A 135338-nucleotide genomic window follows, 5' to 3' on the forward strand; every position below is an offset into this window, starting at 1 on the left:
TTTTAAACCACAAGATCTCAATTCAAGAATAATGTGCTTTAATATTTTTCTCTACGCAGGAGAATAAGTTAAATCCGTTTACGATCTTCACTAAATAAATATACCCATTCAAAGTTATTGGCGGACGTTAAACCAGAATATTATTTTGATCTAAGCAGCGCTTCTGTTTCTTAAAGGTATCGAAATTAATTATTTTTTAATCGAAAAAATCATAGATCCTTTTTTTGTCATTCATAGCCAAAACGAACCAAAATGTTTAACCCTTTTTAAAATTTCACAAAAATTCCATGTTTTTCCTGACTTTTATACAAATGTCACAATGTAATTATTTTTTTCCAATCGAGAAAAAAAATATATTAAGATTAAATTTCAAACTTTATAAAAACTAAATTTTTGTATACCCAGGAAAACAGCGAAGCCTTTAGGTGATGTAACATAAGTGGTTTGTGAGATTTCTAGGTGCTCCAAAATATTATAACAAAGAAATACAAGTTTGCGGGAATTCAAGAAAAGTTATCATGATGAGCATTGGTCAGGTATTTGCAGTGTTTTTCTTGTACATAACTATAATTTTTATCACTTCATTAAAATCGTAGACGATAAACTAACATAATCATTGGTAACCATTTTGTTAATTTGAACATGATAATAGTTTAAAATTAGTCGAAGTCCTTGTATTTTATCAGATTGATGTCTACGTTCTGGTGCTCTCAGCATTTTTGTCATGATTGCTCATATCATCGGCCTTCGGTAATTTTAAAAGTATTTTTGAGCTTATAACACAAAGCAAATTCCGTCGGGAAACACCTAAGATGAATGGAAAATCATTTATTAAACGTCAATTTTCAAATACAAAATTTCTGTTGTTTTTTCCTTGTGTTTAAAAAACCCGTCGGAAATCGGAAGAAGAAACTTGATTGATCTGAAATTGAAATGCGATTTTCTAGAAAGTTCCTTTATGCCGTCGGTGAAATTAATTTAAAAAATCATGAAATCGCTCTTTTGCGTCATCTTCTTGCGGTTTGGTCTTTTTCCTGTCCTGTGAATAATTTGAAAAATTACCCGCCATCAATAAATGAAAAATCAGAGTGTTGTTTTAATTTCGCAATTTTTGTTTTATTGACTTTTTTGTTTGACAAAAAATTGATGCAATTTTTAGCCAACTACGATTCATTCTCTTTCTTTCCTGGGTTTTGCTCTTAAGAAAAACTTAGAAAAACCTTGCTTACAAAAGAACTTACGAACTATTACAGTGGTAATTCATTTAAATAGGCTTTAAGTGTAAATTATTTCTAAAGAAATTACTTTTTTGTTTTCAAAAAATGACCATACAAAATTGGGGAATTTATAAAAGATTTTTAAGAATTTTTGTTTTAAAATTTCTCTCTTTTTTTGTATAGAAACAAAACCATTATCACAATCGCTTTGATGAGTAAACTAAAAGTGGGTGGGTGTTGGGCCTGTATCCTTGACTGCTGTAGAAATCGAATGCCGTCGGCTGTAGAGTGATGACTGTGTTTTGGGCTGTCTCATGCTTGTTTCCTTTGTACTCTGGATTTTGGACTGGACTATTGGATCTCCCCCGTGGTAGTTAGTTACTCGAAATGCTCACTGCGATGGCTTGCGATATTTGCCGGACCTTCTGCCGGTCTTCGGAAGACATGGGCTGTACTGGCGCAGGGTTTCCAGTACGACGGTGGCCAGGAATCTCCACTGGGACTCTCGCAGGCGGAGGATCTGCTGCTCCTTCTGCTCCGCCTCCCGCAGCAAAGTCGCCTGGTCGGGTATGAAGAATGCCACTGCCATTGTGGGTTTATCGCTGGACTCGGAATTGCACAATTGCCGGTGACTCAATGACTTTCTCTTCGGCACAATGAATATTTATCGGGTTAGTTCTTTGTTGCTGGCACACACACGTTGCTTTCGTATTTTCGAGTTCGTTCACTTCGTTCTGGTTTTTCTCTGTCAGATATTCAGATTCAGATACTTTCGAGATGCGTTCGCTGCGCTGGCTGGTTTCCAACTGAATATACTGAGTACTGCTCCGAGGCTATTTATACCTGGTCCTCTCCAGCCGTCTTATTCTCTGTTTTTCTGGTGGTGGCTGCTCTCTTTTTGGCCCTCGCTCGCTCTTTTGCTCTCCGGTTGGGGTTTTTTTGTTTTGGTATTTTTGTTGACATCGCCTCATTCGCAGCTCCCAAAAAAAAAGTACTAATTTTTTGATGTGGGCGGGAGGCGGGGCCACCTTGCGCCTGTTGCCAAGCGTGTTTTTTATGTGGATGTGTTGTTGTTGTCAGGTTGTTGGCAGCGCCTTTGTTGTAACTGTGTGCGGCGAGAAGTACAGTTAGCATATTAATTGTATTAAATCGTCGGGGCATGACAAACGCTTTCCACCAAGGAGTTCGACGGAGAAGGAGATACGAAAGGGGCTTTAGGACTGAAGTTAAAAATTCCTCTAGAATTAATCGGTCCTATATGAGCAATAGCTCGATGGATTTTGACCAAACTTTAAAGTTCAGCTTTTAAGGTACAATACAACAGTCTTCTAGATTTCATGTCGATAACTGAAAAATCAATTAAGTTACCACAGATTTGGTCAATCGTGTTTGAGCAATCTTGTATCCGAATTCACAGAACAATTTTATTAATATTGTACCTTTGAAAAATTAAAAAAAATTTTTTTTAGAAAAAACCATTTACATCAAGACTTCAATTTAAGAATTATCGAAGTTCAATATCATTACTCTAAAAAACATTTATTTATCAATTATAGTCAAGTTCGCTTGTTAAAGAAAAATTAGGTGCTTAACTAAAATTTTCAATACTTTTTTCAACATGCGGACGAGTAAATTGCCTCTATTTGGTGGATCTTAATACTTGTTACGAGAAAACTTTATTCATACGTCAATATAAGGGCAGCTCGAAAAATATTAAATGAAATTTTACATATACAAAAGTAAAAGTCAAATTACCTGTTTATATAATTATAATATTTAATATTGTATATTTAAATGTTAAATTTGCAATCTGTTAACTTAATAAATCAACCGTCTATAAGGGTATTAAAAAGAGAGCGGTGCGTGTGGGAGGCAGCATCACATTGAAATATGGGCAAGTGGGCAAAGATGAGACCCCATTTCTTTTATTTTTCTCTCATTCTCATTGACAAGCCCACCTGCCACGTCTAGATATATCTCTCTTTATCAGCACCTCGCGGTCTACAAATGTTTACACAATCATCTGAAGCTTCCGACTAAGAATTATGACAATCTCTCATAAATTAACGGTATATATGCCATATACAGTATATTGACAACAATGGGCTCGTCCCATCATTCTTTATTTTTCGTGTGCAATTTTTATTTTCATTAGAGCGGAACGTGTCGGATATGATATGATATGATACGATATGAATGATTTCCCTGGAAGTCATTTAATATAATACGAGAAAATTTCACTGCGGATTAAAGTATTATTAATTAGCCTTCTGTTGGTATATGAACAATGAATTCCAACATTATATAGGAAGTTTTTATACTTAATTATCATAAATCATTAAAATGTTTATTATTACGGGTTCATATTATGTTCGTTGAGGTCCTTTTATGTTCATCCGATCGGCGTATTCTAAGACATCTTAAACTAATTGTAATGATTTTCTGTCTGGTTGTTATTTGCATATAAAATTCAAATGCAGCTTTCTCTTTTATGAGGTAAAAACTTTTCATTATTCTAAGTCATAACTAAGTTTCATGATATGATAAGAATGTACGTGTGATTAAGTACATTTTGATTTATTAATGAAAATTTATTTCATATTATATTATATTTTCTCCCAAATCCTTGCACAATTATAGACATTACTGGGAAATGTTTTACCCCATGATCTCTGGATGAGTTGCTAGTTCCATTTAAACTCCACCCACAATGCCGTGGCACTGTACCCACACAGACAAACAGCCGAATCTTACGGCGTGCGTCTCAAGTGTTTCCACTGTGATAGAGAATAGCCACCACTTTGGGGGATGTTCTGCGTCATCATCTATAGCGACTACCTCTCCAGCTCCGATGTCTAGGTCTATTGTTGAAGGAACTACTCTACTTTCCTTTGCCGTGCTCTCTCTCTTTCTTTCATTACGCCATCCCAGTCGCACAACAGCAGCATTTGCCTTCATAGTTTTTTTTTCATGGGTCTTTCTTTCCGGGTTCGCGTCAACATATATAAATCCGGGAAGGTTGGGCGTGGCTTACTTCCTAACAGCGTTTTATGCTCCAGCGGGCAAAAAGAGGAAGCCAAAAAATGGGCATTTCTCTCTCTTTCACACGTTTTGGGGGACCAATGTGGTTCAAGTTGGAAATTTATGTTTTGGGTCTGCTTCGTTTTCTGGGGCGGAGTTTAGGTTGGGACCTTTTTTTTTGGATGTAGCTGAATCATTGCCAAAGAGGGTGGAGCCTGAAAGGGTCTCAAGTTAACCGAAATATGTCCAACATTATCCCTTAAATGTGTGCCCTTTTCCTTAACCTGCGGTAATTTGCGCATTAAGAATAATTGAGGCTCTCGAATGTCAATTAGTTCCATGATTAACCTCTTGAATACTATCGACAAAATCTTACTTCTGTTTTTCTTTCTCCAAGATAGTCATCTAAATTTCGTAATTGCCCAATGAGGCGAAATCTTCGAACTCAAAGATATATCTCGGTTTTTGTTTACTTTTGATTTTCTCAAAGGATTACATGACTTTGGTTCCTTTCCTTTTATGCGGGTAATTATTGCATCTTTTATTCAAATTATTCATGGCTTGATTGGGTTGCAACAAGTAAACACGATTTTCGAGTTGTTTAGGAACCCATATATCATTTGCATATCTAATTGTCTAACTTTTAACCTAACTTGTGTCTTGTGGCATATTGGGTTTGTCAAATTGGATTACATTTCCCTCGATTGAGTTTTCAATCTGCATGTCGAATGACCCACATGATATTCATTCCTGGGAAGTGTGTCAATCGAATTTTCAATCTACCCGGAAGTTTCCCGATCCCGATTCTGATTGGGATTCCAGAAATTCACTTTACATTTCGTGAGGCAGCTAACGAGATATTCCCAAATGAAAGCATATTTTTAGCGATAATTTCATCAGTTTTTTTTCGGTCCATCTTCTGACGTGTCTCAGTCTTTGTCTGGGACTGCCTCAAAACGTTGTATCTTACACATCCCTTATATGTATACAAAACATTCGTAACATTCACGAATGCTAATGAGTAATATCAACAATGCGATAACTTGCGCAACTTGCTGGGATTTTTTGCTTTTATTTTATTTTACCGTTTTGAATGCTATCTGTTTTATTGAAAAAAAATGTAAAGGCTTTAAAATTATTGTAAGAGTATTGTTATTGTCATAAAAAATGTATCATTTGAAAATATATATGCATGTTATATTGTTTATAATTTGTTCCTACCATCATTAGTTCACTTATTGCAGTTAAACGCTTTCTCCATTTCCATTTAGATTCGGATAATCCCATTTAGATCATTTCGTTCAGCCGATGAATTGGACTGTCATTATAAATATGTTTTCTAATAAGAGCGCTGTTTTCGGTTAAATATGTTACCACCTAATTCGTTCCATATCCAAATTCTACCACCTTTATATTTGTTAATACAGATACGTATTAATAAACACCTAACTAGGTCAGCATCATCATTTATACTTAATGTTCCCTCTCAATTTCGTTTTCTCAATCAGGTTGGCTCCTCCACCCCCTTTCTTTTGTTCAATTTAATTCCAAGAATTGCGCAACGTTCTCCACAAGTCCCCAAAATATTGTCATCGCTTTGTTGCTCCCGCACTGTTTTTAATCTCGAAAACTCTCAATTTCTCACACATCGGTGTTTGTATATCTTTTTCCGCTGCGGCTTCGTTTCGTTAATTTGTGTTAATTTTTTATGATCCCAACTGGTGGTCTGGTTGGGTCCGCCTTTCGATCTAGTCAGAAATGTATATTTTGTTTTATTTGATTTCCCATTTAGAAAACCCGAACTGGGAAAAGGAAACAAAGACAATTGCCAAGTGATCCGTAGCACTCGGGTCATTAACTCACTCTCCTACCTTTTCTCGAGGCCCCTATCCCCTTTATTCACTCATTTTGTAACGCCTGTCATTGAGGGCTGCTTAGGCAGACGATCCGAGCCGATCCACAGCGATCCGATCGTCTGGGTCGGAAGCTTAAAGCGCGCACCGCCAGGGAGCTACGATTCCCAGACCCAAGACCCGAGACCCCAGACCCGATTCCCGGGATGAGTCATACACTCGAGCACATCGGTGGATGGGGACGGGGTTCCGCGCAACGCTCCCATTCCACTGCCCAAAACGAGACCCATTTAATGTTGTTTAACGACTGTTTGTAGCCGGTGTGCTCTCCGCTTTTGATACCCAATAAAGGAAGAGATCAGGGGTATAATACGTATTAAGATATTAATTAAACTGTTTGTTACAGCATTGATAGAGGAACAAATTTGTAAATTATAAATAAAAGTATTATTAAGTCATTGAAGATCTATCGATCTGTTCTGTTCTTTTTATAATAATACATATCAAAGTCATTTCTTTCGTTTTATGAAAATGTTCCTAACATTTGAAACATCGGAACCATTTTATTAACATAAATTCATATTAAGACAAAATTATAAATGAGTAATACTCTATTTCACAAAAACGTTTATAATAATTTTATAAAATGGAATTGAGAGGTATCGTTGAGTCGTTAAACCTAAACAAATCTCACTTGTTTTTCACTGCTGATATCTGAGTGGTGGGGGTTTTCGAAGTTCAGGCTTGGTGGGGGCTTTGATGATCGTCTCGCCGTCTGGCGGCTTGGGTAGAACATGTGCATAACTGTGTTCGGGATTCGGACACTGGTCCTCGACCCCTGCCCCTGCTGTATCTCCTTTCTCCATTCGTACACCCGGGGCAAAAAAGCGATACATGGAGTGGTGGGGAACGGAAAACTGATATGCCGATAAGATTGCCTTTGGACCCGCGATCCACTTGGAGACCCTTCTTTTGCACCGTCTTCGGCCTTTGTTTAATTTATTTGATTGTTCTTTTTGTTTGCCCACCGAAGATTTGTCTGTCCGCTCGACTTGTACAAACATGTCAGTTGATTTTTTCCTTTTATTTGAGTAATTTTCGCCCCTTTTTCCATAGATTTTTATAGTTAGATAGATAACGCATTTTCAGAATGGGTTTTCAGATTTCTTTCTTCTCAGCGTGCATCGACATGCCCGGTGTTCTTTTTTGGGGTTTCTTTATGTGTGTCCTATTTGCCGTGTGTCATTATTTGGCTTTGGTCTTAGTTGCACTAATATTTTCCCCATGGGCAGTAGTCAAGTGTGCAGAAGTGGAATGAGGATTTTTTACATCGCCTATGAGTCATGCTGCGAGTTTTCATTCGGTTCGTGTGTGTAAATGTGTGGAAATTAGAGTTGGGTAATAAAAACGGTGGTTAGGCACCTACTTGATTATCTTGTGGAGGTGCAATCATCATGCAGATATTTATTTTTTACGGCACAACTGATGGATGTGCATGGGCGATGGATATTAGTCACGTACAAATAATTAGGGAAAAATGCATGAGATTTATATGAGATTTAGCAGAAGTATTATGTTACGTTAATAAATTGAACTTTTAAATTTCGAAAAAAATTTTCAGCAACATTCAGAGATTTTTTTTAATATAATAAATACACATTTAATTGTTTTATGTTCACTATAATAATTATTTGAACAATATTTTAAATTTTGCAGAATTCACAATTTAAAAATATAATTTCTTCAATGCACGTGCATCTAAGAACAGACAATAATTGTAATACTTTACATCGAATATGAGTAATAAAAATTCTAGCTTGTGACAATAATAGAAAAGCTTTACAATCCATACCAACTTGTTAAACACGTTTTCCGATTTTCCTCTTCCCAATTTAACCGTCCGAATTTATTGACCAAACGCGAGGTTAAGCATTCTTAATAAGCCCAACCATCATCAATAACCCGAGCAATTAAATTTAATTTCATTTTGCCGAGCAACAAATTATGATATTGATTTAAATAAAAGTAGAGACACCCACAAAAGCAAAGAAAATTACGATAATTGCTTCCGTGGGCCTGGTGAAATTGTTGAATTACAATAAATTATATAATTTAATTTATATTTATGAGTTGAAGCAGTCCTCCATCTCACATGCATGGGGTAATAAAACATTTTCGGATAGTATCGTTAACCATTTCCTGCATAGATTATTCGAGGCTATGGCAGACAGTCCGGCGACCCCCAAACCCAAAAATTCTTATACTCATCCTCGTGATCCTATTCAAATTTCGTCTTTTATCTATTTTATGGCCAAGTGTGTGAAGAAATAGTCAAAAATACTGGTAGCAGGAGGGTATCCAGGGTTTATATACTTTGATTTTGACGCTTTTCTCCTTTAGTTTTATAGCTATCTTTTACGACTTGCCACTGGAAGAGATAAACACAGTGGAAGAAATAACGCTATGTCAAGTAAGTAAAAAAATTCTTAAAATATTTCCGGATTTTTTAAAGAATTATTTTTATGTATATTATTAAAGCATACATTTTTTAGAATTTAATTTTCCTATCCGGAACATTTTATAACCTTTAAGTGCTAGAAATTCAAATGTTTAATTTCTGTGTACAACGAGGAGAGAAGACAGACTGAGAACATTGATAAGAGAGTTTCCCATACGTGACATTTGCAAATTTTTTAATGCGCCATTTGCATTGGCACAGAAGCTCAAATCATAAAACTCGACTGGTAAATGCATGAGATAAAGAAAACTGGGTGGGAAAGGGGCGTTTGCGGGTGTGGCAAGCCATATAAAAGACAATTTGAGGCGCCATGTGTTGCATATTTCATGGCGTTTTGACGCAATGCATTAAATTCGCAAAAAAAAAGCGAAAGAAACTTAAACATAGCCATAACCAGCTGAGTGAATCAAGATGGAATACGTTTTAAATGCTTAAGTGGTCATAAAAGTATTATTTCTTGCATGGCCAAGTAAGCGATATGCATATGACAAAAGCATCAATATAATTTTCTTAGCAATAAATGGCTTAAGACATTAAGAGCACTGCATTTCTTTATATTATATTTTCAATAACTGGGTGCCATATATATTTTTCTTTAAGTAAAGTTAAGACCCTCAAAATATTTGTTCGCATGTGGCTTTGGCATTTCAATTTATATAAATTTAAAATACTCGTATGTCAAAATATTTATTAATTAATAAAAATAATGTATTTTCTTTGTAAGTTTACGATTTGCCTAAAAATGTTTTAAAATATTTTGTAAAATAGGTTATAAAACATATTATTCTTCTTATTCCCATCTTGTTATAATGTTATATCGTATCAACACACGATATAAATTCTAACACTCTATGAATTTAATACCTTAATCCTAATAAATTGTCCACCCCACCTTGACTTTTTCTGTCCCATAAATATTCACATTCATTTATGTAAATATTGACCATCATATTTGTCCAAGCCCACAATCAAATTAATTTTAATTGTCCTTCACAATTTGATGATTGTTTTAAGACTTTTCGGTGCGCACGACATTAAAAATGCTCAACGCCCTTTTCGGCCTATAAATTGTGCGTGGTAATTAAGTCCCGCCCAGGCGATAAAAGTCCAGCGTGTTGACTAATAAAGCGCCAAGAACCTTTTGCCTCCGGAGGTCCCTTGAGATGCCCCGACAATAATAACTCATACGGGCATTTAAGTGCCCGCCCAGGCTAATGACCAGATATTCTGCTATCCGCACAAATTGCGCGCAATTAGTGTGCAATTTTTGAGCGCTAGGTGGCGCGCATCTGTGCCAGCTGCCACGCCCCCCTCCCACCGCCCACTCGCATGATTAGTACGGTGTGTGTGCGTTTTTGGCGTTGTAATTGCTTTTTGTAATTTATGCCCGCTACTCCGATGTCGATGCCATCGCCGTAGTCCCGTGTTCTTTCGGGCCTCCTGCCAATGGCCTCACCAGAGTTGTCAGCTTTTGGTCACCATGTGCGCGAAAAGCGAGATTTTTGAGTACCCATTACTTGGAGGGTCATGTAGACCTTAAGGCTCTTTAAAATTATTTTCTAGTTTCATATATGTAATAAACTGACTGCAAAATAACACAACAAATTTAACAATGAACAATTCTATAACTATTTTAGTCCCGCCCAGGCGATAACTATTTTTACATAATCTAAGGAACCTATGTCTAAGAACCGTATCCTAAACAATATTTAAGGTAGTTTTAGCTTACACTTAAAACTAATTTTATTTGTATTTCTAAAATTAAATAGTTAAAAAACACCTGACAATACCACTAAAATCTATATTTTGTGGCTTCATAAGCTTTCTTCAGCTTTTTATAATTTTTGATTACTTGTAATCCCTAAATAGTTCAGGATCCAGATTGAAATATATTAAACTAAATGTTATTAAGAAGTATAATCAATCTAATAATATCCTGAAATTGGTTTTAAAATAAATTTTATAAGTACGTAGTGGGTATGTGGTGGTCGAAAAGTTCCGGATAACTCTTTCTTTTTTCAACTTATTCCCACCCACCAACAAATGTCGCTGCTGATGATGCACTTTGGTCCATCATTATGACAGCTGCTTGACGACCAAAAGGGTCGACTTCGTCATCATTGCTTCTGCTAAAATTGTTGGTTTGGATGGGTTGGGATAGGACGGGTTTGAGTTTAGCTCGCTGATTGGGTACATTTTTCTTACTCGGCTGTGGCTAATTTTTTCGCGTTATGAATGCGCTTTGTGACATTTGACATGTGTAAGTACCGCCGCGGCTCAGAGCCCAGCTGATGCTTTCCTGTTTGCCATGATTTTCAGCAGTGGGAGGATGCTTCGTCATGGTGATTAGACCTCACCACTGGTCCAGCTTTGAGGTTTTTACATTTGTTAATCTCTGTGGAGTTAAATGCTAATTTAAATGGGTTTGGAGAGTGGGTTATGTGTCATTATCCTTTTTGTTAAAAGCTTGAGTTAAGAATAATCCTACTTTAATAATAATTTGACTAGCTATTAAACAGAAGTATAATAATACCTTTTAAGGAAATCCTTCATCAAATTAGAATACACATTTCTGGATAAATGGATATATGCAACCGGCTTACCATTTACCAAAAATATTTCTATCCTGTTGCTTTATTTTCTAAAGCTATAATTTTCGTCCATTTATTTTATCAATTGTCAGTATAGCCCTAATTCGTTTATTCATTTTGGTAACGGCTTTTCAGGTTGGGATTTCAAAAGACTCCCAATCAGGTGTTACTTCCGTAGTATATTTCAATAGCCATCATTATTTGAAAGGAATCCAAAATCAACATCCACCTGCCTCTCTTTGGATGTAATTGCCATGGTCATGTTGCTGGACATGTTCATTCATGCACAAATTGTTCAAAGTGAAATTCGTTCCCGGCTGCATTTGTCAGTTTGTCCTTTGCCCAAATCAGGATGTGTTTTTTTTATACTCTTGAAACGGGGATATTCATGTTGTAAAATGCAATACCCACGTATACATAAATGCCGTAGAAATTTATGCATCAAATGCACTCCTAATAAAATATTTATTGAATAGTATTTGATGGTATAGAATTGGCAAACAATTTTTAAAATATTTTGTAGTATTAATTACCTTACTAAGTGTAATTTATTAAATAACTTAAATTAAGTTATTTATAAACTTTAAAAACTTTATGTGATTTTAAAGAGTGTTGAATAGTCACTTGTTTATTGTGAACAACTGTTCGAAATGCGCTTTTACGCTTTTGACTTCAATTTGCCTAGATGCAAAGATTTTTTTTTTTGATATTTCAGTTTGCAGAATATACATACTACAAAGTACAACATTTGTGGCTGCTCTGCGGTGTGTGTATTTTTTTTGTAATCGCATTAAGTGCGCTTATTTAACGCAAATCTGCCCGAGTTGAGCGAAGAGTCGCCGGCCTGGAATCCTCGAGCCTTGATCCTGGCCAATGATGACTAATGATGACTAATTTGTTTGCTTTGCCAGAGTCCCCTGAACTCCTTCCAATATTACATTTGAGTGGGGAACATGTGTGTGTGCTGCTGGCCACAAGTGTTTGCCAGGGACTTCATATCCTCCCCCTGAATATCCTTTTTTGGGTTGTTATTTTTGCAACATTTAACGCTTATTTGGGCCTGGCTTGCCAAGCTTTTCTGTCCCCGACTTTCCACTCTGTTTGTTTTTCCATCCATTTTTTGTTTTCATTATTTAGAAAAGCCTTTTCAATTCGTTCAGTCGAGTTTGTTGTTTTTAGATGCAGCGCACAATTAATTTGCAATTAGCATTTTGTTCAGAGAGTGTTTGGGGTGGCAAGTGAAAGATCAAAATGGTTGTGCAGGGGAGAGATAATATATACAACATAAAAACCTACTTACTATTAGAATTTAAGGCTTTTTTGGCAAAGCCTAAGCAATTCCGTAAGTCAATATTTCTTATTTTAAAATTATCCCACCTTAATCGCTTTCTATTGTAAGCTATAATCATCCTGGAAAACTTCGATTACCCAAACTCCACCCAAATTTAGACCTTACCTAATCAAACCCACTGTCCATATCCTCCTCCTCGAACTAGATAAAAAACAGTTCAATCCGATTAACCAATTTACTCACCATGGCAAAACATCACCCTTGTCCAGATTTCATTAATCGGGCATCCCAAACGAGGACATCGAAAAATTGGAAAGGGACAAGGAAACCATTGCTAAATTAACAAATTATGCATCAACCAAGCGGGAAACAGAAAAAAGATTGGTGGAACTGGAGGCTAAGTATCAAAAAGAAAAAGAAGACGAGCACTTAATTTAGTTAATGTAAACGCAGGACAATCCAGAGTCTGGAAGGATGCTTGACATTTGACAGATGAACTTGGCGGAAAAAGAAGGGAATTCCTGGGGAGAAAATAGCAGCGCTTTAAATCTTGATGCGACTCAATTTGTTAGTTGCTATGAGGAAAGACAACAAGGGAGAAGAAAACTTCTTTGGATTTAAGTTGCTCCGTAATTGTTACAAATAGTGGGTGGGAATAAAATGGAGGGTGTTGGATGAAGGACGAAAAGTACACCTTACTTTTTCCCATCCCCTTTTAGTACACTTAATGGACCCTCGTTTATTTGCTTGGTCTCAACATAAAAGCGCATTAAGGCATTTTCTAAAGTTGATAAACAAATAGAAATGGGCATTATATAAATAAATTACAACAATTCCACAGTTCAGCTGGTAAAATATAGAAATATTTAAAAATGCGGCTACAAAAACGAAAGCTATAGATCAATCTTAAATACTCTTTTTAGGAACTTTATAGAATTAAGCCAAGATTAAAATAATTTTTGTAGACTTTCAGTTCTTTATAAAAGTTAAAATACCTTCTTCTTGAGACGTAAAATTTAAATTAATTTTGTTTTTTGTATATTGTCTACTCCAAAATTCTGAACATTTTAACGACTATGTACCCGATAAATTTCAATTTACCCAGTTGCCTCTAGAAGAGCATCCACTGCTATTTTCAACACGAAGGACAACAGGTCCTGGCCATAGACTTGAAGGGTTGTCTGTTTGTCTGCTGGCCTCCGGCTAGAGTTAAGCTGCTTTTGAGACGCTCTGCTATATATTTTTTAGAATCCCCACTGAGCCCTCTGATAATAACAATAAAAAAGCGAAAACTTAATGATTTTATTGCTTATGAAGATGTAATTCATTTTCACCAACCCCTTCGACAATTATCCTTTTAGATAAACAATTGCAGACAGGGCGTAGAAATCGTCAGCAAAAAATGTCATAAAAAATATCTGTCCTCTGGTCTTGTTTTCTTTTCCGCGCTTTTGCCACTCATTTTTTGGCTGATTTTCCTTTTTATTTTCTTTTGTTTTGCCCTGGTCGTAAAACGTTTATTTCATTTATGCGGCATATTCCCTTTGGAAAAGTTGTCGTAAAAAAATTCTCCAATAAAATTATGCAAAAAGCGCAGAAAAGGATTAAAAACATCCACAGGAAGTGAACTGCTCGGCAGCTGTGTTTGTTCCTCCTTTAATTACTCTCTGATAGCACAAAACTATAAGGAACGCTTCGGTTTTTATGGCGCCGATCGTAAATGTAAATGTCTGGGGACTTGCCGAGGAAATATTTGCTCTGAAGGATGTTTAGGCATCGTAAACTGAGCGAGAGACCACTGAAGCTTCCACTTATAATCTTGGCTTATAAATCTGCCAGATCCCACTCCCATCATCCCTCATATGACGCACGGTTTTATCTTAAATCGAAATCAAAACTTTTTCGCACATAATTTAAGGAAACATACAAAAGGCTTTACTCGCTGCTTAACCTACAAAAGAAGTTCGAACGCAATTAGGATTTGAAATAAATTCAGGGGTCAAAGGGGGTTTTTTCTGGTAGAAAAGGAGCGTTTCAGAAATATAAGTCTGATATAGAAATTTAAATTTATAAACTTCAATTTTAGCTACAACTTAAAAAAACGTAATTTTTTTATTATACCTATGTAAACGTGAATTTTAGGTGTCTAAAAGTATGCATCAACATATTTTATACTCTAAGGGACGAAAATCCGTTTCTTACTGCATACTTTAAGACACATAAAATTATATTTGAAAGTCACTTTAAGACCGTGGTGATTTGTATGTCATCCAAATATAATTTATATAAAAAAGGAAGTAATATTATAAAATCCCGTGCCAAAAACTACGTATATTTTCGAAACGTACTGTTTTGGCAACCAATCAGTTCTAAAATCACGCACCAAAAGCTGACCATAGAAGTATTGAAAAAGGCCCTAAGCTGCTCACCTCGCTTTTTTTTTCATTCGCTGACAGAAACGTCATCCACACAGTTATTCCTAATGACGGGACACATGATGGCGAGGCAGGACCTTATCCTACCCACTCCACTTACCCTCTGTACTTTTCTCGGTAAGCCAAAACGTATGTCAATTTGTCAATTTCGCATATATTTTGCGGCTATTTCTTTTCTCTATTTTTTGCCAGGCAACGGCGACGAGGACTTCTTTTTATTGATATCGTCCGGGAAACACGTGTGTGGAAGGGAAGCTTTCCACCACAACAATGTAATCTGATGCCTGTGTCCATGTGTCCCCAGGTCCATATGTGGACGAAACGATAGCTTTTTGCCAAATCATTATGCCCGCAAAAATATGCTTTCATTTCGGTGCTATTTGCCATGGTTTTGTCAGTTATCCTTGATGGTTATTTGATATTTTACAGTTGATAATAGTCGAACACGCACAAAAGTTTTCAGCGCCCAGCACACATATCAGACTTTTATTCGTGCCAGATCATTATGGTTGATTGATGTGTGTGGGGTTTTCATGGGTATTTGCGCTACCTCTGCGGTTTTGAGTTACTTAGTCGGTCAAAAGCACAACTGTACCTGCGATAAAATGTAGGTCTTCATTGGAATACTTTATTTATCAACAAAATAATAGACCGTTTATACATGGTATGGTGTAATTCTATTATAATTAAATCTAAGTTTTATTTTGAGGATCTAATAATAAGCAAGGCCCTATTTAATTTATGTAATTGTTCATCCACAATGGTGCTAATGAAACTACAACTTAGGTAGCCCCCGCACAGCTGTACCCAGAGCACTTTGCAATCAAACACTTCAACTCACCTCCCCTTCACGAGGGTTGAGATTTAATTATGGGAAAATAAAACACAGCAGAAAAAAGTCAACAAACTTTGGCCGCTACACATAATTAAGCACATGGCCAGGGTCCACTCTGGACCACCCTATCCCTAATTTTGTCCAAGTTGCAGTCTGGGTTTTCAACAGGAACAAGAGCAACAGAGCGACAATCGCCTGCATTGAATGCATTTAACTCTTTCAGTCCGCCTTTATGGTCATTAATATGCTTGATTATTTCCCTTGACTGGGTTGTCCTTCAGCATGTCCTGCTGGATCCGAACCTTTCCTCTGATGAGGCTGACTGACTGCCACGTGGCTGCCGTCGTCCAGCGCCCGCATAAACATTTTCATCCTCAAGTATCAACTTCCTGTGTGTGCCGAGCATTATAAATAACCAAAGCATTGTGATGGAAATATTTTTGAAAAATAAAAAGTAATGCAAAGTAAGAACTGTGGCCTCACCTCAAGCGAGAGCGTATTTATCCACCCCTCGGCTGCGTAAAGGGTTAAGTAGCAGGCGGAGATTCCCGCTTCGGGGGTTGGGCCACGCCCCATTATTAAGGCTGATTGACGCCTGTTTTTGTAATTTTGTAATTGAAACTGAAGTTGGCTCGTTTTTTTCCACAATTTTTAGCTCCTTTTATAAGGATTTTTTGTTGCGCCCGCAATCATTTGTTCGTCATCCTTTTGATCTTTTCGAGGCTTGTCAGCTCACGGGATGTAATGCGCTTTTCGCCAGGCGTCCTTCTTTTTAATTTTTGTAATGCAAGTTGACAAATTATGATATTGTCACACTTTTTTCGATGAAAATATGATGGGAAATGGGGTTGAATTACGGGGTTCGGGGTATTTATAAAAGTAAATATTGGAGAGCCTGAGAGATTGTACCGAACAAAAGTTATCTATCTTATATTTCAAAACTATTGTATGTAAGATTTAAAAAACTTCCTAAAAGTAATTGTATTCCCTCCGTAAGTCGCTCCTACTCAATCTTAAATTTCCTCCCGAACTTTCATTTGTGTAATTGTTTCATAAATCCTGAGTCCTATCGAGTCATCCCTCAAAACAGTCGATTCACACCCAAAAAGGCAGACTATGCCCCACCATTAACCTCTCAACAAGCGGCCAATAACTCATATCAAGAAATATGGAAAATTTCAGCAGCATCCTTCCTGCCTTGGCCATCAATTTGGATGGTAGCAGCAGCGTCCCGTCCTAATCTAGGTATACCAAAGTGTCCCAGGACGAGCTCCTCTGTTCCAGGACCGCTTGGTCGACCACTTTAACCGAGTTTCGACCAAGCGACAAGCCCTCAATTATCAGATTTGCATGAATGATACTCGCTGGTCAGGATAGCCGGGATTCCGGGATTTCGGGATACCAGGACACGGTGGATGCTCCGTCTCCATGCCTGTCGCTCTGCCGCAGAATAATATTTCAAATCAGGCGAACCAAGGCGAACTGCTCTCATTATCAAAGCACAGCATGTGGTTAGCAAGGCAAAACTTCCTGAAAGGAAGCGATGGGGATGGACGGATGGGATCAGGATGGGTGAGCAATAGAGAAAACTGTAGGGCAACCAGGAAGGAGCCATGTGGCCCATGCACTGGAAAAAACATGGTCTTTAATGCGGTGAAAGCGTTAGTAATTATGATATATTATTAGCACCTAACTAAAACGAATCATAATAAATTTTATAGGTATATATAAATTAAAAATGTTCATTATCAATATAAAATAACTTAAATATTTAATTTTTAAAATACATAAAAAAAGTTTTGTTTTTTATTAAAAACGTATACTTAGGATCATTTTTGTACCTCATGTTAAATTAAAGGTTTTAAAATTTCTAAATTTCTAAACATTTTCTAGGATTTCCGCTTTATGAGAAGACTGCTCCTAAAGATTTTATATACATAAATGTTATTATTATTTTAATCACTTTAGTTTTATTTACTAATTGTACAAACTTTTTTGCAGTGTGCGAATGATGAAGCAACACTGCAAAATTTCAGTCAATTTCCTTCGAAATTGTTTTTTGTTTGTTTGCCAGACTCCGCTCAGCTCCACTCGCTTAGGCTTCCTGTCTGCCAGTCCCTGGAACATCGCAGCTCCCAGCCAGGATATATACTACGGCTGCATTGTTCCCGGGCTGCCTTACAAGCGACAGTGTTAAATGGTTGCAATATGTCATCAGGCTCGCCTTGCGCCCGTTACTAGATGGCAGCCATGATAGACCAATCATGCCCAGCAGTTCCTTACGAGGGGAGTGGGAATTTGTAGTCCTTGTGGTGCTCAGGTCGACCGGAGTCCTTGTTGCCGGGTCCTTCGCTTTGGGTGCGACGGCGCCATTTGTATGAAAAATCGCCAGGATGCTAATACGTTTGACTTCCGTTGACGGATTACCGACTATTTTGGGGTTCCCCTCGCACTCTGTCTTTGCGAGCTTGCGAAATTGCTGCGTTTCACATTTCATTTGAATATTTTACTCGAATGTTTTTTGCTGGTTGTCTTTTTGGCAGCGGCAGGTGGTGGTGGTGATGGGGTGGTGGCTGTGGGCAATGCTATCTGATAATTTGCTGTGGTGCTGCTGAATGGCAGCAAAACAAAACCTGATAAGTAATAGGGCCTAGACGATAGCGGGTTGAGTTAAAAGACACTGTTAGCAAAATATATTAATGAACCGGTGGATAACAAAATTATGTAAGTTGTAGATATCAGGTAAATAATAATTAATTTAGTTATTCGACTTGGAATACAAGGAATTTTATTTTATCTATCTAACAATAATTAGAATTATAGAATTCGACTTCGAATATATATTAAATATTTTATAGCTTAAATATAATTTAATTTAAAATAATATAATTTTGGTTTAAAATTTGGGTCATTATAATTTGATTAAGTAACTGAGATATATTTGATCTAATTTGTTCCATTACTTGTAATGTTAACTAAAATCATTAAATATTTAATGATGTTTTGTGGAACGTAACATTTTTAATTTATATAACAAAAAATTTCGATTTATCAAGAAAAGAAAAATATTTAAAGATAATTTGATGATTCGTCATGTTCAAATGATTTGAAAGTTTTGGTTTGAAGTTCCCACATTTTTGCACAGTGTACGGCTTTGTTGAACGCATTGATATGCAAATTTTCAAATACGCTTCTGCATTGCCGCCTCTCACTCGCATTTTCCCTGGCACTCGCATTTTTTGCAGCCCTGTGTTTTGTGCTCCCTTTTTGGCTGGACTTTTTTCTATTTTGGCACCATTTTGATTGCCATGAATGAGTAACGACCGGAAAGCTGTTTTTATGGCCAGTGATAGCACAGGAACAGGGGCATCCATTGAAAGCGAAGGTAAGCCAGACGGGAACGGACATAAAGTTGGATCCTCCATCCGATTCTCCAGTTCTCACAACTCTGAGCTCTCTATCAGTTGCTGATAAGCACGGGGCAAATTGAAAACGGCGTCAAACATTTTTTGAAGTCGCAGAAATGACGAGTCGGCGCTGATTCCACTGGCAATTTCGTTGATGGATTCCTGTTAATGGACCTGGCAAAAATGCCAAAATTACTTCAAAGCGCTGAGAGAGGGATGGAAGTGGTTTGTTGCGAAAATTTAAATAAATTGCTGTCATTTGTAGGTAGTTGCCTCCCTCGAAGCAATCATTGGGCTGCGTTTTATTTTGTTTCTAAATTGAAATTGCAATGCAAACAATTTAAATGGGATTTGCATAAATTTACGACAATTGGTCAAGCCGGGGAACGCAGGACACACACAAAACAGGACAGGACGCAGGACCTGAGGATCCAGGCCTAAAACTAAATCGGTTTTGTGTGGCAGGACAAATCACTTGTAAATTGAATTAGTTTGCCTGCAACTTGCAACCCTTTCTCCCACCACCAACCCATTCCATCATTCACACCACTCCAGACTTTCTCACACTTTCCCGAATCGAATTTCACGCATATGTGCGTTTATACAATTTGGCCAATTTTCAATAATAACCGAACAGAACTCACACAATCTCGCCGGTTGGCTGCAGAAACCGAATCAACATAAAAGTTACTGATATAAAATATGAAAAAAAACAAAGATAAAGATGCGAGAGGCGATAGGTATTAGAGGAATACGAAATGCTCTTTCCTTTTTTTTATATATTTTAAGATACAAATTATAAAATAAATAAATGTAATAGTTTAGGTAATGTTAATATAAAGCTACTGGTGCGTATAAAGCCTTTTATAAGTCGGTAAAATATTAATTTATATTTTGTATGTCCTTTAAGTATTATCAATTCTAACCTAACTAAAATCCAAAAAGAAAATTGATTTTTTTGGGTCCTAAGGTAAATATTTTATGGAGTCAAAAAAATGTTATAATTTAATCTTTCCTTACAAATCTGTCCTAAGTAAATATAGAATATTTTCCGGCTTATATCAAATCAAATGTTGTACATGGGCTAGACAAAACCTTTCCCAAATATTTCATAAATCCAATCTTGTTTCATCTTACAGCCAATGGACTCCGCTTTCTTCTACTTTCGCCAACAGAGGATAACCACACATGAAGGGTTAGGTGGGAAAGTCGCAGAGATTTTGAAGGTTTTTTCTCGCCAGCAACAACTCAATTATGGCCGGGACACACCACACACCACACACACAACACACACCGCACACCCACTCAACCACCCACTCGCAGGACTTGACAGGCAGCCACACAAGGCTCGCATTATGTTCGTGTTATTTTTTCCTTTTCTGTTTTTTATGATAAGTAGCCGCTGGCTATGAAAATCCTTTGCAACCCAGGCAGGACCCAATCAACACCCCCAAAGAATCTGTCCGAGTCACGAAAATTTCCATCATCAATTTTCGTACATGATTTGCGGGAAATCGTATCGAAATGAGAATCGAAGCCGCTTAAAGTCAATGTCCCTGCCATGTGTCGGTTCGTGTTGGTTGTTATTTCTTTATTTTTAATACCCGTCACATGTTTTGACGTGGTCAGGGGATAAAAAACAATATTCCCTGTTCTCTTTTTTACAATTTTATGGTAATGCTGTAAAAAACATATTTTGTAACAGTCCGCAGGGAGAGAAATAAAGGATAATAATGCAAAAACGGCCACCAGTATCGGGCCCAAACAGGTTAAGTCCCGCTTTTCCGTTCCCAACCGAAATTGTTATTGAAAAAAATTCACTTTGATGTGGCCTTTTTGGGCGCTTTTTTGGACCGTCTATGGGCGACTTTAACCCATTAATAAATGCAAATAAAATATGTTTAAATTGCATTATTAAAAAAAGGCACATTTTTGGCATCGTTAATTTATATGCAAATACATTTTTGATAGCTAAAATGTCACTGCAGTTGCCGCCAATTTTGATCGCACTTTTTTGGTTTTAACTTTTTCAGGTATTCAAATGTTATTTCCCTCATATATGTATATATTTTTTTGCGGTTTCTCTACGCGATGAGCCCCATTAATTTTGATAGTTCCCATATGCCAGGCAGATATCCTTTGATGGAAACGATGCGGTCAAGGGGGAAATGGGATGGATATTTACTTTGACATTTCATGGCGCTGCCATGGCAACTGTTGGATCCGATTTTTTGCTCGATTTTGATTAAACATAATTTTATTAGTCCAATTTCATTAATACGCAGCTTGCACGCAATTTAATATTTATAGTTGAGTGACCTCGTTTCTAATTAAACGAAAAAATGTTATAAATAAATCTGCAGAAATTAGGTTGATTGGTCGGAGGCTCTGGGTTTTTAAGGAGGGATATGAAACGGTGGGATATTTTATTAAATTAGCATTTGCAGAATTTTCTTTGTTCTTTACTTTATTCAAATAAATAATTGAAAATATATTTAAATATTCTAAAAATTAAGCAATATGTTAGTTAGAATAATTCCAAACATAGCATTTCTTTTTTCAATGCATACTTTTAGATCGATTTATAAAGGATATTTTCTACCCTTTGCTTAGGGCTTTGCTGATATTTGGAGCTTTAAAAAGGTTTAGCTTAAACTTTTATCCCGATTTTCAGATCTATAAATTTCTACTGCTCTAACCTCTTAATTTAAGCCCCAAATTCTAGCCATGTCCGTCCTTTTAGGAACCATAACGAACCGAATAAAATCCCTGCAGTGACTGATTTTTGTTGCCGCCGCACAAAAGCTCTTTCTGCTGCCTAATTCACTTTTAATTAACAAATCCCAGTCAGTCAGTTCGGTTAGGAGTAGAAACTTTGTTGGCAAATGAAAAGAAATTCAATTAAGCTTATTTGAGCGTTAAAAGCCAATCATGTCATGGCCCAGGCCAGTCAAAAGCACAATGCACCAGACAAAAGCCATCTGAAAGGGGGATGTGGATGGGTTCGGTTTGGTTTGGGTGGACTAAGGAACGAGGACGAGGAAGGGTTGCTGTTGAAGGTGTCGTGACGTCAACACATTGCACTCGGATTTGGCAGAGTGCACTAGCCGTAGATGGAGTTGGAAGTCCTTGCAATCCGTGACTTGGAATCGCTGTAAGCCGGCAGGATTTTGGCCGATTCCTCTTGGGCCTTTTAAATGCCTCTGCTCCTTTAATTGCACGCTGGTCAGCCCTGTCACACCCCAAAAACCCCTTTCAGGGGGTGTATAAATTGCATTCGATGTGGCCGCCCTGATGATGATTTGCAATTTGCATTTTGCAATTTCTCCAACTAGTCCTCGTCTCTGTCGCTCCTTTAGGCTCTGGTTTTTGCATACCAATTAATTAGATGCGAATGCAATTTTAATTACAGTCAACGCCGATGCCAATGCATTTGCCAAATTGAAGTGCGCAAATTTATGGCCAACAATGTCTAATCCAAAATAGGATGAGAGGATTGAATGCTATCGGGAAAATTACGGAACAGGGTAAGATAAGCAGCTGAGACCGGGGCAATACCTTTTTCAATCAGTTGGAATTTATAGGCACTGAAACCCTTAGAAATCCAAAAGTTAGTGCTTTAAAAATAAATTATTTATCTTCTTAATGCAGTAAAATTAACCATTAATTTTTGATTAGACGATGAATCAGCTGTACGATATTCGGAAATACTGCTTGTTTTATATGATATCTCCTATTAATTTATTTTGGTTAAGACAATTTCCTTCTTTGTAGATGTTTTTTCTCTTATTTTATATTTTTTTAATATTGATTTTTTTCCTTATAAGACCACCATCTGGTGAATAAAATCCGCTCCTTGGTCAACGGCGGCAACTGTACCTGGTAAAAGGGAACTCCGATTTTCCGAATGTGTTTTGCATTGTCGATTGGACCTTGATTGATCGCCGCAGTCAGCAAGCTCATCATCATCATCCTCCTCCCAAAGACTGGGCTTCATCATCGTCATTTACCCGTGCGTCAGTCAAGTCAGTCGAGAATGTAAGCAAACATGATGGTGGTCACGTGTCCGGGTTGTAAGCTCCCAGAAAGAGACACGTGCTCAATGCCGACGTCGTTGTCTTGAACATTTGATTTTTTTCCGCTCACTCTACTACTTTTTGAAGTATTCTTCTGGGTCGAAGGGGTGGTATGTTAGGAATCTCGTTGTTTGGTTTGACAGAGTTTATATATTTTTTGATTTTTTGTTCCTTCCAAAGCTAAGCCTAAAAGTATGATTTGATTTTCGGTTTTCCTAGGCCTAAGTACATCAACGCCTGTTTCACTCATCGACGCTTTGGTAAGTGTTGGAATTAATGTGCGAAAAAAATTTTGAATGGGTGGATTACAATTTTTTTGGGTGTGGCTAATCAAGTTGCAACCTCAAGGGAGTTCCCTCATTTAATTATTACAAGGTTAAGGTATCCATTATTTTTGTTTAGTGTTTTCGGTTTTAGTTCTTAAGTTTTCAGTACTTCCAAAGTTATAATCTGATAATATAAAGCTATCTCAAGATTGAAAATGCTTGTATCCATGTTTTTTAAATTTTCTTTAAATTTTAAAATATCCCATTTTTTGTTTTAATATTTGTTTTTAATCATTATCTGGGTATCTATTTTTTTTGCACTCTAGTATTACTTCTGTTTTTTCAGGTTTCCTTGTGTTATTCTAATTATACCTCTCCGTTTCTGTCAAATTAAACCCATTATTATAAAGCAAATGAACTGCCATTATAAACCCATTGAAGTCACGCCCATTGTTAAACCACTTGAGATCTACCGATCCCATTTTACAACGATATAGAGCAACCCAAACCCTTTTCAAACGAGCGCTATCAAACCCTTGAATACATTTTCAAATGACTTCATTTTCTAATTTCCAATTGAGAAATTGCATCAACTTAAATGGAAAACGTGTCTACCCCATCCTACTGCTTTTTCTGTCCAGGGTTGATAAAAGGTCCTTGGAAATCCTAAATCCAAAATCGAAATGCAGAGAGTGCGTGAGGCGCACGCACAAATGCCAACAAACAATTGCAAAACATTTACACAGACACACGCCAAGCAGTCATACAAAAAAATAACACAAATTCGTCAAAAATCAAAATCGAATCACACAAAAATAATAGAACCCATTGCGCGACCAAACTGTATCTCAGCGGTGGGATGACTTTAACACCCCCAGGCGCATTAGCAGGACACGCGCCTTAGTCCAAACAAGTCCAGATTGAAAGTGGAATCCCAAGTAGAAACAATCGCAGAGAGGCCTAAAAAATAGTGGCGACAAACATTAGCAGGAACAACAGCAAATTGCCCGAATCCATGCCGACGAATAAACGTGCCAAGAACCAAAAGGACCAAAAGCCTGTGACTGCCGCCAGTGTTTGCACAGAAGTTTGCTCGAACAATTATTACATTTGTTTAACTTGGCTTTGTTGGGCAAAGAGTGGGGAGTGGAAAATGGACTGGGAGTGTGGGCAATTATTCTTCCCGTTCAGGGAACAGGGTATATCAGACAGAAGAATACAATAACCAAATAATCTTTTCCACACTGATAGAAAAGGAAGATAATCCAAAGATTTCGTATGTTATATAAATATATGTTGTATCTTTTGTATCTTTTGCGGTTCTTTTATTAATTTTAAGCGTGGAAATATTATATTTTTCAGATGTTGTTAAGTTGGACATATTAAACTTTGATTTAAATTTGAACTTATTTTTCTAATGACATAATATTTGTAAGTAAGTACGAAGAACATCGGATCTAATACTTTCTACCTTGATTTAAATAATTTTAAGTTAAATACTGCTGTGTAAAATGTCTGGTACTTAAAAATACTTTTTTGTGTTCAATTTAAATATTTAACACGAATCTTGGATTTATTATGCCATTTTCATATTTTTATATTTACAATTATATTTCAGTGTGCAAGATACGCTAGAAAAAAAATAATATAAATAATATTTACTAGTGTCTGTATTGTTTTCATTGAAAAACATATTTATTTTAATTATTTTATAATTTAAATGTTAAGTATTCTTTGCGTTCCATCTGGGGCTTTATAGGGTATCTAGTTGTCCTTAGCCCATCTCAACCAAACTTTTGGTGTTTATTGTTCTTGTCGCTAGCACTCGCGTAAGGACGCCGTCGGCTGTCGAGTTAATTTAAGAAAAATTCCCATCGAGTGGGTGAGCGGAAAAGTTGAGAAGCTGTTGCTGATTCCGCTTGCCAGAGCAATTGCCGCTGAAAGGCCGAAAAGGATTCCCAGCTGCAAATCCTTTACGTGTGCCGCCGCGTCTTTGTTTTAATTGCCACGTGAAATTGCTCATACGCTTGATTGCCCCGTAAAGAAGTCGCGGTTCCGTTCGCGGATTTATTCCGGACATATCCCGCTGCCGGCAATTGTTTGGTTAGTTGTTTTTCTCGGTCGGGTTTTGTTTTTGCTATTGTTGAAGTTTGGTTTTTTGGTTTTTGGGCGACCGAGCTCAGTGGCGATTGTGTAAACATTTCACTTGCAGGAACCACAGTCGAAGGGTTGCTAGGGTGGCAAGGGGTGCTAGGTTTTCTAGAAGAGTTAATCCCTTAAAATACAATTATTTGATAAATTTAATTTTAGTTTTTATTTTCCTTCAAAAATTTAACATCTTAAATTTGGTAAATTATCCTTTCTCATACCATTTGTAACAAAAGACCCCAAGTGTCAAGGGGATGTTGGTAACTAGACATCCTGGACCCCATTAAACCCTTTGGCATAACCGACCCAAACTACCCATCTTCCATTACGCTAATTGCCTGGCCAATGCGTTGGTCCATCTCTATAGCCCCCTCGATAAAGTAATGAGTTGCAACTGGCTTAGCACAAGGGCACTTCATAAATCAGCCTCAAACGCGCCATTAATCATAACAAAACCGAGACATCCGGATCTGTATCATATGTGTACATAACACCTGAGCAAAAACCGAAACCGAAACCCAAATTCTGCACCGCAAATGTCAAAACAAATTCCGCAGAGGAGTGGAAAAAAAAATATGCAAAGCAAATAAGCCGCAAAACCAAAAATTGGCTGCCAAAATCTGGCTCACAGCGTCCTAATTGATTTATGAGGGTTTCCCTCATAAACCCTCTAAAGTCCCCACCCACGATACCAACTCTTTTTCGCTGGAAATTAAGCTGAAAATTACGCCAAATAAATGATTTACGCAAATAAATTGAAATTTATTGAGTCCGAATGTGTGTTTGTTTTGTTGTTTACTTACTTCCATCCAATATGGTGCATACATACCCTCTATATGCGTGTATTATATATGCATCCGTATCGGAGGTATAGGTTTTTGTGTCCGGCATCAGCTTGTGATATGCAAATTCGTTTTTTTGTTGCATACTTTTCAGGGAGTGGTTGCAATGGAAAACACATTGCTCTGCGGATTTTAATTAAGCTCAAAAAGGTTACAACAAATGAAAGAAATTCAGGGAACCGACTTGTTGATATCTAGTAAGACACATATCTTTGGTTGCTATTATATGTAAATGTTTTCTTCTTTCTCTTTTATGTTAAATAAAGTTGGGTCTCTTCTTTTTAAAATGTGGACGAGTTTAATCATCATCATTTCATTATAGGATGAAATATTTCATTATTTGTTTATTGAAATCACAAATTTTAAATGAGTTTTTGGATGCAATATATAAACATTGGTATACCATCTATACATATTTCATTGGGATAACTTGACTGTAATTAGAAACCCTTTCCTATTCACTTCATACTCAGATTTTCTTGATTATAACCAAGGAAAATGTAGGAAAACTATTGCTTATAAACTAATTTCAAAGTTTCATATACATTTTATACCCTATCGCTACCTCTTATCATCCTTTTTTGATAAAAAGGGGATTGGATCATACCACAAACACAATCCTATCACACCTATCTTTCTCACACGCATTTACATAGCTGCCACGGAACATGGGCGTGTAACAGGATTAATGCAGTGTTACCCCCTTCTAACCACCCCCTGCCCCCGCTTGCCACACCCCTGACATATGCCACAGATTGGCTTTCCATTTGATTTGCATTGCATTTAATGAAAAATTATTTTCAAATTTGTCTGTTTAATTGTGTGACAATTGGTCAAATGGTTCGTCCTCGCTCCCTCATTGGAAATAAATCAAAGGAATTTCAGGGGATTTTTTCTGGTGTTCGATTTGGGATTCCCCGTTTGGTGTTTAATGATTGGTAAGCTTTGCAATTAGGAAATTAGTTTGATTTTTAATTAACATGCGGTTTCGGTCCGCTATTTATTTTTTGCTATTTGGTTTCGGTTTACCCTTATTTTTTTCGGTTTGCCCAATTTGTTTTTGTTTTGGGTAAATTACGCAAATCATTTAATGCGTTTTTGTGGTTAGAATTGTTTTCCACTTTTTTGTTTGGGTTGGTTTTTTTTGCGTTTTATTTGACCCGTGGAGATTTGCATTTAATGAGCTTCTAAGTGGATTTTAATTTAATTAATGAAACACCCATTTTTTTCTATTTGGTTTCGCTAGTTAGATATGCGGAATTAATTTGTTTATGCTATTGCTCATTTGAATATTACTCTTTAAATTGGAGTGTATATTTTCATGGCTGAAATTAAGTTAGTCAAGAAGTAATTGTAGTATGTGATTTGGAGATTTTTAAATTGTTGGAACAGTAACTCGTAATGTTAGGATGTAGAAATTACTTTCTTCTTTTTTTTAAATTGTTGAAATTGTAGACATAGAATAAAGTGTCTTTAATTAAATAATTTTAATAATATAATTACCTTGTTTATTTTATTTGATTACCTTTTATTTATCTTTGTAACTATTTATACCCTTTTACTTTAACATTGGGAATTCGATCCTATATTTTTTCCTCACTTTCATCTTGCCCTTTAACTCCGCCCTTTTTCCAATTTCTTCTGAGCTCATTTCCTCTATTGCATAAATCTCCTCTTCAATTAAGCCTTTTTCGCAGGCTTTATCCTGCCGCCGCACAATTCATTTGCCGCATGCATTTAATGAAATCTTTTTCGCCTCGGCCAAAATCTAATTAGCTTTTCGGAGTTTAGCAAGAGGAACTAATTACCAGGATGCAGCGGCAGGAAGCGACCAAGAGCAGCAGACGACGACTTTCATGTTTGATCCTGTACAAATTAACAAATTGTATACGTTTATTAAGCGAGCAAAGCAAACGGAAACAACACACAAAGGACGCACAAAGGAGCTGCGGCAAAAAAAACTGCAAACGTCATCGAAAAAGTGTTTTCGAGAAGGCAATCCCCCATGCTGCACTCAAGTGGCTTTATCAGTGGTGTGTAACCGCAGGATCCCTGGCAGGATGTGACTCGAATATCCCTTACAATATTTTTAGGAAAAAAGGAGAAGCGAAAACGACGAATGAAAATTGCATTCAATTGAGCGCATTTATTGTTTGAATTAAGTCATGAGGAAAATTCCATTAGAATGGCAGAGAAAACTGCACTCGAGGTGGCTCCGGTGGGTGGTGTGGTGGTTAAGTGCACAGAAAAAAATTCTACTAGTAAAACTGAAATTGATACATAAATAATTTATAACATTTTTATTTTCTTGATTTTTTGGCCTTTAAAATGTATTTAATTATATTAGAATTTTTTACCAACATAGATTTTAGAATTTATCAATCATAATATTTTCTCTGTGTGCTGCGGTGGTGCAGCGGCTGACACATGTGGCTGCTTGGCATTAAATGGGATTTTATGCAATGTTTGACTGGCAAGGACTTCGCCGCTTTTTGCTCCTTTTGTCCCGCAAAGCAATCAGCGGCATTTAGCCAAATGCCTTGAGTTCGGGCGGATCTTCCTCCCCCGAATTGCCATTTTAATGGGTAACTCAGTGCACCACCTGCAACATGCTGATTGACAGCTTTGGGCGGTTGCAATTCGAGTTGCACATGAAATTGAAGGGAAACAACAAAATGCTGCACTTGATTAAGTCCCCTTTTTTGTAAGAGCTCAATAAGTAAGATGGGAGGTGGAGGCTGGCAACGAATTCCAGATACTCTCGAGAAATTAAAACGGAACATATTAAAATTTTCATTGTAATACTTGTTGCTACATTTTTAGTAGATTTAATTTATAAGATCGAATTTAAGAAAGCTGAAATGTAGCACTACTTTATTGATTCAAAAGTCTAATGAGGGATATACCTCCTCCTCATGTCAATTTGATAAGCTTTTATCAAAGACTGCCCTATGGAGTCTTCTCTAAGCTGATTGACTCTATGCAAATTTCACAAAACATTCACAGTAATCTCGAAAAAATTGTCAACACAATGTTATGATTGGTTTTTGTTGACTTTTTAATTAGCTAGGCCCAGATAGACACATCAACAGAAGCCACAAAGGAGCCTCAAAGTAACATGTCCCGCAGGGTTCCAATATTCAACGCTGGCCAGAGTTAATTAATTTTGGGGAAAAACTCAGAGCTAGAAAAAGCCAAAACGAATGCATTTATGCCAAGAGACAGCAGAAACCACAAAGGAAAAAAGGATTGAGAGAACTTGGATGTACCGAGTACAGTTGGTGTTGGCCTGTGAAGGACGATAAAGTTTGTCCAGCAGATTTGAGGAGCTCTCCTGCCCAATCTCGACCACATTGTTTGCCATACACTTCATTTATTTGGAATTAGACCGGGCACTCCACTCAGCTCCGCTTGATGCACTCGAATTTGAATCCTTTATGAAGCGTGGCCCCAACAACAGGACCCAAAAAACAGGACACGGCACACGTGCCCATGCATACACATCTTCCCAGGAGTGCAGAAGTAGCCTCAGCTCCTCTGATCTCGAGTTTGAGTCAACTTTGGGTCCAGTGTGTGCAGCAGACCAAAAACCATTGATTGTCATCGAATAGCCCCCGCAGATGTGGAAGAAAAAGCGCCAGGACGAGGGAGATTATGGGAGGAAGAGGTTGAATGGCCAAGGACAAAAGTTGCCAACCATTGCAACTGGTTGATATCTGGTTGTCCTGTGAAAGTAACTAGGAACTGTGAAAAAAGAATTTTCCTTTTTTCAAATATTATAATATCTTATAATTAATTGACTATTATCATTAAGCAATATATCTACATATTTGTTCCCAGCTTATTAAACAAATAACCTTATGAACTTATATTTTAAACTCTTTAAAATATCTATAAAAGTATTAATATTCTGAAGTTGTATGTTTTAAATCAATAAATTGTCTATAGAATATTTCATTTTATTTAAGCCCCACAATTATCAACCTTTTGTCCCCACGAACTAGAGGGTATCGAATATGAGCAGCTCTCAAGCTGCTACTGCTGCTCCTGTGTCCTGTCGCTGCTGCTTAATAGTCAAAGTGTCCCGGCTCCATTTCCACTTTTGCCTGCAGTTGGCAGCAGCAGAGTCCTTCCTTACCAACTCCGTCCTTCCATCGAGTTTACGTGTTTTTGTACATTTGTTACGCTACACGTAATGCAATGTGTCCGTGTGTGGAGATTGTCCTTTCGATGTGCTGGGAGTTCGGAGGGGGGCGTAAAGTACGGTATGGGACTGCATCCTGTGACTTAGTCCATGCCACGTCACGCTACACTTGATAAATCTCTAATGCCACTTTGGGTGTGCCAACCACACAAACCCGACTCTCCGGCCACGTTCACCTCGACCCACCTTGTTTCATCCCAACGATATTCCAGCACACTCAAAGAAATACTTCAAGTTTGCTATCCATTATTAAATTTAATATAAGTATATTAGGGTTAATAATATATATTTTTCTTTCGTTAAAATGGATAGGACTTTATAATAACTCTTAATTTGTTTTATTTTTTGTTTACTTTATTAAATGTTGTTCTGAGCATCTTTATATGATATCTAACATTTAAAATTCATATTATTATTAATATAATACTTTGTCAATTGTTCTTCTGACTGTTGTAGTATTTTTTATACTATTTAATATTGTTATACAAATTTAAACTAAATACAATATTATAAAGACAGATAAAAATCTTAATAATTTAAAAAGAAATAGTATTTTAAGTACTGAAATTAATATAAAGGTTCCTAAATGAAATACCTATGAGGATGTATTTTGCCTGCTTGTATTAGAACTCACATCACTCGACGCTGAGTGGCTCTCCCATGGCGGCCTTTTAACCCCTTCTCTCCTTGTGGACATTTTCAGCATTTGTGTAATTTCTGTTGCTGTCGTCCTGTCTTCCCCTTTCCCTTCACTCTCCTTCCATTTCCCAGTTCGATTATTAAACGTTGGAAATTTTGTACAAATGTTTGGGGCCACTTGGTATTGTGATTTTGTATGTGCTTGTGTGCTCCCAGGTGTTTTAGCCAAACCCGAAGCTATTGATGATCCATTTGGCCAATGTTTAATCAAAGTTAATTCGAGGTATTGTTGGTCGATTGTGTGGTTTCTGGCTTTGATCGGGTTACTGGTTATTCAAAAGGGGGGTTTTAGCAGCAAACGATTCTTATTTATACATTGATTAATATTTATTAGAGCTTAAGATATTATAGAAAGGGATCAGGAGCGTAAACCTCGACGGGCATTTGAGATGGTTAATTGTTTTCTAATTTTGAAATAAGCCTAGATTAACAATACTTATGGTTAAGTTTTAATTGCAATGCTTACTTTTTTTGTACTTAAATGTATTATAAAATTATACAAAAAACAATTATTAAGTCTGTATCTTATTAAAGCTTTTTGTTAGATTTCATCTTTAATTTCTTTATTTTTAATTCGATTATTTTCTCAGTTCTCATTTCCTTGTACCTTCGACATAGGCAATGCATGCCCATCCTCGCAACATTCCATTCACTTTTAACTAAGTTTGATGCACTCAATCCCCGACGTAATCCACCTACCCACCTTCTGGCCAATCCCAATCTCCCCTGAAGGGAGTTGCACCCTAATGAGCTTTTCGTGAGTGTCGCCTGCTCATTTCACGTTCGCTGGGACTCTGCCTAATTCCTTAATTAAAATCGAAGCCTACTCACGGCAGGACAACATCGGGAAAATCCATTGACTGATTGCAATATTTCACTTTTAAGTCACACGATGCCGCAGTCCATTTTCCATGGTGTTGGACCCCGGCCAACAAACAAACAAACAAACCGAACAGAACTGAACACGGGGGCTTAATTTGTATGATCAGGCGGAGCAGGATGTGGCTGTGAAGCTGCGATTTCCTGGCGACTCCTGCACGACTGCCTTTATTAAAAAGGACACTCTGACCACACGGGACCAAAACTGTAATCTGTGCAACAAAGTTGCATGGTACACTTTTTCGAGGGATACATTTACTTTTTGTCGTTAGTGTGATACTTTTCTGAATATAATAGAATACATTTTTTAAATTGTTTTTTCTTTTTAAGGAATCCAATACGTTATTATAAATTTAAATTTATTTGAAATGTACAAAAGTTTTAATAAATAAAAAAAAATCGCATTTGGATCAGTATAATTGATCATATTATGCAATGATAATTTTCGAAAAGGTCTATAATTATAGTTCATTCTAAATTAAACTAAAGGATTATTCACTTATTACTCACTGGTTGCCTGCAAAAGTAAAGAAGCCCCAAAAAGTATGCTTTAAAAACTGATATTTATGAATTCGTTGGAATGCTGATGCACTTTCTGAAATTAAAGTGTATATATATTTTTAAGGGTATCTCCTATTCGTTATAGATCCAAATTCCCATTACTTTCTTGTTTCGAAATGAGATTTGCGTTAGTCGGAATCACTTGACATGCAGCTAGCCAAATGAGCTGGATAGAAAATCCGCAGCCCAAACCCAAAAAGGAAACTTTTGCCATCTTGTGGGTGTGGGTGTGTATCTGTGTGCGGGCTGACATTTGTGTGGGTGTGCTAAATGATGCCGAGGGAGTCGGGTCAAAATCGTTGCCTTTTCGTCGCCGTCGCCGTCGCGTCGCTTTGGCATAATAAATTAACAAATTTGTCGGCGTCTCTTTTCGAAATTCGTGGGCCGATGACAGGACACTGGATCCATCCACCTGTGTCCTTTACGGCCGACTGTGTGTGTGTGCCTGTTTGTGGACGAGTGTGTGTTGTCCATTTCGGTGCTGCCAATCATGTCGGATTAATAACAAGCGCACAAGGATGCTTTATTCATGCCAGCCGAAGCATTCAAGCAAAATTGCAGCTGCTCCTCTGCCGTCGTCCTTTGTCCACGAAATCATGGGCGGCCAAATGACGCGTCGCAGGTTGTCGAGTGTTGCTGCCAGCCTGCTGTCCACTGCATTACATAAGAGGGTGGTGTCCACCTCCCCAAAGTCTATCTCCCTCCCCGGGTTCCCCATCACCCCCATCGTATACTTGCAGTGGACTTTAATTGTAACGGACCAAGCCAGAAAATTATATGGTATGTCTTAAGGATCTTTTTAAGTATTACACTAAAAATATCTTTAATAAAATATTAAATATAACATATTAAAAAATATCATAATAAGTTAAATTTAATAATTTTGTTCAAAGAAATCTTTTTTATTCTTCACATTTTATTTGTACACAGTCAATCTTCTGTTTATAGCTAGTTATATACTACATATACTATTTATTTCGAATAAAACTAGTTGACTTTAAGTCCTTTGGAGTATGGAATGTTAAAGTATTGTAAGTTAAAGTGTTCACTGAATAAAAAATGATAACCAGTTCTTGAAGATGGTATTTTCTTCGAGAAAGTTTCAGCATATTAGTTCTCAATTCGAAGTGGTTTTTTGCACAAGTGTTGTAATATGTCGCAAATCACTGGTACACACCTTATTCTCATTGAAACAAAGCTCGGGATCTCCAACTTCAGAACTCTTCTGGGGTTTTAATTGTAACAGGCAAGTCGCATGTTGCGAGTGCATTTTGTGCCTCGTTTTCCTCTGTGACTGGCACTTTTTCCTTTTGCCACATATACCCTTCACCCACTCATACCCTATTATCTGGCCTGTCAATATTTTGCGTATTTCATTGTTGCACTCCGCCCAGCCATTGCATTTGTTGTTTTCCCTTTTTTGTTCGCCGTGGGTGTGTGGGATTTATAAGCTCCACTTCACTTTTTCCCTCCCCAAGAAACCGCAGCATGTTGCGGCGCCCATTTCAAGCACACAGCGATTTACCCACCCAAACCCAACCACCCACAAACCATCCATTCTGCAAAAACAACCTGACCAGATCTGACCAACCTGTGGCCAAGCAGCAGGTTTGCCGCACATTCGTCAAATGTTCGACTGCCGGGGTCTAGTTCATTTCATTCCAGCTGTGCTTTGCTTTTAGTTATTGCATTTCTTTTCTCTACCCAATATTTCGAGAGTCTATGGGTGTTTTGAGTTAAAGGTATGTGGGTGAAACGATTAGTTTTCAACTTGTAGCAAAGTTCCTTTATATGTTTTTACTTATATACATTTTATGTAGTCAACTAATCATTGCATCAATTATATCTTATCAATCTATTTACTACTCTTTAAAATATTTTAAAATATATTTATAGGCGATATTTTATTTTACCTGAAATATCCCCCATAGCTTACATAACATCAAAGATCAATTAATGGTTCTGGTTTTCTTTGAGCTAAATACACTTTTTCTCAGGTTCAATAGATGTATTAACGTTTATCTGAAAAAAGCAAAGTACCAGGTATACGTTGGTCTAAATATTTTCATTTTTCCTTTTCCTACACTTAGAGCTATTCATGTGTGCGACTTTTTTGGCCAACAATTTTGCCAGGCGTCAGATTTGGCACCTGCTGCTGGTCGCCTGTTCCTCTGCTTCCGCTGTCTAAGCAAAAAATCGACCAACAAAAGAGGACACATTTTTTTGGCCACATGTGTCACGGTGTGTTTGCCTGGTATTTTCTTTCTTCCTTTCACTCTGAGGGAATTTAATTTCGGCTTTGCAGCGCGTGACGTTCTATTTGTGTTTATTTGGCTGTCGAGTGCGGGGCATGACACGAATTTGCTTTGAAAATTGAATTAGATTGGCCTGCGGACCGGCAGCTGATTTGATTGCAATTTCCCTCGACCGCTGCATGGATGCATGCGTCCAAAGGAATTTTTCCAGCACTCTGCAATTTGATTAACTGGCCGAGCGTTGCATAAATTATGTCAAATTATAGTGGGGGAGGATTGTTTTCGATACTTGCTAGTTAGTGGCTTTGTTGCGTGGGTCAAAACAAATTGTTGCGAGTTATTTTAAAATGCTGCGAAATTTCAGGACTTGCAAATAGAACGCAAATTACAATTCCTATTCTTTCTAATACAGGACTCGTTTTGAATCGTATGTTATCTACATATGGTTTTAAAACTGCAATTTATTATTCATCATATGAGTTCTGTAATGAAAGCTTATAGTTTAATACTGTTTATTATTTCTAAAACATTTAATATTTATTTTAAAGAATTTTATACAATTTATAGCATAAAACTCCAAGTATGCATATACTTTTTCTACTAAAAATTGAATTTCTAATCCTATTCCAACAGCTTGTTTGCATTTCCGCACCAGTTATCTTTTGAAAAAAATAGTATGAGACAAAAACTATTGCCTTGATCGTGGTATAAAAAATGATACCTTCAAAAGCACACCCTTTTATGCAAAATAATGGGTTTGCTATATGGCACCCCAAGCATTTTCCTTTTTCATATTTTTACAACCCGTTTACATCGATTTTTCCAGTCCGTCAACAGCTCGTCAACCCTGTAAAATCAAAGTGAATTTCGTTTTTTATTGTCAGTCGCGTATTTTATTGCATTTTTATCGCGCCTGCAGCCAAATGAGAAATGCAAAAATTTCGCACTCAACCGTCACTAATCATTTCATTAAACTTTAAAGTTATATTTATGAACTTTTCTGCCGTTCGACATTTATGACGTGGGCCTTTCACCAAGCAGACAGATGGTGGAAAAATTCCCTGGCCCCGCACGTGCCTACAATTTTACGATTCTTCTCGCGTGTCCCCAGTCTATATAGCTAATTAGGGTAAAGTCGCAAATTTGCCTATTGGAAAGTCGTAAAATTGTTTAGCAAATGTTTTTTTCTTCTCGCGCCAGTCGTAAAATTTGCAAATTTACATAATTTTAGCAAAGGACAGGATCAGGCTAATTTTCCATGCCCGCTGACAGTTTTTAAAATTTTACAACTTGATATCATAAAATTGCAATGGGCTGACTAATTTTCTGTACATTTACATAATGAGGTGAGAGGTTGGAAGTCAAGGAAATGTTTTACTGCTTTTAAATTAGCAAAGAAGCTAAGCTTATAAGCTAAATGAGATACAAACTTTAATTTACGATTTTTATGTGTCGGAAGGTGACTCTAAAATGAGTTCATATTTCGGCTTTAAATTATTGCCTTTACATTTAGCTGGTCTGCCGTAAAATCTATAAAAAAAATTGGTCAAATAAATATAGAAAAGCGAACTCAAAGTTCTAGGATTATACTCCCTTGCCGCAAAAAAGACTTCCGTTCTCTAAAGCATCGAAATTGAATTCTTCACTCATATGCTGGCTGATGGAAGGAAAATTTGCTTACCCCCAGTTTCCCTAAATGACTTTTCCAATCTGTCCCGTTTGTGTTGAATTTTCCAGTTTATTAATTCGCCAATTGACAGACTTATTGCAAATTGAAAACAAAAGCGCGAACAACGCACCCAAAGGAAAATGCAAAAGGGCATTGGAACAAAAAAAAAGAGTCTGCAATTCAAAATTCGTTATGCATCCTGCTGCCGCCCTTGAAGTGGAAGCGAGACAGCGATATAGGGAGTGAAAGAGACGGCACAAAGGATGCAATAATAAAAATCAAGCCCGCAACGAATTTGCGCAATCAGCTGGAAATTATTTACATGTTTATACGAAATTGAAACAACAAACGATCACGAGCCGCGTTTTTCCTTTCGCCTCCGCACGGTGACAGCGATATATGTGCACTGCAAGAAATAATTTATAAAATATTTATAAACTCTCTTCAAATTAAATATGTTTGGAGTAGATAAAAATCCAATAAAATTATCTAAGAAAATAAGGGCGAACGTTAAGAATAAGGAAATTGTATATAAAAATCAATTATATATACCTACGTACACATAAGAAAATAAATAAATCTATATTCTATGTATTCTATGAATCCTATATATGGATTCTACTAAAAGTTACATAGTAGGTTGTAATACAATTTTTCACTATTTTGTTTGCTTGTTAAAGTTATTACTTAGATAATATCAATAATATAGGTACTTTATGAAATTAGTCGACTTTTTATTGGATTTTTTATCAAGTTAAAATTATTACTAACTACATTAAAAACATATAGTTGTTTTATTTAAACTTTTTGCAGTGCATTTGTCGGTATGTCCCTTAGTCGAGCTGACACCTTCAACACGTACATACAGCTCAATAAAAGGCTAGCAAATTTACATAGAAAATGTCGCACAGATCTCCCTTCCTCTTCGCCTCCCTTGGTTTTGGGGTTCGAGTCATAAATATCGCAATTAATGATGCAAAAAGTGCGAAAAGAATTTTTATGTGTAAAATTTTGCATTGTTCGGGACTCGTGGCTGTAAAAGAGTGTGATTCGGTGAGTGCATGCATATATTATGTGGGTTTCCCTGAACATGAAATGTGCGCCATGTGGTTGCCAAAATTCGAAAGGAAAATGCGGAAAGTGTGCATTAGGTGGAGTTTTTAGAGGTCACTTTTGCATAGTCGTGAAGTAAAAACAGAGCTGTATACATACTGTGTTTAAATTTATAAAAAATTTAAATTGATTTATTGCTTAAACGTAAAATAAATTGCACAAAACAAAATGTTTCCGTTAATTACAGAATGCTTACAGAAACAGAAAACAATAAAGAATTTTAAAATAACTCTATAAGTGTAGGTATGTTTTTTTTTCTTGAATATTTAATAATATCAAGAATTAAATATTATTTGGAATATACTTTGGCTTTTTTTTTGGTTCCTTGGTAGTCGAAGATTAAATTTTACAGGAGAAGTCCGCGTTTCATTTGTCTTACTTAAAAAAACTTACTCACCCTTTTTTAGATTTAACAAATTTTATTTGGCTGCGGCTCCACCTCCAGTGCTGATTTATACCAGGACAATATGTGGGCTTTGCTAAGAGATAAAAGAAAAGCAGCACTCGGAACTAGAGAGAGTTGGCAGAGAGAATACCAAAACAGGAAGGAGAACATCAATTCAGGCAATTTACTGCCTCCTTGGCTTGCGCTGCATTTTCCCAGAGCTGGACCGAAAATAATTTGAATGAAAACTCCATTACGGCTTCCTGGGGAAAACGAGCGGGTGGTGGCAAGTTGGAGACTCTGCGTCGCCAGTGATTCACACAAAGTGACCGCAGAAGGAAGAATTCCGAGGAGAGAGTGGAGAAAGGCAGGAAGCAATCCTTTCGACTGCTTAAGTGCACTTTACACATTTTTCTTTTATTCCCTGCCAACTGGACCCCATAAATCTCATTTGGACCAAAAAGTTTTTTTTATATCGTCTCGCTGTTGTATTTATTTTGTAATTTGCATATTTAATGACACTTACATGCATGTTCTTCGTCCATATGCAAATGTACCCGATCTTACCCCTTAACCCTTTTGTGGCCAAATTAATGTGGATAAACCAAAAAATGTTTTAACTATTTATATTTCTAAAACAATTTAAATGATCTTAAATAACATTGTAGGAATAGAAATATTTAAGGTTTAAATTGTTATTTGCTTATAACTTACATTTAAAAGGTGGTAGAATTAAATTTATCAACGTTAATTATTAATGATAATACCTTGCTATCACAAAATAAAACAATAGATGTGTTTTTATCTCTACCAAACACCACAATCGTATAAAGTATTGGAACTAACAAATTATAAATATTTAGTATTCATTATTTAGTATTTATTTTTAAGGTACACCATTGACTTGCGATACGAAAACGTTGGCCATGAAGGGGTTAACCGTGTGTCGCGTGGCCCAATGAAATGCGCATTAAGTTGGCTTAATAGTATTCAATTATGCCGTGCACTTTTCGCAGGCACTGTGCGGGAATTCCCTGCTCATGCTGCTGTCCCTCTGATAAGGCTTCTTGCGAGAACTTTGTCGCTTGGCTTAATTGCTGTCATTAAATTTATGCAGCTTTGCCAATCTTATCATAATCAGGATGAAGCTGACACACACACATGCGTTGCCATGAGGACTAAGCACACCACCCGCCCCCTTTGCCACACCCCTTATTGCATTTCACAGTGCACACTTGAATAATTTCAACGCGGATTATACTAATTAAGCGCCTCAACAGCCAATTCGAAGAGGGAGTGGCCAAATCAGGGGTCTTAGGCGCCATTTCCACGGTCTTACTTCTCTGGTCATTCTGATGCATCCACTGCAAAATTCAAATTCATTATCCGCTGATCAAATGTCGCAGAAGGCCTTTTCGTTGACACGGTGGTCTGGCAACATAGTATAGATTCTATATTTTGCTTCCTAATTACAATTTCACAAATCTTAATAGACGGAGACAAATATAAAGTAAGTTAATAAATGTACTTCCATGTTATTAATGACATACAAACAATTTTTTGTTTTATTCTAATTTAAAAAACAGGGTGTGAGCTATTACATTTATTATATTTTTAACATAGATAGATTTTTATATAAGGTCACACCACACCAAGATTTACAATTTTTTTAACGAGTGTTAGTGTTTTAGAAATAAACTACTCTACTTTAAAGATTGGACATCATTGGCTTGCATATTTTATATTTATATTTATATTTTCAAATTTAATTTTTGAACCTATATATTTACTATTCTATTAAAATTCGATTTTTTGCAGCCTTGAACATTATCATCTTTAAAATTATTTTTAATTAATATATCTGGATCAAAAATTACTTGTTTATTCTCTTCAAAAAATATAAAACCTGTTGTTAAACAAATGAATAAAAAATCCAAGAATTGTACTCTGAAGTAAACTGAATTGAACTCGGTCTATTTTACCCCATCGTACCCGAAATGAAGATGCTGGGTGATTTATCCCACGTCATGTTGGCTTAAACAAATCATTTATATGCAGCGCTTGCAATTATTTGCACTTAATTGTGTGTTAAGTGCCCCAGCCCGGGCTGCACGAACATATATGTCCATATATGTAGTGTGTATTTGGCACGACGGTAGTGTTGTTGGTGTCGTCGCTGGTTATTGCAGCGGAAGCGATGTCCGTTGATTGATATCGCATTCAGGCGTGTTGAAAATTATTTGCATTGATAATTCGCTGATTAATGTTTGCCCCCGAATCATCAGCAGCATCGCCCCATCCCCGGGTCCTTTTCCATTTCCCTTTCCACAGCCCCTCGACAAGGATACTCCCGTATTTCCTGTCGCCGCGATTTTGGTCTGACTGCGTGTTATGTGATGCCATGTTGTGATGTAATATTGATGGCCTGTCCACCCGGTCGCTAGATCCTGATTTCGACTCGGAGGACTGGGGACTGTTTATTGGATTTGCTGAGGTTTTTGCGTTAATGCTGTAAACAATTAAGCGGAGCGTATTAAGTCGGATTTGGGTCGGGCCATCACCATCGCACTGCACTAACTAATTTATGTTGGGCTGTGTGTGGGGAGGAGAATTAAGCACACTCGATTCAATTGGTTTAAATGCATTATTAAAATTGAGTAAGTCTTTAAACTAAAACTTTTTGTTTATGCTAAAGAAAAAATTCAATTTAAACTGATTTGACTTTATTTTCTATAAATTGCAATTGTAGTTATATAGTTAGCATTACGTTTGCATATTAATCTGGTTTTTAAAAATGTATTAAAATAGTTTCAAGGCTAATGTTCAAATATTTATGTATTTAAAAATATAAATTTAAATTTGGGCTAATGTTAAAATATTTTTCCTTTATATGTACAAATATCTGCTGTGAACTATTTAAACAGAACTTAATACAAACTCAATTCACAAGAATATACTTTTCAACACAGCCCCCACATACCATCCCCGAATTCCCAATGAAAATTTGAAAATCATTAGGAAAACATCATAAATAACAAATCAGCTTATTAAGAGCTCCTGCTGCCGCTTTTGATTGTGGCTCCCGTTTTCCATTTTCCATTTTCCGCTCGGCTTTGAATTAATCCGCGGCGACCGGCGAGACTTGGAAGCATTAGCAAGGCAAACAAAAGCTTCCTGTGCGACATCCTTCCCTCGTCCCTTAAAAAGGACAAACAGTTCAATTGGCAAAAGCGCTCTTTGCTAATTTATGGCGTTTTAATTCATATGCAAAATGACAGCGTGTGTGTGTTTGCTTACATTTTTCCCCGAACTTTCTTTTAATGTTGGATAAATAATCAAACGTGTATTAAGACATGGGGACATGAAAGGCAGGGGATAAATCCAAGGAAGATGAGAAAATTGAGGGATTTCCTTTGGGATGGGTTCTTGGGTTTTGCCGACAGTCAAGTGCACATATGAACTCAGTTTTGGCCAGAAATCTAATAAAACTCCGCAGCAGGATGTCCTCGCAAGGAAATTATTTTTTATTCATGCATTAAATTGTTTTGACTTTCGCCCGATAGAGATCAGCATGTCGTTTCTGGATTTTCTTTATGATTATTATTCTATCCATCCCTCCCTCACTTTTCCAACATTTTTTCCTTTTTCCTCGGTGCTGCCACATGCTAATCAAATTACAAGATATGTGTGTTCCGAATCTCCTTGGTTACCCTCAGCAGCTGAATCATTTCCCAGACGGAATCACCTGGATAAAATCGTGGGGCGGCGGCAGCATCGCCTGCAGCAGAAATATCAAAAATAATTTGTTTGACAATAAAAGACGATAAACATTAAAATTATGTGCAAGAGATTTTCCTTTCTCGCCGCTTTTTTCGGTCCATGCTAAATAAAAACTGAAAAAATTACGACAATAAAGAGGAAACCAAAAAAGCGTTTTATTGACTATGAAATACTCTTAAGTGTAAATAATTTAAATTTAAAAGGCAGCTAAAATATTTATGAAATTGGAATTTCATGCGTAGGTTTCTTTATTTAATTTGTTTTCCAAATAATTACTGCCCGATTGTAAAGGTAAATTGTGTATGCTATTTTAATTTAAAAAAAAAATATTTATAAACTTACAATAAATAAGAAAGCTTTTTTAATTTTATTTTCCTATTTTATAAAATAGGCATTTCAGTATTTAATATGCACGCGCTAAAAAAAGAAGCATTGTCAATGGAAAGCACTTTCCCAGCTCTTTGCAGGTTTTCCTCCCCAACACTACCTCCACTTTTTTTATGTTGATTCTGGCCTGCGGGGTTACTTTTTAAGAGGGGGAAAAAAGATATCTCTAATGATTAGTCCGCTAAACTCACTCGTAAATTTGTCAAATCGCTCAAGTTATGCGAATCGCATTTTTTTCTTTTTATCTGCGGCATTTGCATAGCTGCTTTTCCATTTTCCTTACTTTTCCCTTGAGACCGCTCCCTTGACCAGCTTTTTATTTGGTTATTAAATTAGATTTTTTGTTGGCTGGCTTGGTTTTTCTCCCACTTTTTTTGCACTTTGGCCTCATTAAATATTTCTGCGTCATTTTTCGTTGTTATTTTTGCACTTTTGCAATGGAGAAAACATCAAAAAGCGCGTGAAAAGTTTGGTCAACAGCGGAAAATATATTGCTAGAAAATTGCTTGCGAACTTTTTTTTATTTCTGTTCTTTTTTCCTTTGACAATATCTTGCCATATTTCTGCGATTTTTTAAGCATTGTATATATGTTTTTTTGCTACTGTTGCTAACGAAGTCTCATTGTTTCTGCTTTCCGGGGGCCCCTCTCCATTTGCCCTCCCTGTCTACTGTTTGTTACAACTTTTCAATTGTTTGGCTTCTGTCATTACCTTTGACATGGCAATGGCAACTTGTGCTTGTTGTTTTTGCCTTTTGACTGTCGCCGCCTTTTGTCTTTCGCGCCTTTTGTCCGCGCTTTCCCCATTTTCCGCCCACTTCCTCCCACTTTGCATTCGCACTTTGATCTGCTGCACTTTCTGTATTAATTGTAATGATGAAGTGCAACCAATGTCGGTCCTTGAAATCGGAAGAGACTGGACAGCAAAACCCGGACTGCGGTGGTGTTAACTTGTCCTTTGAAATATTTAATTGAAATTTTACGTACTTATCTTCTTTTTAAATAATATTTGTCAATTTAACGTAATGTGACGAAAAAGAAATAATATGTGATTTTTTTTAATAATTTTTAAGAACACAAAAAAAATATTTTGATATATTATATTAATTTTGTATTATATACAATGAATTCATTTTGAAATAGTCACTTCAATGTATGTCTCCCAAAAAAATTGTTTTTTTGTCCCTAAGTGTACCAAAAAATACAAAATGAATAGAACAAGACCTAGTGATTTTAATTTTAGAATGGTTTAACAGTGTGATTTTTAGAATGTAGTGCTTAGTCTTTTAAAACAGATACAAAAATGCTTGCTTAAACAATATAATTTTTGTGTCGCAAACAATAATGTTATAATTAAAATTATTTTCGATTACAAGACTTTGTAGGTGAGTATGTACTTGGACTTTTCACTTTTTCTCTTAAAGAACTTTACTTTTTACTAGATAACCCTTAAACTCACTAACGAACAATTGACACACATGCTGAGTTCCCCACATAAAAAGTGCAAGCTGCAACATCATACCGAAAAACCAGTTGAGTGCACTTCGGAATGCTTCTTCACCTTGACCCAGATTTGCTCATCCAACCCTTTTGCAATATCATAAACAAAAGATGTAAACAAATTTGCACCGATTTAGGTCCCCCTGGTTTTTACATTCGTGTTTTTCTCGTTCAACATATGCAATTCCAAGCGAAACGTGCTCGAAGATGCAACATATGCAGTTTTTGCTCAAAGGCCGACCTTGAGAGAGGGGGATTAAAGACTTTGTGCTTAAAGCAACCCAGCTAGAGTTGCTACTTCTATTTCCACTTAATAAAGCACACTAATGATGACCACAAATCCAACCCAAAGAATAACCGAAATGCAATGAATCTGCACTTGAGCACGTTCCTAAATAAAAACCAACAGAGCTCGCAGGAAAAAAGTCTGAACCAACGGTAGCCCCCTTTCATTAGGGCAAAGCCAACTCTAATATATTTTTAATAATCCTGTCTTGTGTATATTTTCAAGTTTCCTTTGAGTTTTGCAAACATTCCATACCCTCGGGACAGAAGAAAAAATATTGGGAAAAAGCAATTGATTTGCTTAGTAAGTTTGTGTACTTTCAATTAGGTTAAAAATGCCTCGAAAGGTACTCAAATTTCGAAATACCTAAGTATATGTTTGATGATATGAGTGTTTGCAGAACGAGTTTTTTATGGAGAGAGGGTTTTTATTTAAAATGGAATAGACTTTTTGGTACTTGAGAATCATACTTGAATACTTTGAAACAAATTTAAACACTTTTGGTAAAGTAATTTTATAGTTATTTATGGTTTGAAGAATTAATAATTATTAATATCAGAAGCTCAATTTCAACGAAGCTTTCCCATTTTTTTAACATGTTTAATATCTTTAAGTACGGTACCACATACCCTCTAAAATGTCCCGTAAATCTGTTGCTTATTTTGAAAAAATGGGATACTGTTTGTTTACGGGTCACTTTACCATTCCACCCCTACTTTTTTTAAACCCAGCTGGACGCACGCAAAACACACACATGCACTTGAGGCTTTCACCGCTTTCTCCCGGAGAAAGGGTTGCTGAAGGATGAAGGATACGATATCATATGTGGACGCTAAAGCAAACAAAAGTGCAAATTCCCAGGGGGACATTTGATTGAATTCAGACAGTTAACCGTCCTCATAATGCGCATTTCTGAAACCAAAAAAAGAAAATCCTTTGGCTTCTGCTTATCTGCCTGGAAGAAAAATATCTAAAAATTTTAAAATCGTCTTCAGAGGCTGGGGAACAGTTTATTTGGCAAATGGTATTTGTTCTTTGCCAGTTTTTGTCCTGATTGATATTGTTATGGATCCGACCGTCCATTGATTGATGGCTTCGGTGGACGACGCTTAAAACGAATCGTCTATTTGGATTTTAGAAAATTAAAAAAGCAGCTTAGCATCAGCAACCTTTCTCCAGTATTATTTGCCTTATACAAAGCGTATTAAAAAATCGAGAGTTGAAAGATTTCAGTCGTTCTTTTTTCGAGCTTAGCCCAAAGGCAGATTTTTAAGTTGGTTGGGTGGCGCCACGCGACATTTTTCCGCATCGATTGTATGAATCCGGAAAATGGGATGAGGGAATATGGGAGACTATTCAGTGTCCTTTGTGAAACAAACGGCTTTGATCTTTGCCGCCGGTAACCATTTCCAAATGATTGGATGAGGGGTAAAAGGTGCTACTCATTTTGAGGTGGCAAAGTGCTATCCACAATGGTTATCAGTGAAATGTTCAATGTAAGTTAATTAACTAGTGTTCTTTTTTTATGTTGAATTGACTATCCAAATTTTAAAATGTTACAGACTTCGGTTTCGACTGCACAGCTAAGAAATATGAGCCCATTGTCAAGATCAACTTTGAAACCTTTTTTTTTTAAATTGGACACGCCAAACACCTGAATCGCTAATGTGATATCAATTTTATTGTTATATGTTAAAAATCTCAAAAACTTAAGAAGCAATTTTGTTGTTCTTTTAAATTGTAATATATGAATAAACATTGATTTTTTAGGTGTAAATGGGTAACAAAGGCATCCTGTTTAATTAAGCTCCTTAACATCAATCACCTTGTTGATGTTTTTAAATTCTAGGGCATACATAAGTATACTTTCATTTTTTTTGAGCTCTGATAAACTAAAATCTGAAAAATAGAACGTTCCGAAAAATATAATCTTCATTACCTCTCCCATTTGAATAAACAGTGTATACTTCAGTTCAATAATATTTTTATTTCATTTTTTATGCATATGGTTTGTTTTACTTAACTTACATTTAAATTACTTAAAAGATGTGTAGTTTTGGTTATGTATGTAAATATTTCTACTTTTGAACTTGTACTATGTTTATGCTCGTGGCGCGAAAATGCGCCTCTTCTCCGATTAATCTGCATAGAGTCCTAGCCACATATTGCTTATAAGTATAGATTTAAAAACTAAATTGACACACACACAGCTTAAACATTGACGGCAAAGTAAATATAAAAATATATATGTTTATTGCTTAAAAAATATATTTCCATAACTATTTGCTAAGTTGAAGAAGCATTCTACCTAGGAAGTTGAAACTTTAAAATTTCCCCATAAATAGACACCAAGAGAGTTGTTTGTAAAAAAGTTGTAACTATTTGTAGGTATAGAATATAGAATAGTTTGGCTTATCAACTAAGTTGGTTTCGATTTGAAAACTAGCTGCTGCTTATAAAATTTTGTTTTTAATCTTTTCGGACCATTCTCCAATATTTTTTTTAAGATTCTTTCCTTCACATTTCTTTGCACTGGGCCGACCTTCTAAGAGAACTTTACTTAATCATTTAAATCAGTAAAACTAACTTAAATAAGTTTACTAAACAAATATTTGGACTGAAAATATTTTTAGCAAAATTATTTATCACATTTGCGCTTCTCCAAATTTTTAGATTTTTTTGTAACCCGACGGCAATTTAGAAACTCTGGGCAGGAATAATTTCCGACAAAGAAAATACATGTATAAAAATTATTATGTTTTTTGGGTTTTTCCTTGGGAAATCGATTCACATTTCTCTGTCACTGTCTCGCTCTTTCTCTCTCGAAAATTTCGGGGCTGCGCTAGTTCTCACCAACGTACATAAAGTAATCACAAGTTGCGCTTTTAGGAGCCTTAGTTGGTGTTAAATATTTTTATACCAAAAATATTTACTGCGCCTGCGGTTGAATTTGAACGGTGGCCTTTAGTTTGCTGGATTTTCCGGATGCCTTGTGTTGAAGGTAAAACTGCTTGAGGGCCTTGCACATGGTGAGTGCCAGGATCTTCCAGGCCAACAGTTGCTCCTCGGCGCTCGGCGGTGAAACTGGCTCACTTGTTGCTCCCGGCTGGGGGACTTCCTCGGCGGCAGACGGAGGTCCTTCGAAGTCCACTTGATCATGTCCGGGATCTATGGAGAAAGCCATGGGACTATCCACTTGATCGCCACTCGGTTCGGAATTGGAGGTATGCTCTTCCTCAAAGAATGGTATGGCCATTTTGGGTCTCTCAAAAGTTTACGTAAAAATGGAACTGTATAAATTTCCTGACTTTTCCAGGGTTTTCCTGCCTTTCCAGATCTGAACTCTTGGCGGGCTGTCGTTCGACTGAAGAGCTCGGCTCGCAGGACACCCGTATTTATACCCGGGAAACGGCGGGAGAATTCTCCGCCCTCATCCCTTCTCACTCTCTCAGTCGCTCTCTGCTCCTTATCTTCCCTCCCTTTCTCTGGCGGACTCTCCCTTTCTCTCTCTCTCTGTCTATATCTGTGCCGTTATGTCGAGCTACTTTCATCACGTGCAGTAAACGTTTCCTCAAAGGAAATCGAGAGAGTCACACTTGTGGCATGTTACGTATTCGTATTATCCATTACGTTACTTACCCCAACGTTGGGTTTCAAGTTCGAATTTTAAGGGGTGTTTTTCGAAATGATACGGCATTCCTTACGTTTTCCGAATTAGGAAAGGAAAGTTTTCGACAAAGAAAATCCCCTGACAATTTGGAACTAGATTTCCGTGACATATATTTTCGGCTTAGAATTTTAAGGAGAATTGGTTTTGCTATACGGTAGTGGCTACTTTTCGAAATTGCGTTGTCTACTTCAATTACATTTCTAGTCTTATTAAATAAAAATGCTTTATAATTAACACAATAATGGTTTCTTCATATATTCCTAATCTTAAAGGATTTTCCTACTAATTTCATTTGTATTTTCTCTAATTTCGAATTACGAAGGGGAAGTTTTCGAATTGTTCTACGGCTCAACCGAAACTTTGTCTTTGATGTGACTTAGTTTCCGTCCTTGCCTTTTCTATTTTTTTTGCCTAGACGTGTCCTTGACCAATTTAGGTCGGCTTTTTAGCCCTCTCAAATTCAAGCATGTGTATAACTATGTTTCTTTTTAAGAATGTTTCTTTTAACTTGCTTGCTAAAACGGCATTTTTAATGTACTTCATTTATTTTGTTAGCATATACAAGTAAACAATTATGATTACATGTGAAAAATAGTTTTTGACCCTTTTAATAACTGCGATACACCGAATAATTACTTTAAAGATCTTATTGGTTTCGATTCGAAATTTCCTCAATTACAGGAGAATGCATTCATGGTTAATACATGTGAAACATCGACTTCTCTCTCGGCTTAAAAGGTACGGTAGAGATTTTTAACATTTTTCAATTTCAATTTTTTTAACTATAGTTAATATATATATATATATTATATTATATATAAACTTTTTCGACTTTAAGAAGACTTACATAAAATACCCGAAAATGTTCCACCTTTACCCTTTACGTTCTACAATTGACATCTAAAAACTCTATAACACACTCTACCATTTTTCATTATTTTAAAACAACCAATCCCATCTTACATCTCCGTACGACCCTAAGAACAATCGGTTAACATTTTGCGAACCACATGCCAGGAATATTTTATGGTAAAAAGGAGTGTCTGTGTGGGTCCCCATTTTACACTCTGCCAAATCAATTCCACAAATCAACATAATCAACTACTCGCCGTAAGTCCAAAATATAATGCACTCGCCGTCAAAAAACTTCTTTTGTTACCCGCTGAATAAAATGGGTAAGAAGCAGCGCAGAATAAGAAAGAAAGCAGAAATAAGTGCCGTAAAAAAATGTAAAAACTTTTTTATAGTGGCCGCATAAAAAATGTAAAATAAAATCCAACCGAAGAACTTTAAGGGAAAATATACGAAAGAGTGCACAACAAAAGGAAATTACCTTGGGGGGCGTTCAGGTGAGTGGGCGGGGTCCGATAATGACATCCACGCGATGATAACCCCAAGAAATCAGAGGAAAAATCCATGATCTAATTTGCTAAACACTCGAGCGAAATTCAAGGGGTTGGGCATATCACTTACAAAATACCTGTAAAACTCACAGAAAGAAATTCTCGAAAGCAAAACAAAGAAAAGAATTGTTTTCGCTTAAAAGAACATTCAAATGGAAATGTTCTGCTTGGCTCAACACAAACAACAAGTGCAGGCGCACACACAAACTGCATTTATTTAGTTGGCAAACAAAAAAGGGAAAAAGAAAAGGACCAGAAATGGGATCCAAAGGACGAAACGCATCGCATCGAAGGAGTAGCATTTGAGTACCTCCAGACAGACAATGCATATATATACAGCTATAGGTGCACCGTGTTCGTATAAAAGTGAAGTGCGCCGGGGCATGTGCAGCACACGAACTGCAAAACAAGACGGCAGGAAAAAATTACAAGGGAGCAGCGCCCAGAAAAGTGAGTTTCAAGGAGAGACAAAAGGATACCCTTCTTAAATGAATAATTATCGTTGGTTGCCAGTCAAGAAGGCTTGATTCTGAATGAAGATTATCCAATCTCCCAAATATTTTAGGTGGATTATAAGAACAATACCGTTTTTATAGATGTTATTATTTGTATAAGCTAAAATTATACATAGAACTCTTTAAAATTATTATAAAAGGTGATTTAGGATCTCAAACATTGCCTATGGCTTCAATCTATTACAATATATCTGAATATTTTTTAAAATATCAGAGGCAGGTATTTCTGATACCAAAACGAAATATAAATTTGTAGGTCTACTGAATCCTGACTTCTTTTTGGAACGGACGCAAAGTAATAGCTCTCGAAAGCTAGAGTACAGTTGTACAATTTCCATTTCCCGATTAATTTCCATACTTCCCTGCGTCGCATCCCACTTATCGCCAATCGATATCAGCTCTGCGTTAGTGGCTATTATAGGGTATTTACCTTTCCAACACTGGCACAACACAAAACGTAGCACAAAACGCTGCGTCGTTTTCGTCGCCGGGGCACTTTGTTGCCTTCTGGCTGTCAGATTGATATTAAATTATATACCTTATTATCATGGCAGTGTTTGCTTTTTTTGTTTGCCATCCATGTCAGAGGGGGCGTGGCAAGTCGTGTTTATTTACAGCTGGCAACAATTGTTGCTGAAATGCATTTCACTTTGGCGCACTTCGGAGGATGCACCTCAAGTCAAAGTCAAAGCCAGGACACTTCACATGTGGCTTCCCGTTCCGCATTTATGGCTGGGTTTTGTTTTGTTTTCTTGTGTAAACTGTTATTTTTCAAGGAGGTGGAAGGATACAAGGGCTTTATGCTTGATGGTTGCGCCCAAGTGACATTAAATGGCAGCCACATCCTTCGACTTTCGTCCTGCTCCCTCTTTCTTTATTTATTTCCATCTCTTTCCCTGCCATAAAGTGGCTAAAGTGGCAGCTTAAAGTTCCCCTGCATTTTAAAGCTTTTCCATTCCCATGACGTATAAAATATTTATATTTCCAGCTATTTACGCATTTTTCCTTTATATTGGCCATCAAAATAAATTGAAGTAATTTTAGTTCGATGCGCAAACTAAATGGGATTAAAGATTCGATTGTTGATTGTCTGGGCAGCTTTATTTAATTGTTTATTTGCTTTGTGTTTGTGGAAGGTGGAAAATAAAATAAACAACTAGAAGTTAAGTAGTTTTCTATGAATATTGAGCCTTATTCATGGTTCAAGTGGTCTAAATACGTCTAGGAATATGGGAGGTGGAAACTAAAATAAACAACTAGAACCAAAATAGTTTTCTATAAATATTGAGCTTTATTCATGGTTCAAGTGATCTAAATACGTCTAGGAATAGTATGTGCTGCAAATGGCAGATAATATTAAGCTAGTTTACGAGTGAGCTGTTATAAGACTAGTAGACTATTTTCCAAAAATAATTACCTCAAACCATAAAATTTTTAACCAGCAATCTCATCTACCGAAAACTGATGGCTAATCGCCTCCATTGTCTACAGCAGGCAACCAAAAGTGCCGCACTAATTAACCAATTGATTTATGAAAATGAAAATGACAAATCTCCAGGGACAGGAGTCCAATCATCAGGGTAGAGCCGAAAAACTCTCATATGCAAAATAATTTGGCAAAAAACAAAGCAGGAACGACAATGAGCAACAACCACCCTTGGGATGGTCGAAAAACTTTGACTCTGCGGTTGAATCTGGAACTCATCCACCGCAGACAGACATTTAATTAAGGTGTCTTCATGGTTACAATCTCCGACTGAGCTCGAGTGGCAAATGAGTCTAATTAATAACGAGGCATTTGCAGCATAATTCATTTGGCAGCCAAACTTTTTTTGGGATGAGTAATTATTTTTAAGCTCTGCGTACAGTTGGCTACCTGAAAAATATATATTTTATTTATTTAAATATGTATCTTCGACATAAAATTGTTGTTTTAATAAAATAATGACTTTAACTAAATTTCAAGATTCTTTATGAAATTTTTTTATCGTGGTAGATTTTTTTTCGAATTACGCTTGGTCATTTTTTCATTTTTTGTTTTACCCGAAAACTTTTTCTCCTCATTTCATCTGCCCGGCAATTTTTCTTTGTGGTGTTACCATTTTGATGACTTAAGCCAGGCGTCTGACTTGAATTTATTGCCGGGTTGATATGTTTGTGCCCTGGTCCGCCGTAATTTATGCAAATTGTTTAGCACTTTCCGCACTCTACAACCCCTAGACACTACAATTAATTCTCAAGTTCAATCATATAAACCAAAAACCTCCCGTAAATGGTATTTATTTTTGGGTGGTTTCATATAATCGAATTTTAAGGACAAACATGGTCCTGCAAACTAAAGTAAATAAACATTCTAGACCGTCTAAGACATCAAAAGCGTGTTTAATTTATGGTTCGTTAGGTCAGCCATTTGCTGTCAGCAAGTGAAAAGGCTTTTGTCTGGTCCCGAACCTCAATCCGAATGGAGTATGCAAATCAAATGGAGTATTCATCTTCGTCAGTTCTCGGACCCTTTTGCGGGTCCTTTGAGGTGTTGGCTTAAACACTAAATGGAAATTATACAAAAAGGGAACTCTGAAACACTCCCAAATTCCATCCCTCCGATGGGTCAAGAATAATTTCTTTTTGATTTCCCTCCCCCGCGTTGGACAACTGTGGGAAAATGGTCACGACACATGTGAGACGAGTAGGAAAATTTATGTGTGTCCAGTTTGGCCATAAAAAAAAGGGACAACAAACTTAGCTTAACTTTCTTCGTGGGGAGATCCAAGCAATACAAGGGAAACATTCGGAATGATTCTGCAAGGATCTTTGTGCGGTCAGTTCAAGTAAGCATAAAAGGCGACAAAGTGCCACTTTGATGCTTTAAACTTTCTTCCCCACTTGTTACTTTCGAATGATTCAAGGCATTCAATTGCCAAGTATTTCTTTTTTATTTTAAACTCCCAATTTTGAGGGTTGTTGGGCAAGGAAATGTCTGCTGGGCATATCAAAAAACCGATTCGGTTGTTATTAAATGTTTTACGGCTCGAACAGACCAGATACATACAATGGAGATTTTTGAATTGTTGAGCCCCAAGGAGAGTTAATGTTTATTGTGTACTTTTTATTGTCAGCTCAGCTTTTAATTTAAATGATATAACACAAAATGTTTGACTTTATGAGGAGAACCAAGAACGTACTTTCGGATATGTGAAATATTTTAACAAGAAGGGCATTATATACCCTTAATTTGTTCGGTATTGGTTCTAAAGCTGAGAAACTTTGAATTTAATGCCTTTAGATTAAAAGTTGATTAAAATATGTTTAGGTCTTAGGTGAGTACTAATTGTATAGGTTCTAAAACAATAATATGTTTCGAAAATATTTAGAAATTATTAATTTTTTCAGCATTTTTATTTTAATAAATACTGCAACTGTTTCGGCAGAGTGTTTTAAAGTCTTCCATAGCTTTTGAACCTTTCCCTAACATCCATTCGATGTAAAAGCGGCGCATTAAAAATAATTTTTATAGTCAACTTTATTTGCAATTTTCTTTTAAAATTAGTTTTATACATTTTTTACTTGGGGGTTGTTTGTAAACTTTGCGGTACTACCTTTGCCCTCCCTTGTTTTTATTGGATTATATTTATTAGTTCTTAAAAAATTGGCTTGACTCGTTTAATTTTTTTAAACGACGAGTTTCTGTACATTACGTTTTTTAACAGCACATATAAATTCTGTTTTGAAGGATTTGCTCGAAGCAGAACAATTGGAATTGATGAGGGCTTCAATTTGGGGGCGTGCACTGCATGCATCAAATAAATTTAGCGATCATAAAATTGTCTGCCAGCAAATCCATCCAATATATCAAACATATTTGACTACCAATTACAGACACCTCGTCGACTTTTGGAGGTGGGAAAAAATTGTGACTCAACGCACATGATAATTTATCGCACATGCCTACATGAACATGTCACCCCCTCGGAATTCGATGTGGTGGGGGTGCGAGTGAATATATTCATATTTTCCCTATATGACCATTGTCTTTATCCCTTTTCGGGCTCAGACTTGGGCGATGATTTGCAGCCGCTGCCAGTAAATCAAGCCTGGAGCATTAGATCAGATCAGCAGCCTGCAAGGATAATAAATGAATTGTTTATGGACCTACAAAGTGGGCAAAGTGAAGCTCCTTCCCTTGTTTTTCTCCTTCTCTCGTGTTGATATATTGCGTGTTATTCTGAGGTGTCTAAGCTGCCTATATGAACACCACGGAGTGGATTTAGTTTGCATGATGAATCTTCGACTTGAAAATATGCTTCGACATATTGATTAAAGAAGACTTTTAAAAGGGGACGGAATTGCGAGGTTGTGACTTTGTACTCTTGATACATGGGGTTAAAAAGAAGTAATGTAACTACTAACATACATTTATTCAACAATTTCTGGCTTACGAACTTAGACCATTAATAAGGGTGTAGAATTTAAGAGAACTTTACCCCGAACTCATATAGGTAGCCCACTTCTAAACGGGGATAAAATAACTCAAGTTATGGAGTCTAGAAGTGCAGTTTTGGCTTCCCATTCTGATAGCTATTAGAATTACGAAAAAACCGAACATGAAAAGGGGTAATATTTTGACCCTCGATTATAAGTAACATTTTTAATGTAGAATGTTAGAGAATTCCAGTACAATCTCATAGAGGTATCCCACGTCTAAATTGGGATTCAATAACAAAAGTTATGGAATCTAGAAGTGCAGTTTTGGGGTCCCATTCTGAAAACCATAGGAAATTCGAATAAATCGAACATGAAAATGGGTGAAAAATTGGACCCACGACTATAAGTAATATTTTAATGTAGAATGTTAGAGAATTGCACCACAAACTCATAGAGGTATCCCACGTCAAAATCGGGATTCAATAACAAAAGTTATGGAATCTAGAAGTGCAGTTTTGGGGTCCCATTCTGAAAACCATAGGAAATTCGAATAAATCGAACATGAAAATGGGTGAAAAATTGGACCCACGACTATAAGTAATATTTTAATGTAGAATGTTAGAGAATTGCACCACAAACTCATAGAGGTATCCCACGTCAAAATCGGGATTCAATAACAAAAGTTATGGAATCTAGAAGTGCAGTTTTGGGGTCCCATTCTGAAAACCATAGGATATTCGAAAAAATCGATCATGAAATTGAGTTAAAAATTGGACCCTCGACTATAAGTAATATTTAAATGTAGAATGTTAGAGAATTCCACCACAAACTCATAGAGGTATCCCACGTCAAAATCGGGATTCAATAACAAAAGTTATGGAATCTAGAAGTGCAGTTTTGGGGTCCCATTCTGAAAACCATAGGAAATTCGAAAAAATCGAACATGAAAATGGGTGAAAAATTGGACCCTCGATTATAAGTAACATTTAAATGTAGAATGTTAGAGAATTGCACCACAAACTCATAGAGGTATCCCACGTCAAAATCGGGATTCAATAACAAAAGTTATGGAATCTAGAAGTGCAGTTTTGGGGTCCCATTCTGAAGACCATAGGATTTCGAAAAAATCGAACATGAAAATGGGTGAAAAATTGGACCCTCGACTATAAGTAATATTTTAATGCAGAATGGTAGAGAATTGCACCACAAACTCATAGAGGTATCTCACGTCAAAATCGGGATTCAATAACAAAAGTTATGGAATCTAGAAGTGCAGTTTTGGGGTCCCATTCTGAAAACCATAGGATTTCGAAAAAATCGAACATGAAAATGGGAGAAAAATTGGACCCTCGACTATAAGTAATATTTAAATGTAGAATGTTAGAGAATTGCACCACAAACTCATAGAGGTATCCCACGTCAAAATCGGGATTCAATAACAAAAGTTATGGAATCTAGAAGTGCAGTTTTGGGGTCCCATTCTGAAAACCATAGGATATTTGAAAAAATCGATCATGAAAATGAGTTAAAAATTGAACCCTCGACTATACGTAATATTTAAATGGAGAATGTTAGAGAATTCCACCACAAACTCATAGAGGTATCCCACGTCAAAATCGGGATTCCCTAACAAAAGTTATGTAATCTAGAAGTGCAGTTTTGGGGTCCCATTCTGAAAACCATAGGAAATTCGAAAAAATCGAACATGAAAATGGGTGAAAAATTGGACCCTCGATTATAAGTAATATTTTAATGTAGAATGTTAGAGAATTGCACCACAAACTCATAGAGGTATCTCACGTCAAAATCGGGATTCAATAACAAAAGTTATGGAATCTAGAAGTGCAGTTTTGGGGTCCCATTCTGAAAACCATAGGAAATTCGAAAAAATCGAACATGAAAATGGGTGAAAAATTGGACCCTCGACTATAAGTAATATTTTAATGTAGAATGTTAGAGAATTGCACCACAAACTCATAGAGGTATCTCACGTCAAAATCGGGATTCAATAACAAAAGTTATGGAATCTAGAAGTGCAGTTTTGGGGTCCCATTCTGAAAACTATAGGAAATTCGAAAAAACCGAACATGAAAATGGGTTAAAAATTGGACCCACTTTTAAAAGTACGATTTGAATGCAGAATATAAGGGAATTTAACCACAAACTCATGGAGGTAACTTACGTCAAAATCGGCCTACAATAACTCAAGTTATGAAATCTAGAAGTGCAGTTTTGGGGTCCCATTCTGAAACCCATTGGAAATACTGAGAAAGCGAACATGAAAATGGGTTAAAATTTTCACCCTCGTAAGTAAGAACACTCTTAATAAATATTATTAGAGAATTTATATACAAACTCAAAGAGGTATCCCACGTCTAAATCGGAATCCAAAATCTAAAGTTATGGAATCTAGAAGTTTAGCTTTGGGTTAGCTCTTATGGCTTTGCTCTTAATTTAATATTACTCTGAATTTTACCGGTTTTCCTTAAAGCGATGTAAATAAATGTTCATTTTTGCCTGCAGGAAACAAATTTGGATAGCACAAAAAACATCTTTTAATAAGTGAAAGGTTAGCACAACATTTTTTTTTAGTGGTAACTATTTTAAAATACTGAAATATTTTTGAATCTTTAAAACTCTGGGTAATGATCTGTAAGCTTTTACTCAAGGCTTATTCACACCGTCTCTTTGCCACCTCCATTTCGTTGTCCCTTCTTCCGTAATTCCCACCGTAACCCCACATCCCTGTTTCGGTTTCGGTTTCCCCACAATCTCCAATATTTGCTGTCCTTCCATTGCTGCCCAAAGGACAATTGTTAGGCGTCGCCTGCCATCCGCTTGTTGTTGTTTGTTTCTGGTTACTGGCCACACTCCGCAGCCAAGTTCCTCAATTAAAAAGGGTCCTTCGACGGGTGGACTCGGTCATGTCCGGGCAAATACGTCCATTGACGGCAGAGAAAAGAGTTCAATTGATGCCTGACATATTCCTTTGTACGACGCGAGGGGTGAAGCGAAGTGGAGGGGTCATGCAAATTGTCGAAATATTTTCAACTGACCAACAATTGAGTGGGTGGTTCGGAGGCAACGGTTTCCCACCTTTCCGTGCTGTTGTGATTGGTTTTTGTCTAATGGAACTCGAGCGTGGCAACAATTTCATTGAATTCGATTTCAATATAGCACAAAAATGCGTGTCTGTGTGACTGAGTAAAGGAACAACGCGTTGCTTTCGATACCCTGTAAACAGAAAGGGTATTTAAAATTTGACTGGTTTTTTTTCTAAATTTTGCAAAGATTTCCAAAAATTTTTTTTAATATAAAAATATACATAGATAATATAAGACTCAGAAAAGTGTTATCAAATTTCTTGAAATTAATTTTTAAAAATCCTTTTCATAAATTCTTTTATATTTAAATATATTAATCGATTTAATGTGTATTTGTACTATTTAGATACATTTAGATACAATAAACTAAAGTTCACCTAAATATGAATGCTTTTAATGACTTAAAATTTATAACTGGCTACATAAGTTACGGTATGATACGGTCGAAACACTTTATTACAAAATATTACCTTTTGATTTTCCTTTTTCGGGTTTCCCCGCCGCGGACATCGACGAGTCTGTGTGTGTATATTCCTTTCACAATTCGCTGGTCATTAAAAGGGACACGTGCAGTGAGGCACGTGACCCGTGCCAGGTTTCCCTTGTTCTCCTGAAAACGAAACTCCGAAACTGGACCTGAGATCCCGGGGATCCTGAGACCTCTCCCATTGTTTCGGCCTTCCTTCCTTCCGTTTCGGTTTACGGGGCACTTGAGGAATATGTTTTACAATGATTAGTGTAAATATTTGAGGGCCGAACTGATCACACGCCGCAACACAATGCCCAATGGCCGAGCCCAAATTGGGACTCGAAATGAGAGGCATTTGTCGCTTAATTTTTGTACAAATACATTTCATTATATCGATGTTTGGCCAGCGCGGTTTTGGTTTCACTTCCGGCCATGCGCCCAAAACGGACCCCATCATGTTAATTTGTTATTAATTGCAGAATGTTGATTTTTGTTTTGATTTCTCTTGTGGCGGTAACGGAGGAAAGGGGATATGTGAGGAGAATAGGACACTCTGGGAAAATTACTAGAAAGTTTTCAATGATTATTCCCTTTATTTTCTATACAGTGAAGCACTATTCGATATTTTATATTATAAAATATATATTACAACAACAAGGTTAATAAAGGGTTTAGAAGGTTAAATACCATTAGATACAACTATATTTTACTGGAATTGACTGCGCCCAACTTTGAAGCCATTTTAGACCATGCGGGCGGATCGAATTTCCCGTAACTTGCATAAATTATAAAGCGGAAGAGCCTTTTGGATGGGAGCAGTTTAATCAACATCAGACACACGACCCACGTCGTAATCCCCTTACGATGAGCACCAGATCGAGCCGAAGGAAAAGGGTTAAAAAACGAGGATGGCCCAAAAGGAGCGGGCGTGAAAAAAGAGCAACAATGTGGGAAAGGGTATGGAGTCCCCTGCCACACTCTGTTGCATGTTTTGAAGTATCTGCTGGATTCGGGGCAGCCCATCAATGTCAGTCATAAATTCATCACGCAAATCTGTTTTGCATTCGTGCGGTCACGTGACTTCATCCTCGGCATTAGATAATGTTTGACATTCGGGCATATTAATTGTTCAAATTAAATAGATCTGCGGCTGCTGCCTCTTCAGAGTGTGAACAAAGTGTTGTTGCCACAACAACTTGAGTCGCGGGGTGGTAGATATGAGATGGAAAACTGGTAACAGAAGTGGGCCCATAACTATTGGCAATTAAGTTAATTGTGTAAATTTCAATGTGCAGCGGGCGCCGCAGGACATCGTTGCTAGCTAAGTCTGCAGGGAAGTTAGTGGCGAGGGCCGATTTAGGAGTTGTTAGTTGATTAATTTTCGATTATTTTTAAAAAGTAAAAATTAGATTCTGGTCATGTAGCAGAGAGAAAGTGAAAGAAGCACACTTAAAGTCTGGATTAAAACTTTTGTCGTTAAATATAGATTTTAAGTGTTTTAAATATAATTTTAAGTATTGCCCCTAACATATTAAAAAAACATTAAATAGGAAAATACAAAATAAAATTCAATTGTATTGCTTTTGGGTCCTCTTTTCCTAAATTGTATTGAAAATATTTCTTTCCAAATTTTGTTAAGTTAAGTAAAAAAAATGTTTAACAAACAAAATTAAGGATATGTTATTGTTTTATTAAAATTAACCCCTGAGACCGAAAATTCCATAACGACGATACAATGCATTTTGCAATTTTAGAATTTATTGTCTCAGTGACTTACCTGTTAACCTCCCCTCGTCGAATATTGTACATCCGAAACAAGGCACTCCGCATTGTCCTCAGCTCCGTTCCTCTTACATAAGTACAGACACATTCAGGAACGGCATCAGCAGCACCATCGACATCATCGAGGGCATTATCGTCATCGTCAGGACAATGTCAGGCGCAGCTTAGGCAAATAAATATATATATATATATATATATATATAAATAAATCCTGGGACAAAGGACATTGGGCAACGGTGTGTGTGAGTCAGACGTACAAAAACAAATAATTACAAGTAAAAATCGCTGCGAGTATAATGGAGCAGATAATGAGGTGAGGTTGTGCGAGACCAGACGATGCCAAGTCCCCGGCAATTAAACATTTTCAATAAAATTTACACCTGAGCTCATTTTAATTGAGTTGCAGGCAGTGAGTCTGCACTTGAAAAAGGATCGGCAGGAGCAGATAAACTTGTTCTCTGCCGGAGTGAAGCGAGGTGAATTGGTGTGGAGTGGAGCACTCGAATCCTTCAGATATAATTGCCCGGCCCAGGCTGAGATATTCAAGTTCAGATCCCCGACTGTCTGTCTGCTACTTGAAAATACCCCTCCTCATTATTCCAATTGATTTTTGCTTCAATGTAGTGGAATTGATTTGTGTACGAGTGGCCACGCCCACTCCGCCAAATTAGTTGCCATAAATAAAAAAAAAGGAATCCAAACCAGAGCGAACACAACACGAAAAAATTAAATAAGAAATTGGCAAGGAAGAACGCAGCGGACAAGTGAAATATTTTTCTTATTTGGTTCGGAAATTTGCATAAATAAAGTTGCCATGACATCCCCGGGATATTGATATGATATGGAGGAGGTAGCCGCGGCCTGGATATTTGCATACAATTGTGGGATACCCTTAATTAGGACGGGCATTTTTAAAGGTAGAGAAATCTTGAAAAAAAGAATATATCTTTTCAGTACCCAAGAAATTTTCAAAAAGTTTTTATCAAGTCATATTTTTGTGAAGTCTTTGTTTTTTTAAGGTATATACTTTTTGTTCAGTGTCATTGCTAAGGCTAATTTTTTGTTAACTGATGGTCTTTCCTAATTATAAGGACTATTTATTATTATTTATTTTAATTATTTTTTTATAAAAATGGTTGTTTCATTTATTAATAGACCATTTTGTCCTCATAGAGCAACTCAAATTCGATTTCCCAAGGCAGAATTTTCCGTTTGCCATCAAGCAACTCTTATGACATCGTGAAATTCTTGCCTCAATAAACATAAATTTGCACTGGCATTCGCACACAGACCCCAATAGCACACCCCTCCCCGAAAGTGTGTGCAACCCTCAGTGAACTATAAAAATTGCCAATAAGTTGATCCCCTGGTCCAAAAAAAAAACGAAGGAGGAAAATGTTGTCGCATGCAAATTTGCTGCCTGATTTGTTCATTTTGTTTCAATTTGCGCTCTCCTCGATTTCCTTTTGCGCTCAATAAAGTGCGCTCAGTAAAGTGCATTCCACAAATAATTGCAATGATTCGCTTCCCCAAACAAATAATTCGGGGATGTGTGTCCTGCTCCTGGTATCATTTTCTTTTTCTGATTTCGATATGGTAATTTTGTATTTTTTTTGCTATGCCGTCGGCCAAACATTTGATACTTGACGGTGGGAGTGGGGTGCTGTCTGCTCTCATTATTAGTATTTGACTCCCGGTTGAGTTTTAGATTACAGGCAATTGTTGCCAAATTGAAAATACGAATAGGATTTGAACACATTTAAACTTTTAATCCTGGGTTATTCTATAATGGATAAAATGTATCACCCTTTTTTTATTAAAATAAAGGGAATATGAAATATACCATCTCAGATTGAGTCTGAATTTGTATATAAATACTTCTGTTGATCCTTACAAATATAAGCAAGTGAATATTTATGTATTCGTTTTAAAACTGTAAAATGAATTTTATCTGAATTGTTTAGTTAACTTTCTCTTGTTTTAAATTTTCTGATCTCGTGAATTAAATGTTATACTCCAGTTTAGTAGACCTTTAATTTAATTTTTTTTTATTTATAAAATGAGCACCTGCTAATCACGGCTACCTCCGTCACCAAGCCCTTAAACTAAATTTGCAGAACCTTTTTTTTTTAGCATGGGGACACCCTTGTCAGTTGGGCAATTAAGTTCAGCATGACTTTAATTATATTTCAAAAATTTTAATAAGGCACCGCCGTCCTTTTTCTATTTATAAAATATAATTCCTTTTTTATAAATGCTGGTGAAAGGGAAGAAAAAATTGTTAACAACTTCAATTAAATTATCAACTTTCAGCACGCAGAAGTCTCGACCGATGGGCGAGGTCAGAAAAAATTGGCCGCTGAAAAACTTTTTCGGTCGAGTTTTAACTCAATTTGACTGCGGAAAAGTTTTCCTTCTTCTCATTTTTCCTGAAATCGCTTAACGGGGCTTAATTGTGGTCACAGGTGTTGAGGGCGAAATTTTTATCGTTCTGTTCACAGTTTACAAAAAATGGTGTACTTACAGAGGGAAAATAGAGGGCGGGCGACTTAAAAGGCAAAAGGGAGGTTGGCTCATTTCGTTTAAGACAATTTTTATGACCTTTACGACTATTTGCCGAGTCGTTGCATTGGATTGGCTTTGATTGCGTTTATGGCTCTAAGCTTCTTGGGCCAGAAATAAAATTCCTCAATTTATTTGTTTGTCTTAGCCACATAAAAAAGCGAGAACCCACTTTTGACTGCTCTCTTTCCGGTAATTTGATATTGCTTGCAACCCTTTTATTTCTTTTGCTGGGGGCCAGAATCCTTAGCGCGCTTTTCAGCGTTGTGCGTTTTTTAATTGCTTGAAATTTAATATTTTTGCGCCGGGTCTCGATGTTTGTTTTATTTTATGCTAATTATATTCGTATGCAACGCCAAGCAGTCTCTGTTTTTATCTTCCCCACTTTGGCTGAGTTTTTTCCAAAAAGCCAATTATAAAATTTCATTTTTGCACTCTTTGCTTTTCAGTTTGTTATTGAAAATAGCTTTTGGCGTTGGTAATCCGATAGGCGCAATTAGCGGGCGAGTCAGGGGAGGTCAGACGAGATGAGAATTTAATAACAATAAGCAGATTGCCGGATTGTTACCACATATGTGCAGCTTAAAGTTAAGGGACAGCTTTCAACCTCATTTCAATTTGTACCTCTTGCAAAATTGAACTGTATTTAATAATGATTTATTACTGTTAATCACAATATTACCACGGTTCATAATATCAGCTTAAAAATTCCTTTAAAAAACGTATATTGGAATGAAAATACTTAGGCTTGTTAAAATATTACGCGAAAACTATTTAACTAGGTAAAGATGAATATTTCTTTACATAAATGTATTTATTTTAATATATCTTTAGGGAATACCTAAAATCAGTGATATAAAGAAAGTTGGGAATCTGAAAATCTGTGTATTTTAAAATATGTCATGAAGTTTTGGAATTTACTAAAAGTGAGCTAATATATTAAATCAACATTTTACGAAACCACTTGATTAATCTACTTAACTTTATCTACATCTATCTAAATGTTTTTTTTGGTGCAATATACAAAGGGTGACCCCAGCCTAAACTTTTAATTACAATATAAGCCAAAGGTCTCTAGAACAAAGTACATCCAGGTAGTCAATCCTCTTCCAAAATGCACACACCTATTTATATTTATGAGCTGACCCGAGTCGAGTATCGCGAGTGCATTATAATTCAATAATTTCCGAGCTCGCTTGGTGCCAGTATTTTTTAATTGCTTTTCAATAACGGGGGAGAGGGTTGGGGGAGGGCAGGATGTCCTGCCTGAAGCCTGTTCAGGCGCTGATAAGCCGCAGGATAATCATCAGCATGGCCAACGCGTTAAAATGCTGAAAAATTCATACGTATGGAGCTGAAATATTTACGAAGCGAATTAAAAAGCGCGCTAATGCAATTCACTCGGCCAGCGCTAATTTAAATTTTTAAGTGGCCCTGCAATATGCGAAAATAAAAATTTGAAAAAAGAGCATTTTTCATTCAAAACCGAACTTGGAGTACTCTCAAAATAATAACCACAACAATATTGATTTTAATATCTAATTGTATCCGATATACAAGTATAGTAGACATTTAAGCACAAATAAAGAGCATTTTTTTTTTGATTTTGCAAATAAAGTTCCCAAGTATTTCCATTAGTTTCTATATAGGTTTGCTTTTCAAATATTATTTGCCACCTTATCCGCGTTTCGAATTCCTAACAAACTGGATAACAAAATTATGATGCCCTTTTCGAAATACCCTTCAGGTCGTCCCATAAAAGAGCAACGCTTGGCTGCCGCTGACGATGTGTGGTATGCAACAAATTGTTGCATGGCCTTTCAAACTAATGTCCGTTGCTGTCTCCCTCTCTGTCTGTCCCGTATCACTCTCTCTTTCCATCCCACTCGGTGGGTGGGCAACAATGTTGTGTTAATGTTTACACATGTCCATGACACGACCACAATGAACACGATACCAGAGCAGGCTCCATTTCGGTCCCGTTTTCAGGCCAGACCAGACCTTACACAGCTAGAATATTTCTTAGAAAATTAAAAATCCATAACTAAAAAATATTCCACTTTTTAAGTATAATACTTAGACGTCAGATATTATGTTAAATTATTTTTTAAGATACGTTTTCCCCGATTCTTGACTGTTTAATTAGTTATAAAAAAAAACCCTAACTCGATAATGGTAAAAGTTAATTATATTATAAAAAAAAAGTTTTAACGAATCAAATATTTTAAATAACCTCTTTGATCTGAATTGACATATGTAACGCTTTTATATTAACAGGTAAGATATTTCTATGTCTATTTATATAAAAACGTTCCTTCATTTTTTAAATTTAAGTATTATTAAGTAAGCATAAATTGGATGTGATACATATTTTTTTTAAATAAAATTAGCTAATGTATAAAAAATATATTAATAATAATTAATAGATATCTTTAAATTAAATCTGGAATAGTTACATATCTTACAAAACAATAAATAAAGGTATTCGAGCAATGTACCATTTAAGTTAAAAGCAAAAGAAATTATTTTAAATCATCTTCTTTGAAAAAGCACAACATTTTTGATACAGTTATAGGGTGTTTCCTTTTATCACAGTGCACCCGACCAAGCCAATTCAATCCAATCCTGCCGGGTCTGTCCATAAAGTGCATCAGTTGCGCTGCATTGCACTTTGGAGTTCGGTTGAGCTGAGTGGAGTGGAGTGCCTCAAAATGCATCGGTCTGTTCGGGTGTCGATAGCAGGCCTTAATTAAAATTAACATTTTTTGCACAAAACTTAACTGGTCCTTTTTACATTGTGGGGCTACGCTTTTAGGCCAGAGTTAACTCAATTTGGGCGCCCTGGACACTGGAGAATCGCTGGGGATGTGTCATCGTATGTGTGTTCAGAGGGGGCCTCTGTCTTCTGTGCCGCATTTCTATTGATTCTGATGATGGTTATTTAATTTGGAGCGTCAAGTGTGCGTTATTGATGCGAACCGGAGAGGCTTTGAGGGCATTTGCCGTTTTAATAGCCTGCGGCTGTTAGGAGGGTTTCGTTTTATGATTTCAAAAGGCAGGGGAATAATTCTAACGTGCCATGTTTTATATTTAGATGATGGGCAAGAAAATGCTGGTCGAGTTTTACACCTAGATGCCTTAGTAGGAAGATAGATTTTTCAGTTCAACGATTAATTTTGTTAATTACTACTATTAATTACTAATGTGTGCAAAGATAAGTCCATCAATATATGTTTTTTAATGTTGAGGCTATTAAAAAAATTTCAAATTCAAGAAAGTAACAAATATAAAGGTTTTATGTGGTATTGGGAGTTTGTGATATGATAGTACTTTAAACGGATTAGTGTGACATTTTGCTGTTTTCTTTTCCAATAATATGTTGAAAAAATCAAATTTTGATGCCTAATAACTAATTTATTAGCTGACTATCGTAAACAGATATTTCTGATCTATTAATCTAACTGTGTTCCTTTTGTTTTGAGGTTAGACCTTATCAGAATTCTATTTAAGAGTTTCTTTAACTTTACAATTTGCATGTCAAGCCGAACTGGGTTTTCCCCATAATCCTGCAAAAAGCGACATTTATCCACCGAAGGCGAAACGCGCATATAACCATATTTAATAACCGGCTCATATTTCCACATAGTTTATTTGACTTTTTGCGAAAATGCATTTCCGCAGCAGTTGCGAGCAGCCGCCGGCGTCAGGGGGTTAATGTGGTGATGCGGGGTAAAAGCTGTGTGCAGGTCTGCATGGGTAAATATCAATATTTACACCTTTAATTAAAAACGCTAACAAGGTTATTTAGTATGTTGTAGATGGGGAAAAAAGGAGGGGGAGGGAGTGGGGGATTGGCCAGGAAATCTGGCAGGAAGTCAGCCGTGGCCGAACAAGTGAAGCTCGGTTACCACGCCGGCACTCTCCGTTCGTTTATTTTCTACCCCTTCTGCCACGGCCGGAAAAGCTTTTAAGCGAAAATGCCAAAATGAAAATGTAAAATTCATTTTTCATTTACTTGTTTAACTTAAAATTAATGTACTATGTGCAGTGCAGGTTCAGTTGGGTGGGAACATTAGGATAAAATGTAAAAGTACGGACGAACTACAAATAATAAACATCCAAATAAGAATGAAAGAGCATGCCAACTTGTTTTCATAAATATATTTTTACTGTTTTCCTGAATAACAAAAATTTTCGTTGCCAATAATACGTTGTTTATTAATTTTTATTGTGCCGGAAAATATAAATAGTATTTTTAAAAGCCCTTCCTAGCCAGTTTAATCGTAAGTTCACCCAATGTCAGCCCTTAGACCCACATTACATATAAGCCTGTGCAACAAACAGACTAACTTATTACCATTCTTTTCATTTAATAAACTTGCTTGATTGTTTGCTCAAAAATAAAATTAATATGTATTTATTCAGCCTATACTGTACTATATTTTTCTTTTACAAAATCATTTTTACTAATCAGAAATAGTATCTCCTTGTATACAGAGCTTAACAGACAGAAGTGTTAAACACCAAAGAGATCGACGGGCTTAGAGCGAATTAGTCATCCATTGGTCAGCACTCACTCGGTACTTTGGTGACCCCGACTGCCACTCCAAGTCTGCAATTGTGTGCCTAAAATATTTGTCATATTGCACGTGCCACCGAATGTTGCATCGCCGCCCACAGCGCGAGGTGGTGACATTAAAATCCAGAACTCCGCTGCATGTCGTTTAATTAAAAAATGCCCCAAAAGCATTTACCCAAACCAAGGGATTTGCTTAAAAGGGCAAAAAACCAATGCAACCATTGATGCAGTATCAAAAGGGATGTGTGCATTTTAATGAAAACGGAAACCAAATAATCAGCAAGTGACAATCTCCTGGGGTGGTGGTCAAGCTCAGATGGTATAATACCACACGGAGAGAAATATAAGTAATCTTAAAACAAATAAATAGCTTAGTTATCAATTATAAATTTTTTAGATCTTAAGATATTTAAAAAAAAAATATTCTAATTATAATGCCTTGTTTTAAAATTTTCTGTCGATACATTTATTATTTGAAATGGACTATCTTTTTTAAAATCTCATATTTTAATATGCATTTGTGCTTTACTTATGTTATTGTTTGATGTGTAGTATCTTTTCTCTTATTAATAATGTTGGTTGGAACTTTTTCCCAGTGCAAGCCTGAACAAAGCGCCAGTGCGAATTGAGAAAAGTGCAACCCGTGGAGCGTATGAATTTAATGATTTAATCGCAGACCCCTGCCCCTTTTGTCCCACGCCTTGTTGACACTGCATGCGTGTCAAGAGAATTTGTCAAAAAATGCAACCGCCGTCGGCGGCCTCAGGGGAAATTGGACAAAGCCAAGTGGACTTGGTCGCAGTGGAGCGGGCCTAGGGTTGCACTTGGCCAAGTTATTGACTTTGTGTCTCTGTCAAATCCTGGCATGTGGTCAACATTTAAGTGTAATTAATGCCCGCGGCCAGTCGCCGGTTGCATTTCATTCGAACTCAGCCCGCGGAAGCTGGAATATGAAAGCCAAATATTGCGCTTAATTTGATTAGCGTGTCTGCGCCCAGATTCCGATTGCATTTTTCGGTTTTATTTGTGCATCCCAGCCCGCGGGCATTATTCCTTCCGCAATTTTCCTCTTCCGGTGAGAGCCTTTTCTTTATTATTTTGTTCGTACCCTGATTTTACAATACAGAATATGTGATTATTACTTACTTACTTTTTTAAAACTGAAAAACAAACAAACATACAAAAAATTGATTATTTAAATTATTATTTTAAATCACTGTTGACAAATATATGGTACATATATTAAAGACACGTTCCTTAAATATTTTATTTGTTCCTAGAATCTATAAACTGAATTTATTATATTTCCTTATATATTATGGTAGTCATGGAAATATCTTAAAAGCGAAGTAAAAAGATTGTTCTTGGTTTCAGTGCCAACAAATTTTTGTTTCTTGAAAGTAAAGAGTTTTCTTTTGAATTCAAGCATTTTAATATTTAACAGGGATCCCTGGGGGTTTTAGCCCTTCGTTCAGCACTTTCGTTTTAATTTTCCTAGGAGGAGGTCGCTAATCGAAAGTGTTTCTACTTTGGTAATTAATAGTTTTCCAGCATCAGAAACTTTCAAACACTTTGAACTCTTGAAAACTGTATGCAAATGTGCCATCAAGTTCAGATCCCCTTCCTTGCTGATTTTCTTAGGCGGGCAAATTGAATTTACCTTGGGTCCGCTGAAAGGTTTTCCATTTCCATAGTTTCTTTTAACCCCTGCATGTCCCGTGGGGCCTTTGACGCCTCGTGTGTGAAGCATAATTACAGGGACTAGCCAAGTTCTTCAATTAAAATATATTTGGGATTCATGATGGGATGACTTATTTGGGAAGTGTGTGGGTTCCTTTTAGTTTTCACGTCAAAGTAGTAAAGTTTTGGTCGCGGTTCGATGCGGTTTTGTGCGATTTTTAACCCTTTGTGCCACTGACAAGCCAATTAATGATGATTTGTGGTCAGTTTGTGTAAAGGAGTTGTAGTGTTCTGAAATAACGATATATATGGCCTTAACACGAAAGAACGAATTCAAACTTTTTCCAAGTGTAATAATAAGTTTATTATTAATAAAATATAAACTAAAAGTCTTGGACAATACATTTTGAGGAGAGATTTTCAGGTTGAGCCGTTCTGTAAGTTGTTACTGTCAACTATTTGCGACTTACTTTATTTTTGTGTTGCTATGTCATTTAATGACACAGCTTATGTTATAAAATAATGACATGCTCAAATCGAAACAATTTTAAAAGCTTTTAATACAAATAAAAAGGCTGCAAGCATAAGTTATTGAACTCTTTGTAATACCCATTACTTTCGAAATATATTTAGAATAGACTCTGAAAACAAAATCCTATAGTTCGTTACAACCGAGACATATTATTATCCACTGTTGAAAAAAATCACTTAGCTTTCCCTCAGCTAAAAAAAAGCCTGGTAGCCATATCGAACACACTCCCATGCCAAAGTATCCAACAAAAAAGGAGCAAAAACCCCTGGCAGTCATAATGATGACACACTTACCACATAAACCGCACGCACCACATATAACCACCACCGGATCCACTGAGAGTGGTGCCAACCGCCCAACGAGGGGTGGGGCGAAAGCGCCATACAGCCGGGAAAAGCCCCGAAAAAGGGTTGGCAACTGGAAAGGCTTTCGCAGCTCCAGAACTGCCACTAAAATGCACGCTAATGAGTTTCAATTACGACCAACTGACAAGATGGGACGCTGTGAAACAGTTTTTATTTTTATTGACATGGCATTTGTGTCCCACACCCTGAGTTCCATTTCCCTCGCCTGTTTTCGGTGTCGTCGCTTCTGTTGTCAATTTGCGTAAAATTTTTGTCCTTTTTTTGAGTGTTTGTTTGTCGCTACTTTGATTGAAACTAAACGACGAGCTGAGCTGCGGCTGAAGGTGTGGCCATGGGGAAAATAGGGAAGGGTTTTGGATCGAGTGCTTGATTTTAATTAAATTCTCATTCCCGCAAAGTGCGGCACAAGCAGCTGAGGCCTTCCTAGCCAACCTCATCGTCCTTTCGTCCTGTGGCCTCAATGGCCTCTACTCTGCATCTGTTCGTCACTTGTCATTCCGATTTCGGGTTGCACTAAGTCGGGGGAGTCTTAGGGTTATAAAGTCGTGTTAATCTTGACTAATCTGCAGAATATTTTTTAAAATTATAATAAAATACTTATTTAACTTAGAATCATTAAGAAATTTATAAAATTCAAAATGTTAATATATAATTGAATTCTCGATTTAAGAGTAGTTTTTTTTTAATCATAAAAAAAAGTGTTTTTATTTTGGATAAATTGTATATTTTTTAAATATCCTTGAGTGAACTCTATGCCAACATTACCTTGAGTTCAGCTAAAACACTTCTCCAACAAAAAGAGGTCGGATATAAAGTCAATATATATCCCACAAATAGTTTTTTTTAATATTTAATTACCTAACAATGCCTAATGTTAGATGTTATAAGTAACATATTATTTTAAAAAATACAAAAAATATTTAAATTTAATTTAATCGAAGAAATTATAAGTAACGAGTATTTTTACTTGCTATATTTTCGAAAGTACATACCTTCTTCGTAAGTAAGCAGAGTAATTACACTTATATTCAAAAAACCATTGCATATTGTTGAATATTAAAATAGTATGCAGCCTATTCGGTGTTCAAAAGCATCCATTCGCTGTCCTTGCTTTTTAAAATCGTAAACTTTTATGATTACAAGGGCCCTAGTGCGTTGGGTGTTGGCGCTTACTTTGTGGCCTGGAGTCGGTGTTGCCATTGCCATTGGCACATGTTACAGCGAACGAGGGCCATCTAAATGGTTATGGCGCCGTGCATTTTAAATAATTAATGACCGAGTTGAGGACGAGTGGAGTTCCAGTGCACATTGCACACAAACCCAAGCTCAAAACAGGAGCAGCCATCTCGACGGGGGCGCCACAAATGTAATAAAAATGTTGGGCCAAAACTTTGACCAAGAAGCCGACAACGAAGCAGAAGTTTTGCCGACTTTGGCCAAAATCGACTCGACTGCATTTCAATTCCCAAACGATTATAAACTACCGACCGTTTGCAAATTTAATTTACAACTGCACAAAGTGAACAAACCGCAACAAGAGCTCGGAGCGAAGTTTTTACTTTGTTAAAGTCGAAGGGCAGACTTTTATTTGCCACCTACACAACAACTTTGGCCAGAGGGTCAGTTTGCAGCTGGAGCTCCTGGAATTAGCTGCTAACTGGGAAATATATATGCACTCGGAAAAACCAGCCTCGGGATTTATTTTTATGTATCCTAGAAAAAACATATTTTATAAAAATAAAAAATATTTCAGTGTTGTTTAATCGGATTTTAATTTATTTGTATGCATTTCTAGTTCCATCTAGCCTTTGCAGTATTTAAAAAAATATATTATTTCGGGATTCTTTTGGTTTTTTTCCAAATTGTACATTATATTTTGTCCAAAATGTTAGTTCTTTATTTATAAATTACTTAATTTTTCATAAGCACTGGAACCTAATTAAATAATTAGCTAAAATATTTTTTTCTTGGTGTGAGATATAGAAGAAAAGTTTCGTGAAACAGGAAATTATGTTTATTATTACTTTGGCAAACACACTTTGCACTCCAAGTGGCCAAAAGCTTCTCCCCGAACAATATGCAAATGCGCAGCAGCCAAAGAGCCTCAGAAGTCTCTGAAAGGAGTGCCCCAATACCGCCTTCACCCGTTGCCGAAAACTCCAAATTTAAATTAATAAGACGGGGCAGGATCGCCCAGCTGGATGAGCTTCGTTAGCCCGTGGAGCATCATCATCAGCAGCGCGTCCTCCTCCTTGGAGTGCACACTAAATTGCACTTTAATTGCACTTTAGGCGAGAGCCAGTCGATGGGAAAAACTCAAAAGTTTGTTTCCCTTCCACCAGGAAACATTTTCGGCCATTGTCTGAATGGGGTGCAGACGGGAAATTGGTAATCATCATAAATAAGTGATTCAAATTAATTAAATTCAGTTTTGCGACAGAAGCATTTTCCAGGAGAGCCATAATCGAAGTGTTGGTAAAGAGTTCAGCCCTTAAGTTGGGAGAAAAGGAAGCCTAACAAGCAACAGACATACTTTCCAAATTATTTAGTTCAAAATTTAAGTATATATTTTCATACACATAATTCACACATAATTCCATACTAAGGGACCATAAGGGACATATTTTTAAGAACCTTTATTGAAAATATATTTATTTTGCTGTCGTAAAATTTTACATTCAAACACAGATATACAAAATGTTTAATTTGTACTTTAATGCTATCTTAGCAAATTTATATAGAACATCCATGGAATCAACTCAGCTGCACTTGGTCCAATTCAAGTTTTGCCTCCATAGTCGGCGCCTGTATGTCATTATGCCTAATGCCCCTCAGCCACTTGATATACTCCTCCGGAATCCCTGTTTCCTTGGCTCCCTTTACCAGGACCTTAAGATATGTTTTCGAGGGCTGACGATCGAGGGGAATGTTTTCCTGGGCACCATCGGCATGGAGTTCTGATTGGGGCTGATTTGTCAGGTGATAGGCACGACAGGTGATATTGCAATCGGTGGTCAACGAGTGAACGGGAACGCTAATTGGAATGTATATACCATCGAACACACCTTCCTGACTGAGAAAATTAAATTGCTTTAGACATTCTTAGGCAACACTTGGAGAAACTTACTCATCTAAATCCTTGAGGTTGCACATATCAATTTCCCAAATGGAGCCGTAGACATGGGATCCTTGAGTGGGTACGATTGTAGCCGGAGCCCCCAGCCAGGTTTTCGATGCTGTGTGAAAGTCCAGCCGGAAGTTCTAAGAATTAAGTAATTTATATATTAATTCAAGTATTTTCTTTTGAAGTTTTTGTATCTTATTAAGCAGAGGTTAATTATTATAATTATTATAGGATCAGACTATGAGTAGCTTTAATAAAGAGCACTTTTGCTTTTTTTATGATTCCACTTCCCTCCCAATTTTAATAATGTGAACCAAATTCGGATGGTCTTAATGTAAATTCATATTTTCATACCTCTAGTTTGCCGGCTCCAATTCTTTTGGCAGTGGGGTTTTGTATGTGAATCCGACTTGCCAGCATATTACTACCGAAACCGAAATAAAAGAACTTACTGGCCATGTTTAGGTGGAAGGTGGATCTGAAACTGAATAAAACGAGGAATGATCGGTGAGCAAGAGGCCAAACCATTTAAAATAAATAATAATATTAATAAATAATTATAAGATGTTCTACTCAATCCAGTTTTGTAAGCACCGGAAGCCGTTTATAATTCAATATACATCAAACTGTGAACTGCTTAGGAAAGCAGTTGCTACTATGGTTGAAGTCTTGGCTACGATCAAAAGCTCAAATTAAAGAGCCCAGCTGCTTAAAAGCTTTTCATCGTAAATCAAATCAGCTGTTCACCATAATAAATATGTTTTAATAAACGCCGTCATTGTGATTGTGCCTTTCACTAATTTTTCGAATTAAATAAATTAATGTAGTTCAGCTTTACCTTTTGAATTTCCAAGTGATAATAACGCGTCAACTTAAACTAAACAAAAATATTATTTAGACGTTTCGGACGGACGGATGGAAGGCAACTGATTAGAATGATACATTTTATGAGTTTTTAGTAGTAGCAAAAGAGATAAAGCTAATAAAAAGCTTGACTATCTTCTTCTTTGAAGGGTTTGAAACTCAATAACGGCTGGGTAAGGCACTAACGTTAAGCCAAGACTCAATCCAAAACTGTATCTTACGTCATATCAGCTCAGGAAAATTATGACTCATGTTTATGAAGAGGAAGAACACTTGGCGCCTTGTTTCAAAAATATTGCATAGTTGAGCTTGATAAAAGTGTAGGAACAGAGAAGAACGAGAATGGATTATATTATCCATTGATTAATTAGGTGCCCTTAACTATTTCAAATTGCCTATGATTGGGTCCTGTTTTGCGGAGTCAAATTTTCAATTTATCTTTTTAAAATTGTTGCGACCTTCTCCCCCTGTTTTTATCCAATTTTTATATAAAAAATCATTTTATTTATCCTATTTTATTTTAGATAAATTGAAAATTTGACTCCGCAAAACAGGACCCAATGTAATGTTACCAAGTACAAATTGACTTGGAACACTAAAATAAGAATTCCGAAAACCGATTGTGATGAGAGTGCAGAAAGAGAATAGGAGCAGGGCCATCATGAGCATATGGCAAATGGGCCATAAGAATAGTACTCCGTAGGATATCAAATAATAATATATTTAACCGCCTTCGCCTGAAGTGGAAAAGCATATCCAAAATTGAAATACAATCAACGGCTTATCCTCTTACCTTGCTGGGCGAAAATACAGGGAAAAACCACAGAGTTGCTAACAACTAACGAGGCAACATTTAGAAAACCGACTATAGGGTTTTAATGTATGTATGTTTTTCGTGTATGCTTTGTTTGACAACAGAATCAATGAGTTTTTTTATATATTTACTTTATTTTGGATCAATTGGTTAACTTTTGGATTTAGTGTTGAATTTAGAGTGAGACATTCTGGAGTTCCAGTTTCTCCTCCAATGCTCTTTTCACGTGGCCATTGTGCTTGATGCCCCTTAACCGCCGCACGTAGTCCTCAGGAATGGAGCTCTCGATAGCGCCCTTAACGAGGCATTGCAGATATGTTTTCGAGGGCTGACGGGATGCAGGAACGGAGTCCCTAGACAGCTCGTAGAGATTGCTCTCCGGCTGTTTGGTCAGCAGATAGGCTCGGGCAGGAGTTAGCTCAGAGCCACCTCGGAGTTTCACGTACACGGTGCGGGGTTCATAGATGCCCAGATGGACGCCTTCTTGGCTGGAAAAGGGAAAGCAAATGTAAGCTTTAATTACTTATGATCTGCGAGTCACTTAAGAAATGTTCAACTTTATATATTATTTAATCTTAATTTATTTTCAAAAAAATATGAAGTCGAAGGATAACATATAAGGATTTTTTAAAGCTGGATCATAGAAGAGCAGCTTAGGTATATTCACTAGGTCACCAGAATATCACTCTAGTGCAAAAGCTAAAATAAGTATAAAAGTCAGATACATTTCATAAAGATTTGTATACTAATCCTAAAGATTTTAATTACATTTCTTTTCAAAACCCAATATTCCGTTTAATACTTACTTGTCTATATCCGGCAGGTTGGCGAGGTCTATCTCCCAGAGGGTTCCCCACGCACTTTCTCCCTGGGTGGGGACAATGGTGCCCACGGCTCCTCCCCACCGATCCGAGATGAAGGCGAAGTCCAACCGATAGTCGGAAAGCAGGGCGGGCCCCACTCTTACCGCCGTGGGGTTCTGGATGTGGATCCTCTTGGCCAGCATGTTGCTCCCGAACCCGAAGTAGAGGAACTTATCGCCCCGCACCTCTGGCAGATTCGAGGTGGCATTTTCACCTGCAATGCTCTGACCCTGGGAGCTGGGGAGACCCAGCAGCAGACAGGTGACGACACGGATAAGACATTCGCGATGCATTATAATGTATTTGTTTTGATTGACACCTCCAAGTGATGCGATCTGGCTGGAGGCTGAACGACTACTGCGCTTTTAAATCATTTTTTAGTATGCCTGTCTTTAAGACTTCTCTTCTATTTTTTGGTGTCCCAACAGTCTGGCAGGCCGCTAAAAAATAGCGTGTAAAATGTTTGAGTATTTATTAAATGAATTATCCTTCTTATTGTAATAAAAAACTTTTTTGTTTAATTCCGAAAGGTATATTCTAATAGATTCTGGGTTAACATTAGCTGAGAGCAATAGCATCAACATTTGTGTTTGTTAGTAAGCAATCGCTTCTCTCAAAATCTCAATTGTTCTTTTGTAATGCAATCAGTGAGGGAAAGCTTTGAGAACCTATCTTGATTTCGCTGAGAGTCAGTCAAGAATTTATTTAGTATACTTGTATATTCGAATGTGCGTATAATATTTAAAGATTTCTTATCATGGTTTAAATGACTTAAGCTTTTTTGTTGATTTTGGTAATTTAAATTGTCCTTGTCTGGCTCAGGTCAAATCGAAAATATGTTTTGAAATAATTACTTTTATAATTAATGAGTTTATTAACCTATCGGGGTTTTTTTTTGTACGTACGAATTTCGGACGAGTTCAGAAAGCTATTTCTGTTTCAATCCTAAACATTAAATGAATCAATTACATTTTCTTATCAAAACATAACGAGTAGTAGATCAGATCATATTTAACTATACAAGAATTCAATTACAATTTCAATTATTATTAGAGAGAACAAACTGTTCATTTTGAAAAAAAATTCAGTACAGAAGCTAAGACTAGTATAATTTAAATTTAATTTACTTTTAGCTGAATTAACATAATGGGTTCGGAGTTTATTTTTATTTTCCATCTAATTCTATGTTTTTTGCCAAACAATTTTATTTTTTTTAAGCAAAGTGTCCAAATCGAAGCAAACACATGGGCATCGACCGTCACCAGAAACCGAATCGTTTGGCATTCGATTTCAATATTTGGTGACATGATGGCAACATACACATCATGGGAAAATGGAGGACAATCTGCGTCTGTTTGTTCGGGGCGCCGCAGTGACAGGCGTTTGGCGCGCGAATGTATGCGAATTTATTTAAATGATTTTTGCGATTTTATTGCGGAATTTGTTGCATGTTCTCGATGGATGTTGGTGCTGCTTGCGGCGGAACTTTGGCCAGTTTGACATGGTTTCTGACCGAAACCATAACCAAAACCAGATCAGAACAGGACAGGCGACAGGAGTTGAATGCGTTAAGAGGTCTGACATGGTCGCCATGACAGCTGCACTTTGTGGTGATTTATGTGTGTGACTGGAAATGCCAGGTGGGAAAATGGATTTTTAATAATGACAGCTACATGTTTTATAAATGTTACTAAAATTAAAATGGATAACTTGTTGCAATATCTGTTGGGAGGTATTTCTGTAACATTTATATATTTTTGTACTATCAATATTAGTTAATAATATTCTTTACTGTTCATAATGAATTTACCGTTCAAAATTGATTTTTAAAACATTTCCTTAAAAAAAACAAGTTAAGGGTTGCCTTTCCACGACTCCTAACATTTTCTACAAGCTGTTTTAAATGTGTGTGTGGATATGGTGCTTTTAAAGTGCATTTCATATTGATTCGTACTTTAACAAAATTATAATTATTAGTCAACTATTAAAACAGCTTTTGCTTGATATTTACTTACATTTACGTTACGCATTTTGTAAACAAGCAAATGTTGTTTAGACCTCTGTCAGTTGCTTGCATTTATTTATTGATGTTCACTTGAAGAAAAATAATATTACATTGCTGATTGCAGATAAAGCCCAAGTTATTCTTTCTAGCCACTCGAGGACGTCACTTAAGTGGGTTAATTTACTGCCCAACTTGCCGCAAATCATTCAATTGGCTGCCTCGTCTTAGACCTCATGACCTGATGGCCAGAAACAAAGAACAGGCGCCGGCATAAATATTCATACATGCGTGTTGTCCCGGGGGTCCCTTTCACCCGGTAAATCCTTGTCATTGTCCTCGTATCTTGGCTTATTTTCACGCACACATGAGCACGTAAAGAGCACAAATGATCACGGCATCGTCATCCGAAATCATCATTATCCTCAGCGGCTTTCAGGGCAAACAGAGCGAAAACATACATGTTTACTGGCAAAACATATCTATACCTCCGGCATATTCATAGATACTCGAATCGCACGTAATTTGAATATGCCGCCATTCCCGGCACTCGATGCCATCGAAATGCCAACTTTGGAGTCATCATTTATTTCTCTCACCTGCCGCTAGTTTTTGTCATGTAAATATCGCACATCAAGTGTCTTTCGTTACTTTTGCAGTCGTACAAAAAGGGGAAAAAAGCACCCACATACAGACAGCAGCCATATGATAAATGGATTTTCCGCCTCCACGAACTTTGGATGTCGCATGCAGCACTTGGCTGTCTTTGGCTGTACTCGTTTGCCTTCCTCATTTAAAGTTTGGCGCGCAAAAGTTTCACGCTTTTATGCACGTCCACATTGCGTATACGTACTCGAATATCTGTGCATAAGCATATTTTATGCGCTCCATTCTTTTGTGCTGCGAATCGGTCGTAAGTTTGATGGCATCGCCAATAGATGATAAATAACACTCATTTTGGAAATGGGTTTTGATTCAGCAGTTTTGAAAAGGATTACAAAGAGTAATATTGCAAAAATGTGCAGCATGTTTCACGCCTTCATATTAAAACCATTTTAACAGAATATTTTAATGTTAACAGCTTTAAATATTTTATAGACAAGGCAACTTTGGTAAAATTGAACTAATATATATTTTATCATTTGATATAACACTTAAATATTACACATTATTTGGAATATTACTGTCTCTTAAGTCCCTCATGCACTTTAAAGTAAAAACAGCAAAGGCGGCAGCGAAACAATCAAACAGAAATTGTCGATTTATGGTAATTGTTGTGCGAACCGAAATCCGCAAAGGATTCACCACGTGTCCGGGTATGAATGAGTGTTCGAGTGGGTGTATCTATGAAATGAATTTCCAACAAGGCCTAGGCCTAACACGAGTTTGCCATTAAAATGATTGAGCCGCAAACCAAAGAATCCACAATAAACATCCGCCCAAATTGCCAAGTAAACGGATTAAATTTCCGATTTTCGATACGCAAAGCGGAAAAAAGATTTTAGATTGTCAAAAGCTTTCGAATACTCTGATGATTCCGTTTTGCTTGTTGTGCAAGTCTGCAATAAACTCCCAAAAATCGGATGATAAATTTCAAATGGCTTTAGGCTTTTGTAACAGTTTTCAATTTTAAATCATTTGAAAAATCATTTTATGCTTAAATAAAAACTAAATAATTCTGTAGTACCACTATAATTGCATATTAATGGTTTAATTATAAAGTAATATTAAGTTAAGTAAATTAACTAGCTTTGTTAGTTAAGACTTACTTTATAGTTAGGTATAATAAAACCCATCTTTAATCCAACACGAGGATGTTAATCATCCTTCGGTGAGGGTATAATTATGAGGACAGAGCCCTGAAAGATTTCGTAATCAATTTAAGCGCTTGAAAAACCAACAAGGACTCGAGAAGCGTTGGCAAGTCACGTTGTTTGATATCTGCCGGCACACGGCGCAGCTCCTTGATGTGTGCTCTTGTCACAGGGAAAACTTTTCGGCAGGTTCGCAGGCCAAATATTTGCCTGGAAAATTCGCAGGCTCGAGGGAAAGGGAAGCGAACATGTGGCAAAAAGAACATATTTTTGTGGCTTAGCTAAAAAAATATGTATTTTTGGTTAAGAAAATCCACAAAGGCGGCGGTGATGTAAGAGTTGAAGTGTGAGGGGTACGGACTTGACCCCAACTGAACTCACTTCGCCAATCAACGTCACTTCAGATGAAAATCGAGTGTGCAAGGAAAAGATTCCCATTTTTGTGCACATTTTTTCAATAAATTTAGCATACTCAAATTGCATTTTAACAAGCGAGTAGCAGCAGGTAAAACATGACTTTATTGTTTGGACATTATTAAATTTAATTTAATTCAAGGAACTTACATCAGCTGGCAGATATTGTATTGTATTCCTCTACTTTGTGCTCAAGAAAAGAGTAGTTATGTATATTCATCAGAACGACAGCCAAGCCGATACAAGTTTACTAATGATGTCTGTCCCTAATAAATACACTCGATAAATATCAACTGTAGTATAATAATTAGCTTCAAAAAATAATTGAAACTTAAATTTATATACTAATTTTTCTTTGCTAAAAGTACCCTTTTGCTTGAATCTCGTTTGGTGTCGGAACTAGTATTGATTTACAATAATTCGATCACAGAGTTTGTAAAGAGTATAAATAAATAATCATTTTTTGATACTTATTGATTTCTCAGAACTTAAAAATATATATTTATTTCCTTGAGTTTTGTAAAATCAGCAGTTCATTCAGAATGCTACGAAATGAAATCCAACTTTAAATCAAGTCGGGTTGACCCCATTACGCATACGCAGTGTGCGCCAGATAAGCATTCTCGCATCATCATAATCAGGCAACTCGAATCGAGGGCATCAGCATTATTAGCAACCCATCGCCAGCGCCGACAACAAAGTGATAAACTGCTCGACATCCAGGCATCAGGGAGTCAATTATATAATGATGCCTCGATAGCTAGGTAGTTGTTGCTGTTGGCCCGCCTGTTTCGCCTGACAAGCTCGTTAAAATTTATGTTTTGTTTGCGTTTCAGGGAAGCGGGGATCCAGGATGCCTCGCATGACGCACTCATTTGTGACGCCGTCCGCAGGATTCGACAGGATTCGGGATTCAAGGGGTTAGGGCCCCAGTTGGCTGTGACAGGCAGCCACTGTCACAATAGCTGTCAATGCTTGGACATTTGTCGATGACCATAAAACAGAAGCTTAAATATTGGATCGCTTTCGAAAGGAGCCATTATGGAGCACCACTTGAGGTGGATAAATGGGAAGAAGAAAGTATATTGATAAAAAAGCAAGTGCAAGCGATTACAATGAAGTTAGTCTTGGGAGGGGCACGACATCAAAAGTGAGCAAAGAGAGGGATTCAATTATAATTTACCCATTCACTTTCTTTTTAAGTTTTGGAACGTTAACGTTCCAGCTTCTTCAAAATTTGACAGATTTGTACAGTTTTTTAAATAAACCAAACATTAAAACTATAAAATAGTCTTTAATAATAAATTCTATAACTAAGTCTTATAATACCAACACTTAATCTTTGGGAACAACTCAATTTATTGTGTAATTAGCTCATTGTTTTAATAGTATACTATTATCGACAATTTTCTGAATACCTCTGTAATACATTAATAGAACTTTGTTGCAATCCAAATTAAAGTGGGTAAAAAATATCGCTAAATTAGGATTCTTGCTGCCGAACAAAAAAACCTAAAATATCAATGTCGATTCCCACAGAATAATTGAAATTTAATGGAAAGCAAATATGGGGACGGATAACGGACACATATGCGACACAAACAATCTAGCAGAAAACTTTTATTCAGTCGGTAAATATTATTTTTACGCCATTCTGCATTTCTTTGTGCCTAGCCTTTGCTTAACGATCGAGGATGGGCGGGCAAGTGTTGGCGGCCCAATTGTAGTAGCGCCTATTACCGCAGCCCAAGTCCTGTGGTTTCGCACCGCAGAGGACCAGGCCCAGGAAGAAAAGCACACAGCCTTGGAGTACGTTCATCTTGTCGGAAAGAGTGGATTTTTTGATCGGTTTTGGGACCCAAGCGGCTATTTATGGCCGGCTGAAGAGTTGAAAACCTCCGACCGAGCATGCGATTCGGATTATCAAAGGGATATTGCGATTTAACGGTTCCCATTCAAGTTACTTCCCTGTCACTCTGAAAGCTAATCACTTACGTAAGCTCTTCGCTGTAGTGTCACTTTTCACCACTGACCTCTTCTGTTTGGCTGGCTCACTTGATGGCAGCGAATCGAGCAGTCCACAAACACATTCCCAATTTTTTCCCTGCTTGTGCCCCTTCGTGTCTCTCTAGTCTTTCTGGCCCATTTCAATTGAATTTCTGTTTAAGAAATTAATTAAATTATCTGGTCAATTTAGCTTACTAACTCTGTACAACATTAATTGAACTTAGTGCAAATGCGTTTATTTGACGTATGCTTACAAATAAGAACGTTAATATAAAAAGACAAAGTGGGTAAAGAATAATGCTGAACTAGGATTCTTGCAGCCGAACCAAAAAACGTAAAATATCAATGTCGATTCCCACAGTAAAATTGTAATTTAATTGAAAGCAAATATGGGGACGGATAACGGACACATATGCGATACAAGCAATGGAGCAGAAAACTTTAATTCAGTCCGTAAATAGTATTTTTACGCCATTCTGCATCTCTTTGTGCCTAGCCGTTGACTAAGGATCCTGGCGCGGGCCAGCAACTGTTGCGGGCGTAGTTGTAGTAGCGCCCTTCACCGCAGGCCTTGTCCCTGTCGGTTACCGGACGGGTCACCTGTTGTGCATCCACACCGCTGAGGACCAGGCCCAGGAAGAAAAGCACAAAGCATTGGAGTAGGTTCATCTTGGTGGAAACAGAGGATGTGTTGATCGGTTTTGGGATCCACGCGCCTATTTATACCCGGCTGAAGAGTTGCAAACCTCCAACCGAGCATGCGATTCGAATTATCCAAGGGATATTGCGATTTTACGGTTGCCATTCAACGTTTTTACGTGTCATTCTGAAAGCTAATCACTTACGCAAGCTCTTCACTGTAGTTTGACATTTTACCACTGACCTTTTCTGTTTGGCTGGCGCACTTGGCGTATACTTGATGGCATCGAACCGAGCAGTCCACAAGCACATTCCCCATTTTTCTCCCTGCCCGTGCCTCTTCGTATCTCTCTAGTCTTTCTGGCACATTTCAATTGAATTTCTGTTTAAATTTGTATGCCAAGCCAATCGAGTTTCTTCATTAAAAAACTAATTTAATTATCTGGTTAATTTAGCTTACTAACTCTGTATAACATTAATTGAACTTTGTGCAAATACGTTTATTTGACGTATGCTTACAATTATGGCTGTCAAATAAGAACGTTAATATAAAAAGACAACGTGATTAAAAATCTGAAATATGAATTAGGATTGTTGCTGCCGAACAAAAAACTTAGAGTAACAATGTTTATTCACAACCATATAATTGAAATTCAATGGAAAGCAAATATGGGCCGTAAGAACGGACACAAGAGCGCTACAAATAATCAAGCGGAAAACTCTCATTCAGTCAGTAAATAATATTTTTATGCCAGCGGCAATCAGAAAAAAGTTTTATTGGCTGTCCAAGGATTGCCCACAGATAATAGTAAATATTTGGAATAAAATCTGTGTTTGCCAGCCAGTTAACCGACTGAGTGCAGTGCAGAGCCCGCATTGAAATGCAATAAATCTGCGCCGAGCAGGCTTTAACTTTCCCGATGAACAGCCCCATCGGGCTGTCTTTTCCCGGCTCCCAGATCCGGGTTTTCAGATTTCAGTTTCGACTGCACAATCTTCGGTATCTAGGTTCGCAGGAAGCAGCCTGTGGGATCCTGCACATGTTTACATGACGTTGGCCTGACTGCATCGCGGCTGCATGCAAAATTAATAAGCCATAACAAGTTGGTTTATGCTGCGGCTTCCTGGGTCGGGGAAACCGTGCTCGTTCGGGGTGAATTAATTAACGAGCGATGCCGTGGCAGGAGGCACAAAGTTGTGCATCCAAGAAATCTCTTGCATGTCCTTGGCCACATTTCCTAGGAGCCTTAATGTGCTGAAAGAAGCTGCTGAAGCTCGTTGAAGTAATGGCCCATTGAGCTCACCAATTTACTCATAACCAAGTTTCTTAACCCATCAGAACTATCAGAAAGGATTTCCAGTGCAGACAGCTAAGTTTATGGGTAAAGTTAAGATCTTCAAATGGCACTTTTAGTAAGCATGATCATGTGTGGGATGCTTCAGTTTAAATGTTTGCAGAAATACTTCGCCTTTTTTAAAAGATAGATCGAAAACATAAAACTAGTATTATAAAAACAAGTATTTACACGTGTCTCAATTTACAAAGATTTTATTACGTTTTTTACACCACACCAGCATAGCTAAAGTGAAAAGATTAATACTGATTGTCAATTATTTAATGCTAAGTTTATCAAATGTTAATCGTTACTTTTTAATCATTTTTAATATTCTATAACTAGTACGGTTTTCTAATATTAAAAAAAAATATTTCCAAAACTGCGAGGCATTATTCAAATGCTTATTAATAATAACTTATTATATAATGATGATTGTACAGCCTTTTTTGCTGAACAACAAAACTTGATTTGATTTAAGAACCATTTCAAGTTTACCATTCAAGAACGTTCGTGCTGAAAAAGTTCTTACATTGAGCACATTTTGGCTTTAAGTATCTGTTAGCTCTATTAATTCCCTATTGTTTATTCTAAAAGTGTTCGGTATATAAGGCGCATAAGTTACACAGTGTTAATGCCCGTGAGCGGCTAGTCGTAAGTAAACTTTAAATATGAATTATTTAGATATATCTCGTTTATTTCCGTTTCGAATACTTATTTCTCCTACTATTGATTTAAGAATTTTTCCTTCTTAAGTCATGCCTGCAACTTTCTTACTTTATTATTAAATCATTCTTGTTTTAGTACAAATATGACTAGATCTAAGAATTATTCATACTTGATTGTAGTTCGAAAGGTTCTGAAACCTATTCTTTTCGGACTTGAAAGTTCGTGCTGCATTTTGTTCACAGGCTCTGTATTTTTCATGCTTGCGAAATCATTGATTTTTTTTTTAATTGTACAATGTACACTGTTCAATGTACATATATTACCCAACACTAAAGAATCATCCGACCTCAATTAAGTACAATGATTGTATTATTGCTTTACTGCAATTTATTTGGCCATTCTAGCTTCTCTCGGTAAATAATATTTTTACGCCATTCTGCATCTCTTTGTGCCTAGCCGTTGACTAAGGATCCTGGCGCGGGCCAGCAACTGTTGCGGGCGTAGTTGTAGTAGCGCCCTTCACCGCAGGCCCTGTCCCTGTCGGTTTCGTAACGGACCACCTGTTGTGCATCCACACCGCTGAGGACCAGGCCCAGGAAGAAAAGCACAAAGCATTGGAGTAGGTTCATCTTGGCGGAAACAGTGGATGTGTTGATCGGTTTTGGGACCCACGCGGCTATTTATACCCGGCTGAAGAGTTGCAAACCTCCGACCGAGCATGCGATTCGGATTTTACAAGTGGTATTGCGATTTTACGGTTGCCATTCAACGTTTTTTTGTGTCATTCTGATAGCCAACCACTTACGTAAGCTCTTCGCTCTAGTTTCACTTTTCAGCACTGACCTTTTCTATTTGGCTGGCTCACTTGGCGTATGCTTGATGGCAAATGTGCAGTGTAAACAAGCGAAACGAGCAGTCCACAAGCACACATTCACCATTTTTCTCCCCCTGCCTCCTCGGATCTCTCCAGTCTATCTGGCCCATTTCAATTACATTTCTGTTTGAATTTGAATGCCAAGCGAATCGAGTTTCCCGTCGATGGCCACATCATCAGCTGTAATACTCCTCACTTACTTACTTAGTCACTTTCGTTTCCCCACCCTTTGATTAACTGCCAATTGGAGAGAAATTGATACGCACTTTTCTTCTATTTGTTCGACTCAGAGAAAAGCCCCAAAATGAGTGTCCCTTACCAAGGAAATTGGTTTTGAATGATGTGTCTACTTTTGGGGGCAATTGATTCGGTGTTAAAGTTGTGACTTAGGTTATACAAATCTAAAGTACTGATTATTTAATAAAAGGGTTATCAGAGGCTAAAATGATTTCAGTTAAAAGTTTGCAACGAAGCGAAAAAGACGTTTTCGACCCCATAAAGTATATATATTCTTGATCAGCATCACTAGACGAGTCGATCTAGCCAAGTCCGTCTGGCTGTTTCTACGCAAACTAGTCTCTCAATTCTAAAGATATCTGGATCAAAATTTTCCAAAAATCTTATTTCTATTGCAGGTGGTAGTTTCATATAGCAGGTAGTATATATAGCATCAAATAAGACCAAATCGGAAAAATTATAAACAAATTTTTGATCAGAATTACCAGCGGAGTCGATCTATCCATGTACGTCTGTCTGTCCGTCCGTATGAGCGCTGAGATCTCGGAAGCTATAAAAGATAGAAGGTTCGGATTTGGCATGTATATTTTTGAGCTTCTTGCGCAGCGTAAGTTTGTTTCAGCAGAGTGCCACGCCCACTATAGCGTTCTCTCTGGTTAATTTCCTAAGGGTCGCAAAGCTCTGTCTAAAGAGGAACGACCTGCGATATAAAAAATTCGGTTGGCCGAAGTTAACTTCCTTTCTTGTTTTATTTATTTTTAATTTTCTGACTTAGAATGTCTTTTTTGGATAGGGGATCCTTTTTGTGTAGACAAATATTGAGTCAATTATAATACCAATTTTTATATTATTTTTTAGAACTTTTATGGTATAGTTGGAGTTAATGCGCAAATAAAACAGTTTTGACCTACTAGAATGATTAACGATTCACCCAAGTTTTTACTATTATTTATAAATGATCTTCATGTTAATGCCTTTATTGATAATTTAGATTCTTATCTCTAACTTAATTATCTTTATCTTTAATTTAATTGTATCTTTATCCTTAATGGTAAAGGTTTAAGGTTTTTTTCCGATAGGTTCCAAGTACTTTCACAACCACTTGAACCGACCTCTCGTGCATTTCCTAGTGAATATTTAATATCCCTCTTTTCGGATAGAATGAAAAGCGAGAGCCGGAAAGGAAAATCGGAAAATCGGTGGTACTCAGCTGAGTGATTGCTGCTGCCGGGAGCTTACATGGGGACATAATTACCCGGAAAGTCGGACTGAAGTTGGGCATATGGGGCGCCCGAAAGTGGGTCATTATGTGCAAGCTGATAGCTTTATGCTCTTGTCCTGCAAAAAGAAGCTCAAACTTTAAGTTTTTACTTTAAACCCTGCAGTGCGAGTAATATTTGCTCGGGCTTTAGTTCGTGGCGAACTTCTAGGGGCTCCCCGCTCCGAATTCAATTAATTACGCGAAAAGTGGAGAGGGAAAGGGAAGCCTGCGGAAGTTGCTTTATTTCGGCACGTGATAAATTAATTTAAGCCAGACCCGGAGCGTTCCTTGTAATGTTTTTGCATACTATATACATCGCAAGGCGTCGTCAGGTGGCATAAAACTGGATCATTTAGGGGGCGGTGGGCGTAGAGGGGCGGTCGAGGCAGTTTTGGTTATCAAAGTGGGCGTGGCAACGACTTAATTACGCTACGCACGGCAGCTAATTGAGTTCGTAGCCTAGCGAAAAATAAAACGCCATTTGTTCTGGCATTGGGACACAGTTTCGCTTTTCGGTTAGCAATTACACGCAATTTTCATGGTCTCGTCACCGTGGATTGTGAGGTTTAAGATATGAAAATATAGAGATATTAAAAAACTCAAATACTATGGATATTCCTATATGGTAAAATATTAAACAGATCTAAGAAAATGAAAAAGTTAAAAATCACAGATAGCTCAAAATTGATTTAAGTTTTTAAAATAGAAAGATAAAAATTGTAATTAAAAGAAAAAGATTTAAGATAATATTTCTTATAATTATAAATGTATTTATGTTCTATTAGATGAGTAGAGATGAAAAATAAACATATCATTAGCCAATTGTTCAGTTAATAACATTTTTTTGGGTATTTGCAAATCCACTGTTCCAGTAGTATCACATTTGGGGACGTGCTTCGTGAGCATTTCATGTTTATGGACCCAAAAACAGTTCCTTAATTGCCTAAATATTTGAGTGCCGAGCAAACATTTGGCTAAATCAATTTGGCCGGGAGACGGTACTCTAAACCTGACCCAGACCCCGACTTTAGACTTGAACCGAGGCGAACCCAGCTCACGGTCTCCTTTCACTTGCACTCTTGACAGCTCAATTTACTCGGCTCTATTCACCCACTTTCGGTTCGGGACGCCAGTAATTATAACTTGGCTGTAATCTGCGTATTAATCTCAGTTTTCGTGGGCCCAACACACAAAGAGGGTTTTTGGCGTATCTCGGCTCAGTTTTCCATTTTTTCCCCGTTTTAACATGGAACAAATGCCAGCGAATTTATTTGGTTTACTCTTGCTGAAATTTCGCAGCTTTTCGCTGGCTGCTTTTGTCTAATTTAGCACTTGACACGAAATATTATTAATTGGTCTAGACGAGCGCGAGACAAAAGGCATACAACTCCTTGTTAGAAAAGCCTAATGAGCATTAGAACTAAATATATTTTTGTGGACGGAAATGGGTTATTTAAAGTACCATGTTAAATTAATTATTATGATGGGCAATTATTTCATGAAAGTGTTTTTGTTAGTTAGGTAATTTTTAGTTGTGAAACGTTATATAAAACATTATAAAACAGTTGCTTCAAATTGAATATATTTTTTTAAGAAGTTAAAACCTTTTGAAGGAAAGAAAGTATAAATAGAAACCAACCGAGTTATGAAAAACCACAGGCCAAAAAAAAAGTTATAAGTATTCGAACTTATTTTAAGAAACAACTCGTAATAAAAGTAGGCAGTGAGTAATGAATAGTCGTCTTTCTGAATGAAATTGGTCAGCTTTCAGACAACTTAAATTACATTTAAAAGTGATTTTAAGAGCCCTAATGATTTGTGTGGAAATCCTTAATTAACCGTGATCTCTTATATTGAAATATAAATTAATTTAATGACTACCACAAAACAGTTTCATCGCATAATGTATATCGCATATCCAGTCAGGCGTGTACAACTTTTCCCGACGAAAGTCCAGACTTCAGACAACTCTCGTGTCGGCCACGCACGAAGTGAAATCAAGTCACATCAGGTTTATCCATCCAAAGTGTCATCGGTTCAAAGGCCAGAGCCGTTGGACAAGTACTTAATTAGCCGACTAGCCTTGAGGTGGAGGTTAGCCCATTCACTAGGTGTCCGCCCAACTAGACTTCGTGCCACTTTAAGTTCAGTCTGTCAAGTTCAGGGCTCCGAACTCGAATGTTGGCTTGACAGGATTGCAGACTGCACCCATGTAGCCTGACAACTGCAGTGCTAGTCGGCAGGACTCTTCCCATCCGTGTAAGCCCTCTTCAAGTCTATCAACGTCAGCATGTGAGCCACATGACTTTATTTTTTCTATAATATCACTTTCATTGTAGTAATTTAAGGAATGCAAATGTCCCAATTATATGATAATCTTTCTAAAGATTTTCCGTATTGATTTGGGCTTTGTTTGTATGCCTGTGTATGATTTAACCTTTTATTTATTTTTGCAAATGAATGTCCCCCAATCTCTAAACATTTTTGTTATCAAAATGGGCCACACAATGCTCCAAAAGTTGACCATTGACAAGTGAAAGGCCCCACATTTGTGCGCCATATGCGTTAAGTGTAAAACACAACCGGAAGAATTTGGTGCTACCAATTTGCGGCACCTGGAATTCGGCCTTTTCGCCTGTTGTTTGAAATATCACAGACAATTAAAAAGTTGCTACCATCAAATTTAATGCCTAATTTTAGTGGACAACTTTCTGCATAATTGTTGTTGTTTAACTGCGCCCCTCTGCTAATTTATGCGTCACAAAAGGACGCAGGTAGATATACAGGTGACATCTAATTGCATTTCGCATTGGGGAATTGTCCGAAAAATATCCACATGGAACGTGCTGCGGGCTGGCCGAACTTTTTGCCAGCTCTCCACTTTTAATGAGTTGAAGTTGCCGCAATTTTACGGGTCCACGTGAAGTGGTTGGGATGCCGGATGGGTGGTGCTGAGTGGTGCTGAGTGGCTGTGGGTGGTGGAGGTGGGCGCTGGGTGGTGCAAAGTTTACCTGTGGCGAGGGGGGTGGCCGCAAATTGGCTCGTGTGGTCGGCTTTGTTAACGTCTCCTATCGCCGTGTCCTGCCAAATTGAATCTTGGATGGGTCCATTTTATGCTGATGCTCTTTTGATGACAGTGTGATGCTATAGAGATTATTTTATTATAGGTTTTGTGTCTGTTCTTACCGTATATTTCAGTATTTTTTCCAGTAGCATACTACTAAATTGTACCGTTGAATTATTTATTTATTATTTACTATGTAAATTATTGCTTAAGAAATATTTTTAAAAATGTAGTACCTATTATTGGCAGATTTTATTATTGTTATGTTTTCTATCCAACCCAATTTAAAATCAATTTTGATGCACCAGATAAGCATTCCAGATTTGTAGGTTCCATTTCTTTGACTTAATGTTTCTCATTGGAAATCTGCCAATTAAAGCTAAATTGAAGGAACACGAAATGGATACTGAATGAGGACTTTTTTTTCGCAACACAGACTTCTATGCTCGTAAAGAAAATGAAAGCTTGGTTCTTTGTCTGCTACTCGATTGTTTGCACTCATTAGGAAGCGCAATTTCGAATCTTTTTCTTTATTTTCAACCCACTGTTGAGCTCCCTCCGTAACCCTCCTTGACCCCGTTCCTAACCCACTTTTAGCCGTAGAATTGGCTGCTAAACATTTCAATTTGCATGCACTCAACCTGTCTGCATCGGCCACTCGGCTATTTATTCTCAATTATTATTAAAAAGTAGCCCCGCCAGTTGCGAATGTTTGCAAAAATAGTGCATGGATAGTTTCCACTCTGCTGGGCTCCTCAAAAAATACCACTCCAGCCATTTACCAGATTTAGCCCGAGGCAAAAAACTAATAAAGCTGCACTGAGTGGATTCATACAGTTTGCTTTCATTCAGTTACCACTGCAGGCTGTTTCCCTCCCGTTCATTTTGTTGATTTAATAAAGCCAAAAGCTCATTAGCAGTCAAACAACAAGCGGGTGCAGAAACAGCAACTTTTCCTATTATTTGTATGTTTCAGTTTTAATTCCGAAATATTTACCTTTGTTCGAGCTGTGATTCTACAGCTGCCGAAGGCAAAAGGAACTGCCTTGGCAGTAATAAATATTTATGCCCAACCAGCTGACCAGCAAAGTATCTCAACCGTAATATCAAATATTTAGAAGGGGCACTCCCACGTCGCCGTAAGATATTTAAGATATATTTGCATGGGACTCCCTTGGTTATTGTTGAGTCACAACCCCTTTCAATGGTTTCTGATTTTGTCAGAAGCCCTTCAAATGTGTCCCATTCAGGCCAGAAATTTATTTCGATTCGTATTTGTGGATTTGTGGGCAACTCATCGAAATCTGATATCTTTGGAAACTATCTTGCGGCAGGCAACGTTTGTCAAGCTAAATGAGAATGCAGGATGCATTTATTCAGATGGCAAACAGGCATACCGAACAATCTGGTAAATTGCAGTAGTTCAAACTTAATATTGGCATAACAATCACAATGTGATTGAAATGGATCCTGGGCTCTGTTTCAAACACACTGATTTTCTGGGCGAAGCGCATGCCACACATGCCAGGTTATTTGAATACCTCTCGACTTGGTGATGCTGTCAACGAAATAAAAATGGGAAGATTGTGGTGTGAGCTTTGAAATAAATAATTTTAAATTTAATGAATATATTTTATTATTTAATTTAAGCATAGGCCAACAAATAGTGGTATTCATATGTAAAGGTAAGTGCCACAACTATCACTAAGGTGAAATCATTTTTAAATGTCATTTTAGTTGTCTAAAAGTATGCAGTAAATAAAGTACAATCGTATTTCTGAGTGAATTTTATATAGTCCTACTTTTAGACACCTAAATTACATATACAGGTGATTACGAAACCCTAGTGATTTGTGTGACACCCCTGATTACGATACAGATAATTTTTTTTTTTGTAAGTCATTACAGATTTCCTTTATTTTCTGAACCAGTCTTAAATTGATTCTGAAGGAATAAACCTGTGCAAATTGGCTGTAATTTTGAGTGTTTTTTTTCTATGCTGGGGTTCTTTATCCAGTACCCTCCTGAGCTTCTGGCTCCCTTCTACATCCCCAGTTCTTGACTTGAAGGTGTCGGATTCCCCTCTCAAGTTTCCCTCCCAGTGGCCCCGCTGACCAGAGCAATCAAAGGAATCTGGCTTGCGGCCTTTGGCACCTTGACGCCTTCGTCGGTCGTCCCACCTACTTTCTAATTTTCCTGCTGGCAAATTCAATTAGTTCCGCCTGCCTCAGACGAACTCGCTCGAATTCCGTGCCCTTCGCCTCAATCAATTTCCATTTATCCGAGCAACAATGGGAAAGTGTGGGAGGTGCTCTCATTATGCTGTCAGCTTAATTATTGTTTTGACATCGCCAGCTGCACATTTAATTACTTGGAATATTTCCATCGCAACGGCTTAAGACGCTAACCTGGCCAGCAAGTAAATCTCGGTTTGGATCCCACTGAGACCAAACTTTCGAATAAAACGAGCTGAGCAATTGCCGTGGCTCTGGTTTACTTTTCAGCACTTTTAGCCTTGTTGTTTACTTGGCGGCTGCTTTTGTTTCCCTTTGATTTTGCTAGAATGAAAATTCTGGGTGAATTGTATAAGCCTTTGCTGCCCGTATTTATTTTAGTTTGGGGCCCCTGAACATGCAAAAGCAGTGTAGGCGGAAGTTCCTTCCTGGAATGCGAGCAACTGCAAAAATTCGAGGTAATAAAACAACACAGACAAAACAAACCTAAACACAACTTTCACGAAATGTAAAACAACAAAAAGTTTTGGCTTTTTTGAACAGAAACTGTGAACGGGACTTAAAAAAATGCTGTAGGTATACATTAAAGGAAAGTTAGAATATCTGAAACTAACTTATCTTTTAATTTTGATATGATTTATAGAAGAATAACTCTAAAAGGGCATTCAAAGCATGTTTTAGATATAAATTAATGTAAAGCAAGAATATATAAAACTTAAAAAAGGCATAGAGTAACTTGGCTGTACATTTTCAAAGTTAAAGTTATAATATCTATCTACAAATCTAATCATTCTTTTAATTAGTGTGTACTATAAGAATTGTTTCTGTTTAATCATTCGCTCACATTAACTTGATATCTACAAAAATGAGCTCTTTGCCCAGTTTCCTTACAACACACTAATATCTTAGCATTTGTTTGAATAGCACTGTTCTTTTATTCCTGCTAACTAATTCTTTCCACTTCAGTTGTCTTTCAGAATCTGAGTATCTCTTAGTTCTTGGTTCTTCTTTATTAACAGCCCTTTGACCTAGCAGCTTGTAAATTAAACATCAAAAGGCTTGACCGCAAGAGGAAATAGGAGGGTAAAGTACAAGGCTCCACCTTCAGTTCCGCCCATTCATCTCGACGGTCATTTGTGTCTGACTCTTTGGCAAATTAACAACATACATCATTGACCTGTAATCCGGGAAACAGGCAGCCGGAGCAGCAGACCCGTAGTCGCTGCTTTATCCCCATTTAGACCCGGAGTCGATGCCAAGCTGTCGGTTGAAATCCGGGTTTGGATCTCGCCTCCATTTAGTTTTGTCTGGCGCTTGGCAATTCCGATGAGAAAAAGTGTGGATAACAAGTGGAGTAGGGATGGGAAATATCCCTTATTGTATTCCTCTGCTGTGTTTAAGAGTTTATAAAAATCTCCAATGAGTGAAAAATACACCCAAAAACAATAGTGAATACGTACTCCTAGTTTTAAAAAATACACAGAGATATAAATTGATGTGTTATGATGATCATATTGATGCAATTCAGTATCGACTTTATCTAGCTACTTTAATATCTTTACTTTCTAGCTCTCTCTTTTTTTCTCTATTTGAAGAGTTTTGAATATTGATGTCTTACTCTTACCCAAAGTAATATTCTCTATTCTCGATTTAAGAAAATTTTAAAAGTAAGAAAATTGTACGTTTTTTAATTTCCAGGCTAATGTTAAGTAATAAAAGTTGTCTTGAAACAAAATAAAATGTATGATATTTTTAAAACTATAATTTTAAGATGTTTCACTTTGTATTATTATAAGATTTAAGCAATGCTTCTTAGTCTTATATTATTCTTATAGTAGAGCTCCGTCAGTTTATTTAAATAAATTATTTAACTCCAATTCCGAAATTAAAAACAACATTCTTTACTGCCTGTCGGATACACCCAACCCATTCCTCAACCGGAAATGCGCAAACTATGCGGATGAAAAACAAAATGTTAACAATATGTTAACTCAAGCGGAAATATCACTTAGGAGCAACACGAAATCGGACAAGGACAGCTAAAGTCTGAGTTTTCTTTCGACCAACAAAAAATGAAAAGAGAGTCGTAGGAAAACAAAAAAGACTTTGGGCCCGGGGCAATGGCTTCTGAGCTAGAAAAAGGCGGAAAGAATGTGTCAATAATGACTAATGGCCAAGTCGGAACCGGAGCTTCCAAAGCCCCCCATTCTGGCTGGGACCTCCCTGCTAGCCGGGGATTCCCATTTATTTTTGCATATTTTTGCGGGCTCTATTTGTGCTGCTCATGATGTCAAAATGATGTGGGAGCCTTACCTTTTTTCGGTTTCTAAAAGCCGTTGTTTGTCCCCATTGGGATTCGTTTTTAATTTCAAATTCACAGAAGACGAAAACTTTTGGCCAAGCCGTGTGACCCAATTTGGAAGGGGATTCATTTGGCTTTAAGAGTAGGACACATTAAGATAAATTTCATTTTTGTATCTCCATTTGCATTTGGCTAGCAGGAGAGTGAGGAAAAACATTTAATTAATTTAGGCTTACTCAACTCGGATCCAGCTAACGATGAGATTTCGACAAGTGCAAGCCGGCTAATGGAGTCTGGCATTAAAAGGCGGAATATTTTCATCAGACAAACTTTCCACAAAGTGAATATATTTTTACATGTACTTCAAGTACACAGAGGAAATTAAAAGCTTTTTACGTAGTTTCAGAAGTCTTTTCATCCTGGCTTAGCCAAATAATATTTAAATTCAAAAGTCAAAGGTATATTATGTTACACTGTGCAATGCTTAAGCCACTAAAACTCAGTAACAGAAAACGAAACGATGCTTCATTTGGATTGGAAATAAATCATCGAGTACTTACAATGAAAGACCCACTCTCATCGAGGAATTCCTCTTACAGCTGTGTGATTTAAATAAAGCTAAGTGCCATTATTCCAGGAAACCGTTCTTTGATTGCCAATGCGACAAACACAAACACATCATTAGGGAAAAGTGAGCCACGAATCGAAGCTCATTATGGGAAACACTCCGTTACGGAGCTTTTCGATGGTAAAAAGGAAAACACGTGCCTGTTTTTCCTTAGTTGCCTGGGATAAAAATAAAACCCTGCTCGCCAGCCAATTGGTAAATCTTTGTGGTCCGCAGCCCACAATTATGGAGAGAAAATGAAACGCTCATCTGTCGTCGGAAAAAAGCACGAAGGAACAGGAGAAAAATTGCCCAAGGACCCAAAAGAAAAGATTCCAGAATAAAAAGGAAAACTAAAGAGGGAGTGCGGAAATGGGCAAGATGAGGAGGCATAAATAACTATGTCGGCACAAAGTAAACAGAAATAAAAGCGGGGCAAACACAACAAACTCAAATTACACACCGAAATGCTGGCGGATGGGGGAAAGTGGGTGGTTTTTCCGGGGGAAAGGGCGGAAGTTCGTGGCGAATGCCGAAAAGTAGGCAACTAATGTTCGCAAATGTTTGTCTGGGTTTGCTCAGGTTTGCGTTCCATTCCACTCCCTGCCATGCCAACTATGCAGGTGAGGCCTTTCCCCATCTCTCCTCGCATTTCCTCGACTTTCCCTTCCGGTGTGAGCTTATGTAATTAATGTTTTCCTACTGGTCCAAGTCCAGCGGAAGCAGCCGGAAATGGAAGTGTGAGCCCAAAAAGTTTGCTCCCAACGGGAAATTGTTATTGTTTTGTCGCCTTAGAAAAGCAAAGAACAAAAAGAAAAACCAGAAAAGCAAAAATTAATTCAATTTGAGGTACCCTGTAGTCAAAGAAATTTTCTTTATGAGATAAGTTACCTAAAAAGAATCTGAGATGATTAAAAAGAAATTTTGGTAAAATTACATTATATTATATATACAAAATTTACAATTTTTAAACAATATAAAAAATCTAATCATAATTAATTCCTGTTTTTTGACAATATTTCTCATGCTGGTTTATAACTATTAATAAAATGTTGTATTTTTTTATTGGCTTTCTTTTACAAAAAATATATTTTTATAGAAATAGATTAACATAACCTGAAAAGATACGGGCTTATAAAATACCTACATACCCCAAAATTAAAACTAATCCATGGGTAACCAGTATGAAAAGCAAAAGTGGGAGTAAGCTGCGTGGTTGTGTTCCATATTCAAGTGGAGCTGACCGCCATCGGGTTATCCCGGCCAGGTCATTGACTTGTCTCCATATCTTCCCGTTTTCCCCGCCTTTCAGCGTGTGTGGATGGGTAATTAAGATGGTATCTAAGGGCGTTGAAATTCGAGACGAAAAACGATTTCTTGCTTGCCATTCGGCCTTTGTGGCTTAGGCGAACCCTAAGCCGTAATGTTTTCCCGAAATTTTCCGGAACTTGGTCGGCTTAAAGGGACATTTTCCGGGATCTCTTGACGGCGATTGCCTATTCCCGACAGCGTGCCATATTTTTCAATAAGCACAATTGACACCCTCCCGACCAGGGAGTGGTCATCCCACCACTTGAAACATGCCTGGGTATGAGAATGGGGTGAGGATGGCCCTCTGACAGTTTCCCGGGCCGGGGCTAATTTACGCCTTCAATTTGTACTGGCCGAGCACTTGTTATAATTGATGGCCAGTCCGGGACAGTCGCTCACTGAGCGAAAAAACCAATCCTGATTCATGATTAAAAGGTTATTAAAACCAATAATTTCAGATTCGACCTAAATCAACTTCATATTTTTTAGGTTAATATTTTTTATCAAAATTACATTTTACCTCTGATTAAGTAAGATTAAGATTAAGTAAAATTTCCAACTCAAACATTTTTTGATTGAAATATTAACAGAATTAAAAATGGTGGTTTTCCTTGTAAGTACTCGAGATGATCGAAGCATTGTTACATCATTACAGTTCAAATAAAATATGACAAGAATGGAATTTTTCTGCAGAAATGTTTTAGTTTGACACTGAAAGTCTGATTTCTGTCACACTCCCATACATCGAAAAATTATACCAAAAATAGATACAAAATTCTTTAATTATTTAATATGAAATATATGTACTTTATGAATTTCTGCAGTAATAATATTTAGTAACTTTAAGGTCTAATCATTTTCTATAAATTTTTATACAATTTTAGGTATTTATTTTATACAAATTATAAATCTGTTCTTCTTCTCCTTACTTAAACCTATTTCGCTAGTGTTTTTTTCAGTGTAGCCCTAAGGCAGTAGAGGCATGCACAAGAGGGTGGGGGAGTAGGGGGAGTAGGGGGCGACACGCTTACCCGCTGGCTAGTAATTTACTTGTCCTTGCTTGGACGCCTTTGCTTTCCCGCCTCTTTCTAGGTAACGCCTAAAAGCAGACCCGACCTGGTGCAGAACACTTCATATATCGTGTATGTATATGAGCAGCATATTTCAGGCATTTTTATGGCTCGAGAGCAGAATCATAAACATAGGAATTGGTATGGGAAATACGGTAGGAAAAAGGGAAACGCAGTCGTTGTGGCGTTGTTTACGGAAGAAACTGCCTGACCATGGGGGTGCCTCATCTATTTGGCGCCTGGTGTCCTAATCTCTCCACTTTCCCTTATTCATCATCATTTTTGTGGAAAAATGTTACAAAAATGTTGATCGATTCGAGTTTGACTTTTATGCCCGCTGTGTGTTTGTCGTTTGCAGAGAAAAATTCTTGAAAAGGGTAAACGATTACAGAACCTGGCTGGATACGGAAAATATTTAATATTAGAAATCTGTTTCGTAAACTGTTAGTTATATTTTTTTCAAGCTAAAAATATAGATATTATATATTTTTCTGTACTTGTTGAATCAATATCATACCTCTTTTAGGTTTTTAAATATTTTTTGATTTATTGTAAACTTTAAATATTTATTATGTTAAAATTTGACTCATCTAAATAAAATATTTGTCTGTATTCTTTGATACAATATTTTACCGCCTTAAGGTTTTTTAATTTTTATTGTTTTATAGTTAATAAAAAAATCATTTAAAGAGCATCCCAAATCCCTCGGTCAGTTTGCTCAGCATCAAGAATTCATTTTTTATCCTTTGCTGTTAATACTTTTTCGGGAGCTGACTTAATCATCAATCATTCGGTGGCTGCCCCTTCCTCTTCCCCGATGCCCTTATGCCAAAGAATTCAACCCATACAAATTCTTATCAAATTTGTTACTGAGCCATTGAATGTTGCCACGTTCTGGTCTTAAATCGAAGCCAGGGACTCGGATAGAAAATGCATTTTGGGCCCCAATTACTATAACTAAGGAAATGGCTTCATGGAAATTTACGGTCCAACTCAACGACTTTGGACTTTTCAGCAATTTGCAAATGCCACGAAGTGGGATAAGAAGAAATAAGGGCTGTATGGAAATAGTTTTAGTGTGCGAAAATGGCGAACGCTCGAGTGGCCACAAAACAAAAATTGCGGAAAACTTTCAATTTGCTCAGCCAAGTATCGGAATCGTGGCAATCATCAGGCAGCAACAAAAGGAAAATTCATAAAACATAAACCAGGAGCGAAACCACAATCAAATGGAGCGCACACAAGAGAACCGGGGAAGTGGCTGAAAACGCTCGAGAACTTTTCAATTTGGTGGCAAAATTTGCGCAATTTCCTCGGGCAAGAAGGGGTTAAGCGCCCCACTTTCGCCCACCTCAGAAGCTGCAAGTGTCAGTGGGGAAATTATGAATTGCATAAAGTTGCTTAACCGCTTTTGTGGCTGCTCCTAACTATATTATTTCCTTTTAAGAAAAAATTGAATTTAAATGTGCACTCTATTGATGAGTGCGATTTCCATATTAGCGGTATTTCCTATTTATAAAGGGGTATTTAAATCCAAAAAATTTAAATTAAGCTAACTGCAAAACAACAAAGTGTTCCAAAAGTAGCTACAATGATACTTTCGCATTTCATCGCTCATTTAAATCTGAATTTAATGTTTATTTTATTAGCCTCATAGGTGTATTTTTTTTGCGTCTGGCACGATCCACCTGGCTACAATTTCGTACTTTTTTCTAAATGATCCCCATTTGGGTTTGTATTCAATGCAATGTGTACTCAAGTGCGGTAATTGTTTGGGCAACGTCATTATCCGACTGATTGAGGTGCTAATGTATTTATAAAGCGACTTGGTTGTATTTTTAGCTTCGCATGAAAATCGTATCTACCTCAGCTGGATGCCTTTTTATCTGTTCATTTTCATTGCCCGATTTATGAAGTGTGAAGCATTAATTTGATTTCGTATACAGCCGGGAATAAATTAGGTCAAAATATGCACGATTTACTAGCCGATTCTTTGAAGTCTGCACCATGGATACACAAATACCAGTTCGTCTATACACATTTATCTCGATAGCGCCTTTGACTTTGAAAGTGCACAGATAGCGATCGAAGATGGAGGCGCTGCTTTCATAATTCAACTGACAGCTGAGTTTTTTCCATCAATATGGCAATAAGTTGTCTGTCTGCCAGCCAGCCCCCAAGTTCCCATAGTAAGTGCTTTTCCAGCTCTGCCCTGACCTTAAACTTCAGCTGACTGGGGGTTTGCAGGTCGAATGGCGGGGAGAATTTCCATCGGTCTGCCATTTCCCATTAAAACTCTCCAACTTGCCGGGCATATGGCTGGGTGCATCAGAATGCAGCCGGGCTCTACGTAATCCCCTGCTTTGGATCCTGCTCTGCCTGCTAATGAAGACTGGGGCCATCAATATGCCACCTATGTACATGACCTTCTCCAAGTGCAAGTAAAATCAAGACTGACGTGAAAAACGATTGGAAAACTATCTGTCTGTTGCACCGAAAAAAAACTATTGACCCATGGGTAACAATAAATAAAATATATACTTTTAAAGAGTGTGCATTTATTATTTATGGAACCACTTCTTAAAATCGTGTTGAAATGGTTGTTTTTCTTGCAAGCTGAACATTTACTCAATTTTCTTGCCCAAAAAGTCATTGTCCTGTGTAAAGTTTTCCCCACTTTCTCTTCATTCCTTCCACTGCAATTTCTTTGCTTGTCAGTTAAAGATTTTATGTTGCTTCCTTCACATTTCCTTTATTTTAGTTTTTGTGTAGTTTCCATTATATGCTCAGGACTTTTTCATTGCATTTTCTCTTGCAATATTCCAGCGCCACCTTATATTTCTCCCATTTTATATTACTTTTGTATCCTGTAGACGTTGGGAATGGTCAAAAATGGTCGCACATTAGACGAAGCATGAAAATAGTTTTTGTTTTTATGTTGACAATTTTCCTGTTGTTTGTCTCCATTTCAAATGGAAACCCCTTTGCCGTAATATATCACGCACGACCGAGCAATCAGAGAAATATAAAATCAAGACAAACAAAAAATTACTTGTGAAAATAAACATTTATTTTTGATACCTGCTTAGATGAAAGGAAAAATTCGCCGGGAACTTCTGAATTCATTTAAAATATTGTTTATTTTTATATTTCAATTTTCAAGCACTTAAATTGCACTTACATTTATCTATAGCAAATACGTTTAGCTTCAATCAAGTTACACTTAAAATTGAAAAATGTTACATTAATCCTTTTTGGTTTTCATTCATTTTCCTGTATTTTTTGGACAATTAACAAATACACATATCAATAATTAATCTTATGTACGGATTAGCCTAAGTTTACTTTCAAAAGTACAAATACATTAATGGGGGAAAAGTGATTTCCCACATTTGCCAACGATAATTCTGGCTATTGTTTACAATAATCAAGTCAATGATAAATACTAACATTAGTTTACTGTGAGTTTGTTTGAACAGTTTTGTTGTACAACTATTTTGGGTTACGCAAACAATGAAGGAGGAATCTATTGTAATTGTATTTGCTTGCTATATTTTCGACACTATTTAATATTTATGGCCACAGTTCAGTATGTTTTTATTACTTCATTAGCATTAATTGAATTCAATTATCATTATTGGCCGCACAATTGAGTTAATGCACGCGTGTGCTTAAAAAACGTTTAGCTTAATGTAAATTAAAATATACACGGTTAATTAAGCTTCGTTTAAGATTACTGTTATGAATCGTTATGCAAATTTTCCAGTTTTTTGTTCATGTTATATTTTGTACAATCACATTGCAGTTTAATTCGATTTATAGAGTTTTTCATTGAATACTTGTAAGTTTTATTTCCAATGGAATTATTTGCAATCATGGAATTATTATGTTTGGTTTTTAATTTTAATTTAAATGAACCCTTGTAAACTGTCGACTTCAATCAAACATGTTTTATTTGCTGCATTTCAAAGTCTTTCCTTGAACATTAAGATTAAATCTTTGGCTTACATTAGTAACTTTTTCTATTTCCCAACTGCTCCACAACCAGCTACACAAACTTATTCTAACTTGCTAACTTTAAAAGGTTTTCAAGCTTATTCTAGCGGAGTATGTAAATTTGAAAACGCCAATAAAATTATGCACACTTAATAATTCGAAAAACTTATATAAACGTTTATCTGATAAGCCTGCCAATGAGAAAACGGTAAAAAATATGATATTATTCATTTGTTATGTGCCCTTGAGACTTAAATCACTGTGAATCGATTTTATATTTATAGGAAACTTAATCAAAAAACTTAAAGTGGCCTATGGAACTGTCTAATATAAATTCAGAATATTTTTATATTCGCTGGAAAGCTTTTAGATTGTTAAAAAATTCCTACAGGTTTATTTATTGAAAAATAAATATTTTCTAAGTAAATTTTAGTATTTATAGTTCTTTTTGAATGTAATGTAAACAACTACTTTATTTGTTAGTAATAATAAAAATAAAACCGTTTGTAAGTCAGCATACATTCTTTGCGATGTTATTCTGTGAGATTCAACCTTATAAAAATCGTACTACTTGTTTCCGTTTTCGCAAGGCCCTACCTTAGTGGTATAAAATATCAATATCGTTTCAGTGAGGGCTTAGCCTACAGCAAGCACTCCGACTGGCACATCAGTTCCAGTTCCAGTTGCATCCGCCGATCTCACCTCCGGGCGATGAACACCACCGTTTCCAGGGGCATCGAGGGAGCCCGGTCTTATAAGTCCGTGTGGAGCACGGGGGGCTTACAGTTGTTGGTCTCCGCGTTGACCACCAGCACGGTGGCCGGGCTGCCCACCTGGATTTCGGCGGGCACCTGGTGAACTGCCGGCTGCAGGCAGGTCACTGCATCCGTGCCCGCCGTGGTGGTCGTTGTCGTGGTCGTGGCGGTGGCCATCGGGGCATTGTTGTTCCTCGACGACGATGCCTTCTTCTTGGCCAACGCCCCACGTTGGGCGCCACCTTTTCCGACGGCCCCAAGCAGCCGCTCCGACTGCCTGCCCTTGCCGAACTTGGGAAAGAAGCTGTTCTCCAGCTGCAGCTGGGCATTCACGTCCTTGCGCGCCGCACAGGTGCAGGCCTTCATGAAGCTCTTCTTGAAGTTGTCGCTGAGGAAGGCGTACAGGATGGGGTTCATGGCCGAGTTGGAGTAGCTGAGGCAGCCGCAGGCCAGGAACACGGCCAGCTCCAGGCGGGACGCACAGCGCTGCGGGGCCGAGCTAATCAGAGCCACCTGCGGAATGATAAAAGTGGATTCTAAATGTATTCGCCATAATATGCATAATTTAAAGGCCACTTTATGCCATGCCACAAAAACACATCTTTACATTTTACTTGCTCTACAAGTTGTGAGCGTAGCACGCTGAAAAATTATGATACAAAATAAGGGTTTTAAGGTTATTAAGCACTTAAGAACCACCACCTCTTCATATTTCATTTAAGCATATGTTAAGAAATCAGAAAAAGAAAATATAATTTATAATATACACCCAAATTAATTACCTGAGAAATCCAGTGGGGAAGCCAACAAAATATGTAGGCACTTATTACCTGTGGAATATTAAAAAACATAGCTATATCAGTTTTAAGGTGTACAGTTTTTTGAAATTTCGATATCAACGTAGGTTACACTCTTTTCCATTGGAATTTAGTACAGGTTCAAAGCAAAGAACTTTTAATAAACTAAGTTTAGAACCAGTATTTTAATATTAATAAAATCGTTACATAAAAATCGTATTACTATCACTTTTCCATTTGTTCGCAAAACTTAGATGTTTTAGATGAACGAAAATCAATTGTAAATAGAACTTCTTAATTTGATTTCTAATTCGATATTATCTTTTAAATATTTATTGATTCGACATTTTAGCTAAGTATTATAACCAGCAGATAAGTATTATGAAGCTACAAGATGTATTACCGTGAGCACCAGTTTGGTGACCTTCCTGTGCGAGCGCTTCTTCTCCTTGGACTTGTGCTTGGGCCCCACCGTGTGGAGCTTCCTGATGACCAGGCAGTAGAAGACCAGGATGAAGGTCAGCGGGGTGGCGAAGCCCAGGACCAGGGAGTACAGGATGAAGGTGGAGTCGGTGTGCGAGTTCTGGGTGTCGGGCCACTCGATGTTGCAGGACACGTTCCCGTTGCTCGACTGGACGGTGCTGGCGAAGAGGATGACCGGGAGCATCAGCAGCACAGAGGTCATCCAGGCGAAGGCCGAGACCAGCTTGGAGACAAAGGGCGTGCGGTAGCGGGGCGAGGATATGGGGTGGCACACGGCTATGTAGCGGTCGGCCGACATGATCAGCAGGAAGATCGACGAGGTGAAGGAGGTGATCGAGGTGCTCACCATGTAGGCCTTGCACATGTAGTTGCCGAAGGACCAGTTGCCCACCTGCATGGTGTACAGCAGGAAGGGGATGCCGATCAGGAAGCACTCGTCGGCGATGGCCAGGTTCAGGATGTATATATTCGTGACCGTCTGCATCTTGGAGAAGCGCATCACCACATAGATGACCAGGGTGTTGCCGAACAGCCCGATGATGCAGACCAGGGCGTACAGGATCATCGTGATCAGCTTCAGGATGAAGTTGTAGCTGTACGAGCAGTCTGCACCCGCATCCTCGTCGTAGTCCAGGTAGTGGCTCCCGTTCCCCGGCACCGTTCGGTGTTTGTGGTCCAGGTGGGGCCCCACGTTGGGCGCCATTGTCCCGTTGAGGCTGCCATTTGTGGCTCGGTAAAAGTCGCCGGCCATCGATTCCACGGACTCGGGGTCCAGTTGCTGCGGAGTGGTACCATTTGGCGCCACGGCCAGCTGCTCTGTGGGCGTTATTAAGCTCGTTAGTGTCAGCGCTGTCAGCACGAATAACAGAATGCCAGAGTGGACACTGCCTTTGCTGCCGTTGCTGTTCCTGCGGTTTCCAGCTGCTGCCCCATTTGGTGTCGAGTGTCGTCCTTTCATGTTGGCCATCCGGCCCGATCCTCCTCCTCCGCCTCGCCAAAACCACCCACTGCCCATTCCGATTCGGTTACTGTATCTGCCTGCTAATTTCCACTCCGCGGTCGGCGGCTGCCTGTTTCACAATGCCTGCTAAACCAGCTAAATGGCAAATATTTTGATATGCTTTCCATACCTTATGCCTGTGACGTCACATGTTGCACGCTGCTGTTTCTGCAAAAGAGTGAAAAGCCAGAGCGAAAGGGAAGATTGATTAGGTACTAGGAAATGGTTTCCACATCGGCATTATTAACTGTTATGGAAGCACAGAAAAAAATTAAAAGAAAGTGTCTTTTATTTTTTAAACGCATCCCTGGAATTAAGACTATATTGGTAGGTTGGATAAACGCTTTAAATAAATACCTTGGTAGAACTGAACATTATATACATATCGTTACATATATCGTTATTGGGTAGCCCTAATTTAGGATACTTTTAAAGAAGTTTATATTTTTTAAAATATGTTGTTAGCTTGCATTACCCATCAAATTATTATAAGACTAAGCTTAAATCTTTACAGTTTTGTAAACTTCAATACTTTCTCTTTATTAATAATTAAAAATGAAAACTTAAAATGGAAAATAAAATAATTTATTTGTAATGGAAACCATTTATTATCTCAGGAACACATCTTTCGGGCTTTTTTCTCTAAGTGTAAATTGTAGTCCGTCTGCAGCTGGCTCTAACAAGCGCGTATTATTTACTGACAATATTGAGCGCATGCTATCAGCATTTCATGAGACTATCCCCTGCCACGCCCCCTTACCATCTCCGCCCCTGGACCCTTGGACCCCGACCCCGACCCCTTTCCCCATCATCTGTAAACATCTTCCTGCAGACAATGCAATCAACTATATGAAATTCTGCTCGTTTGCTTGTTTGCCTTCTTCGCACTGCTCGGCGTGCGAAAAAAATGATTCGCCATCCGGCGGGTGAAAAATGAAAGGCGGATGAAAAATAAAGGAAAAGCCATCCAGAAGGAAAGCAGCCCAACAAAAATGCATGACAGCAACCACAACAACTACAAGCAATTAACTTTCCCATAACGTGTGCCCGAAGGAGAGAAGCGTAATTCATATAAACTCAATTTATCGTTTGTGCCAGGACCAGAAATATAATTAAATAGAATTTGAAATGAGTCGACAGTTGATGGCACTGCAGCTGAGACCGCAATATTGAGAAATGTCTGAGGAGTTCGAAAAACAATCACTCAAAATCACAAAGTATTGCACTGCAGGCGGCAAGTCGGATGTACGTATCTCGAAACAAGCTGTAAAAAATATTTATATATTTTGTATATGCCTGCATAATTCACTCATTCGGAAATTAATTAGTAACTTTTGCAAAAAGTCCGAAACTAAATACCATTGTAAAACATTTTATATTTGAGTTTGCTCCTTAAACTTTGGTTCGCAATTAATAAGCAATTTGTTTTGAGGTTTCTTATGATCCCCGGGCAACGTTGAAAATGAATAAACATAAGCGTTGGAGTAAAACGTGGTCCATATGGCGTGCAACACGAAAACTTTGGGCCAGAAGAAAGCCACAGAACAAATATACCGAGTGGCCCCATGAAGGTCGAAAACTTCTCGGCCAGTAGCCAGGCCAAAACTTTCGCAGACATCGGCCAAAAACAGACCATTACGAAGTGAAGTCAAGTTTCTCGTTGGCCAAAAACCGGCAGAACAACAAGCCAAGGCCAAGTGAAAGGAAATAGCCACAGGGGACAGAAGTCCTCCCACCATCGAACGCCAAACCGAGGCAGATAGAATTTCCGCTGATTAATTAATTGGCGTAATCCTAGTTAGATAAACTGCGTGAATTGTCGGGCAATTTATGAGCGCATCTCTTGCCGGAATTAAGTGGGTCAACAGCAGCTGAGCCTAACGACTTTGCGACCCGATCGGGTTAAAGTTTAGCCCCCTGCGTTAAGACCCTCAATTAGCTCGCAGCTGCAGCTGCTTTAATGCTAGCCACATCATAATTGCTACACTGGGAAAAATAGAGAGATAAGTATGTTTTAAAACCAATATGCACTTCGATGGCAAAGAAAAGGGCCAGCAATCTTAATTATTACAGCTAAAATTTAGTTAACAAATGCTTATTGCGATTGGGAACCTTTTTAAAAATATTTACTTATATCTTTTGAATGGACCTCTATACAATGAGAACTATATTTATACATTTAATTATTTCCCTCGATAATAATCCGCTCACAATTGAAATTGCAATGGAATGGATTTCTATGGAATTATATGATTATATTATATCACAGTTTCATATGTTGAAATAATTGTTAACAGGAAATATTTTGCTGGAAAAATAAACTAGTATGTCCACGGATATCATACTCAATATAAATATTATTTAATTGTATTTAATTCGAATATTTAATAAAAAGTGTTGAATTTAATATGCAGGTATATATTTTAACAATTTAAAATTGTTTACCTTTTACCAAACCTTCAGTTGGACTACAAACTGACTACAAATGGTCGGGGATTGTTCCTGGTGTACGCTTTTGTTCGCTCCACACCTTGATTAGCCGGACGGATATGCCGATAATTATGCCATGGTCACAAGGAGAAGTGGGGACATTTTGCAATGTCCTGACAGTTTCCATGTCCTGCTGCCCGGTGCTGTTCGGCCGTCAGTCCGCTTCTGGCCGTTACAAACAAGGTTAGCAATCAATCGCTAAACATGTTGCCATTGACGGCGATGGCACCATGCCCCACACACTCCGCCCCCGCCCGCCACGCCCACACACAAAGGCCATAAAACGCTTGACTACCGATTGATCTGACCAGTGGTGCAGAAGATATGTGTTTTCGGCTATTCTTGCCCTCTTTGCGGGTTGGGTTTTCGACCAAACCGGGTCCAAAAGGAAGGGATGCGTTATGGCCAAGTGACTGATGAAACTGTAATTGGCAGCAGGGGTAACGGCTCATGTGGGCTCTGCTAATGAGGCAATATTACCTGGTCTTACCTGGGTTACAAGGTTCCATTTTGGAATTGAATTGGTAAAATTTTACATTTTACAAACGAGATGGAGATTTTAAGAAGCTATCGATGGAAACTCTAAGCTCTATTTTACTTGAAAACTATCTATCTATGTTTAGATAGGCCTTAGCTATTTTAAACCTCCCTCGAAATTCATGGCATATATTTTTGGGCACCTCAAAATAAAATCTAATAGCCAAATTTTAAGCCCTGCCTTGAAGACCAATCGAATCACTTAACCCTCGATGTTGAAGGAGGGTTAATCTCACGGTCGGATCTAGTCTATTTACATTCTTATTCAAATTTGATGCTGCTCAACAAAACTTTGTTAACTTTAAGAAAAAACAAATTGAAGGACCAAGCGAAATTTAATAGAATTTCTTTTTTCGTGTGAAAAATACCTTTTGTTTTCAGCGCCTTTGTTCCACCTGAGCACGGCGTGCAAACTTTTAGCTGTTATCTTTCTCACTCATTGGCCAAAGTCATTGTCATGCATAGAGTTTCCCTGCCGCTCCCTGTACCTATACCTATACCTATACCCATCCTCCGTATCTTTCTGCCAGCTTTGTTCTGGTCGTCTATGGCATAAATTTTCACTTCCTTCGTGAAGTGCATGGATAAGTTCCACTTCGGGGCTCTCTTCCCTTCAAGCTCTTCAACTTTTCGCTCTGTTGATTTGTTTTTCCAAGCCTCAACGCCTAACTTGATGACTCAATGTCGCAAAAACCGACACATGCCCCTTTGATTTCCGAGTGTGGAAGCCATTTGCTTAATTAAAAATTACATTTCGACCTGTTGTGCAATTCTTGAACCGCAAATAAACGCCAAATCGGCTTATGTCAACAAAATTAATTGGTAAATGCACAAATATAGCTCACCTTACCCCTCATTCATCTTTCCGAGTGAATTGGGGGCTTTCCAATCATATATTAATCCATTTGCGAATGGGTGAATTAGGCCGATTGGCCAACTAATGTTTGGTGAGCTTCCATCACGATTGAATTTCACGGCTGAATGTGATTAGCTGCATGCAATCAAGAAGCGGAATTAAAATCAAAATGATTTTATGAGTGTTTCATGAGGGTAATTTGCCATCGGATAAATTATCTTTTGGCTTACTGAGCCCTGATTTCATCTGGATAAGCCAATCACAGCTTTTATATTTTCATTAGTGTGATTAATTTTTGCTGTAGCTTCATTAATGGCCGTATGACGTATGCTTGGCTGAGTGTATTTTTTAGTGATATAATCCTTTAAGGATTATCTAGAATGTGATCTATATTGATTTTATTCCCTTGAAGCAATTTCACCAAACCAAATACTTTGGTTTTTAAAAAACGTGGTTTTTGAAAACAAATAATTACTTAGTAGGTAACTCTAAAGAATAAATAATTAAATCGCCGATAAAACATTAGTACAATGATCTAATAATCTCAAATACTTCATTTAATCGATGTATCTTAAATAATATTCTTATTGTTTTCTATAAAAGTCTTGTTGAATCGAACAAACATTTTCCTAAATTAAGCATTATCTAAAATGTAATCTTTATTATTTTTTCTACCTAGGAGAAAAAAAGAAAGTAAACTGTTTAAACACTTTTCAGATGAGTTTAACCATAAGAATACAAACTATCTCAAATCTTCCAAGCTATTTAATAACTTTTCCAATAGAGTTATTAGCAAAATAAATTCTACGTATACCTAACATGCGACGTTTCTTAAAGAATTTGGGCGATAATCAGTTATTACGAGAGTGTAAATTTAGTAATGCACATAATGTAATATTAAAATGTTGTTTATCAGTGTTGTGAAGTTAAAACAATTTTTATCTATCCCCAAATTTTCTTCCACCCATTATTGCCCTATTTTCCCCTCCCAAGATCGCCATTAGAGATTTGAACCTAGCTGACACCTGGCAAAATAAGTTGCCATAAGTTATGTATTTACCCTCTACCCCGGGGTTCGACTTGATTACGGCCAAAGTGTCCGTATGTGCTCATCCGTGCGGTGGCGATGCGCTCACGTTCTCACCTGGATTCCGGATTCTGGATTCCGGGTGCTACGTCATTGTCGTTTGGCCAGGTCATGATTTATAAATAATTAAATATTTATTTTCGCACATCGTAAATGACGTTGGCAGCCATCGATGAGGGTCGGGATGGGCGGCTTGCTTTGGCGGTTGGCGTTTGGCCCCAGCCATATGCTCATTAATATTAATAAGGCGATGTTGGCGAATGGCAGGTATCCCACACCGCCTCCCTGGAATTCTCCTAATATTTCCTCCAGCCTCCTCCCACCTCAACAGGTGTTGTGCCACACGTGTCGCCATCGCCTGACGACCTTGCCCTTGTGGGTTCGTAATCAAGTCAAGTGCCATCGACTCGGCCGCAGTTTCAGTTATAAACGCGTTCCCCGGCGGGGCGTTTTCGTTTAGGCCAGAAAGCCTCGACTCGAATCCAATTTCCATTATCCAATTTAACGCCGACATGCGCGCATAAATAAGCCTCGGTGAATAGACCAAAAACGGCACGAATAGAGATCCGGAACCGTCGGCGGGATGATCCCGGACCATTCCCCCAGAACATTGTTATGTAAAACTCACAGAGAGATACAAAAAATCATTATTTATATACACCTACCTAACCTTACTAGAAAATAATTCATAAGAAATCTTAATTTTATGGCAACACGATTTTAATGTGAATGGAGGTATAATAAAACTTGTTTTTTAATCATTACCCCATCTTAAACAGTCATTAACCAAATGCTTCCCTTTCAGACTAAAATCTATTTATATAGACTTAAATTTGGCTTGAAAAAATTCAATTCAACAAAATGGCCTTGAAAATCAATGGCCTTCTCATTTTTCCAGGAATAAGGAATGGCTTTAAAAATGATTTTTTACGAAACCCCCAGGGGAAAAGACCACTTCCCAGAAAATGTGCTGCTTTAAAAGCTTGTAAAAGAAATTTACAAGAAATTGCAGGATGTCCCACAGTGGGATATTGAAATATATTATTTATTTTTTATATGTAAACAAAAGCGAAAACCAAAGACAAAAGCGAGCGTTTACCAGTTTCATGAATTTTTCACCGAAAACAAAATAAAAGGAACGAAAACAAAGGAAAATGCTAAGGTAAAATAAAACGCCTACATGAAAGATACTTTGTTGGCTTTGTGAGGGGCGGGCCACGCCCCCTGGACACGCAACTTCCACAGCTAGCACAGGTGTGCGTGTGTGTCTGTGAGGGCGTGAATATGTGTGGGCTTGGTTTCCACCAAGAAGAAGCTTCAAAATAAATTACAATGGATTGAATTGACGACTCTCATATCCTAGGACTAGTGATAGTTCAAAAAATATATCGTATTTATTTGTCAGTGGTATAAATTTAAAATATTAAAAGGATAATTTGTTATATCTTACATACGCAACATTTTTAGATCATAAGATTCGAAAAAAAAATTTTTTTTCTTCTTTTAAACATGGGGCTCTTGATTTAAGTCATCATCAAATAATATATTTTTATTATAGCCAACATTGCGTATACGTCATAGGCTCGTAAGTCAAAGACCAGACCATTAAAAGCGCTTTTATTTGTACTTGGCCTATTAAAATAAATATTTAATGGTTCCTAATTAAAGCGTATCATGGAGTTTTTAAGCTGTCATGTTAAAATAAACACTTTATTTTAAAAGAAACGTTAAAATTAAGTATATTCAAGTATATATCTTGAATATGTACATAACTTTAAAACTTAATGGTCAGATGTAGGACTTTATTTAACAAACAAATGTTGTACCTATTTATATTTGTGATTTAGACAACTACAAAGGAAAAGGCTGATTTTAATATCGCATTAAATAAATTATTGTTTAACATCGTTATATCATAATGGCCCAATGCATCCACTGCTACCCTTTGAATTTACAAAGTACCAAAAAAAATCGCACAATAGGGCAAAAAACTGAATTTCGTGCTCAACGCTTAAAAGTCGATTTTAGGCATTTTTCCTGTTAAAAAACGTTGCTGTACCGTTTTTTGCTGTTGCGTATCAGAGGTGAGCGAACAATTTTTGTTATCTCAATAACTTGATTTATGCTCCTCGGTCCGTCGCCGAAAAACAGCAAAGTTAATCGATGAAGGTGGGGCTGGAGGTATAAAACCTACCTTTAAGTCTATGAGTTTCCAACCAGAATATAAAAATAATAGAGAATGAGCCACGCGCGCTTTCAGCAACATTTAATGTCAGCGTCAACGATGTGTCACGCCCAAAGCGACCCATTTCGGTATATCCACTACAGGATTCCCCCGACTTTCCGAAGTCCCCTCATTCCTTCCCAACGCGTACCATTTAGACAATAAATTAATTTCAGGGGAGAGCAGTATCCAGCAACAGCAAAATCAACTCAAATCAGTGTCTAGACGAGGTTGAAAACTATGGTCGGAGGGAAATGGCTAGAGAGTGGGAAAACTCTGTGGGCAGGGAAAACCCCCGAGAAGGGCGTGTGCTGAATTTAAAGACATCTCGGGGAGTGGGACAGCTTAGTGGGTGCCCTCATCCAGTCCCGGGGCTTATTTGCTTGTGGATTTTTCTGTTTTGATTTTCATATTCATCCTTGTAATGGCTTACAGCTCGTGCGTGAGAGGAATTATGTCCCGATATTGTTGTGTTCCGAAAAAACATTTAAGAAAAATAAAAGCAGTATAAGTGATTTTGAATTTGTGAAAGCAAACGTAACGAAAACACAAAACGAATATTGAGAGCAAGTTTGGGAAATTACAAAATAATAAATAACAAGCTATTCTCTTTTTAAAGGGCTTTCTGTTCCTTAAAACCTGCTTAAATCGCACCACAAACGTATCATTTTACAGTCAGCATAAAAGTGGAAAACATTTTAAGTTATGCTCAAAGGAAAATGTGAAACAAGGGGATGACTTTCAGAAATAGATACCCTTTATAACAAATATACTGAAATAGTTTTAAGGACATGAACTGTGCAGAAAGCAATTTAAAATACTTGTTTTGTATGGTATACTACATTTTATGATTTAAAATGACATTTTTTTTTTTTTACGGATATGTTGTTTATAGGAATTTGTACTCCAACACAAAATATAATATTTTTACTAAGTTTTTATATTTGATATAATCATTAAAATTAATATTATAAATTTTCATAACTTCAGTGGTTATTTGTAGGAAAGGTACCTTGAATAAGAGTGCCATAAAAAACATTTATTTCTTACAGAAGTGAAATAAAACTTAGGGAAAGAGATGCAAATGCGTAGAATGGCTGAACAATAAAATTGGAAATATGTACGAGGGGAATGTACGTAAAATGCCGACGGAATGTGACAAAGTTGCGAGTCGTTCACACAGACACCATCCCAGTCCACTATCTTCGACCTCATCATCATCGGCCTTCGACTTATAATAAAAATATGTACAGCAAAGGATTGTTTGACATGAATTTATGGACTTTTTCTCTGTTCCTTGAAGGAAACCCGGAACAGGACGTGATGGTGCGATAAACGGACAGTGTCCAAATAAATCGTATCGGTACTGAACATATAAACAAGCCGAAATGGAGGTCAACATCGTAAAAAGCAGCGACACAGAAGCAAAACATGATTCTGAATAAAAATATGGGAGTGAAAGTGGGATGGGTGCAAACTATAACCCTATATGCAGATCATTGAAATTGTTCAACCCACGAAAATTATGACTTTTCGAACATGACAGAGCCTAAGTAAGTTGACATAAAATTTATGGCCGCAAAATAACCGACCGACTGTTGGCTAAGTGAAACATGAGCCCATAAAAATGATGACTGCGCCTCTAAATATTCCAAATGAATATGGAAAAGTCCGGCAGAGAAGAGTCCATAAATATTTCTGGCCAAGAACAAGGCTATAAAACACGCTAAATGGTTTTGCTCTTGATGGGTTTAATAAAGTTAGCAACTCAAAAGTGGCATTTAAAAAAAACATCTGGAGAAGGCCGTTAAAAAAATAATATAGTTCGAGGTTTATCAGCAATCAGTGCTATACATTCCCCAACATAAAAATTATATTTGTAAGTAAAAAAGGATTATCAAAAGTAGCATACAACATAATAAGCAGCTTAAGAGCAAAAACAATCTACTTCATATATTAGAGTTCCATGGTCCCTCATCCTAAATTGAAAAGCAGTCAAGCCCACTTAAACTGCCCCACGTTGTGTACCATTTTGAGAGCAATTAATCCCACTAAATCACTTTGTGCAATCGATAGTTTCCCGAAGCATTCTCTTGATTTGATGTAACAAAGGCTCTTCTGGTTGTCAGGCAGCAGAAGCGAGGAAAACAAGACAATCCAACTTTCATCAGCAATTTCTCAATGTTTTTCCGCCTTGGAAGTTTTTCCTATTTTCGTCATTCAAGCTGAAAGTTTTCAATTAGTCACACGACTGCACAATTAAATTTTTCCGCCCACTGAGATTGTCCCCGTGTGTTGCCTTCGATGTCTTGCTCCCTTAAAGGACTCTGCTCAAGGGCCACCTATGGAATTGGAAGGAAGCGGCGCCGACAACTTGCAAACATTTATCTTCGAGTTCCTCCACAGAAGGGGAAAACGCTGAGGGCGAGGCGGAGTCAGAAGTATTTTTCCCTCGAGACCAACTTGCCGTAATTCACTGGCAGCGCAAGTTTTGCCATCGATAAATTTTCCAGCGTCCGAACACTTGTTGCACTTTGAAGTTTTCCATCGGTCGAAGGGACCAGCCCACCCATGGGCAGCAAGTTTGGTTGGTTTTAAAAATGGAAGTGAGGAAAAACTGCCCACAGGCCGAGTGTCAAAGTAAATCACTTTCGCCGCTGAACATCGATTACAATTTTCGGCAATTTCTTATTGAATTCTATAAATTTATGGGCAAAGAGATAAGAATATGGTCAATAAAGAGTTTTAATGATTTTAAAATAGCAACGGTATGATATTAAAATATTTAAACATTTTACTACTTTGTGTAAAATTGACAAAATCGCTTATTATAATTAGATTTCGCGGGTATTTAGATTATAAATATCTAACCTCTGGTTCTACAAATTTCACAATATTTTTCGATGACACTTTCTATGATTAGCCATTAGCATAAAGTTGCCGCAACTGATTTACTATATAAAATGACATGCATTTTATGCAAACATTACCCATCTATTTTAAGCCCAGTCGACAGATCCACGCATAACTCTGGACTGCCAACCGAATTGGTCTGTTGTGTGTACCCGCAATTTGGGCCAACATTTCCATAAAACCAGGACCGACTGGCCTGACAAGATGACGTGGCAGCTGTTGCCACAAAATACAGAGAAAAAAAAAACAAATTAAAATATAAGAAACAATAAATAAAATTATTAAAAAGTTATAAAAAGATCTTGGTGAAAATTCTCCATTAAGGATAAAATAGACTTATTATTAGGAAGGAAAATCTATTATATATTTTTATATTGTCATTCCAAAATAAACTATTTTTCTAGGTGTGCTTCCACAAAATGTTGCAGCTCTGTTATAATTGAAGTGAAACGGCTAATTCCAACATTTTTGGGTTTTAAAGAGAGGTTCCCATTGGTAGCAGAATTTAAATCTTCTGGCCAGCAGAGATGCATGAATTCTACAACTCAATTTGGTAATGAAACCACCACAAAACTGCACGACCACGCCCACCTAAGGGAGGAGACACATATGGACTGCCAAACTGCAGCTGAACTCGGCTTGATGAACTGACGTATGAGTCCGAATCAGTATTTTGACCACTCACTCCTCGCTCCTCGGCCAAAAGTGGAGGCAAATGGACAAGATGGACTCGACTGAATTATGCAATGGACAGCCGAAGGAGCAGTGCCAGAAACGCAATGCAAGTGGGCCCAGAAAAACAGTGGAAAAAGCCAGGCAAAAAGGAAGAGTTGAGGTATGGGGGGGTATGGGTCCTGTCAAGAGGATATTTTCATTTGCTGCGAGGGACAAGAGGTTTTCTGGGAGGGTGTTGCACATATGGGTACGCCCACCCACTAGGCTTTCTGGGAACGCCTCTGCTTGGGTAATTGCAAAATGCAATTGAGGTGCTCATCCGTGGCCTTTGGTCCACCTGACCTCAGGTGATTGATGGCAGCCACAAAATTTAAGAGCTTACTTATGTATATGAAAGGATTCATTTTTCTTTCTTAATTTAGAAAACTAATACTTTAAATCTTTAATTTTCTTCCCATTCCATACAATTCTACATCCTTGCAAGAGTATCGCATAAAGTATTACCCACCTCCGAGTGCGCAATTGGTGGCTCATTTAAATTATTAAATTGCCAGCCAAGAAAAACTTTTAATTTCATTTCAGCTCATTGAGGCCATTTCGCTTTTCCTGATCCCTTTTTCGTGTTTTCCTTCCGTTTGGGTTAGACTTTTTTAACAGCTTTCGGGACCACCTTTGGCAGAAATTTCAATTAAAAGCGTTTGAGGAAAAGGCCAAGTGATAGCACTTGATAAATTTCAATGGCCAAGGAAACCCGACAAAATTATAAATCAAAGTGAAAGCGCTTCAGAAAGGCAACGAGTGATATAGATAGAGGGCAGTTCAAGTGGCGATAAACAACTTAAAAGGTCGTGAACGAAATTTCAATAGAACTCAGAGTTCGGCCCCATTTTATGTTTTTGCCAACTTTATTTGCTTTCTGGCGGCCTCTTTCCCGTAGAACTTTTCACATTTTGTTGCAGTTTTTTTAACAGTTTTCCCATGGCTCAATTAGTTTCGAAATTTTATTCGATTTCCCCCATTGACGAATTCACTGAGAAATTAATTTGGTTTGCGGCTGCTTTGCTGGAAAACTTTTCCTTTTCCCAATTTAGCTCAATTTTTGAGCTCATTATCTGCTTCTGGTAACCTTTTGAAGTGGGAAGTTTCTTTAGGGGCATTTTTTCTATGTTAAAAGTTTTAATAGATTTATAAGAGCTTAGAAAAACTTGATTACACCCATTTTGCCAGTATTGCTTTCGGATTTCTCGATTTGTTTGCATAGGCTGGATTTAGGCCTAACTAAATTTTCATGGTAAAACAAGAGATATCTACTATGCCTGTATTTGGCCATTTGGCTGATCAACTATTAAATTCAATTTAAATTCTATTAGAATTTCTAGCCAAGTTTAGCTGGCGATTTTGACTGTTAAAGTGGGCCAAAAAAGTCGCCTAACAACAAAGAAAATTGCAAATTTCATTTATTTTAACAACGAACAAAAATACGGGTGCTAATGTTATTTACGTTCAATTGTTATACACTGGCAATAACAACCAATATATCAACAAAAACAAAAATAGAAACAACAGCCAAATTTGAATATCAATCCAAGGGAATATTGTGGTTAGATAGAGACTATTGTGTTACCTGTTAATTATGGGATACATAAAAAGTCTGTTATGTTTTTAAAAATTGGCAAAAAACGAACGAGACGAGTTGGATTTAAATTCTTGCGACTTAAAATCATTTGAAAGGGTTTTTCAAACTATGCTAACAAACATTTCCTTGGGACACTAGTTTTATCGCATATTCTAGAGCTTAAAATACATTTTAAAATTTGTATTTAAATTATTATAGCTAGCACAACTGAAATTTGGATTAGAAAGATGCAACTCAAAGATATGTATATTTATGTAAATAGTAGGTATCTTTTAGTCGTAATACTTTGATTCGTTTCTGTATGTTTTTGTTCAAATTAATGCACAGATAACGCCGTTGTGTAGGGGTCTGTCTGTGTTTGTTGGTCTGCTGTTGATAACAATGTCGATTTAATTACATTTTATTGACTTCACCGCGCGGCCAGAAAAGCGGAGTCCGCCCCGGCTAACGTGCGCGTCATCGTCATAAGCTATTATCAAATAACAGAAGCACATTATGCCACAATAAAGATATATTTACTCATACACAGATACTTTTCCTGATTGTTGTTGAAGTTTAATTACACTTTCATTCTGAGCGAGTCTGTGCGACTCTGATGAACTTAATTTGTTTTTTCACAAGTATTTTCAGTTTTCTGATAGCATCATCTGTCATTTTGTTTTTAAACAAAAAATGTCATGTTCTCTGGAACAGTAAAAACTGGATTTAAATGGATATTGCTGTTATAATGTAGCAAAAATGCTTGGCTTATATGGTTGAAATGAAGCACCTTCAATAAACTCAAAAGATGTTCGTAGGTTTAGCAAGTCTAGAACTTTTTGAAATGCCATATATTACTTTATAGATCGATTACTAAGATAATACAATTTTAAAGACATTTCTATTCCTTTTTTAATAAAATTTTATTGTAACACAACCATTTTTTTTTTTGCAAGAAGTTTTTAGAAATACTAGGGCATTATTACTTCGACTTATAGAGCGACTTAGATAGTTTCCGTACCGTGTGTCCGGGTATGTTTGCTGCTGTTTGCGGTGGTTTTGGCTTCTATTGTTGGCAATAAGCACGTAATTACTCACACAAGCAGAGCCAAGTGCAAGTATACGTAGATGGACGCAAAAGGGCCACACATACAAGCACATTACGTAATTACTTTAATTATCTGCATTGAGTTTGCGGTCTCCAAAGGAGGTCTCCCCATCCTTATTCGTACTCAGTAGCACCCTCTGTAGTAGTTTATTAATTTAGCCTTTTTGTCTCAATGCTGCATTGTTGAAACGGGAGAAAACTGGGCCACATCGGAAGCTTTCCCCCTCCGAAAATGGTTCACATTTTGGCACTCGGCCCCTGGAAGTATGCTGCATTTCACTCTGACAGCCCCTGCAGTGAAACTTGCACTTGCAGTCGCACTATCGCCAGTGAGAATCCCGAACTCCATATGCCTTTATGGGGGCAACATATGTAGGGGAATCCCCCGTCCTACTGCGTTCTTGACAAATTTGGCGAACCATTTCACTGGCATAGGAAGTCCTCGCCTGTCAATATATGCCAACCACCTACACATACAGTTGGGTACAGTGAGTGGATATATCATCTTTACCATGTGCTTTTTGTATACTTCAATATGTTAAATATTTTTAAAAAAGTAGAAAAAAGAGGAATATTTCTTGTTTTTGGTTTTTTTTTAATCACAAACTATTATTTATATCCTTAAGTGACTTATAAAAGGAATAAATTTGTATATTGTTTCTTTAAAAAAGTATACCTTTCTCACACTGTTGAAATAAGTTTACTTATATTTCCAAATACACAACGTCATTATTAACATATTTAACCCAACACTAATAAATATATATAAAATGGCAATGAAGTTTAGTTCCTGATTTCCTTGTATAGTTTGGTGGCGTTTCAAATAATAATCTTCCTGATTTATATAGCTTGATTAAATCTAAAACGCTCATCTTGAGTAGTTTTTTATGTCGTGCACTGTGAGTCAAGGACTTTTATGACATTTTATATGCGACTTGGTCTCTCCTCTTCCCTTTTCATCCACCTTATCCATTCTTCGTCACCAATAGCAAGACATGCGGAACAAAAGCATAAAATCTACTTGGCCTGGTCTTTAAGGCTTTGCTTTTCATCTTGGCCGCCTTGACAGCGCCAAATTTGCTCTTTAATATTATATGTCCTTTGGCATATTTTGACTTAACAGGATTTTTTCATAAGCTCCGTACTTAAGCTCATTGTCAGTGGAGTATAAAGTCTTTTTATTTAATAAAGTGGGATGCTATTTCTAGAAGGCTTTTGATAAAATGTATAAATTACGAGTGTTTCAATTTCCTGTAGTTTTATATGCCTTGATAAGTTTTCTTTTGCTGGTGAAGTTATATTTCCGTAAACTTGAACAAATCTAAGTCATCTAAGCTTAACCGTTGCTTAATACAATTGTTTTATTCGTACTATCGTTATTAATCTGTTAAATTGTTATAATTTTTTTTTAACTTAAAATTGCCTACTGGGAAACTTTAATCTATTCTATGACTACCAAAACTTTCAAATGTAATTTTACCATCAAAACCCTAACAATTGTCGAATTTGTTGTGCCCATAGGATGTGGTCTGAAATGCGAATAAAAAATATGTTTACAACACAATTACGAAAACAAACAAGTTGACACCCACGCAAACAAAACAATTCAACAATTCTGCCGCATTTCAAAGCATTTCAGGAGGCAAATAAAAAATCCTTGAGGTTAAAATACACACACACACAAAGAGCAGATAGAAAGGTTTCCATCCTTCAGCTCGGCTCAACTCGACTCGACTCAACTCATAAGCCATATAAATTTCCGGCTGTCGTCTTTTACCGCTTCGCATAAATTTGACACTTTTTGTTTCATACTTGTTTTTCGGTTATTTTTTGTATTTTGTATTCTGGCTTAGGGGAACCGTTACTTGTGTTTATGCACCGAACGTTAGAGCAGTTCCATGGAGTTCATTTTAAGGGAGATTTATAGTATGATATGGCAGAAATAATATTTACCTTGACAAAATTGCGTTTTTTGGCAGTTTGCTTTTTGCGAGATTTGTAAAGATTATATTTTGGGTTAGGGAACACTTTTATTTGATGTGCAATTTCGGCGTGTTTGTGGTTTATTAAATATTAAAGAGTGGATCTTTATTGTTTGTAACTATATTTTGTTGGTGAAGATTTTATTAAAGTTTTAAAAGTGTTATTACTTAAATTTCCTTATGAGATTTTTTAAAAAGGATTTCCTTGTCTTGGTAATTTTCCCACATAACACCAAAATCGGAGAAGTCTAAGACAAGTTCTTCAGTCCATTACGCGTATGACTTCAAGTTTTTCGTTTGATTTTGAAGAGCAGGAATTTTGGGCACGTTCGGAGCGCTTTGTTGACAGGCAACGACTGAAGCGGCCCAAGAAATTCAGTGTCTAACATCAAATACGATGATGATGATGGCCCATTGAGTGGCTAAAAGGCAGCAGCCGAACAGCTGTTCATCCGAAGTTGGCTTCGTGCCTCTATGTGGCACATATCTACCTTTTCCTCGGCTACCGAAATGTTAAAGGAGTCCGAAAATAAATTCCAGGGGTCTGTTAGCACTTAACATTGCCATGTGGGTGGTCTTTTGGCCAACAGCTTACCTGTTTGCTTGGCCCTGTTAGCAAACAGTGCCTCAGATATGCATGAATCCCTTCCATCATAACACTAAAAGTCGGCGCCCCAATGCGTTTATTTCTGCCCATGTTGTTTATATAATATTTAATATTAGTTTTTATGATAATGGTTTTTTAATGCCCGCAATTCTGAACGTTTCATGTTGATCGCTCTTTGGTTTTTCATTTCGTGGGGCTGCTTTTATGTCTGCTGCGCATTTGTTTATAAACAATTTGGATGCGTCGGCTAGAGCGAAAAACGAAAATAAATAAATACAATGCCAGGCAATAACAATCCAAAACAATTATCGGTAATAAGTCAGCCGTCGATTTATGAAAGTGTCAATGCAATTTTTTTGCCTGTTTTCGGATTCCGTGACGTCAACGCTTTGAAATTCTCTCCCATACATTTGTTTTCCAAATAAATACTTAGCCATAATCCATTTGGCAGCGTCTTTGTTTTTGCCAGTTTCCAAGGAGATGAAAGGAGGTTGCCTTGATACCTGATGATAATTACAACATCTTCAGTTCACTCAAAAAAATTCAGAAATAATGGAGTGACTTCTCTAATTACATGATATATGCTACCTACATTAAGAGATATTTGCTAAACCTTTTTTATTTTATATTATATATATACATATAAATATAAAAAACCCGCAATATTACTTAAATTTTTATGAGGTATAATTTAAATTTATAATATGAAGAGTATGTCTGTTTTTGAATACGTACTTGATATATTATTATTTATATCATAATATGATAAATTATTAATTTAAAATATAGTTTGGGGCTTTAAAAATGATTGAAATTTATATCGTACTCAAATTAATACTCAACTACAGATACAACTTAAAATTTTTTTGTAGGTCGTTGATTGTTGTTTGTTGTTGTGAGTGTATTTCAATTAACTTTATACGCCACAACCTTTTGTGATTCACAACCTGTTTTCAACTTTAAATATCTACTAACCACCTTTTAAACTGCTCTGCATTGGCTAAATCTCTGATATGCAAGTGTGTTTTTCCATAAGACTGCCAGGTCAAGGGTTGTTTAATAAATTTTAAATGCGCTGGAATTTATTCAAAAGCAGTGTCGCTTTTCTTCGCCCCATGCTTTTCACTCTATCTGCATGGATAATCAATCATTGGCAATCCTTTCAACGGAGTTTACTGTTTAATCCCGCTAATGTTATTAATTAACCACTGCGGTCATTTTGTTTGTCTTATTTATTATTCCTTTTAAAACAGCTTACGCAGTTTATTAATGCAGTTAATTTTTAAAGCCACTCTGGCTTTTCCTCCATAAATTCCCGATTTATACGCGTTTTAAATGCTTTAACTGCAGAACACGGCGACCTCTGCTGCAGTAACGGAAACTGCATTAAAAAATGGAGGATAGAGGCGATAAAATGGGGAATGCCGAGGAATGCTGTTGACTGACTCGGATTGAATTGCTGCCTCGATTTGTTATGCAATGCTAGCAGAAATGAATACCCTGTAAATAAGTTAAAATTTTTTTTTTATATTAAATTTTAACAAATTTTTTTCGTTATTTTAATTGTACTTCAAAATAATAATTGTAAGTCAAATTAAATGTATTACCCAAACCGTTGTTAACCATTGATTTTTAGCAATGATGACTTTAGCAATAAATTATTACTAATAATACACCAATTTATTAAAAATTCGTTTCTTGCTAAGGTGAGTATTAGTTTCCAGGGTATTCCCTTGCAGTTCCCACTTACCTGTCTGCTTTTCTCTTTTTATTTACATTATTTACAGCGTAATAAACCGTGAGCTGTAAATGCTGTACACGCTGTTTGTCTACGGTAGGCGAGTAAGGATCTCCGCAGGACATGCAATCTGCCATCCCGCCCACGCCTGCTCCTCTGCCACGCCCACCTGCTCACCCAACGCCCCTCGCAGCTTTTGAGTCAGCTCGGTGGCGAATGCTGGGGCATCTCTTAATAAAAAGCAAATTAGCTGGAGCACATTAAATTGATGTGGCAGAAGGAGTTGGGGCGAAAGAACGCGCCCCTCAAACCAGGACCAAATTAATATTCTCCTCTCACTTGCTCTGGCTGTCTCCGCCATTTGGCGTCAATTTAATGCCAGGCCATAAAATTTGAAAGGCTAAAAAATTCCCCAGATCTGGCAAGGATTGTTCATATGAGCATGAAAATGCCGTCATAAATGTTGGCTGCCTTCATCCTATGCTCCCTTTTCAGGACGCCCTCCTTTTTTTTACAGCCATTAGAGCTGGACAGTAAAAAGTTTTAATGTTGGTCAGCTGCTGAGAAGGGAACCGACAATTATGGGACTGGCTAATGGTATCTAAAAGACCATTTAAGGACTATATTTGACAGCAGGCATAGCGAAAAAGGGAGTGTGAAAAATTACGTTCTAAAGGCCAAGTCACCAGAATATTATAAGTATTTTTTGACAATAAATTGTATATTTATTTAAATTGATATCTAGAGCAAGGACCCTATAAATTGTAAAAAATTTAATGAAAGTCCTTGCATAATATTAGCACCGCCTGGAAGTCGAGTGCAACTTCCTTCCTGTAATTTATGTGTCAAATATAAACGATCCCTTAGCACTTCGGATTTCCTCGCTTAACGCTTTTCTTTGGTTTGTTTCCTTTGTATATTTCCTCGGTTCATTAATTCATTTTAAATTACATGCACGAGCTGAATGCAAATTACAAGCGGCGTATTCCACGGCTTTCACAATGCCCCTCTTAAATTCACCCTTTCTTCTCCACCCATTGTAAGTTTTTGCAAAATCAGCCGTTTAAATGCGTTTTAAATTACTTCCGTCGCTGGTTAAGGGATATTTTGGCGACAAAATGAGGCGAGTGGCGTTATAATTGCCCCGCAGATATTAGGCCAGTGGGCATGGCCGAATGCATAACTATGCAAATTTGCAACCTTATTAAATGAATTTTAATTTATTATTATTTCGCTGGCAAAGCAAACAAAAAGTCTACAGCAGGTTTAACATGTTAATTAACATTTAATTGCCGGGCGTAATCAGCAATAAATGGGTTAAGTAAATGTTGAATGCCACATAATTGATTAATGAATCAAGTGTGCGCTGGCGTTGCTTTAACTTTTCCTAAGGTAGATACATTTTCAATTGAGAAAATTCATTCCACAAATCAACACTTCCTTCGATATTTGAAAACTGTTCGGCGTAAAACAAAATGAAATTGATGTAGAGAGAAAGACAATAGCAAAACTAAACTGCTTGTGTGGGTGACGTATTGCTAAATATTGTTCAATAATAAATTATTTAATAAAAAATAATGTAAAAGTTTATAAAAATCAATAATATATAAATTTAAAAGTGAACATTACCTTAGATTTTATGTAGCTTAATAAAATGGTTTCCCTTTGAGTTTGAGCAAACTTTAATTTTGCTTAAGTTCAATTGTAACTTAAGCAAATTAGTAAAAAAATATATATATAAACACAGTTAAAACACATTTTGACTTCAGCCATTTTAAGTATTTCGCTGGTTACATTTGGTCGTCTTCCTTTACGATAACAGACTTTGTTAAAGAAATCACGTAAAAGATTTGCATATTTATGGGACTTGAGCTATCCAAAAAAGCACCTCGTGTGAACTACTGAACTTCTGATAAAGAACTTCTAGCATGGTTATAATAAAGTAGCTATATCAGTGATTTTCCAGAAATACACTTGGAAAAAATGGGGCACAGCACGGTAAGTATTTTCATCCTTTTAATGGCCTTTAATAAAAGCGACGTAAGCAAAGTAACTTTTTTTTTGGATGCCAATGCTTTTCTAATATAAAATAATTTTCGTACAATATTAATTTGTATAATAATAGTTCTTTGTATAGGCTTAGTTGGGTTTGCAATATTGGAAATATTGGATTTTTCAAATACTTATCGGTACTTATTGGGAGTTCTTAAAATGTCGTTTGGATGCTCAAACACTTTTAAAAACTACTTTTTTGTATAGGAACCATATCAAATATCCAACCTCAAGAAACACAAAGATCAATACCACCCGAATCCCAGTTTGGCCCAGCGCATTGACCTATTTTAGAGGGCACTGGGCTCACACATTTTCCAGTTGGCAGGAGAGGGGCCAAGGAGCTCGTCGAAAAGCGCGTCGATGTACAATTAACCCAATTGCAAAGTGTTGTCAACATGCCGCAAGTCAACTCAACTCGAGCATTCGCTGCGTATACGTAATGTGGATGGTGTTTGGTGCTACCAACACTGTTGCCGCCTGTCTGGCCTGCGATTGTGTGGGTGAGTGTGTGTGAAAGTGTGTTATACGGGTGTGTTTGCTCGTGTGTGGCACGTAATTGAGTGTGTGCGTGTTACATTTCCTGGTATTGTTCAGCAATTTCCGTTAGCATGGGTTTTGTTTGGTTTTCCTCCTGCCTTTTAACAGAACTAAGGGAAGAATAGCCTAGCGATAAAGCCCTACATTACCAAGAAGCTTTAAAAAAGTATTTCCGCTTGCCCAAACATATGTAATGTACTACTTAAATCGGTTAAGCAAATTAAATATTATGTTAGCAATTTCTTAAATCATGGATTTCTTTACTTTTACAGAAAATAAATTCTTGTTGATATCTAAGTTTAACATTTGGAAAATATTTTTGTAATTATATTTGCGTTAATCTATATAATTCGTGAAGTGGAAAGTTGGGAGTGCTGAGGTTGCAGCTTCAATTTTAAAATGCCACACTCTAGATGCTGTTGACATTTGCCCGCCATTCGCTTGACGGGATGGCGGCTGGAATGGCAAAGATTGCCACGGCACCTGGCATGTTAGCCGGGTCAACAGGCGTATGCGAAATTTTCAAAATTTCCCTTCACCAAGTGCTGCACGTGCTTGGGTCACCAGTTCATGGCAGAATAAAATTCGTCTTGACCAGAGGGTCTGGCCTCTCAACTTGGGATAGTTTCATGACTATTACTCCTACTCATCACATATTATAAAGTTTTGCAAATTAAGTTTTAATGTTCCTAATGGGGGTAAAGGCCACAATGGGTCTCGGGGGACATCTCCACGAGTTGATGATAAACAATTTAAAACTTTTCTAACTTCAATTGGTTAGTACTTTATTTTACTTTGATTCCTTGGATTAAGAAAGTGGTCCCTCTTAAGCAGTGTTTTTGGAAATTGTCTGATGTACTTTACTATTAATCTATAACAGATTAAATAAGTTAACTAGACAAAACTACGGTTAGTTTGTTATACATTTAATGAATAGGGCTATATATATGTAAGAATTTTTGGTTAACACTGATAATATATTTTGGTATAACAAATTTCATTTAATTTAAACGTAAAGAAAGTTATTTAACTGTTTAATATAAAAAAAACAATCAAATTTGCCTTCACTTAGCCATGAAATAAATTGTAATAGTGCCCCAAAAGCTGCACTTAAACACACCTATCAATGAAACACCCAATGTGACAGGCTGCATCCATTATTCAGTCTATGATTACTTAAATGGATTGTTCCTTTGCCACATAATCATCGTTGTGGTCCCGTTCCACCACATTCTTCCGGCATATTTCATTCGTATCAATATTCCCCGATTCCCTTTTCCGCCTCTTCCCTTATCCTCACGACTCCCTTTCGCAGGACTCCATTGAGCATTGACACATGGCCCATGGATGCCATAAGTCCGGGTCCGAGTGCACTTTCTCCTAATGGCCTCAACTGCATTTCCCCAGATGATAAATGGTCCCAGCGATATCTTGGATGGTTCTCTAGCGCTCTTAGAACTTGCCTTTCTGCAGTGTTATTTATGTGGTCGAAAATTCGTTCCAGAAGCAGTTCCTAATATCATTCCCCAGCGATGAAGGGAGGCAGAAATGCAATGACCTGATTCCACCCTTCAAAAAAACTTGTTTAAATTTGATTCGCGCAACTTTTACATCCATCGCTCTGTCGACCGCCTAATTTAATTATATATCATTTAATTTATATGCTTGGCCGACTCCTTTTGACGTGGCAACGTGGCGTGAACAAAAAAAATGCAAAAATACACCGAATTCCCTCTGACTCCGTGGGGAGAAAAGCCACGTAACCGCAGGTTTTCGCCACCCATATTGCCATCATACTCCCACATGGCAGGAATTTGTTTACCCTGCCTCAACGGCGAGGCAAACTTTTTGTTAGGCGCTGTAGCTACCCTATTTTTCGATAAATAAGAACAGCAAAGTATATTAACCAACTGCCTTTAATTTTATTAAGTACCTGCCATGGTATTAAGTATTCCATGCTTATTAATACCAGATATGTTTTATTATATTTCTATAATATTAATTTAATAAAAAAAATAGGTATATGTTTCAATTCTATTAAAAATATGTTAAAAAAATTTATTTAAAGGGTATACTATCATCGGGGTATTAAACTATATCCTCGTTCCTAAAGGGCTTTCTATTTAACTTTTTGGCGGGCACTCGAGTTCGTATTTGTTAAATTGAAAAGCGTTGCGCTGGCGACCGCTGAAAAGGCAAAACAGCAATCCAACTGCTCTCCGATAGCCTTCTCCCTTTTCCGTTTCCCTACCAGTTTTTCAACCGCCCATCGGCCAAAAAACTCTCAAAGTAATTGATGTAAGCGCAGCTGAAGGGTTGCCCCAAAACATTTCCCGCATTGGTTTTTTTTGTAGTATTTACTCCCCTATTCCCAAATATGCGGATCGTGGTGTCCTTGTTGATATATCGCCGAAAAGGCACAACAAAGAAAGTGTTGAAGTCTGGTCGTTTTGTTTCGGTAGATTCTTTCGAAACAGGCTTTAACTTTAGTTTCCGCTTTTTGACAATAGATGGGGGCACTTAATCTTCGACAATTTCATAGTTGAACTTCAATTTCAGTGCAATAAGTGTCCAGGTGTGTCTGTGCTCTCGGACACCTGTTTCTATGATTACAAATCGGTTGACCGGGGCGAAAATGAATGGCGAAAAGCTGGGCATAGACAGCTAGTAGGTACACGTGCAAGATGGTTCAGCTGTTCAGATTTTCAACTGTGCGTTTATGCGGGATAGTAAAATCACGATTCGATTTAAGAAAGAAATATCTCATTTCTAATAACTCTCAATTAAATAATTTTATTGATCTCTGTGTTTTTTGATCTTGATATAATTATTTTGACCATGCTGACTATAATAAAGTAACAATATAACATCCGTTATGTCTTTTTTAGAACTCGTATTCGTAAAAGATCGTAATTTAATATATGCAAGCGCAACCATTACTTTTGTAATGAAGAGAGCTCTTCTGTTACTTAAACTCAAATTATCAAGAACTTCTGTTATTATGAACTGTAATATTTCCATTCATGGATGCCTTTATAACTTCGGAACTTCCTTTTTTATAAGAAGTGCTCTTCTGTTAGTTTATTATCAGGAACTCTGGTTTTTATGAACTCCGATAATCGTGAACCCTACTTACGTATTATCCCAATACTGTCCCCCTCTATCTCTCTCTAATGGACAGTCAGTCTGGTTTGCCGCATGTGCGTGAATGCATGTGTGTGTGTGCCCCCGAGTGAGAGCCTGTCTGTGTGGGTGTGACCGTTGTGCGCGTGCCACAATTTTAAGTTCAAGTGTAAATAAAGCCATAGCAAAAGGCGAACGTGATCGAACCACAAAATTGCAATTACCCCCCAAAGAAGTGGATTCGCCTCCCATGTCTCACTCACTCCCCTCCATCCGTCTCTTTCTCACCCCTCTTGCTGTCTCTTTCTTCGGAGCCGCCCCGAATCGCATCGAATTTTTATGGTCGCACTTAAGTGCAAATAATGCCAAGGTAAAACAAAAGAAATGACAGAAAGAGAGGCAAACACAAAGGGAGAAAGAGAAGGGAATAAGACTGAAGTGCAGAGTGGCAAATACTTAGAAAGAGAGGGGAGAAGTGCCAAAGCGATTGGCATCATTTGATTGCATTTATTGGCCACTTGTCCAGCAGGAACTTTATAGAGGCAATTCAGATCATTTTTCACAATTGGCCTTCTACATATTCATTGGTCTTATTAAATTCCAGCTGAAATTTGGGGAAATTCAACATCAACAAAATAAATTTCCATAAAAATTTGGATGCATACCCAAAAAGTAATTTTCTGTCTTTTGTCAAAAACAGCTAAAAGAAGGACATTAAAGTCAACTGACTTACAGAGTTCTCTGGTAAATAATTTGAATAATATATATTTATTAGGAATTTTGTCGTGAGATAACTTTAGTTCTACAGTCTTTTATTTTTCAAATGATGATCCGTAGCTGTTCATTACAAAAATTATTACATTTCAGTTAATGTTGAAATTGGTAATCAATCAATATTTTATGGTAAGCGGTTAGGTTAGCATTTTGAATTTCTGAACAAATAAATGTATAGGTGTATTCTGATCCATATGGAAATGTTTCGAAAATAAAAAAGGTTGTTTGGTTGTGGCGTATTTTTAGTTTGTTTGCATAAAGTGTGGCATGTGAAATACCATTTCTATTTACTCAACACATTCGGCACGCACAACTAATTTTATCCATTTTTGATGTAGCATTAAATAAACACCATAATCCAGGGGTATAAAGTAAATCATGTTATTCGTTTGAAGTTATTGATGATTTGTTGGCAGAGCTATGAGAAACAAATCAATTTGGGGGTGAACATAAAATTATTATTTGCCAAATTAAGTGTTAAACAAACATTTTTTGATGATGGAAATACAAGTGATCTTTCAATATTAGTTAAAACTAGTATTTGAACAAAAATTGAAATCAATTAAGCTCTGACAACTAAACTTTACTCCAACAGCTTTAATTTGTCGTCCCAAACAAGCTTAGCATAATTAATTTCTGTCTTTGGACCCCCATTGAATTCAAGTAATTTGTGTCCTTAGCTAAATGCTTTCCACTTTGCCTCTTCTTTCGGAAATTGCCTTGGCAACACATGTTCGCATTATGAATTACAGTGAGCTCAGCCGAAACAGATCCCCCGCCAAATATATTCCCGTAAGCGGGACCTCATCCATCATCATCATCGGGATGGCAGGGTGCAAAAGTGTTGCCTACTTTTGGGATTCGGCGATGACTGACTGACACCTCTTCTTTAACGCTCACCTCACCTGGTGGTTTCCCTTTACACCTGAGCCACCTGTCACTCAGGGTAGTCCCCTGATCTCTGACCAGGCGTGCGTGATATACGAGTTTGTTTTCCACATAGTGGCTACGTTACTATCCGCGAAGTTTGTGCACTGCAAAAGTTTATGAGATTCCGAAGAATGTGTGCTAAGTTTTTTAATATAAAGCCCAGAGTATATATGGTTTTAAAAACACAATTGATTTTCTACGAATTTCCTGAATATTTAGCTTCCTGAATATTTAGCTATCAAGCTTCCTTTCACTTACTTAAAGCCTAAAATGAAATAGTTCTTGTGGGCGCGAGCTTAGTAAAATCTATATAGACATTGTGACAGTGGCATAGGTGAGAAGATTTTGTAAGGGTGAATCTAAGAAATAATGCCTGGGTATTTTGTTCTCATTACTATAAATCCAAGCATCTAAAACTCCTTCTTAATGAATTCCTGCGTAAGCCACTGCATATTTCTTATTCTTCATCAGAACGAGGCACAAATTAATCGCTCTCCATTAACTTTGATTTATGATTCTCGCTTGAGTTTCCCTCATCTGTGAGATTAAAGATGGGGAATGGGAAAAAACTGGGTGTGGCTGGTATTTACTTACTGTTCGCCATGTTTTGTACATATTATTTATAGTTCTGTTACCGCTTTGCCACTCCGCCACCCCGCAAAAACTGATAGGTTTCGTGGGTAACAAATGTTTCTCCGGGGTTAATAGACGGTCAAAGCGTTTTGTTTGTTTCTGAATGGGTGCGGTTGTATGGGGGAAAAATATAATAAATGTTTCTAGAAATGTAGTAAATAATTGTAGCTATGCTATGTGTGTTTAAGATTCGTGATATAATAATAATATTTTTGGGTTTCTCCTATGAGACGCAAGTTAAGCCTATATACTTTTAACAAAAAGCGTGTCCAAACATGTATTCAGTTAATTACAATCAAGAATGTTAACAATTTCAATTTCCCTGTATTTTTTTAGTCGCCTTTTATTTGCGAAATTGTGAACGCTTTTTCCTATCACGCGCCGTCACAGCTTTTAAGAATTACAAGAATTTATGCGAATTTATACATTCCGCTCTGTTCCACCTCCCTTCTATCTTCCGGCGTTAATTTGATTTAGACACATTGCTGGGCGAACCTTTTCTCTTTGGCCAAGAGACTGCTGCTGTGGCATCGCTTTACTCATTAAATTTAATTTCATTTGATGCACAACCAGGGGCGAGGAAAAAGGGGTAAACCAGGGTATTTAGTAAACAAAGTCAGCGCCACACAAGCGTCATAAATTGGCTGCTGATATTTCACACATGCTGGCCAAGATTGGATGAGCAGAGAGGAAAATGGGGTATTTGGGAATGGTTTTATATATTATACATATTCGCCGACCAAGTGGCGCTAATGAAATGCTTAATTTACCAGATTTCTATCCTGGAGCAGAGCAACCTTTTGCCAAATGTTCCTCACGTTCGGATCAACATTTTTCTGGGCACGTTTTAACGCTGCGGATTTTTATGATATTTTATTGCTGTCGATTTTCATTCTCCGATATCTGGCTTTCAATTATCAATAAATTGGAGGCTATGAATTCTTTGCTTGTTCAACAATTGCACAAGTGATTGACTAGCCTGCAGTTGAACAAGTTTCGCCAACAGCGTAGTTTAGAGTGAATTAAAAGAAAAGTAAAGTATCTTTTAGATACTAACTATAGCTATTAGATACATTAATGCAGCAAATATATACTATCATAATGAATTTAAATTTAAACAGGAAATCATTGACATTGCACCACAGAAAGCTCCTTTCGCTTGATTCCAAATCCAATCCCTGTCGATGCTCCAGCTCAAATGGAGCTGTTTTTCTTTTTCCGTTTACTCTGCTTTCCCTGCATTAAAATGCCATTCAAATTACGCAAATGTGGACGAAGAGTAAGCTGGAGGACGTCTTCACATATCACTTTGCATTAAATTTGCCACAGATGCACGAACCCTGACTGGAAACAGGGCAACCAGAAAAACCCGAGCTCAGCACAATAATCAAAGTTACTGTTCGCAGACAGACTATGTGTATACAAACATGAATGTATATTTTTGGTCATTGGCTTTTGCATAAATTGTGAGGCGAAGGCGAGGGCAAGGGAGCAGCAGCATAAAATCAAATAAAATAAAGTAAAATAAAAATATATTTGTTTTTATATGCTATGAACTTTCCTTGCGGAAAACTACACACATGCCGCATTTAAGCCCCCATTATGGCCACCCAAAAAGAAAATGGCGGATGGAGTGGGGATTTCACTTGTCTATTTCCGGTTTGTGCGCCATTTTTGTCGCCCAACCGCCGTTTTTGTTGTTGCTATCATTGTTGCTCTCTGCGGTTATCTAAACGTTTTGTTTTCGTTGTTTTTTGCATTTCAATTTTGGCTTTTTTCGGTTTTTTGCCCCCGGTTTTTGACTTCTTCAGTTGGCTTCCCTTTTTGTAGCTGCGTGGCAGACTTTCCCCGCCCATTTACTACCCATTTCTGCCGTAATGCCCTTTTTTATGGTGATTTTGTTGATTTTGCTGTTCCGGCCACCGGAAATTACCTTGAATCGAGGCGGTGACTTGATGCCCTTACAGATAAAAAAGGGCTTGCAAATATATAAGCAGGTGTTGCACAGTCATCGCTTGGTTGAAATATAACAAAGTTAATGTATAATTCTTTTAAGTCTGAAACAATATTTTAAAATCATTTGTTTGTTTTGTTGTGGCCTAATTCTTTCCCATCATTTGTTTTATATAATAATTATTATTATTATCATAAAATATTCCAATTATCTAGCTGATATTATATGGAGTTACAATAGTGAAAACGAAATTTAAGATATATATTATAGAAATGTTAATAAGCTTCAAGATACCTAAATGTATTAAAAAGAAAAATTTAGTTTTAATTTAAAAAGTAGAGTCCAAACAAAGTGCAAAGAATTCAGCCAACTTTGCATTAATTAAAAATCATAACACATTCCGGAAATTAAATTCAAATATAAGGGTAGTCAAAACAGAGGAACTATCCCAAACTACACTGCGTGTTATTTTCGCTTTGGTGTGACTTCAGCTTAAATATGGGAATACCCACACAAATAGGATATTTGGATGGGAGTCCCACCATGAAAACATTCAAATGACACGCTCCATTTGGCCCACTACTGTGACTTGATATTGGGCGGCGCAACTTTAATTTGAATTGGTGACCAAGTGTCCGGGATTGACTGTACAATAATCAAATAATTTGCCAAGTGCTGGGACTGGGACTCATCGCAGGTTTATTGAACTGATTTGTACTGCTCATTGATTAAAATCAATAGAAATCAACTTACTCACAAATCAATTTGTGCAGAGCCTCCTTTTAGAGGAGCCAACAAATTACATTATCAGAGGAGGATGCTAAGCAAATAAAGATAAGGGTAGAGGGATTTTGAGGGTGCTCTAAGCATTTTATATAAATTCATGATGGGACAAAATAAAAAATTAAAACGATAAAAGGGAGGCCTGGACCCCGCCCAGGGATGTGGGTTCCTTTTCGGGTTTTCAGGCAGCTTTCCTGGCTTCTTCAGGCAGGCATACTTAATGAGACCGGTATTTTCGGGACGCTGGCTTTGAAAATGAAGCTGGAGGATGAGTGGGACTTAGGCTAAAAGGTTCGGCAATATATACATATATTGTCTTAGCAACAGGCATAACATTAACTGTGTTTATTTATAGAGTCATGTCATTCATTCGCTCTTGAAGATGATGCAAAATTCAAGTTAATTTGTTTGCGGCAGAACTCGTATTGCTCAAGGTTCTGCATTACAAATGCTTATACCAAATTGACAAGCCTTTAAATGTTTGATTTCTTAAACTAATCAACTTCTTATTAATTAACTTTAAAGTCCATAATTCACTTGCAATTAATTTGTGAGATATGCTTGTTGAAGATACTACTGCACAATAGAACTTTAATTCTCTGTAAATTAGTAAAACAATTGTAATTTATCACGACTGGAGTGCAAAGCAAATTACACAAGTAATTTCTAAGGTAAATTGCATAGACACAGAAGGTAAGTTGCCATGGTAACGATTCCCTGTGGGCTGTTCCACCCGAAGGGCTGACATTTATCCATGAAAATATTGAAATAAAATCAGCTTTGTGCTCGCTTCTGAATAAAACCCAACAAGTCAAGGAGTTCTGGGCAGAGAGATGAAGGGACTTAACTATTCGAATGCCAGACTGGCATTGGTTTAAATCAACAACAGAAAGTTGGGACCTCGGGGCCACAGGCATGAAATAGAGTCGGATCCCGTCACATATGAGCCCCAAACAGCGATGGTCCATATATGGATTATTCGGCATTGTCTATTGTAGTATTCCGTGCTGCTGCTGTCGCAGGATAATATTGTCCTGCCATTCCTGCAGTTGTTCTGTGACATGCATAACGGGATTTGATCCTGATGCTTTTTGCGCCTGGCATCAAAAATGTAAGCAAATCAGTCAAAGGATGTTGGGCAAAAAGTGCACACATATCGGCCAACTTGACGGGGAGCCTGGCAACAACAACCGAACGGGGTCGGGAATAAAGTAAAACAAAAAGCTATATAGGTCAACACTGCTCTCGGAATGGCCCACGGCGTGTTTTTACTCAAAAGGCAAACAGAAAAGGAAAAGGATTTAAATTTAATGGAAAATGTTCTGCATAAACAGATTTAGAGTCGAGTGCCTGGAGCAAAGGAATGTGTGTGCCACGACTTTCTGCTGACAGTCAACACAAAAGCACGAGTATTTATAAGAAATTTGTATTTGCCAAATGTGAATTATCAAGCAAGTGTTATGAAGATGACTTTCCTCTCTTTTCGCCGTCTTTGTATGACAAATATAAATATAAATTTGTTTGCTTTGACAACAATAGCTGAATTCCAGCTTAGTTTTTTTTATTTAATTATACCTTACATTAGAACGAGCTAATCAAACGATTGGCAGATGGATGGAAATACAGAAATGTTTGGTTTTAATTGATTAAAAACAAGAAGAAATGGGATGGGTCTGTGTGGAACATGCTGTTCAATGCCTAGTTAAAAAATACCAGGTTGATGATCAAAATAAAACACCACTTATATTTTCCCTTCTTTATATTATATGTTTACTCATAAATATGGATATCAAGATATCAAGATGGACATCAAGATATAATTATTTACTGTATTATATTTTTGTTAGTGTCAGGGATAATCAATTTTGGTTGGTTTAAATACCTAATTCTTATCATATACATACAATACAAAATATTTTTTTTGGTTTCCAGACCAAATTAAAAAAAACAAGGAAGAACGCTATAGTCGAGTACCTCGACTATCAGATACCCGTTACTCAGCTAAAGGGACCAAAGGGAAATGGAGATATGCAAGCAGCAAAGCGAGATTTAAGTGCTCCACCTACCGGCGGAAGACAGATTTAAACATTGTGGGCGTTAGGGTAGGCGTGGCAAATTTTTTTTTGGATCAATCGATAGGTATTGACGAGACCAATACATTTCAGTTAAAATTTGTTATCTAGCATAAAAATTGTGGGCGCCACAGGCTTGGGCGGTTTTTGGGCGTTAGAGTGGGCTTGGCATATTCGCATAACAAACCTGCGCTGCGTACAAGGCTACGGAATCTAAATCTGAAATCCCAATACTCCATCTTTGATAGTTTCCGAGATATCCGCGTTCATATTTACGGTTTTTTGAAGTTTGTGGGCGGTTTGTGGGCGTTAAAGTGGCAAACTTTTTTTTGGGTCAATCGATAGGTATTGATGAGAACAATTAATTTCAGTTTAAATTTTTACTCTAGCATCAAAACTGTAGAAGCCACAGTTTTGGGCGGTTTGTGGGCGTTAGAGTGGGCGTGGCACTCTACTGAAACAAACTTGCGCTGCGTAAGAAGCTCAGGAATCTGCTCGCCAAATCTCAATAGCCTAGCTCTCATAGTTTCCAAGATCTCAGCGTTCATCCGGACAGACAGACGGACAGACGGACAGACGGACATGGCTAGATCGACTCGGCTAGTGATCCTGGTCAAGAATATATATACTTTATGGGGTCGGAAACGCTTCCTTCTGCCTGTTACATACTTTCCGACGAATCTAGTATACCCTTTTACTCTACAAGTAACGGGTATAAAAATTCACCTATGACCCCAACCATCCTAAAGTTCGTCCGAGATCCTGCGGCTAAATCTATATATGTGGGCTAGATGGCCGCCTATCCAATGC

At 37.2% G+C, this 135338-nt stretch overlaps 7 protein-coding genes and 1 long non-coding RNA gene across 10 annotated transcripts; all 8 read right to left on the bottom strand.

Annotated features, from left to right (window-relative positions):
- Positions 1–1109: 1109 nt before the first annotated feature.
- On the bottom strand, positions 1110–2012 carry LOC119553815 (cell death protein rpr). Its single transcript, XM_037864435.1, has one exon. The coding sequence runs from the start codon at positions 1804–1806 to the stop codon at positions 1609–1611; it is 198 nt and encodes a 65-aa protein (XP_037720363.1). The 5' UTR covers positions 1807–2012; the 3' UTR covers positions 1110–1608.
- Positions 2013–46246: 44234 nt separating this feature from the next.
- Positions 46247–47569, bottom strand: LOC119553765. Its single transcript, XM_037864372.1, has one exon. The coding sequence runs from the start codon at positions 47471–47473 to the stop codon at positions 47147–47149; it is 327 nt and encodes a 108-aa protein (XP_037720300.1). The 5' UTR covers positions 47474–47569; the 3' UTR covers positions 46247–47146.
- Positions 47570–71991: 24422 nt separating this feature from the next.
- Positions 71992–74211, bottom strand: LOC119555018 (gamma-glutamylcyclotransferase). 3 transcript variants are annotated; one of them, XM_037866162.1, is made up of 4 exons: positions 74082–74211; positions 72779–72908; positions 72428–72561; positions 71992–72373 (listed from the first exon to the last, which is right to left on the bottom strand). In XM_037866162.1, the coding sequence occupies exons 2-4, from the start codon at positions 72881–72883 to the stop codon at positions 72055–72057; spliced, it is 558 nt and encodes a 185-aa protein (XP_037722090.1). In that variant the 5' UTR covers positions 72884–72908; positions 74082–74211; the 3' UTR covers positions 71992–72054. The 3 variants fall into 3 exon arrangements, with proteins under 3 accessions (XP_037722090.1, XP_037722089.1, XP_037722091.1); XM_037866161.1 differs by lacking the exon at positions 74082–74211 and adding an exon at positions 73263–73387; XM_037866163.1 differs by lacking the exon at positions 74082–74211 and adding an exon at positions 73263–73387 and having other exon boundaries at positions 72169–72369.
- A 1-nt stretch (position 74212) lies between these two features.
- Positions 74213–75375, bottom strand: LOC119555017 (gamma-glutamylcyclotransferase). Its single transcript, XM_037866160.1, has 2 exons — positions 74909–75375; positions 74213–74590 (listed from the first exon to the last, which is right to left on the bottom strand). Exons 1-2 carry the CDS (start codon positions 75256–75258, stop codon positions 74278–74280), a joined length of 663 nt encoding a protein of 220 aa, XP_037722088.1. The 5' UTR covers positions 75259–75375; the 3' UTR covers positions 74213–74277.
- Positions 75376–80725: 5350 nt separating this feature from the next.
- Positions 80726–81393, bottom strand: LOC119553364. The gene is made up of 2 exons (XR_005219764.1): positions 81229–81393; positions 80726–81178 (listed from the first exon to the last, which is right to left on the bottom strand). It is a non-coding gene; the product is annotated as an uncharacterized LOC119553364 (long non-coding RNA).
- Positions 81394–81550: 157 nt separating this feature from the next.
- LOC119553363 lies at positions 81551–81906 on the bottom strand. The gene has a single exon (XM_037863710.1). It carries the CDS (start codon positions 81869–81871, stop codon positions 81695–81697), a length of 177 nt encoding a protein of 58 aa, XP_037719638.1. The 5' UTR covers positions 81872–81906; the 3' UTR covers positions 81551–81694.
- Positions 81907–84213: 2307 nt separating this feature from the next.
- On the bottom strand, positions 84214–84507 carry LOC119553908. Its single transcript, XM_037864582.1, has one exon. It carries the CDS (start codon positions 84471–84473, stop codon positions 84297–84299), a length of 177 nt encoding a protein of 58 aa, XP_037720510.1. The 5' UTR covers positions 84474–84507; the 3' UTR covers positions 84214–84296.
- Positions 84508–99929: 15422 nt separating this feature from the next.
- On the bottom strand, positions 99930–119663 carry LOC119554832 (somatostatin receptor type 2). The gene is made up of 5 exons (XM_037865906.1): positions 119294–119663; positions 103966–104003; positions 102756–103905; positions 102338–102385; positions 99930–102068 (listed from the first exon to the last, which is right to left on the bottom strand). Exons 3-5 carry the CDS (start codon positions 103848–103850, stop codon positions 101553–101555), a joined length of 1659 nt encoding a protein of 552 aa, XP_037721834.1. The 5' UTR covers positions 103851–103905; positions 103966–104003; positions 119294–119663; the 3' UTR covers positions 99930–101552.
- Positions 119664–135338: the final 15675 nt, after the last annotated feature.

The sequence above is a fragment of the Drosophila subpulchrella genome, chromosome 3L, assembly GCF_014743375.2.
Source record: "Drosophila subpulchrella strain 33 F10 #4 breed RU33 chromosome 3L, RU_Dsub_v1.1 Primary Assembly, whole genome shotgun sequence".
NCBI classification, from domain to species: Eukaryota; Metazoa; Arthropoda; class Insecta; order Diptera; family Drosophilidae; genus Drosophila; species Drosophila subpulchrella.

Coding starts and splice junctions, on each gene's coding strand:
- LOC119553815 (XM_037864435.1), bottom strand. CDS start 1,806: ATGGCAGTGGCATTCTTCATACCCGACCAGGCGACTTTGCTGCGGGAG.
- LOC119553765 (XM_037864372.1), bottom strand. CDS start 47,473: ATGGCCATACCATTCTTTGAGGAAGAGCATACCTCCAATTCCGAACCG.
- LOC119555018 (XM_037866162.1), bottom strand. CDS start 72,883: ATGGCCAGTAAGTTCTTTTATTTCGGTTTCGGTAGTAATATGCTGGCA. Junction 72,562..72,778: donor TTGGAGCCGGCAAACTAGAG/GTATGAAAATAT, acceptor CTTAATTCTTAG/AACTTCCGGCTGGACTTTCA. Junction 72,374..72,427: donor AACCTCAAGGATTTAGATGA/GTAAGTTTCTCC, acceptor TAATTTTCTCAG/TCAGGAAGGTGTGTTCGATG.
- LOC119555017 (XM_037866160.1), bottom strand. CDS start 75,258: ATGCATCGCGAATGTCTTATCCGTGTCGTCACCTGTCTGCTGCTGGGT. Junction 74,591..74,908: donor AACCTGCCGGATATAGACAA/GTAAGTATTAAA, acceptor TCCCTTTTCCAG/CCAAGAAGGCGTCCATCTGG.
- LOC119553363 (XM_037863710.1), bottom strand. CDS start 81,871: ATGAACCTACTCCAATGCTTTGTGCTTTTCTTCCTGGGCCTGGTCCTC.
- LOC119553908 (XM_037864582.1), bottom strand. CDS start 84,473: ATGAACCTACTCCAATGCTTTGTGCTTTTCTTCCTGGGCCTGGTCCTC.
- LOC119554832 (XM_037865906.1), bottom strand. CDS start 103,850: ATGGGCAGTGGGTGGTTTTGGCGAGGCGGAGGAGGAGGATCGGGCCGG. Junction 102,386..102,755: donor TCACCAAACTGGTGCTCACG/GTAATACATCTT, acceptor AATATTCCACAG/GTAATAAGTGCCTACATATT. Junction 102,069..102,337: donor TTCCCCACTGGATTTCTCAG/GTAATTAATTTG, acceptor ATCATTCCGCAG/GTGGCTCTGATTAGCTCGGC.